We start from the raw sequence: 144179 nt of genomic DNA on the forward strand, positions 1-144179 counted from the left end.
CCATTTACAATGCCCTAAGTCAAGCAAAACCCCTGCTTCAGGGTCAGGCGGTATTGATCCAATCGGACAACATCACGTCAGTCGCCCACGTAAACAGACAGGGCGGCACAAGAAGCAGGAGGGCGATGGCAGAAGCTGCAAGGATTCTTCGCTGGGCGGAGAATCATGTGATAGCACTGTCAGCAGTGTTCATTCCGGGAGTGGACAACTGGGAAGCGGACTTCCTCAGCAGACACGACCTTCACCCGGGGGAGTGGGGACTTCATCCAGAAGTCTTCCAAGAGATGGTAAACCGTTGGGAAAAACCAAAGGTGGACATGATGGCGTCCCGTCTCAACAAAAAACTAGACAGATATTGCGCCAGGTCAAGGGACCCTCAGGCAATAGCGGTGGACGCTCTGGTAACACCATGGGTGTACCAGTCAGTGTATGTGTTCCCTCCTCTGCCTCTCATACCAAAAGTACTGAGAATCATAAAAAGGAGAGGAGTAAGAACTATACTCGTGGTTCCGGATTGGCCAAGAAGGACTTGGTACCCGGAACTTCAAGAGATGCTCACGGAGGAACCGTGGCCTCTACCTCTAAGAAAGGACCTGCTCCAGCAGGGGCCTTGTCTGTTCCAAGACTTACCGCGGCTGCGTTTGACGGCATGGCGGTTGAACGCCGGATCCTGAAGGAAAAAGGCATTCCAGAAGAAGTCATCCCTACCCTGATAAAGGCCAGGAAGGATGTAACCGCAAAACATTATCACCGCATTTGGCGAAAATATGTTGCGTGGTGCGAGGCCAAAGAGGCCCCTACAGAGGAATTTCAACTGGGTCGCTTCCTACATTTCCTGCAAACAGGACTGTCTATGGGCCTAAAATTAGGGTCCATTAAGGTTCAAATTTCGGCCCTGTCGATTTTCTTCCAAAAAGAACTGGCTTCAGTGCCTGAAGTCCAGACGTTTGTCAAAGGGGTACTGCATATACAGCCTCCTTTTGTGCCCCCGGTGGCACCTTGGGATCTCAATGTGGTTTTGGGGTTCCTAAAATCACATTGGTTTGAACCACTCACCACTGTGGAATTAAAATATCTCACATGGAAGGTGGTAATGCTGTTATCCCTGGCTTCAGCCAGGCGTGTCTCAGAATTGGCGGCTTTATCTTATAAAAGCCCTTACCTGATTTTTCACACGGATAGGGCAGAATTGAGGACTCGTCCTCAATTTCTCCCTAAGGTGGTTTCAGCGTTTCACGTGAACCAGCCTATTGTGGTGCCTGCGGCTACTAGGGACTTGGAGGACTCCAAGTTACTGGACGTAGTCAGGGCCCTGAAAATATATATATCCAGGACGGCTGGAGTCAGGAAATCTGACTCGCTGTTTATCCTGTATGCACCCAACAAGCTGGGTGCTCCTGCTTCTAAGCAGACGATTGCTCGTTGGATTTGTAGTACAATTCAGCTTGCACATTCTGTGGCAGGCCTGCCACAGCCAAAATCTGTAAAAGCCCATTCCACAAGGAAGGTGGGCTCATCTTGGGCGGCTGCCCGAGGGGTCTCGGCTTTACAACTTTGCCGAGCAGCTACTTGGTCAGGGGCAAACACGTTTGCTAAATTCTACAAATTTGATACCCTGGCTGAGGAGGACCTGGAGTTCTCTCATTCGGTGCTGCAGAGTCATCCGCACTCTCCCGCCCGTTTGGGAGCTTTGGTATAATCCCCATGGTCCTTACGGAGTCCCAGCATCCACTTAGGACGTTAGAGAAAATAAGAATTTACTTACCGATAATTCTATTTCTCTAACGTCCTAGTGGATGCTGGGGACTCCGTCAGGACCATGGGGAATAGCGGCTCCGCAGGAGACAGGGCACAAAAGCAAGCTTTTAGGATCACATGGTGTGTACTGGCTCCTCCCCCTATGACCCTCCTCCAAGCCTCAGTCAGGTTTTTGTGCCCGTCCGAGCAGGGTGCAATCTAGGTGGCTCTCTTAAAGAGTTGCTTAGAAAAAGTTTTTAGGTTCTTTATTTTCAGTGAGTCCTGCTGGCAACAGGCTCACTGCATCGAGGGACTTAGGGGAGAGAAGTGAACTCACCTGCGTGCAGGATGGATTGGCTTCTTAGGCTACTGGACACCATTAGCTCCAGAGGGAGTCGGAACACAGGTCTCGCCCTGGGGTTCGTCCCGGAGCCGCGCCGCCGACCCCCCTTGCAGATGCTGAAGATTGAAGAGGTCCGGAACCAGGCGGCAGAAGACTTTCAGTCTTCATCAGGTAGCGCACAGCACTGCAGCTGTGCGCCATTGTTGTCAGCACACTTCACACAGCGGTCACGGAGGGTGCAGGGCGCGGGGGGGGGTGCCCTGGGCAGCAATGTATAATACCTGTATGGCGAAAAATACATCACATATAGCCCTTGAGGCTATATGGATGTATTTAACCCCTGCCAGATATCACAAACTCCGGAGAAGAAGCCCGCCGAAAAGGGGGCGGGCCTATTCTCCTCAGCACACAGCGCCATTTTCCCTCACAGAAATGCTGGTGGGAAGGCTCCCATGCTCTCCCCTGCACTGCACTACAGAAACAGGGTTAAAACAGAGAGGGGGGGCACTGATTTGGCGATATGAATATATATTAAATGCTATAAGGGAGGAACACTTATATAAAGGTTGTCCCTGTATAATTATAGCATTTTGGTGTGTGCTGGCAAACTCTCCCTCTGTCTCCCCAAAGGGCTAGTGGGTCCTGTCCTCTATCAGAGCATTCCCTATGTGTGTGCTGTATGTCGGTACGTGTGTGTCGACATGTATGAGGAAAATGTTGGTGAGGAGGCGGAGCAAATTGCCTGTAATGGTGATGTCACTCTCTAGGGAGTCGACACCGGAATGGATGGCTTATTTATGGAATTACGTGATAATGTCAACACGCTGCAAGCCGGTTGACGACATGAGACGGCCGGCGATCAAATTAGTACCTGTCCAGGCGTCTCAAACACCGTCAGGGGCTGTAAAACGCCCATTTACCTCAGTCGGTCGACACAGACCCAGACACGGACACTGATTTCAGTGTCGACGGTGAAGAAACAAACGTATTTTCCTTTAGGGCCACACGTTAAGGGCAATGAAGGAGGTGTTACATATTTCTGATACTACAAGTACCACAAAAAAGGGTATTATGTGGGATGTGAAAAAACTACCTGTAGTTTTTCCTGAATCAGATAAATTAAATGAAGTGTGTGATGATGCGTGGGTTTCCCCCGATAGAAAATTATTGGCGGTATACCCTTTCCCGCCATAAGTTAGGGCGCGTTGGGAAACACCCCTTAGGGTGGATAAGGCGCTCACATGCTTATCAGAACAAGTGGCGGTACCTTCTACAGATAGGGCCGTACTTAAGGAGCCAGCTGATAGGAGGCTGGAAAATATCCTAAAAAGTATACACACACATGCTGGTGTTATACTGCGACCAGCGATCGCCTCAGCCTGGATGTGCAGAGCTGAGGTGGCTTGGTCGGATTCCCTGACTAAAAATATTGATACCCTTGACAGGGACAGTATTTTATTGACTATAGAGCATTTAAAGGATGCATTTCTATATATGCGAGATGCGCAGAGGGATATTTGCACTCTGGCATCAAGAGTAAATGCGATGTCCATATCTGCAAGAAGATGTTTATGGACACGACAGTGGTCAGGTGATGCAGATTCCAAACGGCACAAAGATGTATTGCCGTATAAAGGGGAGGAGTTATTTGGGGTCGGTCCATGGGACCTGGTGGCCACGGCAACTGCTGGAAAATCCACCGTTTTTTACCCTAAGTCACATCTCTGCAGAAAAAGACACCGTCTTTTCAGCCTCAGTCCTTTCGTCCCTATAAGAGTCATATCTGCCCAGGGATAGAGGAAAGGGAAGAAGACTGCAGCAGGCAGCCCATTCCCAGGAACAGAAGCCCTCCAACGCTTCTACCAAGTTCTCAGCATGACGCTGGGACCGTACAGGACCCCTGGATCCTACAAGTAGTATCCAAGGGGTACAGATTGGAATGTCGAGACGTTTCCCCCTCGCAGGTTCCTGTAGTCTGCTGTACCAATGTCTCCCTCCGACAGGGAGGCAGTATTGAAAACAATTCACAAGCTGTATTCCCAGCAGGTGATAATAAAATTACCCCTCCTACAACAAGGAAAGGGGTATTATTCCACACTATATGGTGGTACTGAAGCCAGAAGGCTAGGTGAGACCTATTCTAAATCTGAAATATTTGAACACTTACAAAGGTTCAAATCCAGATGGAGTCACTCAGAGCAGTGATAGCGAACCGGGAGTCCGGGGACATCAGGGATGCTTACCTCCATGTCCCAAAAATTTGCCTTTCTCACCGAGGGTACCTCAGGTTCGTGGTACAGAACTGTCACTATCAGTTTCAGACGATGCCGTTGGATTGTCCAAGGCACCCCGGGTCCTTACCAAGGTAATGACCGAAAGGAGGATTCGTCTTCAAAGAAAATGGACGACCTCCTGATAAGAACAAGGTCCAGAGAACAGTTGGAGGTCGGAGTAGCACTATCTCAAGTAGTTCTACGACAACACGGGTGGATTCTAAATATTCCAAAACCGCAGTTGTTCCGACGACACGTCTGCTGGTCCTAGGGATGATTCTGGACACAGTCCAGAAAAAGGTGTTTCTCCCAGAGGAGAAAGCCAGGGAGTTATCCGAGCTAATCGGGATCCTCCTAAAACCAGGAAAAGTGTCAGTGCATCATTGCACAAGAGTCCTGGTAAAAATGGTGGCTTATTACGAAGCAATTCCATTCGGCAGATTTCACGCAAGAACTCTTCAGTGGGATCTGCTGGACAAATGGTCTGGATCGCATCTTCAGATGCATCAGCGGATAACCCTATATCCAAGGAACAAGGGTGTCTCTCCTGTGGTGATTACAGAGTGCTCATCTTCTAGAGGGCCGCAGATTCGGCATTCAGGATTGGATGCTGGTGACCACGGAGGCCAGCCTGAGAGGCTGGGGAGCAGTCACACAGGGAAAAAATTTCCAGGGAGTGTGATCAAGTCTGGAGAATTCTCTCCACATAAATATACTGGAGCTAAGAGCAAATTTATAATGCTCTAAACTTAGCAAGACCTCTGCTTCAAGGTCAGCCGGTATTGATCCAGCGGGATAACATCACGGCAGTCGCCCACGTAAACAGAAAGGGCGGCACAAGAAGCAGGAGGGCAGTGGCAAAACTGCAAGGATTTTTCGCTAGGCGGAAAATCATGTGATAGCACTGTCAGCAGTGTTCATTCCGGGAGTGGAAGACTGGGAAGCAGACTTCCTCAGCAGGCACGACCTCCACCCGGGAGAGTGGGAACTTCATAGGGAAGTTTTCCGCATGATTGTGAACCGTTGGGAAAGACCAAAGGTGGACATGATGGCGTCCCGCCCGAACAAAAAACGGGACAGGTATTGCGCCAGGTCACGAGACCTTCAGGCGATAGCTGTGGATGTCCTGGTAACACCGTGGGTGTAACAGTCGGTGTATGGGTTCCCTCCTCTGCTTCTCATAACAAAGGTATTGAGAATTATAAGACGTAGAGGAGTAAGAACTATACTCGTGGCTCCGGATTGGCCAAGAGGGACTTGGTACCCGGAACTTCAAGAGATGCTCACAGAGGACTAATGGCCTCGGGAGCTAAGAAGGGACTTGCTTCAGCAAGTACCATGTCTGTTCCAAGACTTACCGCGGCTGCGTTTGACGGCATGGCGGTTGAACGCCGGATCCTAAGGGAAAAGGCATTCCGGAAGAGGTCATACCTACGCTGGTCAAAGCCAGGAAGGAGGTGACCGCACAACGTTATCACCACATGTGGTGAAAATATGTTGCGTGGGTGAGGCCAGGAAGGCCCCACGAAGAAATTTCAACTAGGTCGATTTCTGCACTTCCTGAAAACAGGAGTGTCTATGAGCCTCAAATTGGGGTCCATTAAGGTTCAAGTTTCGGCCCTGTAGATTTTCTTCCAGAAAGAATTGGCTTCAGTTCCTGAAGTCCAGACATTTGTCAAGGGAGTATTGCATATACAGCCCCTTTTGTGCCTCCAGTGGCACCGTGGGATCTCAACGTAGTGTTGGGATTCCTCAAATCATATTGGTTTGAACCGCTCAAATCTGTGGATTTGAAATATCTCACATGGAAAGTGACCATGCTGTTGGCCCTGGCCTCGGCCAGGCGATTGTCAGAATTGGCGGCTTTGTCTTACAAAAGCCCATATTTGATTTTCCATTCGGACAGGGCAGAACTGCGGACTCGTTCCCAGTTTCTTCCTAAGGTGGTGTCAGCGTTTCACCTGAAACAACCTATTGTGGTGCCTGCGGCTACTAGGGACTTGGAGGACTCCAAGTTGCTAGACGTTGTCAGGGCCCTGAAAATATATATATATATATATATATATATATATATATATATATATAATTCCAGGACGGCTGGAGTCAGAAAGTCTGACTTGCTGTTTATATTGTATGCACCCAAAAAAGCTGGGTGCTCCTGCTTCTAAGCAGACTATTGCTCGTTGGATTTGTAGTACAATTCAACTTGCACATTCTGTGGCAGGCCTGCCACAGCCAAAATCTGTAAATGCCCATTCCACAAGGAAGGTGGGCTCATCTTGGGCGGCTGCCCGAGGGGTCTCGGCTTTACAACTTTGCCGAGCAGCTACGTGGTCAGGGGGAAACACGTTTGTAAAATTCTACAAATTTGATACCCTGGCTGAGGAGGACCTGGAGTTCTCTCATTCGGTGCTGCAGAGTCATCCGCACTCTCCCGCCCGTTTGGGAGCTTTGGTATAATCCCCATGGTCCTGACGGAGTCCCCAGCATCCACTAGGACGTTAGAGAAAATAAGAATTTACTTACCGATAATTCTATTTCTCATAGTCCGTAGTGGATGCTGGGCGCCCATCCCAAGTGCGGATTGTCTGCAATACTTGTACATAGTTATTGTTACAAAAATCGGGTTATTATTGTTGTGAGCCATCTTTTTTAGAGGCTACTTCATTGTTATCATACTGTTAACTGGGTTCAGATCACAAGTTGTACGGTGTGATTGGTGTGGCTGGTATGAGTCTTACCCGGGATTCAAGATCCTTCCTTATTGTGTACGCTCGTCCGGGCACAGTACCTAACTGAGGCTTGGAGGAGGGTCATAGGGGGAGGAGCCAGTACACACCATGTGATCCTAAAAGCTTGCTTTTGTGCCCTGTCTCCTGCGGAGCCGCTATTCCCCATGGTCCTGACGGAGTCCCCAGCATCCACTACGGACTATGAGAAATAGAATTATCGGTAAGTAAATTCTTATTTTCTCATAGTCCGTAGTGGATGCTGGGCGCCCATCCCAAGTGCGGATTGTCTGCAATACTTGTATATAGTTATTGTTACAAAATTCGGGTTATTATTGTTGTGAGCCATCTTTTCAGAGGCTCCTTCGTTTATCATACTGTTAACTGGGTTCAGATCACAGGTTGTACGGTGTGATTGGTGTGGCTGGTATGAGTCTTACCCGGGATTCAAGATCCTTCCTTATTATGTACGCTCGTCCGGGCACAGTATCCTAACTGAGGCTTGGAGGAGGGTCATAGGGGGAGGAGCCAGTGCACACCAGCTAGTTCAAGCTTTTACTTTTGTGCCCAGTCTCCTGCGGAGCCGCTATTCCCCATGGTCCTTACGGAGTCCCAGCATCCACTACGGACTATGAGAAATAGAATTATCGGTAAGTAAATTCTTATTTTGCCAAGTACATATGCGGACCCCTTCCCCAGCAGTCCAATGTTACTTGTCTTCTGTCCTCTCCTTTTTTAATCAAATGAAATATATAATTACATTAGCTAGAATACAAAAATAGCCTTTTATCATCACGTGACTTGCCAGTTTTCTTCATTTACTGTATTTCAATGAGTCTTAAGGGCCGTACTGACGGGGAGATTTCCCCAGAGATGTGTGCTGGGAGGTCTAGCAAAGACCGCTCAGCACACATCTCTCCCCCAGCTCAGCACAGCGCGATGTGCTGAGAGAGGGGAAGGACAGACACGGGGCTTTGAAATGAGCGACCTGCTAGATTGTGCCTGCATGCAGGCCAATCTAGCACCGGCGATAGCGACGTGCAGGACTGCGCATCGCTGTCGCCGGGAACCCCTACACATGTTGCTATGTTCAGCTAATTTCTAAGCAATCTAGTCAGATTGCTTACAAATTAGCTGAACATCGTTCCATGTGTACCCCCTATACAATGCATGTTTATGGTCAATATGCAATATATATTTTATTGTGGTGTTTTGTCGACTTCGGCCCTATTGTGGACCGTTCTAGACAAAATCATGTGCAACAGAGCTCCTGGCGTGCATTCCACTGCACTGCATATAAGCCAATTTGTACAAACTGTCTTTGTATTCCTTAAGCTACCTACCCTCCAGTGTGTACTCAGAAATAGTTTTCAGCACAGCCAGAAACCTTACCAACCATCAGCGTAGGAGGCTACTTCCTCAAAATGTGGAAAAGATGATGTTCATCAAACTGAACTACAAATTCCAAGAGGGAGACCTTTACTGGCAATTACATCAAAGTACAGAGACTTCTGTAATGGTGAATTCAAGCAGGGATGAATTAATATTGTGTGAGGATGATGTACACACTAATGAGGATGGTAGTCATGATGACATCTTGCCACTGCAGAGCTGTTAGCTTAGCTGCCTTAAGCCCATTGGTAGCTTGTTTTGTGGGGGCCCAAACAAACCAAGCACTTCAACCACAAAAGTGGCAGTCCCTGTCGCTGAAGTGCTTTGTTTGTTAAACTGTGCATGTCCATTTTAATATCCAACATAAGGGTAGGTGGGAGAGCCAAAAGACATTTATGCCACTGCTGTGTTGCAATGTTTCATAGATATGATATAAACTGCCGTGTGTTTGTGCCGCTGCTCTGTTGCTTAGTAACCAGCCTGCTCCTTTGGCCTAAACTGGATGAAAATAATATTGTGAGTTGTCGAAATTGACTGGAAATTATTGTTACTGGGGTTAATAGTACTGTAGTAGCAAAAAGGCACAAATTATGTGATTTTAGCTTTTATTTTGTCATTTTTTGAAACAAAACCAAGTCACAACGTTTAGATAAAACCAAAACCAGATAACGGGTTAGAATCAAAACCAGCAAAAATGGTCTGGTGCACATCTCTAATTGTCATTAACATAAGTTGGTGGCAACATCAGACTGTGGTGTGTGTTAGAAGGAGATAGGACAACTGATGAAAAGTTACTAGTATATTTAATAATGAAGCCTGCATTGTTAGTTTATCATATGAGTAAACTGTCTTGATATTTGTGTGGAGAATAAATTGTAATATCAATGGAACATGCACTTATATAATAAAGTAAATGCTATTTGTAGGATTTATACTGCAATGATTGCATTGACCGTTAATTTTAGCATAAATTCATGCCCCCCATGTTTAAAATATTGATAATATCCCTGTAACTGCCTTGCACAGCCATATCTGTAGCAGTCTCATTCCACTTGCTTTTAGCACAGGGATCAGCTCCCCATTCCTTCAGAGTTTTAACCACACTAACATGCCCCCCCTCTACAGCCAGGTGCAGTGCTGTCTTCCCAAGCCAGTCCTTTGCATGTACATCTGCACCATGTTGTAGAAGACACAAACATACTGTACTGTGGCCCCTGTATGCTGCGTGGTGTAGAGGTGTTAGGTTTAGCAAATCAATGCAGTGTACAAGAGCTCCCTCCTTTAGTAACAGTCTCACTGTCTCAGCATAGCCTCGTCCTGTAGCATGGTGTAATGGGGTGAGATGGTTTTTATCTAATGAATGCAAGGAGGCACCTTTCCTCAGCAGGAACTCTGCCATCTGAAACGAGAAGAAATGCCACTGAGAAATATTATTGGCTGAAGTTTTCATTCTAGCATAAATTAGCATATATTTATATACAGAACTAGCTTTGTCATGAAAAAGTATGCTTTATTGAAAAATACCTGCATATTACAGTAAACCCATGATCACTTATTTTCTAGAAATAGCTGATTTACCAGATTGTAAGTAAGTATGCCATCTGTCATATACTGTACATAACTGGTATTCCTCAGGATTTTGTGACCTACAGTTTTCTATACTACACTATCTTATCAGTCTCTGCAACATATTACAAACAGGGATGTCCTCTCTCCCCCGCTACCTGGCCCTGTATAAACTGTAATTTTACAGAGTTATAGTATACTGTATACACATACCTCCCAACATGACCCTCTCCAGGAGGGGCAAAATTCTCTGCTTCTGGACTTTTCTCTTAATTTATGATTGCCAGCACCTGTGTTGAACAGGTTAATGGATAAGAATGGTGTTTCACCACGGGTGATGCAATCATACATTAAGAAGGAAGTCCAGGAGCAGAGCATTGTGTCCCTCCTGGAGAGGGTCATGTTGGGAGGCCTGGACTTCTCTCTTAATTTATGATTGCCATCACCTGTGCTGAACACCTTTTTTTATCCATTAACCTGTTCAACACAGGTGCAGACAATCATAAATTAGGAAAAAGTCCAGGAGCAGAGCATTTTGTCCCTCCTGGAGAGGGTCATGTTAGGAGGTTTGCTGTATATGTTCCCTTCTTCAGATAGGATTTTTTAGGTCAGTCATGTTGAAGCTTTTAAGATGCAGTGATATAGCAACTGAAACTCCAATACACATATTATGGCTCTGTGTTGCCACCTGTTGGCCATATTTGATTATTTCAATACCTCTAAATGATTAATTTATCATTTGTGTTGGCACCACAGGAATAGGACAGTGCAGCATTAGAGGGACACAATGTGTACGTACATTACTCAAAAGAATAACACAATGTGCCCTTCAATATCTAGGTACATAACCAAATGTTCTCAGCCTATGAACTTTGTAAATGACTTCTCTACAGACATGTTTATGTTTCCTAGCTTGAAAATAGAACAGCTTAAAGCAGCTGATGTAGGTTTGTTTTGTTTTTTTGTAAAATGTAGCATAAAACTCTTACATTCCAGCCACTGGTGATAAATTTTACATAAAATATTAAACGCTTATAAAGTAGCTAAAAAGATGAAGATATTTTGTGTGTTGATTATAATAAGTATTATAATGAGAATTTTAAAACATACTGCCTTCTAGGTAACACTGGCGTGATATAAAAATGACTTATCTAGAAAACCATAATCCCAGGAATTTTGGATAAAAGATCTATACGTGTAAATATCACTTACCCATACTTTGTATCTACAGCTGGTGTTACAGTGACAAATTATTATTTCTCTAACGTCCTAAGTGGATGCTGGGGACTCCGTAAGGACCATGGGGAATAGCGGCTCCGCAGGAGACTGGGCACATCTAAAGAAAGCTTTAGGACTATCTGGTGTGCACTGGCTCCTCCCCCTATGACCCTCCTCCAAGCCTCAGTTAGATCTTTGTGCCCGAACGAGAGGGTGCACACTAGGGGCTCTCCTGAGCTTCTTAGTGAAAGTTTTAGTTTAGGTTTTTTATTTTCAGTGAGACCTGCTGGCAACAGGCTCACTGCATCGAGGGACTAAGGGGAGAAGAAGCGAACTCACCTGCGTGCAGAGTGGATTAGGCTTCTTAGGCTACTGGACATTAGCTCCAGAGGGACGATCACAGGCCCAGCCATGGATGGGTCCCAGAGCCGCGCCGCCGGCCCCCTTACAGAGCCAGAAGACAGAAGAGGTCCGGAAAATCGGCGGCAGAAGACATCCTGTCTTCACCAAGGTAGCGCACAGCACTGCAGCTGTGCGCCATTGCTCCTCAGCACACTTCACACTTCGGTCACTGAGGGTGCAGGGCGCTAGGGGGGGGCGCCCTGAGCAGCAATAAAAACACCTTGGCTGGCGAAAATACATCACATATAGCCCCCAGGGCTATATGGATGAATTTTAACCCCTGCCAGAATCCATAAAAAAGCAGGAGAAAAGTCAGCGAAAAAGGGGCGGAGCCTATCTCCTCAGCACACTGGCGCCATTTTCCCTCACAGCTCCGTTGGAGAGAAGCTCCCCTGGCTCTCCCCTGCAGTCACTACACTACAGAAAGGGTTAAAAAAGAGAGGGGGGCACTAATTAGGCGCAGTATTAACAATACAGCAGCTATAAGGGGAAAAACACTTATATAAGGTTATCCCTGTATATATATAGCGCTTTGGTGTGTGCTGGCAAACTCTCCCTCTGTCTCCCCAAAGGGCTAGTGGGGTCCTGTCCTCTATCAGAGCATTCCCTGTGTGTGTGCTGTATGTCGGTACGTTTGTGTCGACATGTATGAGGAGAAAAATGATGTGGAGACGGAGCAGATTGCCTGTAATAGTGATGTCACCCCCTAGGGGGTCGACACCTGAGTGGATGAACTGTTGGAAGGAATTACGTGACAGTGTCAGCTCTGTATAAAAGACAGTGGTTGACATGAGACAGCCGGCTACTCAGCTTGTGCCTGTCCAGACGTCTCATAGGCCGTCAGGGGCTCTAAAGCGCCCGTTACCTCAGATGGCAGATATAGACGCCGACACGGATACTGACTCCAGTGTCGACGGTGAAGAGACAAATGTGACTTCCAGTAGGGCCACACGTTACATGATTGAGGCAATGAAAAATGTTTTACACATTTCTGATAATACGAGTACCACCAAAAAGGGGTATTATGTTCGGTGAGGAAAAACTACCTGTAGTTTTCCTGAATCTGAGAAATTAAATGAGGTGTGTGATGATGCGTGGTTTTCCCCCGATAACAACTGATAATTTCTAAAATGTTATTGGCATTATATCCTTTCCCGCCAGAGGTTAGGGTGCGTTGGGAAACACCCCCTAGGGTGGATAAAGCGCTCACACGCTTGTAAGGGCTCTACCCTCTCCTGAGATGGCCGCCCTTAAGGATCCTGCTGATAGAAAGCAGGAGGGTATCCTAAAATGTATTTACACACATACTGGTGTTATACTGCGACCAGCAATCGCCTCAGCCTGGATGTGCAGTGCTGGGTTGGCGTGGTCGGATTCCCTGACTGAAAATATTGATACCCTAGATAGGGACAGTATATTTTGCCTATAGAGCATTTAAAAGATGCATTTCTATATATGCGTAATGCACAGCGGAATATTTGCCGACTGGCATCAAGTCTAAGTGCGTTGTCCATTTCTACCAGTAGAGGGTTATGGACACGTCAGTGGTCAGGTGATGCGTATTCCAAACGGCATTTGGAAGTATTGCCTTAATAAGGGGAGGAGTTATTTGGGGTCGGTCTTTCAGACCTGGTGGCCACGGCAACAGCTGGGAAATCCACGTTTGTACCCCAGGTCGCCTCTCAACATGAGAAGACGCCGTATTATCAGGCGCAGTCTTTTCGTGGACAAGCAGGCAAAATGTTCCTCATGTCTGCCCCGTGACAGAGGGAGAGGAAAAAGGCTGCAGAAATCAGCCAGTTCCCAGGAACAGAAACCCTCTCCCGCCTCTGCCAAGCCCTCAGTATGACGCTGGGGCTTTACAAGCAGAATCAGGCACGGTGGGGGGCCCGTCTCAATGAATTTCAGCGCGCAGTGGGCTCACTCGCAAGTAGACCCCTGGATCCTTCAGGTGATATCTCAGGGGTACAAATTAGAATTCGAGACGTCTCCCCCTCGCCGTTTTCCTAAAGTCGGCTTTACCGATGTCTCCTTCTGACAGGGAGACAGTTTTGGAAGCCATTCACAAGCTGTATTCCCAGCAGGTGATAATCAAGGTACCCCTCCTGCAACAGGGAACGGGGTATTATTCCACACTGTTGTGGTACCGAAGCCGGACGGCTCGGTGAGACCGATTCTAAATCTAAAATCTTTGAACACTTACATACAGAGGTTCAAATTCAAGATTGAGTCACTCAGAGCAGTGATTGCGAACCTGGAAGAAGGGGACTACATGATGTCTCGGGACATCAAGGATGCTTACCTTCATGTCAAAATTTACCCTTCTCACCAAGGGTACCTCAGGTTTATGGTACAGAACTGTCACTATCAGTTCAGACGCTGCCGTATGGATGGTCCACGGCACCCCGGGTCTTTACCAAGGTAATGGCCGAAATGATAATATTCCTTCGAAGGAAGGGAATTTTAGTTATCCCTTACTTGGACGATTCCCTGATAAGGGTAAGATCCAGGGAACAGTTGGAGGTCGGTGTAGCACTATCTCAGGTAGTGCTGCGGCAGCACGATTGGATTCTCAATATTCCAAAATCGCAGCTGGTTCCGACGACTTGTCTTCTGTTCCTAGGGATGATCCTGGACACAGTCCAGAAAAAGGTGTTTCTCCCGGAGGGGAAAGCCAGGGAGTTATCAGAGCTAGTCAGGAACCTCCTAAAACCGAGCCAAGTCTCAGTGCATCAATGCACAAGGGTTCTGGGTAAAATGGTGGCTTCCTACGAAGCAATCCCATTCGGCAGATTCCACGCAAGAACTTTCCAGTGGGACCTGCTGGACAAATGGTCCGGGTCGCATCTTCAGATGCATCAGCGGATAACCCTGTCACCAAGGACAAGGGTGTCCCTCCTGTGGTGGTTACAGAGTGCTCATCTTCTAGAGGGCCGCAGATTCGGCATTCAGGACTGGGTCCTGGTGACCACGGATGCCAGCCTGCGAGGCTGGGGAGCAGTCACACAGGGAAGGAATATCCAGGGCTTATGGTCAAGCCTGGAGACATCACTTCACATAAATATCCTGAAGCTAAGGGCCATTTACAATGCTCTAAGCTTAGCAAGACCTCTGCTTCAAGGTCAGCCGGTGTTGATCCATTCGGACAACATCACGGCAGTCACCCACGTAAACAGACAGGGTGGCACAAGAAGCAGGAGGGCAATGGCAGAAGCTGCAAGGATTCTTCGCTGGGCGGAAAATCATGTGATAGCACTGTCAGCAGTATTCATTCCGGGAGTGGACAACTGGGAAGCAGACTTCCTCAGCACGACCTCCACCCGGGAGAGTGGGGACTTCACCCAGAAGTCTTCCACATGATTATAAACCGTTGGGAAAAACTCGACAGGTATTGCGCCAGGTCAAGGGACCCTCAGGCAATAGCTGTAGACGCTCTGGTAACACCGTGGGTGTACCAGTCAGTGTATGTGTTCCCTCCTCTGCCTCTCATACCCAAGGTACTGAGATTGATAAGATGGAGAGGAGTAAGCACTATATTCGTGGCTCCGGATTGGCCAAGAAGGACTTGGTAACCGGAACTTCAAGAGATGCTCACGGAGGATCCGTGGCCTCTACCTCTAAGAAGAGACCTGCTCCAACAAGGACCCTGTCTGTTCCAAGACTTACCGCGGCTGCGTTTGACGGCATGGCGGTTGAACGCCGGATCCTGAAAGAAAAAAGGCATTCCGGATGAAGTCATCCCTATCCTGATCAAAGCCAGGAAGGATGTAACCGCAAAACATTATCACCGCATTTGGCGAAAATATGTTGCGTGGTGCGAGGCCAGTAAGGCCCGACGGAGGAAATTCAACTGGGTCGATTCCTACATTTCCTGCAAACAGGAGTGTCTATGGGCCTGAAATTGGGGTCCATTAAGGTTCAAATTTCGGCCCTGTCAATTTTCTTCCAAAAAGAACTAGCTTCAGTCCCTGAAGTTCAGACGTTTGTAAAAGGGGTGCTGCATATACAGCCTCCTTTTGTGCCTCCAGTGGCACTTTGGGATCTCAATGTAGTTTTTTGGGTTCCAAAAGTCACATTGGTTTGAACCACTTAAATCTGTGGAGTTAAAATATCTCACATGGAAAGTGGTCATGCTGTTGGCCCTGGCCTGGGCCAGGCGCGTGTCAGAATTGGCGGCTTTATCCTGTAAAAGCCCTTATCTGATTTTCCATTCGGACAGGGCGGAATTGAGGACTCGTCCTCAGTTTCTCCGTAAGGTGGTTTCAGCGTTTCACCTTAACCAACCTATTGTGGTGCCTGCGGCTACTAGGGACTTGGAGGACTCCAAGTTGCTAGACGTTGTCAGGGCCCTGAAAATATATGTTTCCAGGACGGCTGGAGTCAGAAAATCTGACTCGCTGTTTATCCTGTATGCACCCAACAAGCTGGGTGCTCCTGCTTCTAAGCAGACTATTGCTCGTTGGATTTGTAGTACATTTCAGCTTGCACATTCTGTGGCAGGCCTGCCACAGCCAAAAATCTGTAAATGCCCACTCCACAAGGAAGGTGGGCTCATCTTGGGCGGCTGCCCGAGGGTTCTCGGCTTTACAACTTTGCCGAGCAGCTACTTGGTCAGGAGCAAATACGTTTGTAAAATTCTACAAAATTGATACCCTGGCTGAGGAGGACCTGGAGTTCTCTCAATTGGTGCTGCAGAGTCATCCGCACTCTCCCGCCCGTTTGGGAGCTTTGGTATAATCCCCATGGTCCTTACGGAGTCCCCAGCATCCACTTAGGACGTTAGAGAAAATAAGAATTTACTTACCGATAATTCTATTTCTCGTAGTCCGTAGTGGATGCTGGGCGCCCATCCCAAGTGCGGATTGTCTGCAATACTGGTACATAGTTATTGTTACCAAAAAAAAAAAAAAAATCGGGTTATTGCTGTAGTGAGCCATCTTTTCTAGAGGCTCCTCTGTTATCATGCTGTTAACTGGGTTCAGATCACAAGTTGTACGGTGTGATTGGTGTTGCTGGTATGAGTCTTACCCGGGATTCAAAATCCTTCCTTATTGTGTACGCTCGTCCGGGCACAGTATCCTAACTGAGGCTTGGAGGAGGGTCATAGGGGGAGGAGCCAGTGCACACCAGATAGTCCTAAAGCTTTCTTTAGATGTGCCCAGTCTCCTGCGGAGCCGCTATTCCCCATGGTCCTTACGGAGTCCCCAGCATCCACTACGGACTACGAGAAATAGAATTATCGGTAAGTAAATTCTTATTTTAAATTTCACTGATCTAATACACTACACCAGAGGTTTCCAAACTTTATTGAAACACAGCGCCCTGCAGTGTCAGCATTGTTTTCACGGCACCCCTAGGTACAAAATTTCTTATTGAGAAATTTTGCAAAAATGATTAATTTAAGTAAATTGTGCCTACCTGTCATCCTTAGTGTCAGTTATGTGGTGGTGGAAACGGTTGTGCTTACACATGTGTTTGTCTACACATTTTATGATAAGCAGCTGCCAGTGTTGGTTTTGCCTATTACATTGACCATAAATAAATTGATTGGGTTCTGGACCACCAACCTGTAGCACGGATGCAAGAGGCCTGCAGAACTCTAGGATGCTATGACACTCAGTTTGGGAACCACTACACACAAATATGGATGGCCATACTTTAAAAAATCACCCAGTAGGTGAGCAGTGGATTATGGGATCCGGTCTTTAGGTCAACAGTAAGTAGTTTGACAATGTTTAGGTCGACCACTATTGGTCGACAGTAAGTCGACAGGGTTTCTAGGTCGACAGGGTCTTTAGATCGACATGTTCTAGGTTGACAGGTCAAAAGGTCGATTTGAGTTTTTCACATTTTATTTCATTTTTTTAACTTTTTCATACTTAACGATTCTAGTGGACTACGATTGGGATGGTAACCTGTGCCGAGAGCAGCAGAAGCAGAGCGAGGCACCTTGCCCAAAGCATGGCGAGCGAAGCGAGCCATGCGAGGGGACACGGGGCACTAATTTGGGTTCCCGGTCACTGTACGGAGAAAACGACACCAAAAATAATAATCAAAAACTCATGTCGACCTTTTGGACAGTCGACCTAAAGACCCTGTCAACCTAAAAACCCTGTCAACCTACTTACTGTCGACCTTACATACCATACCCGTGGATTACACTGATGCAATGCTTACCTTATTAATATCAAATCCAGTCCTGTAAGATCCTAAAAAGACAAGAGCTTGAGCCAATCTGGACTAATGAAGCCCAGCTAGCTTCACAATCTTGCAGACATTTCTATAGATGTGAAGACTTCCAGGGCAAGATAAATCATATAGATTTTAAGTTTATTATTACATTTTTGTGATCGTGCTCTTATCATATGTATGAACTGTATAATTATAAGGATAACTTCCTTTCAGTATGAATTTGACAAGACTCTTGTTTCCTCCTGGAGCACCTACCTCATTGTTACCATTTTCCGCTGCTAGATGCAGAGCAGTAATCCCCCTTGTGTCCGTCCCATTCACATCTACTTTTCTCTTTAACATATAGTTTGTAACTTGTATGTTCCCAGCCACTGCAGACAGGTGGAGCATGGTCAAGTTTATGTCGCTTTCTTCTTCCAGGGAGACTCTAAGAGACATTAAGTAATCCAGCACATCTATGTGATCATTAATGGAGCACCAGTGTAGCGGGATCCACTTGTTGTTGTCTTTGATGCTGGGTGAAGCATTATATTTGATCAATATTTTGATACAGAGCAGGTGGCCATTTGCTGCAGCTAAATGCATTGCTGTTTCTCCAGAAGAGGTCAATGCATTGGGTAATGCACTGCATTGTAAGAGGTACTCAGCCAACTCTGTATGTCCATTCCATGCAGCACGATGAAGGGGAGTATAGTTCCAGAGATCCCTCACATCGACAGTCGCTCCTTTATGTAAAAGGTATTTTGCTAAAGCAAGATTCCCACAGCATGAAGCAATGTGAAGTGGAGACCATCCTCTATAATCCCTGCCAAATGCAATATGAGAGACAAAATATAAACTATGTATTTCTGGCCCAAAAATCCTAATCATATAAGTAAATGAGTATCCCTGAAAGGATTTGCTCCCACCTACTCTTTACTCATGATTGTGCTACATGAGTGACCCATATGAATACACCTGTGTTGAAGCATGCAGGGGTGGATTTAGGGGTGAGAGTGCCCTTAGGCACAGCACTAACGGCCACCCCCGCCTGCCTAATTTTATTACTTTTATTGATTGGTTATAAGCCCTCATTTCATGATAGCTAATTAAAAAGAACAATAAAGACAAAGCCACTAACTATGGGGGTCATTCCGATCTGATCGTACACTGCCGTTTTTCGCAGTGCAGCGATCAGGTCACTGCTGTGCAATCGTATGCACCACAATGCGCATGCGCGTCGTACGAGTACAAAGCGGATCATTGCTGAGTGATGGATTTAACAAATAATCCATTTGCACAGCCGATCGCAAGGAGATTGACAGGAAGAAGGTGTTTGTGGGTGTCAACTGACCATTTTCTGGGAATGTTTGGGAAAACGCAGACGTGTCCAAGCGTTTGCAGGGCGGGTGTCTGACGTCCGTTCCAGGACCAGACAGGCTGAAGTGATCGCAAGGGCTGAGTAAGTTCAGACCTACTCAGAAACTGCACAAACTGTTTTTGTAGTGCTCGGCTGCACATGCGATCGCCCGCTTGCAAAGCAAAAATACACTCCCTTATACTGTAGGTGGCGACTATCTGATCGCAGCGCTGCAAAAAGTAGCTAGTGAGCGATCAACTCGGAATTACTTTTTTTAAATCTTTTATTATGTGTACATATTTACTAAGTAGGGCAGCTTATAGAGGCAGTCTGTGCATGCCCTACCCACTTACACTCCATTCAAGATGGCATATGGTACAGTACAGTGGAAATATTTTGTAGTTACTGGTACTTTTTGGGCTGTAAGTACCAACACAAGTATCCAAGTGCCGCCCCCAAACAAGTGTCACCCCTAGGCAGGGCACCTGCCTAATGGGAAATTCGCTACTATAAGCTTGGAGTATGGAAAACATGCTCCGTTAGGGTTCCCTGAGGCCTGGAGTTGAGAAACTGCCATAGGATCTTAAACAGGAGCCTCATTAAATGTTGTAGTGGTTTATTTTCCAGCGTAGGTCATACAAATGTTTTTCTTGGGTGAATTAAAAAAATAATAATAATTTTTCTTTGTATATTTAGATTATTATTTTTCTATTTTTTTTACACCTTTATTTTATAGACCAAGTACATCCTTTCATAGTATTATAAACATAATTTTACACTTGTTTATTCATAGACTATCATTGAATTTATTTTATACTTGTTTCACTCAGGGTGTGTACCATACTTGCCTACCTGACCCTCTCCATGAGGGAGAAAATGCTCTGTTCCTGGACTTTCCTGGTAATGTAGGATTGCTATCACCTGTGGTGAGCTAATAAATTGATAATAAAGGTGTTTCACCACAGGTGATGGCAATCATACATAGAGATGAGCGGGTTCGGTTTCTCTGAATCCGAACCCGCCAGAACTTCATGTTTTTTTTCACGGGTCCGAGCGACTCGGATCTTCCCGCCTTGCTCGGTTAACCCGAGCGCGCCCGAACGTCATCATGACGCTGTCGGATTCTCGCGAGGCTCGGATTCTATCGCGAGACTCGGATTCTATATAAGGAGCCGCGCGTCGCCGCCATTTTCACACGTGCATTGAGATTGATAGGGAGAGGACGTGGCTGGCGTCCTCTCCGTTTAGAATAGATTAGAGAGACACTTGATTTACTAATTTTGGGGAGCATTAGGAGTACTCAGTACAGTGCAGAGTTTTGCTGATAGTGACCAGTGACCACCAGTTTTATTTATAATCCGTTCTCTGCCTGAAAAAAGCGATACACAGCACACAGTGACTCAGTCACATACCATATCTGTGTGCACTGCTCAGGCTCAGGCCAGTGTGCTGCATCATCTATTATCTATATATAAATAATATTATATATATCTGTCTGACTGCTCAGCTCACACAGCTTATAATTGTGGGGGAGACTGGGGAGCACTACTGCAGTGCCAGTTATAGGTTATAGCAGGAGCCAGGAGTACATAATATATTATATAGTGAGTGACCACCAGACACACAGTGCAGTTTATTTAATATATCCGTTCTCTGCCTGAAAAAAGCGATACACACAGTGACTCAGTCAGTCACATACCATATCTGTGTGCACTGCTCAGGCTCAGGCCAGTGTGCTGCATCATCTATATATATTATATATCTGTCTGACTGCTCAGCTCACACAGCTTATAATTGTGGGGGAGACTGGGGAGCACTACTGCAGTGCCAGTTATAGGTTATAGCAGGAGCCAGGAGTACATAATATTATATTAAAATTAAACAGTGCACACTTTTGCTGCAGGAGTGCCACTGCCAGTGTGACTAGTGACCAGTGACCTGACCACCAGTATATATAATATTAGTAGTATACTATCTCTTTATCAACCAGTCTATATTAGCAGCAGACACAGTACAGTGCGGTAGTTCACGGCTGTGGCTACCTCTGTGTCGGCACTCGGCAGCCCGTCCATAATTGTATATACCACCTAACCGTGGTTTTTTTTTCTTTCTTTATACATACATACTAGTTACGAGTATACTATCTCTTTATCAACCAGTCTATATATTAGCAGCAGACACAGTACAGTGCGGTAGTTCACGGCTGTGGCTACCTCTGTGTCGGCACTCGGCAGCCCGTCCATAATTGTATATACCACCTAACCGTGGTTTTTTTTTCTTTCTTTATACATACATACTAGTTACGAGTATACTATCTCTTTATCAACCAGTCTATATTAGCAGCAGACACAGTACAGTGCGGTAGTTCACGGCTGTGGCTACCTCTGTGTCGGCACTCGGCAGCCCGTCCATAATTGTATATACCACCTAACCGTGGTTTTTTTTTCTTTCTTTATACATACATACTAGTTACGAGTATACTATCTCTTTATCAACCAGTCTATATATTAGCAGCAGACACAGTACAGTGCGGTAGTTCACGGCTGTGGCTACCTCTGTGTCGGCACTCGGCAGCCCGTCCATAATTGTATATACCACCTAACCGTGTTTTTTTTTTCTTTCTTTATACATACATACTAGTTACGAGTATACTATCTCTTTATCAACCAGTCTATATATTAGCAGCAGACACAGTACAGTGCGGTAGTTCACGGCTGTGGCTACCTCTGTGTCGGCACTCGGCAGCCCGTCCATAATTGTATACTAGTATCCAATCCATCCATCTCCATTGTTTACCTGAGGTGCCTTTTAGTTGTGCCTATTAAAATATGGAGAACAAAAATGTTGAGGTTCCAAAATTAGGGAAAGATCAAGATCCACTTCCACCTCGTGCTGAAGCTGCTGCCACTAGTCATGGCCGAGACGATGAAATGCCAGCAACGTCGTCTGCCAAGGCCGATGCCCAATGTCATAGTACAGAGCATGTCAAATCCAAAACACCAAATATCAGTAAAAAAAGGACTCCAAAACCTAAAATAAAATTGTCGGAGGAGAAGCGTAAACTTGCCAATATGCCATTTACCACACGGAGTGGCAAGGAACGGCTGAGGCCCTGGCCTATGTTCATGGCTAGTGGTTCAGCTTCACATGAGGATGGAAGCACTCAGCCTCTCGCTAGAAAAATGAAAAGACTCAAGCTGGCAAAAGCAGCACAGCAAAGAACTGTGCATTCTTCGAAATCCCAAATCCACAAGGAGAGTCCAATTGTGTCGGTTGCGATGCCTGACCTTCCCAACACTGGACGTGAAGAGCATGCGCCTTCCACCATTTGCACGCCCCCTGCAAGTGCTGGAAGGAGCACCCGCAGTCCAGTTCCTGATAGTCAGATTGAAGATGTCAGTGTTGAAGTACACCAGGATGAGGAGGATATGGGTGTTGCTGGCGCTGGGGAGGAAATTGACCAGGAGGATTCTGATGGTGAGGTGGTTTGTTTAAGTCAGGCACCCGGGGAGACACCTGTTGTCCGTGGGAGGAATATGGCCGTTGACATGCCAGGTGAAAATACCAAAAAAATCAGCTCTTCGGTGTGGAGGTATTTCACCAGAAATGCGGACAACAGGTGTCAAGCCGTGTGTTCCCTTTGTCAAGCTGTAATAAGTAGGGGTAAGGACGTTAACCACCTCGGAACATCCTCCCTTATACGTCACCTGCAGCGCATTCATAATAAGTCAGTGACAAGTTCAAAAACTTTGGGTGACAGCGGAAGCAGTCCACTGACCAGTAAATCCCTTCCTCTTGTAACCAAGCTCACGCAAACCACCCCACCAACTCCCTCAGTGTCAATTTCCTCCTTCCCCAGGAATGCCAATAGTCCTGCAGGCCATGTCACTGGCAATTCTGACGAGTCCTCTCCTGCCTGGGATTCCTCCGATGCATCCTTGCGTGTAACGCCTACTGCTGCTGGCGCTGCTGTTGTTGCCGCTGGGAGTCGATGGTCATCCCAGAGGGGAAGTCGTAAGCCCACTTGTACTACTTCCAGTAAGCAATTGACTGTTCAACAGTCCTTTGCGAGGAAGATGAAATATCACAGCAGTCATCCTACTGCAAAGCGGATAACTGAGTCCTTGACAACTATGTTGGTGTTAGACGTGCGTCCGGTATCCGCCGTTAGTTCACAGGGAACTAGACAATTTATTGAGGCAGTGTGCCCCCGTTACCAAATACCATCTAGGTTCCACTTCTCTAGGCAGGCGATACCGAGAATGTACACGGACGTCAGAAAAAGACTCACCAGTGTCCTAAAAAATGCAGTTGTACCCAATGTCCACTTAACCACGGACATGTGGACAAGTGGAGCAGGGCAGGGTCAGGACTATATGACTGTGACAGCCCACTGGGTAGATGTATGTACACCAGTAGCAGCATCTCGCAAACGCCAACTCTTTCCTAGGCAGGCTACACTTTGTATCACCGCTTTCCAGAATACGCACACAGCTGAAAACCTCTTACGGCAACTGAGGAAGATCATCGCGGAATGGCTTACCCCAATTGGACTCTCCTGTGGATTTGTGGCATCGGACAACGCCAGCAATATTGTGTGTGCATTAAATATGGGCAAATTCCAGCACGTCCCATGTTTTGCACATACCTTGAATTTGGTGGTGCAGAATTTTTTAAAAAACGACAGGGGCGTGCAAGAGATGCTGTCGGTGGCCAGAAAAATTGCGGGACACTTTCGGCGTACAGGCACCACGTACAGAAGACTGGAGCACCACCAAAAACTACTGAACCTGCCCTGCCATCATCTGAAGCAAGAAGTGGTAACGAGGTGGAATTCAACCCTCTATATGCTTCAGAGGTTGGAGGAGCAGCAAAAGGCCATTCAAGCCTATACAATTGAGCACGATATAGTAGGTGGAATGCACCTGTCTCAAGTGCAGTGGAGAATGATTTCAACGTTGTGCAAGGTTCTGATGCCCTTTGAACTTGCCACACGTGAAGTCAGTTCAGACACTGCCAGCCTGAGTCAGGTCATTCCCCTCATCAGGCTTTTGCAGAAGAAGCTGGAGGCATTGAAGAAGGAGCTAAAAGGGAGCGATTCCGCTAGGCATGTGGGACTTGTGGATGCAGCCCTTAATTCGCTTAACAAGGATTCACGGGTGGTCAATCTGTTGAAATCAGAGCACTACATTTTGGCCACCGTGCTCGATCCTAGATTTAAAGCCTACCTTGGATCTCTCTTTCCGGCAGACACAGGTCTGCTGGGGTTGAAAGACCTGCTGGTGACAAAATTGTCAAGTCAAGCGGAACGCGACCTGTCAACATCTCCTCCTTCACATTCTCCCGCAACTGGGGGTGCGAGGAAAAGGCTCAGAATTCCGAGCCCACCCGCTGGCGGTGATGCAGGGCAGTCTGGAGCGACTGCTGATGCTGACATCTGGTCCGGACTGAAGGACCTGACAACGATTACGGACATGTCGTCTACTGTCACTGCATATGATTCTCTCAACATTGATAGAATGGTGGAGGATTATATGAGTGACCGCATCCAAGTAGGCACGTCACACAGTCCGTACTTATACTGGCAGGAAAAAGAGGCAATTTGGAGGCCCTTGCACAAACTGGCTTTATTCTACCTAAGTTGCCCTCCCACAAGTGTGTACTCCGAAAGAGTGTTTAGTGCCGCCGCTCACCTTGTCAGCAATCGGCGTACGAGGTTACATCCAGAAAATGTGGAGAAGATGATGTTCATTAAAATGAATTATAATCAATTCCTCCGCGGAGACATTGACCAGCAGCAATTGCCTCCACAAAGTACACAGGGAGCTGAGATGGTGGATTCCAGTGGGGACGAATTGATAATCTGTGAGGAGGGGGATGTACACGGTGATATATCGGAGGGTGAAGATGAGGTGGACATCTTGCCTCTGTAGAGCCAGTTTGTGCAAGGAGAGATTAATTGCTTCTTTTTTGGGGGGGGTCCAAACCAACCCGTCATATCAGTCACAGTCGTGTGGCAGACCCTGTCACTGAAATGATGGGTTGGTTAAAGTGTGCATGTCCTGTTTTGTTTATACAACATAAGGGTGGGTGGGAGGGCCCAAGGACAATTCCATCTTGCACCTCTTTTTTCTTTTCTTTTTCTTTGCATCATGTGCTGATTGGGGAGGGTTTTTTGGAAGGGACATCCTGCGTGACACTGCAGTGCCACTCCTAGATGGGCCCGGTGTTTGTGTCGGCCACTAGGGTCGCTAATCTTACTCACACAGTCAGCTACCTCATTGCGCCTCTTTTTTTCTTTGCGTCATGTGCTGTTTGGGGAGGGTTTTTTGGAAGGGACATCCTGCGTGACACTGCAGTGCCACTCCTAGATGGGCCCGGTGTTTGTGTCGGCCACTAGGGTCGCTAATCTTACTCACACAGCTACCTCATTGCGCCTCTTTTTTTCTTTGCGTCATGTGCTGTTTGGGGAGGGTTTTTTGGAAGGGACATCCTGCGTGACACTGCAGTGCCACTCCTAGATGGGCCCGGTGTTTGTGTCGGCCACTAGGGTCGCTAATCTTACTCACACAGCTACCTCATTGCGCCTCTTTTTTTCTTTGCGTCATGTGCTGTTTGGGGAGGGTTTTTTGGAAGGGCCATCCTGCGTGACACTGCAGTGCCACTCCTAGATGGGCCCGGTGTTTGTGTCGGCCACTAGGGTCGCTAATCTTACTCACACAGCTACCTCATTGCGCCTCTTTTTTTCTTTGCGTCATGTGCTGTTTGGGGAGGGTTTTTTGGAAGGGACATCCTGCGTGACACTGCAGTGCCACTCCTAGATGGGCCCGGTGTTTGTGTCGGCCACTAGGGTCGCTTATCTTACTCACACAGCGACCTCGGTGCAAATTTTAGGACTAAAAATAATATTGTGAGGTGTGAGGTATTCAGAATAGACTGAAAATGAGTGTAAATTATGGTTTTTGAGGTTAATAATACTTTGGGATCAAAATGACCCCCAAATTCTATGATTTAAGCTGTTTTTTAGTGTTTTTTGAAAAAAACACCCGAATCCAAAACACACCCGAATCCGACAAAAAAAATTCGGTGAGGTTTTGCCAAAACGCGTTCGAACCCAAAACACGGCCGCGGAACCGAACCCAAAACCAAAACACAAAACCCGAAAAATTTCAGGCGCTCATCTCTAACACATTACCAGGAAAGTCCAGGAACAGAGCATTTTCTCCCTCATGGAGAGTGTCAGGTAGGCAAGTATGGTGTGTACACACGGTGAGATAAATCTGTGAGATTTTGACTATAGTCAAAATCTTATGAAAAGTTAGTGCATATCTCATGGTGCTAGGCAGCTTGCGATACAGATTCGATCCCGATGCGCGCTCCCGTGGGGTCTGTATCGTAAGGCTAGATAGACTGTGCAGGCAAGTCAATCTTGACTATCTAGTGTACTATCTAGTATAAAGTATAGTCAAAATTGGCACTTAGTCAAAATCGTACATAGACAAAATCTCAAGCACAGATAGTCAAAATCTGTACTATCTGTGCTACCTGGGCTCTGGGGGAGTTCAAGGGAAATCGCATAGTCAAAATCGAACATAGCAGGGATCTCACCGTGTCTACACACCCTCAGCAGTTTCTGGTAAATCAGGTTTAAGTAATTATCTCTGTGTTTGCTATTATCTAACCCCTTGTGTTCAGCTCACCACAATCAGAAAGTATCTCTTCCTGTTGGTCTCATGATATCACAAAGTTTAAAATCTTGAAGCAAGAAGACCCCATGAATCACAAAGCAAAAATTAGGCTGCAGATATGTTTAACCTTATCAGACTATGGGGTAAATGTAATAGCACGCATACTGCATGCATCAGCAGGATCGGTGCACGCCTGCCCAATGTTTTATAGTAGCAATTATCAAAAAGAGAAACCAACCTGATTTTGCCTTTTTTTTCTAATGATTGCCACTTGAAAACTTCAGGCATACTTGCAAGGAACCTGCCAATGGCTGCTCCAATATATGTTTGCTATATATGACAGCACTGTCATTTATCTAACCTCAGCATCAACCACTGGTTTGTGTGAGTGTGCAGACAGCGGGGTATATTTACTAAGATTCGTAATTGTCGGGATTTGGAGGGAGATTAAACACGAATGACACTGGTAGTGTGAATTTGCAACTTTTTGTTTTTTTTACGACTCATTTACTAAGCTGTCGTATTCTGCATTTTGTTTTTTGCTGATGCCGATGTCATTCGTAATGTCTGGCAGTGTTTTACGGGAGTGATTAGTAAAACACTGCCGGACTTAACACAATGAATCCCGGCCGAATCTGTGAGATCCGTGCAGGGCTTCATTGTGTATAATCTGAGAAGTGATGAAAGAGTTAAAAATCCCCCCCAAAAATTGTGTGGGGTCTCCCCTCCTAAGCATAACCAGCCTCGGCTCTTTGAGTCGGTCCTGGTTGTAAAAATATACGGGAGGAAAATGACACGGGTTCCCCCATACTTAAACAACCAGCACCGGGCTCTGTGCCAGGTCCTGGTGCAAAATATACGGGGGACAAAAAACGTAGGAGTCACCCGTATTTTTTACACAAGCACCGGACTCCACTAGTCAGAGAGATAATGCCACAGCCAGGGGACACTGTTATATTGGTCCCTGCGGCCCTGGCATTAAATCACCAACTAGTCACCCCTGGCCAGGGTACCCTGGAGGAGTGGGGACCCCTTAAATCAAGGGGTCCCCCCTCCAGCCACCCAATGACCAGGGGTGAAGCCCGAGGCTGCCCCCCCCATCCGTGGGCGGTGGATGGGAGGCTGATAGCCTTCTGTGTAAAAAAAAAAGAGTATTGTTTTTTGTAGCAGAACCACAAGTACCAGCATGCGGGGGGGAGGGGAAGGGCCCGCAGGTACCTGTAGTTCTACTACAAAAAAATACCCAAATAAAAACAAAACACACACACACCGTGAAAATAAAATTTTATTAAACATACATGCACACTTACATACAAACATACTTACCTATGTTGACACGAAGCACTCGGTCCTCTTGCCCAGTAGAATCCAGGGGTACCTGTAAATAAAATGATACTTACAAAAAATCCGGGGTAGATCGGTCCTCTTCTTAAAAGTTATAATCCACGTACTTGGTAAAAAAATAATAAAAAAAAATACCCACTTCACGCACTGAAAGGGGTCCCATGTTTACACATGGAACCCCTTTCCCCGAATGTCGGGACCCCCCGTGACTCCTGTCAAAGAGGGTCCCTCCAGCCAAATAGGGAGCACCACGTCATGGCACTCTCCTGATTGGCTGTGCGCTCCTGAACTGTCAGGCGGCGCACTGTGAATACAATGTAGCGCAGCGGCGCTACATTATATCCAATGGTGGGAACTTTGCGGTCTGTGGTAGACCACGAGGTTAAGTGGGGCCAACCACAAGAGTGACCGGCAGTGATTGTGAATACGAATTTTTTGTAAATTTCCGAGTTGTATAAAATAACAGGCGAGATTTGTGTTTAGTAAATTCCCGAGATGACACTTTGAAGAAAAAACACCAACTCGGTCAAAATCGGGAGCTTAGTAAATATACCCCAGCGTGTTTACTGAATGTTGCTTAGGTGTTTGTGTATTCATAGATTACTTCATACGATTTGTTACATCAGTATTTTTTCTTGCTTGTCATTGCTCAATGATCCACCAGGAGGAAGCATGACTCTATAAAAAGGAACAAGGTTGATAACTGCTTTCAAATTGATACCAAGGTACAGATCATTATGGTGGGTACACACTAGACGATTCGCTCCGTGAGCTATAACGTCTAGTGTTCTCCCTACCATCCCGGGCAGCCGATATGGGGGGTCATTCCGAGTTGATCGCTCGCTAGCTACTTTTAGCAGCCGTGCAAACGCATAGTCGCCGCCCACGGGGTAGTGTATTTTCGCTTTGCAAGTGTACGAATGCGTGTGCAGCCGAGCGGGATGAAAACGTTTTTTGCAGTTTCTAAGTAGCTTTGGACTATCAGCCCTTGCGATCACTTCAGTCTTTTTGGTCCCGGAATCGACGTCAGACACCCGCCCTGCAAACACCTGGACACGCCTGCGTTTTTCCAAACACTCCCTGAAAACCGTCAGTTGACACCCATAAACGCCCTCTTCCTGTTAATCTCCTTGCAATCGGCTGTGCAAATGGATTCTTCGTTAAATCCATCACCCGGCAACGATTTGCTTTGTACCCGTATGACGCGCCTGCACATTGCGGTGCATACGCATGCGCAGTAGTAACCTATTTGCAGCACTGCGAAAAACGGCAGCGAGCGAACAACTCTGAATTTTGCCCATAGAGCGTACATACTGAACAATATCGCTAATGATATTATTCAGTGACATCACGCTGTGGCCAGCCCAAACATGCCGTTTTGGATGATATAGTCCAAACAGCTGCATGTACAGACAATGGCTACATCGTTAACGACCCACGGGAATGCACATTGTTAATGATATAGTGCATACACACTGGATGATATTACAAACGATATCACTCAGAAGGGTGAAAATGAGCGATATTGGTTAAAATATTGGCTAGTGTGTACACGTTTGTAGCACAGTGCTAAAAAGGTCATCTCTGACAAATATGCATTGTTAGTAATTAAAGCATACTTCTCATTTGTTAAGTATGCATTCTTTTAAAATGGCCACATATTGACCTTCATTCTAAGGTATATTTCTCTAACGTCCTAAGTGGATGCTGGGGACTCCGTAAGGACCATGGGGAATAGCGGCTCCGCAGGAGACTGGGCACATCTAAAGAAAGCTTTAGGACTATCTGGTGTGCACTGGCTCCTCCCCCTATGACCCTCCTCCAAGCCTCAGTTAGATCTCTGTGCCCGAACGAGAAGGGTGCACACTAGGGGCTCTCCTGAGCTTCTTAGTGAAAGTTTTAGATTAGGTTTTTTATTTTCAGTGAGACCTGCTGGCAACAGGCTCACTGCATCGAGGGACTAAGGGGAGAAGAAGCGAACTCACCTGCGTGCAGAGTGGATTGGGCTTCTTAGGCTACTGGACATTAGCTCCAGAGGGACGATCACAGGCCCAGCTTGGATGGGTCCCAGAGCCGCGCCGCCGGCCCCCTTACAGAGCCAGAAGGCAGAAGAGGTCCGGAAAATCGGCGGCAGAAGACGTCCTGTCTTCAACAAGGTAGCGCACAGCACTGCAGCTGTGCGCCATTGCTCTCAGCACACTTCACACTTCGGTCACTGAGGGTGCAGGGCGCTGGGGGGGGGGCGCCCTGAGACGCAATAAAAACACCTTGGATGGCAAAAAAATGCATCACATATAGCTCCTGGGCTATATGGATGCATTTAACCCCTGCCAGAATCCATAAAAAAGCAGGAGAAAAGTCCGCGAAAAAGGGGCGGAGCCTATCTCCTCAGCACACTGGCGCCATTTTCCCTCACAGCTCCGTTGGAGGGAAGCTCCCTGGCTCTCCCCTGCAGTCACTACACTACAGAAAGGGTTAAAAAAGAGAGGGGGCACTAATTAGGCGCAGTATTAACTATACAGCAGCTATAAGGGGAAAAACACTTATATAAGGTTATCCCTGTATATATATAGCGCTCTGGTGTGTGCTGGCAAACTCTCCCTCTGTCTCCCCAAAGGGCTAGTGGGGTCCTGTCCTCTATCAGAGCATTCCCTGTGTGTGTGCTGTATGTCGGTGCTTTTGTGTCGACATGTATGAGGAGAAAAATGATGTGGAGACGGAGCAGATTGCCTGTAATAGTGATGTCACCCCCTAGGGGGTCGACACCTGAGTGGATGAACTGTTGGAAGGAATTACGTGACAGTGTCAGCTCTGTATAAAAGACAGTGGTTGACATGAGACAGCCGGCTACTCAGCTTGTGCCTGTCCAGACGTCTCATAGGCCGTCAGGGGCTCTAAAGCGCCCGTTACCTCAGATGGCAGATATAGACGCCGACACGGATACTGACTCCAGTGTCGACGGTGAAGAGACGAATGTGACTTCCAGTAGGGCCACACGTTACATGATTGAGGCAATGAAAAATGTTTTACACATTTCTGATAATACGAGTACCACCAAAAAAGGGGTATTATGTTCGGTGAGGAAAAACTACCTGTAGTTTTCCTGAATCTGAGAAATTAAATGAGGTGTGTGATGATGCGTGGGTTTCCCCCGATAACAACGGATAATTTCTAAAATGTTATTGGCATTATATCCTTTCCCGCCAGAGGGGGAAACACCCCCTAGGGGGGATAAAGCGCTCACACGCTTGTAAGGGCTCTACCTTCGCCTGAGATGGCCGCCCTTAAGGATCCTGCTGATAGAAAGCAGGAGGGTATCCTAAAAGGTATTTACACACATACTGGTGTTATACTGCGACCAGCAATCGCCTCAGCCTGGATGTGCAGTGCTGGGTTGGCGTGGTCGGATTCCCTGACTGAAAATATTGATACCCTAGATAGGGACAGTATATTTTTGCCTATAGAGCATTTAAAAGATGCATTTTTATATATGCGTGATGCACAGCGGAATATTTGCCGACTGGCATCAAGTCTAAGCGCGTTGTCCATTTCTACCAGTAGAGGGTTATGGACACGTCAGTGGTCAGGTGATGCGTATTCCAAACGGCATTTGGAAGTATTGCTTTATTAAGGGAGGAGTTATTTGGGGTCGGTCTTTCAGACCTGGTGGCCACGGCAACAGCTGGGAATTCCACGTTTGTACCCCAGGTCGCCTCTCAACATGAGAAGACGCCGTATTATCAGGCGCAGTCTTTTCGTGGACAAGCGGGCAAAAGGTTCCTCATTTCTGCCCCGTGACAGAGGGAGAGGAAAAAGGCTGCAGAAATCAGCCAGTTCCCAGGAACAGAAACCCTCTCCCGCCTCTGCCAAGCCCTCAGTATACGCTGGGGCTTTACAAGCAGAATCAGGCACGGTGGGGGGCCCGTCTCAATGAATTTCAGCGCGCAGTGGGCTCACTCGCAAGTAGACCCCTGGATCCTTCAGGTGATATCTCAGGGGTACAAATTAGAATTCGAGACGTCTCCCCCTCGCCGTTTCCTAAAGTCGGCTTTACCGATGTCTCCTTCTGACAGGGAGACAGTTTTGGAAGCCATTCACAAGCTGTATTCCCAGCAGGTGATAATCAAGATACCCCTCCTGCAACAGGGAACGGGGTATTATTCCACACTGTTGTGGTACCGAAGCCGGACGGCTCGGTGAGACCGATTCTAAATCTAAAATCTTTGAACACTTACGTACAGAGGTTCAAATTCAAGATTGAGTCACTCAGAGCAGTGATTGCGAACCTGGAAGAAGGGGACTACATGATGTCTCGGGACATCAAGGATGCTTACCTTCATGTCAAAATTTACCCTTCTCACCAAGGGTACCTCAGGTTTATGGTACAGAACTGTCACTATCAGTTCAGACGCTGCCGTATGGATGGTACACGGCACCCCGGGTCTTTACCAAGGTAATGGCCGAAATGATGATATTCCTTCGAAGGAAGTGAATTTTAGTTATCCCTTCCTTGGACAATTCCCTGATAAGGGTAAGATCCAGGGAACAGTTGGAGGTCGGTGTAGCACTATCTCAGGTAGTGTTGCGGCAGCACGATTGGATTCTCAATATTCCAAAATCGCACCTGGTTCCGACGACGTGTCTTCTGTTCCTAGGGATGATCCTGGACACAGTCCAGAAAAAGGTGTTTCTCCCGGAGGAGAAAGCCAGGGAGTTATCCGAGCTAGTCAGGAACCTCCTAAAACCGAGCCAAGTCTCAGTGCATCAATGCACAAGGGTTCTGGGTAAAATGGTGGCTTCCTACGAAGCAATCCCATTCGGCAGATTCCACGCAAGAACTTTCCAGTGGGACCTGCTGGACAAATGGTCCGGATCGCATCTTCAGATGCATCAGCGGATAACCCTGTCACCAAGGACAAGGGTGTCCCTCCTGTGGTGGTTGCAGAGTGCTCATCTTCTAGAGGGCCGCAGATTAGGCATTCAGGACTGGGTCCTGGTGACCACGGATGCCAGCCTGCGAGGCTGGGGAGCAGTCACACAGGGAAGGAATATCCAGGGCTTATGGTCAAGCCTGGAGACATCACTTCACATAAATATCCTGAAGCTAAGGGACATTTACAATGCTCTAAGCTTAGCAAGACCTCTGCTTCAAGGTCAGCCGGTGTTGATCCAGTCGGACAACATCACGGCAGTCACCCACGTAAACAGACAGGGTGGCACAAGAAGCAGGAGGGCAATGGCAGAAGCTGCAAGGATTCTTCGCTGGGCGGAAAATCATGTGATAGCACTGTCAGTAGTATTCATTCCGGGAGTGGACAACTGGGAAGCAGACTTCCTCAGCACGACCTCCACCCGGGAGAGTGGGGACTTCACCCAGAAGTCTTCCACATGATTAAAAACTCGACAGGTATTGCGCCAGGTCCAGGGACCCTCAGGCAATAAGCTGTAGACGCTCTGGTAACACCGTGGGTGTACCAGTCAGGGTATGTGTTCCCTCCTCTGCCTCTCATACCCAAGGTACTGAGATTGATAAGATGGAGAGGAGTAAGCACTATATTCGTGGTTCCGGATTGGCCAAGAAGGACTTGGTAACCGGAACTTCAAGAGATGCTCACGGAGGATCCGTGGCCTCTACCTCTAAGAAGGGACCTGCTCCAGCAAGGACCCTGTCTGTTCCAAGACTTACCGCTGCTGCGTTTGACGGCATGGCGGTTGAACGCCGGATCCTGAAGGAAAAAAGGCATTCCGGATGAAGTCATCCCTATCCTGATCAAAGCCAGGAAGGATGTAACCGCAAAAACATTATCACCGCAATTGGCGAAAATATGTTGCGTGGTGCGAGGCCAGTAAGGCCCGACGGAGGAAATTCAACTGGGTCGATTCCTACATTTCCTGCAAACAGGAGTGTCTATGGGCCTGAAATTGGGGTCCATTAAGGTTCAAATTTCGGCCCTGTCAATTTTCTTCCAAAAAGAACTAGCTTCAGTCCCTGAAGTTCAGACGTTTGTAAAAGGGGTACTGCATATACAGCCTCCTTTTGTGCCTCCAGTGGCACTTTGGGATCTCAATGTAGTTTTGGGTTCCAAAAGTCACATTGGTTTGAACCACTTAAATCTGTGGAGTTAAAATATCTCACATGGAAAGTGGTCATGCTGTTGGCCCTGGCCTGGGCCAGGCGCGTGTCAGAATTGGCGGCTTTATCCTGAAAAAGCCCTAATCTGATTTTCCATTCGGACAGGGCGGAATTGAGGACTCGTCCTCAGTTTCTCCCCAAGGTGGTTTCAGCGTCTCACCTGAACCAACCTATTGGTGGTGCCTGCGGCTACTAGGGACTTGGAGGCCTCCAAGTTGCTAGACGTTGTCAGTGCCCTGAAAATATATGTTTCCAGGACGGCTGGAGTCAGGAAATCTGACTCGCTGTTTATCCTGTGTGCACCCAACAAGCTGGGTGCTCCTGCTTCTAAGCAGACTATTGCTCGTTGGATTTGTAGTACAATTCAGCTTGCACATTCTGTGGCAGGCCTGCCACAGCCAAAAATCTGTAAATGCCCACTCCACAAGGAAGGTGGGCTCATCTTGGGCGGCTGCCCGAGGGGTCTCGGCTTTACAACTTTGCCGAGCAGCTACTTGGTCAGGAGCAAATACGTTTGTAAAATTCTACAAAATTGATATCCTGGCTGAGGAGGACCTGGAGTTCTCTCATTTGGTGCTGCAGAGTCATCCGCACTCTCCCGCCCGTTTGGGAGCTTTGGTATAATCCCCATGGTCCTTACGGAGTCCCCAGCATCCACTTAGGACGTTAGAGAAAATAAGAATTTACTTACCGATAATTCTATTTCTCATAGTCCGTAGTGGATGCTGGGCGCCCATCCCAAGTGCGGATCGTCTGCAATACTTGTACATAGTTATTGTTACAAAAATCGGGTTATTATTGTTGTGAGCCATCTTTCAGAGGCTCCTCTGTTATCATGCTGTTAACTGGGTTCAGATCACAGGTTATACGGTGTGATTGGTGTGGCTGGTATGAGTCTTACCCGGGATTCAAAATCCTTCCTTATTGTGTACGCTCGTCCGGGCACAGTATCCTAACTGAGGCTTGGAGGAGGGTCATAGGGGGAGGAGCCAGTGCACACCAGATAGTCCTAAAGCTTTCTTTAGATGTGCCCAGTCTCCTGCGGAGCCGCTATTCCCCATGGTCCTTACGGAGTCCCCAGCATCCACTACGGACTATGAGAAATAGAATTATCGGTAAGTAAATTCTTATTTTTTATTAAGTGGCAGGTATTCAAAGCTATTGATGGTTGTTGGATCTGGCCTCAGGATTTAAAAGGGGAATAATAAAATGCAAAATCAGCGGTGCCCTTTTTAATCCTATGGCCATAAGTACCAACAAGCAGCAGCTTTGATTGGCCACAGGCTTAGTAAATATACTCACAGGAGTGGTCTATCAAATTAATCCTTCAATCAATCAGAAGGCTGGGATCAGTATTGTGATATATCGCTCATTTTCCCATGCCTATTCTTTTACCTTAAAGATGTGGACAAAGATTTAACTCATTCACAGCTAAAGCTTCTTATCTCCGTGCTTAGCCTATTTTGTAACTTTTTGGCTGGTCACATGCCAGCAATGTTTTTATGCTGTACTCACACATACAGTATTATAGCCCTCCCCTTTAGATTGTAAGCTTTCATGAGTAGAGTCCTCTTCCCTCATGCTTTTCCGTCTCTTACTTAACCTACAGTATCTTCTTTTCAATACTCCCTTTGAAGGCACCAAATCCCCCGGTTTGCTGCCGCCCTATTCAAGGCAGGATGAAGGGCCAATTGGGCCTGAGGCTGAAAATGTTTATGGGCCTATACTGAGAAGGTCATACTGTACCCCAGGCCTCCCTCTGTCAGGGGACCCACTGGCCGGAGCACACTGGCATCAATAGCTCTCCCTCTTGTGCAGTAGCAGAACCAGGCAGCCAGAATGTGTACAGGACAGTATGCAGTGCAGGTAGAGGCACAGAAGTATCACGTTTCAAAAATAGAAACACACACAGAGTGTCCTGTCCCAGTGTGTAATTAGTACCCAAGGCTACTCAGAATAATGAGAATGCAGTCGCTACAAGCGCCATGTTTTCAGTCGCAGGAATCGCAGCTGACATCAGATGCATACCCTGAAAAATGACCATAAAACTCCTGCATTTCCTTAACCACTCCCCGCAAATGCCATGTGTACATACACAAATTCCCGCCACCTGTCAATCAACCTGCGATTGTATGCCGGTAAGATGCAATCGCAAAAGAATTGCAAATCGCGGGTCGTGCATGTGCAGTGCATTCGCAGCGCATGCACAGTTTCCGATAATTGTCCATTTGCGATTTTGCAATATCTCCTGCAGGGTCCATAGGTTATCCACAGGATAACGTTGGGATATGAGGTAGCGACGGCGGATTGGCACAAAACGATCAAAGCTTTCGGCCTCCCAGAATGCAACGGGCCCGTCCCTATATCCCCACCTCCTGGCTCAGGCAATTCAGTTTTTTGTTTGGTGTGGCAGGATCCAGACCATGGTCAAGCTTTTTATTTTATTTTTATAGTCTTACTATATTTTTTCAGCAATCTTTCTAAAAAGTATCTTATACGTACCTTAGAAAAAGTCGCTCCATCAACTGCCCGCCGGGTCGCGACAACGCTTACCCACGTTTACAGTGCTGTTTCGGCAGGCGTCTGTGTAGGATGTACTAGCAAGTCCAGCAGATGTTACCAGACTGTGGCTGGAGCACGGGGAGAAGGTAAGGCATCGGTTCCGCTTAGTAGGGGAAACGTGAGACACAGCCGCACTGTTTTGGGTACGTAGATTATCGAACAGTCGCTCATGTGGCTGCCGTCTCGGGTACACGAGCGCTAGGCACTCAGGGATCATAGGCTCCAGGGGTAGTATGAGGCCACGATCCCTAGGGTTGATGTCAGCAGTGGGGAGTAAGATGCTCGCTTGGCTGCCCCTTCCCCCCAGTTCATGACCAATTTCCTCCAAGTTTCCCGCCATGAACTGAGTTCCCGCTTCTGTCTGAGATGCTGTGTATCTAAATGGAGCCAGTCGCAGCATAGGCAGCTGTATGACTGGTGCATCAGTGTTCACTTGGGCGTCTGTGTTCACTGTAGGTTCACGGGGCCATTGTGTACACTAATAGCGTCTAGAGTCAGTCAGCGTTCACCAACGTATTGATCGATCCTGGAAGTGGGGTGAAGTCTCCTTGTATCCTACTCTCCTGAGCCTGGTGATACAGCACTAAGTCTCTATCTACTTTTGGTACAAATAATTGGATAGGTGCCTGATGCATATGAGTCTGTAACCTATTGCTGCTGTTTTCTTTCACTGTGCGACTGAATACTTTTAAACTCCTATATAAGGTAATGCAATATGTTTCTCCTACATACTTGAAATGTATCTGTAGTTGATTATGTGCTCATATTGCTTATTATACTAATGTATAACCTGTGACTGATTGCTAGTGTGATTGCTGACTGTTTTCTGTCAGTTTCTGTGTATTCCGATCCTCAATGCTTGTGCAAAGCAGGGAGGGGTCGGATTGTATGTCACTTTAACAAATTTTAAAGTGATCGCAGTCACAATTTGTGTAGTTAACACTGTAAAGGTGTGTGATTTATTTATCATGTCTAAGAGAGGCAAGCGAGAGGAGGATACACTCTCCACAGCTGCACCAAAACTCATGTCATGTTCATTTTGAACCTCTCAGGGTCTGGTTCAAAATGGATTATGTGCAAATTGTTTTAGCTTTAACCAAAGTTTCTTGAATAATCTGAGACAGGCACAGGTTCAGGTTGAACCTCCATAGGCTACTTTTGCACAGACATTATCCAGTATAGCTGAACAGATAATGCCAGCTTCTATACCAGGGATAGGTTACTCTATTAATCCTTACATGCAACATTCCACCTAGGGCTTATCATATCCAGTAGAGGAATCTTCGTCCTCTCAACAGAAACAGGCTGAAAGGCCGGTGGTAAGTAAATCACATAGATATGAAACAATATCTTCACAGTCTACACATTTTTCAGATGAGGACTTATTGGAGGATGAGGACTCATCGCACTCCAGGTCTGCATACAGAGATGAGGAGGAAGGCCTCAGCTCAGTGGACATTCCTGAGCTAATTAGTGCTATGAAAGCCATTCTATCCTTTGAGGAGGCAGCAGAGCTTTTGTTAAAATCTAAGGCACCTGTGTCTACACATCCCAAATTAGTTAGGACTGAGTTTCCTGGGTCAGAACAGCTGACGGAAATTATGCAAGAGGCTTGGGTTATACCCAGTAAGAAGTTTAGGATTCCAAGGAAATAGAATTCCCATTATCTTCTTCCGGCAGGGGAATGTTTAAAAAGGGAGGTGGCTCCCAAAGTAGATACGCATGCCATCCGATTGGTGCGAAAATCTACATTACCTCTGCCTTCAACATCATTAAATGATGTCATGGATAGAAAAATAGATTTCCAGATTTTTGACCCTTTTGGACTCAAGGAAAATCAGGTTGTGGCAAACAGTCTCCATCTGACAAGTCTGGTAAAACTAAAAAGCATTGGGCTAACAGAGGGCCGGCTTCCAAATCAGAAGATAAACCATCAGCCTGATCGTGCGTGCCTCCACCTCCACCTTCTTCAGTTTGCACAGATCTGGCAGCAGTCTACCACAGATGTTTGGGTGCAAGAAACGATATCTCACGGTTATGTGTTTGCTTTCAAGAAACACCCTCCGCAAAGGTATTTTTGTACCAGCCCATCTTCAATGGAAACGAAGGCCAGGGTTTTGCAAGAGGCAGTTCAGAAGCTGCTTCAGTCAGGAGTGATAATTCCAGTTCCTCCTGCACAACGAGGACAAGGTTTTTATTCCAACCTGTTTCTAGTCAGGAAGCCAAATGGGTCGTTCCAGCCCATACTCAATTTCAAAGCGATGAACAAATACTGTACATTTGGGTGCCTCGGTTTCATATGGAGACTTTACGTTCCATTATTTTGGCCATGGAGCCGGAGGATTTTATGGTATCCCTGGGTATCCAGGATGCTTACCTTCATGTTCCTACTGTCCCATAAGCGCTCTCTCAGGTTTGCTATCCTCCAGGAACATTTTCAGTTTCAGGCCCTACCATTTGGACTCTCCACAGCTCCCAGATTGTTCACCAAAATTATGGTGGTACTGGCATCTTATCTCCGTCAGCAGGGGATAAGGATTTTCCATACCTTGACGACTTATTAATCCTGGCACAATCTCAGGAATTGCTTCAGTGTCATCTGCGGCGACAGATAATAGCTTTTTGCAGAGACACAGTTGGCTCATAAATTGGGCAAAGTCGTCCCTGGTTCCACCACAATGGATGACTCACTTGGGGGCTGTATTGGATTCGAGTCTTCAGAGAGTAATTAACATAATATAATGAACAAAATATAAGTAAATAAACAAAATATCAAAAATTCAGTCAAGGATTCAGGAGTTGCTACACAGTCAAAGAGTATCCATTCACGTAGCAATGCGTGTGATTGGGTTGATGGTGTCGAGATTCGACATGGTGGAGTATGCTCAGTTCCACTTGAGGCCTCTACAACGTCTGATCCTTTCCAAATGGAATGGTTTTCATCGGACAATAAAAACGCAGACTATGGTCCTTCCTCTGGAAGTAATGAGGTAAATAACCTGGTGGCTGCAGACATCTCATCTGGACAAAGAGAGACCCTTTTGAAAATTAGATTGGGAAATTCTGACAACGGATGTCAGCCTTCAGGGCTGGGGAGCAGTGTCAGGAAGGAGTGGACCAGGGGCAGTGGACCAAGGAAGAGAGTTGCCTGCCAATAAATATATTGGAACTTCAGGCCATATATATGGCACTTATTCAGGCAAAGGACATCCTTCAGGGGAAACCAGTCCAAATCCGCTTAGACAATGCAACGGCAGTAGTGTACCTCAACCATCAGGGAGGAACTTGCAGCCAAAATGCAATGAAAGAGGTAAGTCACACTTTAAAGTGGGCGAAACTTCATCATCCAGCCTTGTCTGCAGTGTTCATTCTGGGAATCCTAAACTGGGAAGTGGATTTTCTCAGTCGACACGCCATTCATGCAAACGAATGGGCTTTACACCCCGAGGTCTTCCAATTTCTGGTAGACAAGTGGAGGTTACCGGAGATAGATTTCAAGGTGTCCCGTCAGAACAACAAAGTTCCCGCATACAGGTCAAGAACAAAGGATCCTAAAGCAATCTTTGTGGATGCCCTGTTAGTGAGATGGGACTTTTTGTCTGGCCTATGTGTTTCCACCAATCACCCTGTTACCCAGGGTGATGTGAAAGGCAAAACAAAGAAGGGGCACCGTGATACTAATAGCTCCGGCTTGGCCCAGAAGACATTGGTACACAGATCTGCAGAGGTTGTCGATGGATGCTCCATTCCTACTCCCTCAACATCCAGATCTATTGTCTCAGGGTCCTTGCTATCACAAGCACCTGGATCGACTGTCTTTGACGGCGTGGTTCTTGAGACTTCCATCCTGAAAGCAAGAGTATTCTCACATCAGGTAATTCAAACAATGCTCATAGCAAGGAAACCTTTCTCAGCTCGCATTTAACACTGAACATGGCAAGCCGCTGCCTATATTCAATGGTGCAGTGACCGGAAATTTGATCCTAGGTCTTTCAGAGTTTCCAGAGTCCTAGCATTCCTTCAATTATGAATTGACAAAGGTCTACGGGTGGCTTCCTTGAGAGTTCAAGTGTCAGCATTGTATGGTTCCAAAATAAAATTGATTACCTACAGAATGTGCGCAATTTTCCAGGGAATGCTGCACATTCAACCTCCTTTTGTTCCTCCTACAGTACCTTGGGACTTAAGTTTAGTCCTAAAGGCCCTTCAAGTTGCCCCATTTGAACCACTAAAATGAGTGGATTTTAAGTGGTTGACAGCTAAAGTTCTCTTTCTACTGGCTATTGCTTCAGCTAGAAGATTTTCAGATTTAGGGGCATTGTTCTGTCGCCCTCCTTTTCTGATTTTTTGTCCAGATAGAGCAGTTCTCAGAACCAAATCTGGGTATCTTCCTAAGGTGGTGTCTAAATTCCACCTTAACGAAGAAATTGTAGTCCTGGCCTTCTAAGGGCCGGACCTTTCTGCGGAAGATACATCGTTGGACGTAGTCCGTGCTTTAAGGATCTACATGGATCATACCAGTGCCATCAGAAAAACAGACACTCTCTTCGTTCTCTACGGATTTCACAAGAGAGGATGACCTGCTGACAAGCAGACACTGGCGAGGTGGCTTCGAATGATGATTTCAGAAGCATATTCTCAAGCTGATCTCCCTGTTCCTGCTAATGTCTGTGCTCACTCTACTCGTTGGGTAGGTCCGTCATGGTCAGCACAACGTGGTGCTTCAGCAGAACAGATATGTAAGGCAGCCACGTGGTCTTCCATTAACACATTCATTAGACATTATGCCTTTGATACCTTTGCCTCTCAGGACACTGAATTTGGGCGAAAAATTCTCCTGTCCAATCAGAAGCGTTCCCACCTGATCAGGACTCTCTATGATGCTCCTGCCTTGAGCTTTGGAAAACAACTGAATTCCCAGAGCCAGGAGGCAGGGATATAGGGACGGGCCCGTTGCATTCGGGGAGGCAGAAAGCTTTGATCGTTTGGTGCCAATCCCCTGTCGCTACCTCATATCCCAATATTATCCTGTGGACTTAGGAGAAATAGAGTTATCAACGGTAAGTCTACCATAACGATTATTTTTGCGACTGAAGCTGAATAAGGTCCAGAGACTGCTGCTGTTCTTGCATGTGACAAGATAAATTATAGATTTTATTTTTCAATGTGTATTTTAAGGTTGTTTAAATTGTCTTTGTTCCATTACAAGAACATTTGATAAAATAGTTGCCTCTCAATTAGGTGGTGCTATAAACAGTACCCAGGCATTATTAAACTACAGTATTAGTTTAAATCTAATACACACCATTGGTTTAAATTTAATATAACAATCCATACCTCCCAACATGACCCATTCCAGGATGGACACACTGCTCTCTACCTAGACTTCCCTATTAATTTTGGATTGCAATCACTTGTGTTGAAATACCTTTCTTATCAATTATATAGTTCAACATAGGTGACGCCAATCATATTAAGAGGGAAGTCTAGCAGCAGAGCATTCTGTCCCTCCTGGAATGGGTCATGTTGGGAGGTATGCACCAGGGACAAGCAGTCATGGGAGGCAGGAGAGGCAGTGCCTCCCCTGTCATTAGTGGTTAAAATAAATCAAAGAAGATACTTATTACACATATTCTGTCATAAGTATCTGCTTTGCATTAAAATAACCATTTTCACATTAAAATTGGGTTTGGGAGGCACCGATAGCAGTGCCTCCTGGTGAAAATAGGATAGGTGCAGGAGCGGGGAGGGGGTGGGGACTAGCTATGGGCAGTAAAAGCCCATTCAAAATAACATGGAAAGTGGCACTTGTATAAGTGCCTCGATGGCAGGGGTGTGCTTTCACTGCACATGAAAGCACACCCCTGTCAGTCAGCCAGATGTGATTGGACAGCGGATCTGTCACTGGATACAGCTGTCCAGTGATGGATCCACTGTCATCACTGTGTGGGCAGCGGAAAGTGCGGCGGTGCTGCGGGTGTGAGCGTGGGTGGGACCCGTCGGGGATGGCTGGCATGACAGCAGGACTGGATCCTCTTGGATCCAGTCCCTGCCTGTCATTTTGCAGAGTTCGGCAGCAGAGCGGCTCCAAGTTCAAAAATGGTGCCATTAGCGTCATTTTTTAAATCTAAGATGGCCACCGCAAGCCTATCACGGCTCGCCGCATCATGGCCCCGCCCCTCTGGGCTGGCCTATAGAAGCCAGCGCAAGGCAGTGGCTGTGAGTCCGCCAGCAGGGAGGGAACGTGCAAGAGCTCCTGAAGACGGAAGACGCCTGGAAGCCCTGGGAGGCGGTGGCCATGCAAAATTGCTGCCCAAAGGCTGCCGCACCCCAGGTGATGACCAAAGAAGCCTGGAAGCCCTGGGGAGACGGCGGCCATGCAAAAGAGCTGCCCAAAAGCCGCCGCCCACCCAGGTGAAGACAGAAGACGCTGGGGAGGCAGCGGCCTCCCAAGGTGAAGACAGAAGACTTCAGAAGTCCTGGGGGGTGGCGGCCATGCAAAAGTGTGTTGTGTATTTATTTTAATATTTTCTTTACAAGAGGACAACAGGTGCCAGTGGGCACGTTATGTCCGGGCATGCTGACACTTGTTCTTCTCCAAGTGCCCGCATGCTGGGGCAGGCTTGCTGGGACCTGTAGGCCACCTGTAAAGAACAATATTAGCATGGCATGAACTCCGCACCCACCGCCACCAGTGGTGCGGGGCATAGCACTGGCTGGTTGTGGCTCGGGAGGAGGGACCCCATTCAATTTTTCTGGGGTCCCCACTTTCCAAGGAATTCCAGCCCTGGGCTGACTGGTTTGGGGAGAGTTTAATGTGATGGCAGTGGGACCCCATATCGAGTGTCTCCCCTGCTATGGCATTACTCCCACTGGCTGGTTCAGCCTAGTGCTGGTTTTTATTAAATATGGGGAACCCCCCCTTTTTTTTAATACGGGGGGGGGGGGGGGGCTAGTGAATCATCCAGTGCCTCCCCAGCCACAGACCTCACCGCACGCCACTGGTATGCACAATCCAATAAATGACCCCCTTTCCCCAGGCCCCCCAATATTCAGTGCCCCCAAGGCTTAACCTGGCCCTGGTGTGGCATGTACACCCCCTACACAGTCAGCCTCAGTGTCTCCCTATATATGTACATATAAAGTAGCATAATTTTGTGTGGAAAATAGAAATATAGTTGTAATAATTTCCATGGGTGACCATGTGGCCAGCTGGGTCATTATGATACTGTCATGATAAAGGCTTATCTCCCAACTGTCCTGCTTTAGGCGGAACCATCCAGTTTTCACATGCACACGGTTCGGACTGTGGGGAAAGAATGCGGGCAACCCACAAAGTTATTAAAAACGGGCATGCCACAATGCCATGCTCCTTTCCTCATGAGGCCTCGCCTCTTTTTCAGGTATGCAAATTTAAACTTAGAAATGTTGGGAGGTGGGTCTATTTTTATGTGGAGGCCTGTAGCTGTAGTCCCATCCGTCCCATTGTTAATCTGGCCCTGCAAACGCAGCAAGCAAAATCTAAAAAAAGACAAAACCTTTTTATTTAAATTTCAAAAGGTGAACTAAATTTAGTGTGGATTTGACTTTTTTCAGTGTGTTTTGTATGGATATGATATAGTCAGGGCCGGTGCTTCCATTAGGCAGCTTTAGGCAGCTGCCTATGGGCGCCAGGACCTGAAGGGCGGCCCGCTGAGGCTGCCTGGGGGAAAAAATGAAGATCTTCTACCAGACACCCGGTGATGGCAGACTGCACTCAGTCTGACGAGTGTGCGCCCGCCCATGTCTTTTCCTATTCGCCAGAGGTGGTCAGCGTGTGTAGGTCAGGTGGTCATGTCACATCCCCCCCCTCCACTCCCCACCCCAAGTACCTGGCGCTCCTCCACTTCCGAGGGCAGGCTGGACAGCCACTTCCACCGACATCCCCCCTGTATGATGACCGCGCTGATGGGTCCCTGCAGCTCTTCGGCCAGAATGGCAGCAGGGGCACCAACAGGAGACCCGTGGATACATGGTGAGTCATGTGATTATGGCAGCGCTGGCGTTTCCTCCCTGGAGCCTGGCCTGGCTCTGTAATGCCGGCTTGCTGTGTATGTATGCAGGGCCAGATTATAGGAAAGACGGGGCGGGGCGGTCATCCAGGGGACCCCACAATGTGGCAGCAGGGGAATGCATTGCCGCGATTCGCGGGTGGAAAGGGGGCAGGACCTAATTCCGTGAGTTGCCCGCCCCCATCAGAGACATCCCCTGATGCCTAGCAAGGCTGGAACAGGTAGTGTGTCTCTCCTCATCCCTCTCTCCCCCCCCCCTTTCTCTCCTCTCTCTCCCCCCTCCCTCCCTCTATCCATCTCCCTATCTCCCCCCTCTCCCTCCCTCTATCGCTCCCCTCTCTCTCCCTCTATCGCTCCCTCTATCTCTCCCTTCTCTCTCTCCCTCTATTTCTCCCTTCTCTCTCTCCCTCTATCGCTCCCTCCATCTCTCCCTTCTCTCTCTCCCTCTATCTCTCCCTTCTCTCTCTCCCTCTATCGCTCCCCTCTCTCTCCCTCTATCGCTCCCTCCCTCTATCTCTCCCTTCTCTCCCTCCCTCTATCTCTCCCTTCTCTCTCTCCCTCTATCTATCTCTCCCTTCTCTCTCTCTCCCTCTATCTCTCCCTTCTCTCTCTCCCTCTATTTCTCCCTTCTCTCTCTCCCTCTATCGCTCCCCTCTCTCCCTCTATCGCTCCCTCCCTCTATCTCTCCCTTCTCTCTCTCCCTCTATCTCTCCCTTCTCTCTCTCCCTCTATCGCTCCCCTCTCTCTCCCTCTATCGCTCCCTTCTCTCTCTCCCTCTCTCTCTCCCTCTATTTCTCCCTTCTCTCTCTCCCTCTATCGCTCCCTCCCTCTCCCTCTATCTCTCCCTCCCTCTATCTCTCCCTTCTCTCTCTCCCTCTATCTCTCCCTTCTCTCTCTCCCTCTATTTCTCCCTTCTCTCTCTCCCTCTATCGCTCCCCTCTCTCTCCCCCTATTTCTCCCTTCTCTCTCTCCCTCTATCGCTCCCCTCTCTCCCTCTATCGCTCCCCTCTCTCTCCCTCTATCCATCTCCCTATCACTCCCCCTCTCCCTCTACTCTCTCTCCCTCTATCTCACCGCTCTCTCTCCCTCTATCTCTCCGCTCTCTCTCCCTCTATCTCTCCGCTCTCTCTCCCTCTATCTCTCCGCTCTCTCCCCCTCTATCTCTCCCCCTCTCCCTCTATCTCTCCGCTCTCTCTCCCTCTATCTCTCCCCCCTCTCCCTCTATGGCTCCCCTCTCTCTCCCTCTATGGCTCCCCTCTCTCTCCCATCTCTCTCTCCCTCTCTATCTCTCTCCATCCTCTCTCTCTCCATCTCACCCCCCTCTCTCTCCCCCTCCATCTCCCTCTCTCCCCCTCCATTTCTCTTTCTCTCTCTCCCTTCCCGCTCTTTCTCTCCCTGATGCACGCTCTCTCTGCCACTCACTACCCCACCCATCTCTTTTGCTCCCCCCCCTCTGTCTCCCTCCTTTCCGGACACCCTCTCTCTCCCACTTGCTCCCCTCCCTCTTTGTCTCTCTCTCCCTCTTTCTCTCGCTGACAGGCTCTCTCTCCTTGACACCCTCTGTCTATCACTCTAGCTCACTCGCCCCTCCCTCTAACTGGCTCTCCCCTCTCTCCCTGACACACACTCTCTCTTGCTCCACTCTCTCTCTCCCTGACACCCTCTGTCTCTCTCCCACTCACTCCCCCTCCCTTTCCCTCTCTCCCTGACACTGTCTCTCTCCCTCGTTTCTCTCCCCCTCACTCTCTCTTCCCTCTTATCCCTCTTTCTCCATCACTCTTTCCCCCCCTTTCTTTCCTTCTCTCTTCTCTAACACCCTCTATCTCTCCACTCTCTTTCTCTCATTCCTTCTTTCCCTCTCTCTCAACAGAAAAAAAAGAGAAAGAAACTCTTGTTGGGCACTCTTGTGTATGAAAAAATGGATTTAGTTAACACGTAACTTTTATTAGTTCTAATTAGAATAGATATACAATAGCCTCTGAGATACATTTTTCATGGGGCATAACTCTAGAAAGACATTTCTAGTGTTGGTGAAAATATCAGGAATAATTGTAAGAAATTTGAGTCCAATTACTCAATTCAAAACAGGGCACGCTGCTAACTCGACTGCTCTTCATAGCTGCCCACTCTTCCTTCCGGGTTCACTACGATATGCCGGCGGTCGGGCTCCCGGCCAGAGCTGGATTAAGGCTTTGGGGGGCCCGGGGCATTTAAGACTGGGGGGCCCTCATTCAGATGTGGACGGAGTAGCTATCGCTGCTGCTTACATAAAAGCAGCAGCGATAGCACTAATGTGGTAATGCAGCAGTAGGTGTAATGCCTCCAGCTGTATTACTGATATGAACTATGTCCAAGGATGGGGATTTAGTTGGTCACAATACCGATGGCTACATCCCGAACCCCCTAAATCCCGACAAGCATTGGCTGGCTGCGTGACCCAAGGGGTTGCGCAAGCCGCCCGCCACAATACCTACCAAGAGGCCAGGAAATATCCATCCTCTGACAGAGACCCTGGCCTACTGTGTCCCCGGAGACATGCCTGTTTGGAGAAATGGAGGCCGTCGCTGTCCCCAAATGGCATCAGACTGTCAATCTCTGACAGTCTGATGCCGCCTTATGTCTGGCGCCACAGACCCGTACTGCGCACATGCAGTACGGGTCTGGTCCATGCACAAAGTACTGAACATCGGTACTTTGCTGCATGAACCGCTACTCATCCACATCTCAATAAGAGCCATAGGTGGTCATTCCGAGTTGATCGGTAGCTGCATTCGTTCGCTGTGCAGAGATCAGGCAAAAAAACGGCACTACTGCGCATGCAGGGCAATGCGCACGCGTGACGTACTATTAGAACGACCGATGTAGTTTCCACAGGGTCTTGCGAAGCTTTTCAGTCGCACTGGTGGTCGCAGAGTGATTGACATGAAGAGGGCGTTTCTGGGTGTCAACTGACCGTTTTCAGGGAGTGTTCAGAAAAACACAGGCGTGCCAGGAAAAACGCAGGCGTGGGTGGGCGAACGCAGGGCGTGTTTGTGACGTCAAAACAGGAACTGAACAGTCTGAAGTGATCGCAAGCGCTGAGTAGGTTTTGAGCTACTCTAAAAGTGCACAAAATTATTTTGTAGCCGCTCTGCGATCCTTTCGTTCGCACTTCTGCTAAGCTAAAATACACTCCCATAGCGTTTGCACGGCTGCTAAAAACTGCTAGTGAGCGAACAACTCGGAATGACCACCATAGTGCGCAAGCCTTCTGCGTGTACAAAAACAAGGAGCACGGACACACGTCACGCAAAAAATTCATTTCACGCAGGGGGCATGCACATCACTTAACCAGCCGCTGTGCTGCCTCCAGCATCATGCACACAGCAGGTGGGAGTGTTCCCTCATAACCTTTTCTCCAGTCCACAGGTGGGACAGTTCCCGAAAAACAGGACGGTTCCACCAACACGTGATGGTTGGCAGGAAATGCATGCATTCATACTCATATACATATATACACACACACACACACACACACACACACACACACACACACACACACACACACACACACACTAACTATATATATATATATATATATATACACACACACACACACACATTTATACAGCATATATAAACACACAAAAGCATACATAGTCTCACACGTATACACATGCATATAAACTGTTACACACTGACAGTTACACACACTTATACAAATACATTCACACAGTCACACAGACACATACATTCACAAACATAGTCACACACTTATACACATATATACATTTGTCACACACAGTCAGAAACATATACACCTACCACAAACACACTTATACACATACTATTACTGTAGTGTGCTCCTCTCCTCCCTAGTCTTACCTCACTATCACACACTGACTGGGTGGGCTGTGGGCACATGTCTGTAGCTGCTCCTCCTGCCTTCTCTCCTCCCTCCTCTCACATGCTGCCTGCAGTGAAACTGAAAGCAGTGCCGTGTAGCCCCGCCCCCCGGCTCGGATTCCACCCCTCTGCCCTCTCCCTCTTCTTTCTTTGGACTTTATGCAGCTTGCGGTGCGCTTTGCACTGCAGCTGCACACTGAACTGTGGGGCCCCTAGCAGCAGGGGGGCCCAGGGTAATGTACCCCCTGTGACCCCCCCCTTAATCCGGCTCTGCTCCCGGCGACCAGCATACCGGCGCCGGGAGCCCGACCGCTGGCTTACCGACCGTGTGGCGAGCGCAAATGAGCCCCTTGCGGGCCCGCTGCGCTCGCCACGCTACGGGCACGGTGGCGCGCCACGCTATTTTATTCTACCTCCAGGGGGGTCGTGGAACCCCACGAGGGAGAATAAGTGTCGGTATGCCGGCTGTCGGTATGCCGGCTGTCGGGATCCCGGCGCCGGTATACTGTGCGCCGGGATCCCGTCAGTTGGCATACTGAAGACCACCCCTTCCTTCCTTCTATCTGGTCACAGCTGCGGCAGGACCCGCTCACTGCTGTCCACTGTGACTATACATCACACAGCAGGCAGCAGCGGCTCTCCAGAACCTCATCGGAACTTTGTTCTACCCCTCTCCAGCTCTATTCCTCTCCTGTGACCACACCTCATCTCATCTCTCTACCTCTCCAATCCAAAGTGCTGTCATTGGATCATGTGTCAGCAGTGTCCCTGCACTGAATTTAATTAAATTCATCAGGGACAATCTGACAAATTTTTCTAATAGCAGACATTCTATATACCCCCGTCTCCTCTCTAGAGTGCCGGCTCTGCGGACACTGTCACTCTGTCATCACTGCGACCCTTTGCATGTGACAGAGCAGCAGCTGCCCTACAGAGCTCATACACCGTGAGACCTTCTTTTCTATCACCCCTGAGTGTACCCATGCATGGTTTTATTGTGGTAGATACTGTACATCACTGAATCTAAACTAATCAGTAATATTTTCACTGCACAACTTATACATTGTACCCATCTATGCGGCACTTATTTTGAACTGTACTTTAATGATTGTGAATTGTTTCTTTCATTACCACCACCCTTACACAGCAGTATTGTATCACATTAAGTTTTACATTGACACATTGTTAGCCAGTTCAGCAACACACTATTGTTTGTTACCATATAGAGGGAATCTGTTAACCATTAACATCCAGGTTATTGAGATGGACTGCATATGCCACTCATGTATTTTGTGACTGCATGCATGTGTTACTAATTTATTTTGTGTGTGTGTGTATAAATAGCTTCGGCCTAATATAGTGTCAGTCTGACCTATAATTGATGAAACTCCTTATATCGAAGCATCCGGCTTTTTATTATCTATATTTCAGGTTCTGGACAATTTTATAACAGTATCAGACTGTCATTATATTTATATAGGACTGCCTATATGTTTTGAATTGAGTCATTGAACTCCAATTTCTTAATATTATTCCTGATATTTTCGCCAACCCTGGAAATTTCTTTCTTGTGTTATGCCCGATGTGAAATTTATCTGAGAGCTATCATATATCTATTCTAATTCTAACTAATAAAAGTTAAGTTTTAACTAATTCAATTTTTTCATAGACAAGAGTGCACAACAAAAGAGTTTCTGTCATTTTTCTGTTAATACTATATTTATTCTCTGGGCGCACCTCCACCTGCTATATGAAATATACGCTAGTTATTTGATGTCATTTTGATGTGGACTGTTCTTTGACCCCTCTCTAACTACTTTGACTTAAATTGCTGTGCTCGCTGACTGTTTCCCAAAACCTCCCCTCTCCTTGGTTGACACCCTCTCTCTCCCTGATACCCTCTCTCTCTCGCTCTATCTCCCTGACACCCTTTCTCTCTCTCTATCTCTGACACCCTCTTTCACTATCTCACTGTTCTCTTTCTCCCTGATACAGTCTCTCTCACTCACCCCCCCCCCTCTCTCCCTTGCTCCCCCTCTTTCTCTGACGTCCTAGTGGATGCTGGGAACTCCGTAAGGACCATGGGGAATAGACGGGCTCCGCAGGAGACTGGGCACTCTAAAGAAAAGATTAGGTACTATCTGGTGTGCACTGGCTCCTCCCTCTATGCCCCTCCTCCAGACCTCAGTTAGAATCTGTGCCGGCCAGAGCTGGGTGCTCCAAGTGGGCTCTCCTGAGCTTACTAGTAAAGAAAGTATTTATTAGGCTTTTTATTTTCAGTGAGCTTCTGCTGGCAACAGACTCACTGCTACGTGGGACTAAGGGGAGAGAAGCAAACCTACCTGCTTGCAGCTAGTTTGTGCTTCTTAGGCTACTGGACACCATTAGCTCCAGAGGGTTCGAACACAGGCACCTGTCCTCGATCGTCCGTTCCCGGAGCCGCGCCGCCGTCCCCCTTGCAGAGCCAGAAGAACAGAAGCTTGAAGACGACGAAATCGGCGGCTGAAGACTCCTGTCTTCATTAAGGTAGCGCACAGCACCGCAGCTGTGCGCCATTGCTCCCAGTACACATACACACTCTGGTCACTGTAGGGTGCAGGGCGCTGGGGGGGGGGTGGGCGCCCTGGGCTGCAATTGAAGTACCTTTGGCATAAAAACATACATATATACAGTCTAGCACTGTATATATGTAAAAACCCCCGCCATTTTTTTACATGGAAAGCGGGACAGAAGCCCGCCACTGAGGGGGCGGGGCCTTCTTCCTCAGCACACCAGCGCCATTTTCCCTTCACAGCTCCGCTGGAAGCAGCTCCCCATGCTCTCCCCTGCAGTATCCAGGTACAAGACGGGTTAAAAAGAGAGGGGGGGGGGGGCACATAAATTTAGGCGCAAAACAATACAAAAAAAGCAGCTATTGGGTAAATCACTTATTAGCAGTGAAAATCCCTGTGTTATATAGCGCTGTGGTGTGTGCTTGCATACTCTCTCTCTGTCTCCCCAAAGGACTTTGTGGGGTCCTGTCCTCAGTCTGAGCATTCCCTGTGTGTGTGCGGTGTGTCGGTACGGCTGTGTCAACATGTTTGATGAGGAAGGTTACGTGGAGGCGGAGCAAGAGCAGATAAGTGTGGTATCGCTCCCGTCGGGGCCGACACCTGATTGGATGATTATGTGGAAGGTCTTAAATGACAATGTAAACTCCTTACATAAAAGGTTTGATGACGCTGCAGCCTTGGGACAGCCGGGGTCTCAACCCGCACCTGCCCAGGTGACTCAGAGGGCGTTTATGAGCCCCTGACGGTTTCTATCTCAGATGGTTGACACAGATGCCGACACGGAGTCCGATTCCAGTGTCGACGATGATGAGGCACATTTACAGTCTAAAATGACCAAGGCCATCCGATACATGATTATTGCAATGAAAGATGTATTACACATTTCTGAGAGTAACCCGGTTAATACCAAGAGGGTTTATATGTTTGGGGAGAAAAAGCAGCCAGTGACTTTTCCCCCATCTGATGAATTAAATTAATTGTGTGAAGAAGCGTGGAGTTCCCCTGATAAGAAATTAGTGATTTCTAAGAGGTTACTGATGGCGTACCCTCAGGGCCGGTTCTGTGATCTGTGGCGCCCCGGGCAAAATATGGGGGGCGTGGCTTCGATTGGGGGCGTGGTCAGCTCGCTGAAAGAAAAAATAAAAATAAATAAAAACTATACTTACCATCCCCGTTCCTGATCCAGACCCCCTCCGCCGGCGGCGCCGCTCTTCTCCTCTCCTCTGTTCTCTTCGATCTATGGAAGAGACGTTATTACGTCTCTCCCATAGAACAGCATAGACACTAGAGGTCAATTATGACCCCTAGTGTCTGTGCCACTATGCTGTGCGGTGCGCGATGACGTCATCGCGCATCGCACAGCAGAGGTCCTCAAGACGAAGGGAAACTAGACCGTAGCGTCTAGTTTCCCTTCATGGAGAGGACCTTTGCTGTGCGGTGCGCGATGACGTCATCGCGCACCGCACAACTAAGGTCCTCTCCATGAAGGGAAACTAGACGCTACGCGTCTGGTTCCCTTCAAAGCGGGGGGGCACAGCAGGGCACTACGGGGGGCACAGTGGCGGATCTTGCCCTGGTGCGGCGCCCTCCGGATGGCGCCGGCGCCCTCCGGAAGGCGGCGCCCCGGGCAAAAGTACCGCTTGCCCGCGGCAAGAACCGCCACTGCGTACCCTTTTTCCGCCAACGGACAGGTTACGTTGGGAAACATCCCCTAGGGTGGACAAGGCACTGACACGCTTATCTAAAAAGGTGGCCCTGCCGTCTCAGGATACGGCTGCCCTAAAGGAGCCTGCGGATAGAAAGCAGGAAGCTATCCTGAAGTCAGTGTATAGAAACATAGAAACATAGAATTTGTCGGCAGATAAGAACCACTTGGCCCATCTAGTCTGCCCCTTTTTTTTTTTTTTATATTATTTTTATCTCTAACCTTATTTGATCCTTATTTCTTTGTATACACACTCTGGTACTCTACTGAGACCTGCTATTGCTTCAGCCTGGATGTGTAGTGCTGTAGCAGCGTGGACAGATACTCTGTTAGACGACAGATTCCCTCGACAGAGATACTGTTTTGCTAACCCTGGGCCATATCAAAGACGTCGTCTTATATATGCGGGATGCTCAGAGGGACATTTGCCTGCTGGGTTCTAGAATTAATGCTATGTCCATTTCTGCCAGGAGGGTCTTATGGACTCGGCAATGGACAGGAGATGCTGATTCTAAAAAACACATGTAGGTTTTGCCTTATAAGGGTGAGGAATTGTTTGTGGACGGTCTGTCGGACCTCGTGTCTACAGCGACAGCTGGAAAGTCGACTTTCTTGCCTCAGGTTTCCTCACAGCCTAAGAAAGCACCGTATTATCAAATGCAGTCCTTTCGTTCCCAAAAAGGCAAGAGGGTCAGGGGCGCATCCTTTCTTGCCAGAGGCAGGGGTAGAGGTAAGAAGCTGCACCATGCAGCCAGTTCCCAGGAACAAAAGTCCTCCCCTGCTTCCACTAAGTCCACCGCATGACGTTGGGGCTCCACAGGCGGAGCCAGGTGCGGTGGGGGCGCGTCTCCAAAACTTCAGCAACCAGTGGGTTCGCTCACAGGTGGATCTCTGGGCTATACAAATTGTATCTCAGGGATACAAGCTGGAATTCGAAGCGACTCCCCCCCGCCGTTACCTCAAATCAGCCTTGCCAGCTTCCCCCATGGAAAGGGAGGTAGTACTGGCGGCAATTCACAAGCTGTACCTCCAGCAAGTGATTGTCAGGGTCCCCCTCCTTCAACAGGGAAGGGGTTACTATTCCACAATGTTTGTGGTACCGAAACCGGACGGTTCGGTGAGACCCATTCTGAATTTAAAATCCTTGAACACTTATATAAAGAAATTCAAGTTCAAAATGGAATCGCTCAGAGCGGTTATTGCAAGCCTGGAAGAGGGGGATTTTATGGTGTCGCTGGACATGAAAGATGCTTACTTGCATGTCCCCATTTACCCACCTCACCAGGAGTACCTCAGATTTGTGGTACAGGACTGTCATTACCAATTCCAGACGTTGCTGTTTGGCCTGTCCACGGCACCGAGAATATTTACCAAGGTAATGGCCGAAATGATGATACTCCTTCGGCTGAAGGGAGTTATAATTATCCCGTACTTGGACGATCTCCTCATAAAGGCGAGGTCCAGGGAGCAGTTGTTGATCAGCGTAGCACTCTCTCAGGAAGTGTTGCAACAGCACGGCTGGATTCTGAATGTTCCAAAGTCGCAGCTGATTCCTACGACGCGTCTGCTTTTCCTGGGCATGATTCTGGACACAGAACAGAAGAAGGTGTTTCTCCCGGTGGAGAAGGCCCAGGAATTAGCATCTCTGGTCAGGGATCTCCTGAAACCAAAACAGGTATCGGTGCATCACTGCACGCGAGTCCTGGGAAAGATGGTGGCTTCATACGAAGCCATTCCCTTCGGCAGGTTCCATGCAAGGATCTTTCAGTGGGATCTGTTGGACAAGTGGTCCGGATCGCATCTTCTGATGCATCGGCTGATCACCCTGTCCCCAAGGGCCAGGGTGTCTCTTCTGTGGTGGCTGCAGAGTGCTCACCTTCTCGAGGGCCGCAGGTTCGGCATACAGGACTGGGTCCTGGTGACCACGGATGCAAGCCTACGAGGGTGGGGGGCAGTCACTCAGGGAAAAAACTTCCAAGGGCTGTGGTCAAGTCTGGAGACTTCTCTCCACATAAATATACTGGAACTAAGGGCCATTTACAACGCCCTGAGTCAAGCAGAGCCCCTGCTTCGAAACCGACCAGTGCTGATTCAGTCAGACAACATCACGGCGGTCGCCCATGTAAACCGCCAAGGCGGCACAAGAAGCAGGATGGCAATGGCGGAAGCCACAAAGATTCTTCGATGGGCGGAGAATCACGTGCAAGCACTGTCAGCAGTGTTCATTCCGGCAGACACGACCTCCACCCGGGAGAGTGGGCACTTCATCAAGAAGTCTTCCAACTGATTGCAAACCGATGGGAACTGCCACAGGTGGACATGATGGCATCCCGCCTCAACAAAAAGCTAAAAAGATATTGCGCCAGGTCAAGGGACCCTCAGGCGGTAGCTGTGGACGCCCTAGTGACACCGTGGGTGTACCAGTCGGTATATGTGTTTCCTCCTCTTCCTCTCATACCAAAAGTACTGAGAATAGTAAGAAAGAGAGGAATAAGAACAATACTCATTGTTCCGGACTGGCCAAGAAGGACTTGGTACCCGGAACTACAAGAAATGCGCACAGAGGACCCATGGCCTCTGCCTCTCAGACAGGACCTGCTGCAACAAGGGCCCTGTCTGTTCCAAGACTTACCGCGGCTGCGTTTGACGGCATGACGGTTAAACGCCGGATCCTAGCGGAAAAAGGCATTCCGGATGAAGTTATTCCTACGCTGATAAAGGCTAGGAAAGACGTGACAGCAAAACATTATCACCGTATATGGCGGAAGTATGTTGCTTGGTGTGAGGCCAGGAAGGCCCCTACAGAGGAATTCCAACTGGGTCGTTTCCTGCACTTCCTACAGTCAGGGGTGACTATGGGCCTAAAATTGGGGTCCATAAAGGTCCAGATTTAGGCCCTATCCATTTTCTTTCAAAAAGAACTGGCTTCACTGCCTGAGGTTCAAACATTTGTTAAGGGAGTGCTGCATATTCAACCCCCTTTTGTGCCACCAGTGGCGCCCTGGTATCTTAACGTTGTGTTGGATTTCCTGAAATCCCACTGGTTTGAGCCACTTAAGACCGTGGAACTAAAGTATCTCACGTGGAAAGTGGTCATGCTGTTGGCCTTAGCATCGGCTAGGCGTGTGTCGGAATTGGCGGCTTTGTCATGTAAAAGCCCATATCTGATCTTCCATATGGACAGGGCAGAATGGAGGACTCGTCCCCAATTTCTCCCAAAGGTGGTGTCATAGTTTCATTTGAACCAACCTATTGTGGTGCCTGCGGCTACTCGGGACTTGGAGGACTCCAAGTTGCTGGACGTAGTCAGGGCTTTGAAAATATATGTTTCCAGAACGGCTGGAGTCAGGAAGACTGACTCGCTGTTTATCTTGCATGCACCCAACAAGCTGGGTGCTCCTGCTTCAAAGCAAACTATTGCTCGCTGGATCTGTAGCACGATTCAGCAGGCTCATTCTGCGGCTGGATTGCCGCATCCAAAATCGGTGAAGGCCCATTCCACAAGGAAGGTGGGCTCTTCTTGGGCGGCTGCCCGAGGGGTCTCGGCTTTACAACTTTGCCGAGCAGCTACTTGGTCGGGTTCAAACACATTTTCAAAGTTCTACAAGTTTGATACCCTGGCTGAGGAGGACCTTGTGTTTGCTCATTCGGTGCTGCAGAGTCATCCGCACTCTCCCGCCCGTTTGGGAGCTTTGGTATAATCCCCATGGTCCTTACGGAGTTCCCAGCATCCACTAGGACATCAGAGAAAATAAGAATTTACTCACCGGTAATTCTATTTCTTGTAGTCCGTAGTGGATGCTGGGCGCCCGTCCCAAGTGCGGATTTTCTGCAATAAGTGTATATAGTTATTGCTTAACTAAGGGCTATTGTTATGAGCCATCCGTTGAGTGAGGCTCAGTTGTTGTTCATACTGTTAACTGGGTAAGGTTATCACAAGTTGTACGGTGTGATTGGTGTGGCTGGTATGAGTCTTACCCTGGATTCAAAATTTCCTTTCCTTGTAATGTCAGCTCTTCCGGGCATAGTTTCCCTAACTGAGGTCTGGAGGAGGGGCATAGAGGGAGGAGCCAGTGCACACCAGATAGTACCTAATCTTTTCTTTAGAGTGCCCAGACTCCTGCGGAGCCCGTCTATTCCCCATGGTCCTTACGGAGTTCCCAGCATCCACTACGGACTACGAGAAATAGAATTACCGGTGAGTAAATTCTTATTTTTTCTCTCTCCCTGAAACCCTCTTTTTCTCTCTCTCCTCCCCGTTCTGTCTTACAACCAACCCTCACACACCGTGACTCACCCCTCTCACCTTTCCTAGATGGAAAGAGGGTATTGGGAGGGGAGGGGAGGGGAGGGGGGGGGGCAGTAGGCAGAAGTTTTGCCTAGGGTGTTGAGAAACCTTGCACCGGCCCTGGATATAGTATGCCAGTTTACACCTTTTTCTGCGTATGCTAGTTGTGAATTCTACTGTTCTATTCATATAAGGGACATGTATTGCAATGAATTATCTATTCGCATTGAACTAAAGAAGAGTTATGTAATGTTGTTTTGCTCGCTCTATGCCTGTTCTGCTTAGAGTGATCAGATTGCACACCATTCTCTACTGTAATTATGTGGAAATGTGCAGGGTGTGCCCCTCTGTAATTAGCTCTGTACCTAAGGGTTTGCCTTTGTACTATGTTGAACCACACACGAACTTGATGCATGACTAGTATGGTGGTAAATGACAAAGGGAAAAAATAAGCTGGGTAAATGAAGGATGTCTCTCACATTTACATTTCGGTAGTTTATTATAAATAGCACTGTTTTAATACTCACTCTGTATCACAACCTAAGTCTCAGTATACGAACACTTACATTATTTGATACCAATGTAAACATTAATTATAGTAATTACCTGCTCAGAAGGAGTGTGGTATGTTATTTTAACATTCGGAATATCAGTATAATGTCAACATGGTCAGCATATGGACATTCAGAACATAGGTGGTCATTCCGAGTTGTTCGCTCGCTAGCAGTTTTTAGCAGCCGTGCAAACGCTCTGCCGCCTCCCACTCGGAGTGTATTTTAGCTTAGCAGAAGTACGAATGAAAGGATCGCAGAGCGGCGGCAAAGTTTTTTTGTGCAGTTTTAGAGTAGCTCAAAACCTACTCAGCTCTTGTGATCACTTCAGACTGTTCAGTTCCTGTTTTGACGTCACGAACACGCCCTGCATTTTTCTGAACACTCCCTGAAAACGGTCAGTTGTCACCCAGAAACGCCCCCTTCATGTCAATCACTCTGCGGCCAGCAGTGCAACTGAAAAGCTTCGCTAGACCCTGTGTGAAACTACATCATTCGTTGTAATAGTACGTCGCGCGTGCGCATTGTGCCGCATACGCATGCGCAGAAGTGCCGTTTTTTTTGCCTCATCACTGCACTGCGAATGAATACAGCTAGCGATCAACTCAGAATGACCACCATACACATCATTTCAACATTGTGCATGTCGACTTAAGGCCCATATAGACAGGCCGATGCAGGAGAGATGTGTGCTGAGCGAACTGCTCAGCACACATCTCTCCCGCCGCTCAGCACAGCGCAATCTGTGCTGAGCGTGCGGGGGGAGACGGGGGTGGGGGGCGCTCACTTCACCCAGCGGGTGAAGTGAGCGAACCGCTAGATTGGCCTGCACGGCAGGCCAATCTAGCAGCAGCGATAGCGATGCGTGGGGCTGCGCAACACTATCGCTGTAGGGGGTACACACAGAGCGATCCTGCTTAAATTTTAAGCAATCTAGTCAGATTGCTTAGAATATCGCTCCGTGAGTACCCCCCTTTAGAATATTTCTAGTGGTAGAGCCCCAACACCACTCTAAATCTGTACTGGTGACAGTCACAATGATGAAAATATGACCATGTCAGCGTTGTGAATTGCAACATGTTCACTGTTGAGGAGGAGGATGACAATAAATATCCTACTTTTACAGTTATTTTATGATTTACGTACATCTCTGATGCGTGTGGTACTGTGCATACACAGGAGCCATTCTACACATGTGCAGAATGAGTCCTGTGATATTGCATGTAGTGCTCCCAAGCTGCGGCATGGACAGGGTGGCACTACCTGCAATTCTAGAAAATGGGGGCATGTGAGCCTAATTTTCTGGGAGTGGAGAGGCCAGTGACTGCATCTTCCAATGCAGATTTATTGGGCGCCTAAGCAGGCAGGAAATGGCCATTCTGAGTAAGCTTAGGTCGCTGTTCACGATGTCAATCCGATCCTGGTTTTCGGATGCAGGTATTGGAGCTGAGATGCTGGCAGGAGGCATCTTTTTCCTTCAGACACCCCCATAAAAGAAGCTGCTAGTAATATTTTTCATTGTAAGAAATATATTTAGTGAATTATTTCTCATAAACATTAATGTTTAAATACCCTGCTTCACAATCAGGCTCATTTCACAGTCTTCTGGCAAAGGGATGTACTGGCAAGAAGAAACAAATTAGGGGAGACTGATAAAAAAGAACCAGGAAAGTAGTGGGAATATGAACAGGATGAACAGAAGGTCTGACCGATTTTTTTTTATTACCAACTTCTGTTGGTAACCGCTCCCTGGCATTGCTCTGCTGGCACTTTAATATGATCATTTCAGTAAGCAATGGACTAAAATCAATTTGACCTCTGGCTATGGGGGGTGAGGCAAAATGAGCGATGTTGCAGTTGTGATTTGCTCACGCTCAGAATAGACTCATGATATTTATGCAGAATGTATCAATGCAGATCTGCCAAGAGACAGAAAAGGGGGGTACGCACGGAGTGATTTTTGCTTAATTTCTAAGCAATCAGCAATCTGACTAGATTGCTTAGAAAAGAAGCATACATCACTCCGTGTGTATGCCCCATAGCGATGCGAGGCCCCGTGTGTCGCTATCGTTGACTCTAGATTGACCTGCATGCATGCACACAGCAGTGAAGTGAGCGCCCCCCCCCCCCCTTCCGCTCAGCACATCGTGCTGTGTGCTGAGCGGGGGGAGAGATGTGTGCTGAGCGGTCTGTGATAGGTTGCTCAGCACACATCTCCCCGTGTGTACTGCCCTTTACATCTTACAGTAGGTAATTGTTTTTCTTTCTGTGTTTGTATTAGTAAACACACCTCTCATGGATGTAATCCAGTGGTTCCCAAACTGTGTGCCGCGGCACCCTGGGGTGCCTCAAGACACTAGCAGGGGTGCCTTGGATTGGTGGTCCAGGACCAATTCGAACTATTTTTGGTCAATGTAATAGACAAAACCAGCGCTTGTGGCTGCCAATTTATAAAATATGAGGACAAACAGCAGCAAATATTGCCGCGCAACACACTAAAGAAACTAAGGATGACACATAAACATAATTTACTTATTGTTTTCTAAAATTCTCAAAGAAACTTTTGGCCTAGGGGTGCCGTGAAAAAATTCTGATACTCTAGGGCGCCATGATTGAAAAAAGTTTGGGAACCACTGATGTAATCACTTACTGACACCTTTATACAGCCTTTTAATATTTTTCTTATGTAATGAAATTATCATCCACACTTGGCAAATCAATCTGCCAAATCCCTGAATAAGAGGAATAAGGAGGTCCTGCATTGTGTGTGTGTGTATTTTATATATATATATATATATATATATATACATACACACACACACAAACACACACACACACACACACACACACTCACACACACTCACTGGATGTAGTTATGTGACCGTTGGTCACTATGCCGACACCAGGATCCCAACATATTCACAGCCCGACAGTCGGCAAGAGCTATTCCCACTCGCAGGTGTCCATGACACCCATAGAGTGGGAATACAACCTGTGGCGAGCGTAGTCTAAAACTCGGGATCCCGGTGTCGGTATGGTGTGTGTGTGTGTGTGTGTCTGAAAAGTAGGAAGGGGGGCGGCAATAGTGCTTTAAAAGTTTCACAAATTTGTTACAACATCGCACAGAGCATAACAGATAACATCCGTACCAAAGAAGGCGGTATAACCACCGCTTGTATAGAGCTTTGACACAAGTTTACCCGAAGTAAAGCTGTCAGCTTTAGCTATCTGATTTGACAAGTCACGTATACAGTATTTCTGCGTAATCTTGAATAAATAGATTTTTAATTAGTCATTAGTGTCTGATTAAATCACAGCCTTTAAAGCTTGTTTGCTTTGTAAACTTCCCCATCATGTTCCTTTGTATGCACATTTTCTATACAAAATAACAACATTGTAAGCTCAAGGACTCACAACAATATGTAATAGTCATCCAAACAAACCTGTATTTGCTAAGTTATGAGTAGAGCAGAAAGTACAATAATGTTACCTTGTATTAAATAAGTTACTTTGTTGTTTGTTTACACTGTGGAAATTATAGGTCTCGGTTAGTGCATCCACTAATCGCTACTGCTCAAAGTATGGCACCACTAATAGGTAGCACAGACTGTGACTGCCACTCAGCTGGGTGTTTAGTAACCTTAGCCACCTATTATGTGTATTACATTGCTAGACCTTAATGGCATGTTTTATTGTCAGTATAAAGCAAATACTCTTAGAGTAACAAAGAATATACTTCATGATGATATTCACGTCAAGTGATCTGTTGCAGGTACATATATGAAATTCATGTTTTAACCCTCCGTCAGGCGCACCTCTGGGACTCCCGGGTTCAGGCGCACTGCACCTGACAGGCGCCTGTTAGATAATCGTCATTAGCACCTAATTAACTCAATTCTAATGCTCTTAAAGTGATCAGTGACCTTCATTAGGACGTACAAAGAGAGATTTTTTTTTTTACGGGCCATTTCAGCAGAAAATCTGAAGCAATAAAGAAAAAACACGAACATGAATATAAGTTTGGGCGCAGTGTGCCTGAGAGGCCACCCTGGACAAACCTACATATTTCCGTAAAATATCCACAACCATTGTAATTTTCATTCATAAAATGAGCAAAATAAACAGTAGATGAAAATAAAAGGAAAAACGAACCTTCAAAAGTTGGAAGAGTTTGGGCGCAGTGTGGCCTAAAGGCCAGGAGGGTCACTACTGCGCTCCACGCAGGCGGCAGGAAAACTGACTAGGGGGGTTTCGAACAGCACCTAGAGATAGGAAGGTACTAGGCGGGACAGGTCCCTGTGCCCCCTTGGGGCGGAGAGGGGAGCGAGAACAGCTGTGCGTTGCCTGTCAGACCAGCTGCGCCTGACTGAGGGTTAAAGAACAAATCAAAAATAAAACTACATCAGTAACATTTACTTCCTGTTGTAGCTAATTGATGGGAAATATCACCATAGAAAATATGCCTATATGGTCCTTATTTAGTGATCATTTGTTTAAAAATAGGTATGATAATGGTAAGCGTTTTCAAATAGTTGCTGATGTTATCTATGACACATATATTTAGATGAACTTACTGACAGTTTACAGATATCCCATAGTTGAGTAAGATGTTCACTTGCTCTAGATCTCCTCTCCAGGCAGCCTCATACAGTATTGTCTTTTTGTTTTCCAGTGAGTGAGTCAATGATGAGTTTAAGTGTGGACATCTATCCAGTTGCCACTGCTTCAGCCTCCCTGTCCTCCTGACTTGTCTTTCAGACTTGGAAAGTGAAATGGAATCACGAAATTCAAGCAGTTTCCTTGCAATCTGCATTTGCTCAGCCATTGCAATAGTAATTCCACAAGTTCAACTTGAAGGAGGCAAGGTACAGTCTCTGCATTCAAGTCATAGACTAATGTTTCACATTCCAGGGCTGTCAGATTAAGCATGAGCCTATTCCTGTTTAGCTGTTGTCAAGGGCAGCACAATTGAACACTCAATGTGTTATAGCTGTGCCCAAGGTCATTAGACCTCATTTCTGTTACTCTAACATTCCTTCCTTTGTTATGCGATGGATTGAAATATTACACTATTGTATTGAAATAAAGTTTCATTCTGATGAACCTAAATGCTATAATGTGGAAAATGATATACTATATCATGTTAAATTGACCTTTAGATGAATGTGGTTTGCTCTGCACTTACATTATATAGTTATTACATTAGTACTGTTATAGCCTTATACTGTTGGGACAGTATTGGATGCAGGGGGCAAAGGCTGTTCCTCTTCAAAATCAGTGGTAAAGTTCACAGGCTGTGCATTCTAGTGACCTCATGAAGCTGCTCTGTTGGGTATAAAGTCATAATGTTGACACCAGAATGCCGACATGGCCTGACTGTTGATATTCAGAATGTGGACATGGACAAAACGTCAGCTTTCACACTTTCAACATTGTCATAATATCAACAGACTATATTAGGGTTTGATTTAGGCTAAAAAGACTATGTTAACATGCCAACTGTTGACATTCACAATGTTGATATTATATCACTGTTGACTTTGTTAATGATGACATGTGGACATTCTAAATGTCAATATTTAGAACATGACAAAATTGTAATGTCACCATTCTGAATGTCAACATTTTGTACCCCTTCTATTCATTGTATATTTTAATAAACCTAAAACTAAGGGCTTGCTGTATGTGATGATAAATATAAGATAAAAGTAGTCCGAAGTGGATATTAAAAAGTTCAATGACCAAACTGCGACAAAAAGGAATATGGAGGAGTTAAGAGGCAGTAGCTCAAACACAGCCCAGGTTTAATAGGCCATTCAGGGTCATGTTTTCCTGGATTGTATCTGTTTCAGACTGACTTTTTCGTTGTTGTCACTGCATTTTATCATTGGAATTATTGCATCTAATACACTGATATGTGACTTTATTTACTTCATGATTGTTGAGCCTATTCTACAAGCTATGCTCAGCAGTGCTAGATTAGAATCCAACTCGCTGTGAGTAGCAGCAGTGAATACAAAAACACTGGAGCAATTCAACATTGCTCCGGTGCGGGGACAACTGGTCCGATATTCAGCTGTCCACGAGTTCCCTACTGTAGCAGTGAAACATAACACTGCTGCGTCTGAGTTGGCAGTGTTGGTGCACATGCTGGAACTTGGGTTCAAGAATGTGCACAAGGAGCCCAATGTCTGTTGGAGTGAGCCGAACATGTGCAGAGGGATCTTAATGGATCCTTTTCACATCTCGGGACTCCTTCCCATAATAAGGAGCAGGGTATCAAGAAATGATGTCATCTGAAGATGGTGTCCATTCTTACAATCAAATTCCAAAAATTATGTATTTGAAAAATTTGATGAGTTGGAAAATATCGAGATTCCCATACCAGTGTACAAGGACCATGCTCCGCTTTGGGGCTGACAGGTAATCAGGCGCCATTATTTGTTTAATAAATGGGGCCAACGCTCAAGTTCTACAAAAGAAGGTTATAAGGATAATGAATAGGCCCCTATATAACTTACTGTTCATTTTAATAGGATAAGCTGTTATGGGATTTGGAATACAAAACTGGATTGGGGTGGTTAGAATGAAGTTGATGTCTGGTACACAAGAATGCAGGCCAGGTTGGATAGCAGTCAGAGTCAAAGCCAGAAACTGCTAAAAGGACCTCACCTCACTTATTTCTTTAAAACAAATTATGCTCTAAACCTAGCTGTACAAATACAGCAGTGATCCGTGACATTGGTAGTCTATGCACACTCATGTGTCATTTTGTATGGTATGAAGGGCGGAAATCAATAGTTCTTTAAGGTGTGAAAATTAATGGGTGGCCATAAAGCCCCTGCATGAAGAGGCTAAACATGACTAAACTCATGGGCGTTAAAGGAAAAGTGCTGTTTGGGTGCCCAAACATCCGTCTTTTCATGCATTTCAGTTCGCCACCTCTGGGGGGTGCACGCTGAAATGTGATTGCTGTGGCTAATAGGTGTCTGATTGGAGCAACAACTAAATCTATCTGATAGATGCCATTAGTTTAGATGCCTTACAAAACAATTGAATTCCACCCTAAGAGTTATAGTTGACCTTGTGCATTCACAATGTAAAAGACACTTTTAAACAATCTGAAGTACAACACTGCACTACTCATAGGGGTATATTCAATTCAATTTGGATCCTTTCCGACAAGCATTGTTGGAAAGGATCCGACAAAGCACTATTCAATGAACGGCCAAATCCGACAGGGGGGGTAATTCCAAGTTGATCACAGCAGGAATTTTGTTAGCAGTTGGGAAAAACCATGTGCACTGCAGGGGAGGCAGATATAACGTGCAGAAAGAGTTAGATTTGGGTGGGTTATTTTATTTCTGTGCAGGGTAAATACTGGCTGCTTTATTTTTACACTGCAAATTAGATTGCAGCTTGAACTCACCACACCCAAATCTATCTCTCTCTGCACATGTTATATCTGCCTCCCCTGCAGTGCACATGGTTTTGCCCAACTGCTAACAAAATTCCTGCTGCGATCAACTTGGAATTATCCCCAGGATTTGGCCGTTCCCGAGAATGGCAATCCGACTTTTTTTAAAGTCGGATTGACATGTCTGAAAGGACAGTGACATGCGCCCTCCAGTCATCGTGGTGGGGAGAGCAGGGAACACCGGGGCTGCAGCAGCATAGCAGGAGGATGGGGCGCCGCTGCCAGACCTCACGGCACCTGGCTCCAGCAAGCAAGGTCCCGACTCTGGCACCCATCTCCTCCTCTCAGCTCCTCCTAACCTTCACCCATTCCCGCACCATCTAGTCTCCCGTCCTCCTCACCCGCCCGACGTCTCGTCCCCACACCCCTCAAAACATGACCCCGCTTCCCGTCTCATCTCCTCAATCCGATTTCTTTTAAAGTCGGATTGAGATTGTCGGAAACGGGGCCAATACCTGTCGGATTTGGCCTTGTTTCTGACAAAAGCACGTGGATCCACGGCTATTCCACTGATCCACGTGTTTTCCGACAAGTCAGGAATTCCCGATTTGTCGGAAAAAACAGCCCCTATTGAATAGGTCGGAACCCCTTCTGACCTAAACCAGTTGGAAACTGACGTCTTACCGACAAGACGGCAGTTTCGACTGCAATGGACTATACCCCTAAGAATATGAATTCTAAAATAGGATGGGTAATTGATGATAAGTATATTACACATTACAGAGATGCAAAACCAATATGTTATGATTTATCACATTGGTGCATTGTTGATGAGAATATTCAATTTTTGTGGGATTACAGGTTCAGATGGCAATGCCTATGAGAGAGAGTAATTACTGTACATCAATGGAAAGTCTTTAGGATCATTTACTGTAACGTTCCCATTTCTAACATATTGTTCAGTTTAACTTAATTTATGTCTTCATGTCCATGACTAGTAATAAAGATAGCACCTACTGGATTTTTCGTAGGGATCTATAAAAACTTATTAAACATTTAGCACAGGTCACACTGCCAATTTAAGCAGACACTTTGGGGTAAATTTACCCATAGTAACCAATAAGACTCTGTACATCATTTCTCTATTGCATCCTAGAAAATGATAGACAAAATCTGATTGGTTGCTATGGGCAACATCACAACTTTTCATTTTTAGAAGCTTTAGTAAATTGACCCCTTAGAATTTATATATTGGATATTATCTTTGACAAAAGAACACATTTTAGTTGTTTTTCTCTCACATGGAGACTTTCGTATTGATGCATTATTTTGCTTGATTATATTACCCTCATAGGTACACAATAATGCATAAGTTGGATAGTGGTGGTTGGTGGCCTGGTACAGTATATGGATAAGCAATAATGAAGTTGCAACTATGCGGAAGTTAAACCTGAAGCAACTTGAAAGAGAATGAGGCAGAAAGAATGGCCACAGGAAAACTATAAGTCATTCATTTATTCGCTACTAAAAGTATCACCTTCCAACACACAGTGCTGGCAGCTGAGACAATGGGTGTGATATGATTTGCCAACAGTCGGGATGCTGGCGGCCACATGACTGACCACAGCATCCCAACTTTTACAATGCTGCCAGGGGATGGGGTAATTCATTTACTCCTCCCTTGCCCCCTACCCTAGCCCACCTGGGGTGGCAGCTAGGGCTAAGGACACAGGGGGTGTTGGTTACGGCTAATCACAGGGGGTGGTGGCTAGGGCTAAGACACAGGAGGGTGGCAGCTACAGCTAACCTCCCCTGAGGTGCCTAACTCTAACCCGTCCCCCCCCCCTCCGGGCCATAAATCTAAGCATCCCCCCAATACTTACCATTGTGATATTGTCCGTATGAGCTTTGACGCCGCCATCCAGTGCACTAGACCCGTAGACCCAAGATGGGTGTGATATGATTTGCCGACAGTTGGCATGCCGGCGGACCGGTCACAAACTTTCTCATACATTTCTATCTCTGCAACAGTGCATGGGCATGCGGTACTCAAAATTAACACAATTATATTTGGAGATGTGGTAAGAGAGGAGCACCATGATTGGTAGATCCCCTTCTTGAAAGCATACAAGCAATGCACCCAAACTTCCAGGTAGTGAGTAAGTACTACTACTACTCATTTACATCCATGTGGGGACTCTGAATTTGTGATTTCAAGTTTTGTAACTTGTAGCCACAAAGCTATATAAGAGGAAGTCTCCACAAGGAAGTGAGCATTAGTTATTATACAGTTCTAGCAACTTCATAAATGTATTTTTACTATGCTAGCCCGTTTTTGTTTAGAATCACATCTAGAAAATAAACTTTTATCACATCTACAAATTAAACTTTTCACCAATTGTATATGATATTTCACTACAAACCATTAATGTATTGATTAAGGCTAGTTCTATATTATACTTATTAGGTGGTTTCAAACAGAATTTATCATGGCACTTACTAAAGTAAAGGGGACCTTACTCCACCTACTGTAAGATATGCTCATCTGATATTACTAACACCGAGGGCTTGCTGCAGTTCACCTCGCCCACCTAGCGGCTAATTGAATCTACCCATAACACTGCAGCCCTATCTATTCACATACCCTAACTAACCTAAACTAACAATACTTCACTTCCCTATACACACCCACATATAATAGGAACACCTGCAAGGTCATTGTGCCAGATTATTTCTTGTCTCAATATTTCTGAGAGGGCGGAATCCCCACACAGTGTTTGGGAACATAGGCATAAACAAATATAACATCACCCTAAGGCACACAGCAGGCAGTGTGGTACATTCTCTTCCAGTAATTCTAAACAACATGTGGTTTATTATCATGAAACTGCCACACGTGACATCAGATGTTACTGTATTAGGACCTTCACCCTCCAAACCCAAGGATAATATATTTAGGGGATGAGTTCTCAAATCTTGGGGGTAAATGTACGAAAGCTTCTAAAACAGACAGGTGGAGGTGTTGCCCATAGCAACCAGACAGATTCTGTCTTTCATTTTCTAGAATGCAATACAGAAATGATAGCTAAAATCTGATTGGTCACTATAGGCGAGACCTCCACTTTTCATGTTTAGAAGCTTTAGTAAATCTGCAGGCATTTAGCACAACCTGTAAAATGATAGTTAGAAGCTGATTAATTCTATGGGCAACTGCTCCACTTTATCTCTCTCTAAAATGTCATAAATCACCCCCTTGATCTGAAAACAGCACTTGATGTTGTGCATTATGAAAACCCCTAAACAGCATCTGATGTGATACATTATGCAAACCCCTAAACAGCATCTGATGTGGCATGCTATGAAAACCCCTAAACAGCATCTGATGTGGCATGCTATGAAAACCCCTAAACAGTATCTGATGTGGCACGTTATAGAAAACCCGAAAGAGCATCTGATGTTGTGCACTATGGAAAACTCTAAACAGCATCTGATGTGGTGCACTATGGAAAACCCTAAACAGTATCTGATGTGGCACGTTATGGAAAACCCGAAAGAGCATCTGATGTTGTGCACTATGGAAAACTCTAAACAGCATTTGATGTGGCGTGTTGTGGAAAACCCTAAACAGCATCTGATGTGGCGTGTTATGGAAACCCCTAAACAGCATCTGATGTGGCATGCTATGGAAACCCCTAAATAGCATCTGATGTAGCACGTTATGGAAAACCCGAAACAGCATCTGATGTGGCACCCTATGGAAACCCTTAAACAGCATCTAATGTTGCGCGCTATGGAAACCCCTAAACAGCATCTGATGTTGCGCGCTATGCAAACCCCTAAATAGCATCTGATGTAGTGTGCTAGGTAAACCCCTAAACAGCATCTGATGTGGCGCTCTAGGCAAACCCATAAACAGCATCTGATGTGGTATGCTATGTAAACCCCTAAACAGCATCTAATGTGGCGCGCTATGGAAACCCCTAAACAGCATCTGATGTGGCATGCTATAGTAACCCTTAAACAGTATCTGATGCGGCGCATTATGGAAATCCCTAAACAGTATCTGATGTGGCGTGTTATGGAAAACCCTAAACAGTAGCTAAATCGATTTTCCTCTAACTTGTAATTGCTAGGAGTAAGTGGAAAAACCCACCATTGGGAACTTAGCCTCATTTAGCTGTAGAGACAAAAGCCAACAATAACATAAAGAAAACAACACACCTATGGACAGCCTGGCCTCTTCCAAATATCCCTGAAGACTCATAACATAAAGCTACAGTCCTTGCACTTCTGACATGAGCTTCTCAGCCAGCCATTGTGTTCACTTGGTATTATTCCAGCTACTCAGGGACATTCTTCTGTCTCCAAATGACCCCTATTTAGTCTTTTCTCTGTGCAGAACGGGTTCTGCAAGATCTCTCGTACTCCCACATTAGCTGCAGCATGATTGGCCATTGCCACCCCGTCCCTGTCCCCATGTGGCAATTACTGACCGTCTGATGCTGTAGTGTGACTCACGTCGTAGACCTGTGCTTCACATATGCAGTACGGCTCCGGTGCATGCACAAAGTTACGAACATCTCTGCTTTGCGGTACTGTGCCGCAACAGTGTCGGGTCCTGAATCAGGCCCATTGTTATAATGTTACATTTAGGATAAGAACTAGCACAGACACGGACAATGAGAACTGTTTACTAACCAATGCAATGTTACGTTTAGAATAGTTAGAGGCAATAAACAATGTTGGCCACCATAAGATAATTTTGAATCTGGACAAAGACTCAATATCTAAAGTATATTTAATGTCTAAAGTTAGTATTGCATTGGTATTTATTGTTATTGAGAAACTCCCATTATCTTTAGACTTCTTTGATGAATCAATGCCCACACATATCCAGCTGTACACTGACTCTCTATGGGAATACAGTAATATTAATACAAGTGATTACATTTTACGATTAGGAAGCCACACGTGAACGCATTTGCGGTAACATGCAATTATTAGCCCTGTAGAATTGTGATCACATCACACACAGGGATAACAATTTATAAGCAATTCAAATTTATTTGACTAATAATGTAATGATCGTTAACACCATGTGCCATGCCTCGTTCTGCTAGAAAAACAATCTGAAGGAGTTTCCTTGTCAAATTCAAACACAAATAAGCATGTTCCCATGAAGGTGTGCATGACTATTTGCCACCTCTGTTTCTTTGTGTTAAATGTTTTTGATGTACATACATTTTTTTCACCGTAGACATTTGGTATGTACTGTTATGTACTTTATTTTCCTCAGGCATTAATCACATCCAAATTGTTGATTGGAATCAAAATAAAAAATACATCATGCAGCCTGTAAAACAATGACCTTTAACACATTTGTACATTATACAATTATAAACCTCCTCAAGTGTTGTCTGAAATCCTGGCAACAACTACTCGTAAAGACATCCAAGAGCGATAATTATATATTTAGCCTGCCATAACTTCTCTAAATTATTCTCCATTGTCAACTTCAATTATATGCTACAAGAAAGTCAATGAATGAAAGTACCGAACCTGTAATTTAAGAGGATGTGCACATTTTTAATCTACTGTTAAGAGCTATTCTCAGATGCTCCATTTGATACTGGAAAGTAAAAGACATGTATCTCATAAACAATATTTATATGTATATATTTTCTCCTTCTTGGACATGCAGTTCAGATGCTGTGGGCTCCTTTCTATGGCAAGTGTCACATGGCAGAACACAACATCATTTAAAACAAAAATGATGTACTAAAGGTGTCAGCAGTTATGATTTCACACATCACATTTAGGAGGAATCTATCAGAACTTGGGATACTGTTAGGAAACTCCAGCACTACAGTATGTGTCTGTGACCCCTAGAGCTTGTGAGAGGTCTTCTGCCAATAACAGCCCCCCGCTGTTCCCTTAGTGCACAACATGCACACAGGTACTTAGAGGGCTGCTTAGGCTTAAACCTCTAGCAGAAGGGGCTCACACAATAGGCTGGAGACTACAAGGTAATTAACCTGGAGTGTAACAGCTGGCAAGGCAAGGCTTAGTTGCAGACAGACTGGATACAGGATGACTTTGCAAGGCTGGGGTTAATAGCAAACAGGCTTTCACTAGGTTATGCAAACTAGGCTTGTTTAACTGAAGACAACAGGACTTGATGAAAATTAAACACACAGCAAAGAAGGGGTTAATTGTAGGACGACTTAACAGGATATGCTGACTAAAGACTATTGAACTAGGAGAGTGCAGGAATCACATAAGGACAAATGGTTACTGAAGCAATGAGGTGTAAATTGTAAGAAAATTAGCCAGGCAGTGGTTAACTTCTGGAACAATCAGGTGCTGGGTGTGTACTGATTGAATGCAGAGTGCTAACAAGATGAATCTAGTAGCAGAGAGACTTGCAAGATGAGTTGTAACAAGGCTGCCGTCTGGCTAAGATGTAGCTTGAGTACAGAGTTAGGTGGGCTGGAAATGCTGCAGGCTTGTGACTACAGGCATGTCTGGAGGGAATAAATTTTGCTGGTGGTAACCACGGACACACAAGCTGGAAGGACCCAAAACCAGGGCTGGCAGGATATATTTACATAGAATTTACAAGAGCTTGGACATGGATCAGGAGACGAGAATAACTGGAAGGGCACTGCAACACAAGGACACGGAGCAGGAATTAACACAGGATAGCAGGTACTGTGCAGGCTCCAACAGGTCAGGGACAGCACACTGAGGACTTGAGGCAAGGTACAAGGATGCAGTACTCAGACAGACAGATAAGGGCACATGAACAGAGAACTGTACAGTGTACAGCGACCGTGTTAAAGGCTTCACTAGGTAACAGGAACTAGGTAATATCACCAACAACAGGAACTGGACAGAATCCCTAATAAAAGGGAGAGAGACCAATCACAGGAGTCATAAGGCTGGAGTCAGGTAACAAGACATTCCAAACAGGTGTGCTGCTGCACGTGACAGTCATCATCCTAGTTGCTAGGAGACAGCCAGAATACAGCCAGAAATGCAGCAGCGACTAATAACAGATACTGTATAAGTAGTTTTGTATAAAGAGTTTATACTGGAATTTGAACTAGCCTCTCCCTCAAGTCTCTCATTGAAAAAAATGTGGAGACAATGCAGAAGTCTTCCTGTTTTGTAGCATTGTTGTCCTATTTTTGTGTGCTTCTCTGTCTGTGTTTAATGGTGAGTCATGTACAGTACATATATGGCAATAGGGTATTTCTGATACAAACACACTATTAAACCCAGTGGTTGAAGTGGAAATTTTGAAGTCTGGGTATGGAAAAGTGAAGGTTGTAATTATGTGTGCTCTGGAAAATGGGGCATGGCCACTCAAAAGGGGGCGTGTCCTTCAGTGTAGTTTACCACACCATATACCCCTTATACACATTATGCACCACAATAATAGAAACCCTTATACTATCTAGTACTGGTGCCCCTTTCACATTATACCACACAGTATAAAACGAAATTTAGATTATAACACACGAAATGAGCCGAAATTCACATTATAGCACACAGTATGAGCCGAAATTCACATTATAGCACACGGTATGAGCCGAAATTCACATTATAACTAGAGATGTGCACCGGAATTTTTTTTGTTTTGTGTTTTGGTTTTGGATTCGGTTCCGCGGCCGTGTTTTGGATTCGGACACGTTTTGGCAAAACCTCCCTGAAAATTTTTGTTGGATTCGGGTGGTTTTTTTTTTCCAAAAACACCTCAAAAACAGCTTCAATCATAGAATTTGGGGGTAATTTTGATCCTATAGTATTATTAACCTCAATAACCATATTTTCCAGTCATTTCCAGTCTATTCTGAACACCTCACACCTCACAATATTATTTTTAGTACTAAAATTTACGCCAAGGTCGCTGGATGACTAAGCTAAGCGACCCAAGTGGGCGGCACAAACACCTGTCCCATCTAGGAGTGGCACTGCAGTGTCAGACAGGATGGCACTTTTAAAAACTAGGCCCCAAACAGCAGATCATGCAAAGACGAAAAAGAGGTGCAATGAGGTAGCTGGATGACTAAGCTACGTGACCCAAGTGGGCGGCACAAACACCTGGCCCATCTAGGAGTGTCACACAGTGGCTGAATGTTGAAAGTGGGCCGTAATTTTTTTGGCAACCGACAGCATCTCCTGCATGCCCCTGTCATTTAAAAAAAAATTCGGCAACACCAAATTAATTGTATGTGCAAAACATTGGACGTGCTGGAATTTGCCCAGATGTAATGCACGCACAATATTGGTGGCATTTTCCGATATCACAAATCCCCAGGAGAGTCTAAGTGGGGTAAGCCATTGCGCGATGATGTTCCTCAGTTTCCGGAAGAGGTTGTCAGCGTTGTGCCTCTTACGGAAACCGGTGATACACAGCGTAGCTTGCCTAGGAATGAGCTGGCGTTTGTGAGATGCTGCTACTGGTGCCGCTGCTGTTGTTGCTGCAGAAGGCAATACATCTACCCAGTGGGCTGTCACAGTCATGTAGTCCATAGTTTGCCCTGTTCCACTTGTTCACATGTCCGTAGTTAAGTGAACACTACAGTATGTACAACTGCATTTTTCAGAACACTGAGGACACTTTTTTTAATGTCCCTGTACAGTCTGGGAATCGCTTTCCTAGTGTAGTAGAATCTAGACGGGATTTGGTACCGGGGACACACTACCTCCATCAATTGTCTAAATAACACTGCACTAATGGCCAATACCGAACGCACGTCTAACACCAACATATCTGTCAAGGCCTCAGTTATCCGCTTTGCAACAGAATGACTGCTGTCATATTTCATCTTCCTCGCAAAGGACTGTTGGACAGTCAATTGCTTAGTTGAAGTAGTACAAGTGGTCTTCCGACTTCCCATCTGGGATGACAATCGACTCCCAGCTGCTGCAACAACAGCAGCAGCAGCAGCAGGAGGAGGAAGTGGTTCTTGATCCTTCCCTACTTTATCCTCCAAATTTCTGTTCTCCATTATTTTTCTGGAGTTATATAACAATATGCGGCACAGGAGAGCATACCCCTGCACCACACAGGGCAAATCCTGTAAAAAAAATGTTGGATTAAATATTATTAACCCCTTTATTTGGAGTAAATAATATACAGCACAAGACATCATCCCTGGACTTATACAGCAGTACCCCTGCACTTATACGGCAGTACCCATGGACTTATACGGCAGCATGACTGGACTTATACAGAATCACTACAGGACTGGACTTATAGGCAGTACCCCTGTACTTATACAGCAGTACCCCTGGACTTATACGGCAGCACCAGTGGACTGGACTTATACGGCAGCACCATTGGACTGGACTTATACGGCAGCACCACTGGACTGGACTTATACGGCAGTACCCTTGGACTTATACGGCAGCACCACTGGACTGGACTTATACAGCAGTACCCCTTGACTTATACGGCAGCATCACTGGACTGGACTTATACGGCAGCACCACTGGACTGGACTTATACGGCAGTACCCCTGTACAAATATTGCAGCACCTCTGGACTGGACTTATACAGCAGCACCACTGGACTGGACTTATACGGCAGTACCCCATGACTTATACGGCTGTACCTCTGGACATATATGGTAGCACCACTGTACTGGACTTTTACGGCAGTACCCCTGGACTTATATGGCAGCACCACTGCTCTTGACTTATACGGCAGCACCACTGGACTGGACTTATACGGCAGTACCCCTTGACTTATACAGCAGCACCACTGGACTGGATTTATATGGCAGCACCACTGGACTGAACTTATACGGCAGTACCCCTATACTTATATGGCAGCCCCTCTGGACTGGACTTATACGGCAGCACCACTGGCCTGGACTTATACGGCAGTACCCCTGGACTTTTACGGCAGTACCCCTAGACTTATTTGGCAGCACCACTGGACTAATATGGCAGTACCCCTTGACTTATATGGCAGCATCACTGGACTGGACTTATACGGCAGCACCACTGGACTGGACTTATACGGCAGTATCCCTGTACTTATATGGCAGCACCTCTGGACTGGACTTATAAGGCAGCACCACTGGACTGGACTTATATGGCAGTACCCCTGGACTTATACAGCAGTTCCCCTGGACTTATACGGCAGCACCAGTGGACTGGACTTATACGGCAGCACCATTGGACTGGACTTATACGGCAGCACCACTGGACTGGACTTATACGGCAGTACCCTTGGACTTATACGGCAGCACCACTGGACTGGACATATACAGCAGTACCCCTTGACTTATACGGCAGCACCACTGGACTGGACTTATACGGCAGCACCACTGGACTGGACTTATACGGCAGTACCCCTGTACAAATATGGCAGCACCTCTGGACTGGACTTATATAGCAGCACCACTGGACTGGACTTATACGGCAGTACCCCATGACTTATACGGCTGTACCTCTGGACATATATGGTAGCACCACTGTACTGGACTTTTACGGCAGTACCCCTGGACTTATATGGCAGCACCACTGTTCTTGACTTATACGGCAGCACCACTGGACTGGACTTATACGGCAGTACCCCTTGACTTATACAGCAGCACCACTGGACTGGATTTATATGGCATCACCACTGGACTGAACTTATACGGCAGTACCCCTATACTTATATGGCAGCCCCTCTGGACTGGACTTATACGGCAGCACCACTGGCCTGGACTTATACGGCAGTACCCCTGGACTTTTACGGCAGTTCCCCTGGACGCATTTGGCAGCACCACTGGACTAATATGGCAGTACCCCTTGACTTATATGGCAGTATCACTGGACTGGACTTATACGGCAGCACCACTGGACTGGACTTATACGGCAGCACCACTGGACTGGACTTATACGGCAGTACCCCTGTACTTATATGGCAGCACCTCTGGACTGGACTTATAAGGCAGCACCACTGGACTGGACTTATATGGCAGTACACCTGGACTTATACAGCAGCATCACTGGACTGGACTTATACGGCAGCACCACAGGACTGGACATATATGGCAGTACCCCTTGACTTATACGGCAGTACCCCTGTACTTATACGGCAGCACCACTGGACTGGTCTTATATGGCAGCACCACTGGACTGGACTTATACAGCAGTACCCCTGTACTTATATGGCAGCACCTCTGGACTGCACTTATATGGCAGCACCACTGGACTGGACTTATGCGCCAGTACCCTTGGACTTATAAGGCACTACCACTGGACTTATATGGCAGCATTACTGGACTGGACTTATACGGCAGTACCCCTGAACTTATATGCCAGTACCGCTGGACTTATACGGCAGCACCACTGGACTGGACTTATACGGCAGCACCACTTGACTGGACTTATATGGCAGCACCACTGGACTGGACTTATACGGCAGTACACCTGGATTTATATGGTAGTACTGCTGGACTTATATGGCAGCACCACTGGACTGGACTTATATGGCAGCACCACTGGACTGGACTTATACGGCAGCACCACTGGACTGGACTTATATGATAGCACCACTGGACTGCACTTACATGGCAGCACCACTTGACTGGACTTATATGGCAGCACCACTGGACTGGACTTATACGGTAACACCACTGGACTTATGGCAGCACAGGACACCACTGGAATTATGACAGCACAGGACACCACCACTGGACTGATGCAGCACAAGACAGAACCACTGGACTGGACTTATACAGCAGCACTGGACTTATGGCAGCACAGGACACCACCACTGTGACTGGACTGATGTAGCACAAGACACCACCACTGGACTGATACAGCACAAGACAGCACTGGAATGATACAAAAGAGCAGGTCGCCACGCCACTTTCCCGCACAGACATTGAGGAGACATGTCCTCTCACTACACTCTCCAGGACTGGAGTGGAAATGGCAGCAACGCGCAGCTCCTTATATGGAATCCAAGACCCGCGCGAATCCGACAGCGGGATGATGACGTTTTGCCTCGTCCTGGTTTCCGAGTCTGGCGAGAAAACCCGAGCTGGACTCGGATCCGGGCTCGGGATGTAATGTTCGGGGGATTCGGTTCTCAGGGAACTGAACTCACTTACCCCTAATTATAATAAAAAAAAGTTCTGTGGACTGGATAGCACAGTCCATAGATGTTCATTTTGTTTCTCAAGGGCAGGTCAAGAAAGTGTCATCTGGAGTGTACTCATGGTCACCAGTGCTGCTGCCATGTCCTGGTCTACCACTGCTATACAGATAATACTCAACTAAATCTCTCCTTGCTTCGGCAACTGTGAACCCAATACAAATCCTAAACTGTGTAGCTGAGCTACAGGAGTGGAGGAGTTATTGTTGGCTGTGATTCAATCCTGATAAAACAGAGGCTCTTATTATGATAATTTCTCACCATGGAAGGACAAGACCACAGCTTTGTCAACCATCTGGACTTACGCTTGGGGATTCAGAGCTGCAATACACTGACCCTGTTTCTGCTGTATCTCTGGATGCAGATACTAATGTTGAAGGGTGCTGTGAGCATAAAGTCAATAGGCGGCACAAGTTTCTGCTTGCACAGAACCCCCTGCATTTGTTGAATAGATACATTACTTACATTAGGAAGTAAATCAGGCTTCTGGGGCTGCTTGCAACTAGCCACTTTCTGTGTGACTCCAGAGGTGGATTTAGAGTTCAGGCTGCCCCTAGGCACAAAAATATTGTCCGCCCCCCGTCCCCATTCACAACTACACCTAGCCTCCATGGTCACCCACAGTACAGGTGACTCTGCAGTAGAGGAGACCCCCAGGATCTGCCCATAAAACCCTCAGCATGCTGATTTCACCAAAGCTCCAGCTTCACCACCCTCACTGCCCTCTTCTTGTTGCCGATGGCCTCAGCGACCTGCTTCAGCCCTCAGTGAGGGCAGACATGATCCCCGCAGGACTGTCAGGCTTCTGCTCAATGGACCTCCAGTTGGAACTATTGGTCATGCCGTCGCTGGTGTCCAGGGGTGAATTGGGGATTAAAAGTGGCCCTAGAAAATTTTCTGGAAGTGGCCTCACATGTCCAGAACCAAAATAACTGTAGGCAGAGCACACACCCTAACTGCTGCCTAACTTTGACCGCAGCCTAATCCTAAACCCAACCTAACTACAGCATAATCCTAATCACACTTTAATCCTAACCCTACCCTAAATGCATCCTAACCTAACCCCAACCTAACTGCAGCCTAACCCTGACTGCAGGCTAATCCTAACCTCCACCCTAACTGCAGCCTATTCCTGACTGTAGCCTAATCCTAACCTCTACCTTAACTGCAGCCTAATCCTAATCCCAGCCTAACTGCAGTTTTACCCTAACTGGAGTATAATCCTAACCTCTACCCTAACTGCAGCCTAACCCTAACTGGTGGTGATGTGGATGGGGAGGTTGGAGCTGTGAGGGAAGAGAACAGGAAAGGGGAATTTATATGGGGAAGGCAGGGCAAAGGTGTTGCAGTTGGTTGGGGGGATTTTGGAACTGTGAAGCGAATCTCTGTGGTGGTGGTGGGGGGTTGGATGTGTGCTTTTTTTCTGGTTGGAGGAGTTTGAAAGTCACGAGGGGAGTGAGAGCTGGAGAGGGGAACCTGTGTGGGGGAGGAGGGGGTTCCACGGATGGAGAATAAATAATATATCTAATAAAAATATCTAAATAAAAATATAAATGTAATATAATATAGATTAAATTTGCCAAATAAACAGAAATAAAGAGCAAAACTATCTAGGTGAGATCTGGGAAAAGAGATGGAGGGGAGAGAAGACAGCATGAGAGAGAGGACTGGAGAACCAGGTGAGAGTGTCAGGCTCAGGAAATACATAATAGCTGCAAATTACCAGATATTAGACTGGAGAAGCCGAGGAGTAAGATGAGACGTACCACAACAGCATCCAGACGAAAGGCACAAGGAGAGAGCGGCAGCAGGGTCCTCCTTGCAGAGGATCGTAGAGCTTGGTGGGAGCCTTGGAAACCGAAGTAAATCAGGCTTCTGGGGCTGCTTGCAACTAGCCACTTTCTGTGTGACTCCAGAGGTGGATTTAGGGTTCAGGCTGCCCCATGGCACAAAAATATTATCCACCCCCCCTCCCCATTCACAACTACACCTAGCCACCATGGTCACCCACAGTACAGGTGACTCTGCAGTAGAGGAGACCCCCAGGATCTGCCCATAAAACCCTCAGCATGCTGATTTCACCAAAGCTCCTGCTTCACCACCCTCACTGCCCTCTTCTTGTTGCCGATGGCCTCAGCGACCTGCTTCAGCCCTCAGTGAGGGCAGACATGATCCCCGCAGGACTGTCAGGCTTCTGCTCAATGGACCTCCAGTAGGAACTATTGGTCATGCCGTCGCTGGTGTCCAGGGGCGAATTGGGGACTAAAAGTGGCCCTAGAAAATTTTCTGGAAGTGGCCTCACATGTCCAGAACCAAAATAACTGTAGGCGGAGCACACACCCTAACTGCTGCCTAACTTTGACCGCAGCCTAATCCTAAACCCAACCTAACTACAGCATAATCCTAATCACACTCTAATCCTAACCCTACCCTAAATGCATCCTAACCTAACCCCAACCTAACTGCAGCCTAACCCTGACTGCAGGCTAATCCTAACCTCCACCCTAACTGCAGCCTATTCCTGACTGTAGCCTAATCCTAACCTCTACCTTAACTGCAGCCTAATCCTAATCCCAGCCTAACTGCAGTTTTACCCTAACTGGAGTATAATCCTAACCTCTACCCTAACTGCAGCCTAACCCTAACTGGTGGTGATGTGGATGGGGAGGTTGGAGCTGTGAGGGAAGAGAACAGGAAAGGGGAATTTATATGGGGAAGGCAGGGCAAAGGTGTTGCAGTTGGTTGGGGGGATTTTGGAGCTGTGAAGCGAATCTCTGTGGTGGTGGTGGGGGGTTGGATGTGTGCTTTTGTTCTGGTTGGAGGAGTTTGAAAGTCACGAGGGGAGTGAGACCTGGAGAGGGGAACCTGTGTGGGGGAGGAGAGGTGTCACGATCCGAGTACTGAGACACTATCTCCCTTCTGGTTGTACGCCCTCCGCGGCCTCCGCTGCCTTCCACGTGTCTGTGCATGCACTTGTTGTTTGGCGTCTCCTGTCCTCTGCGGCCGGAGCCGCCATTACTACTATGTTTCTACATTGTGTTCGAAACCAGGTTTTCCATCTTACTTCCAGCATGGGCGCAGCCATGTTGGATGCAATCACATGTTCCAGCTCCTCCAATCTACTGGCTCTGAAATCTGCATAATTGCCCAGCCAATGCCTGCATAGCTGCAGGTATAAGTATCCTGTGTCTGGGCCAGATAGATGTCAGTGCTTCATTTGTCTCCAGTGGTTCCTGTGTGCAGTCTTCTACAGATTCTCCAGTTAACTCTCCTGCATTCAAGCCTGACTCCTCTGTGTTACACTCTGTGGTGTAACACGACACCTCTGTGATTAACCCTCTACAACATCACCTTACTCACCTGTGTCTGTATTCCGGCTTTCGAGCAGCCACTCTTCAACAACTACAGTTTTCCAGCGAACCCTAGCTTCATTTACAGTTTACAGAACTTTTCTCTACATTCCAGGTTACTGGTATTAACCAGTTGCACACCTAAATTTCCACTTGTGACTTTCTATTGTTTTTGCACGTTTTGTGACTTTTCATTTAATAAAATCACTGAAAGATATTTCCAGTTGTCGTGGTCACACCTTCGGGCATCCTTGCTACTGTCTTTACGCATGTCCAGGAGTCCCATCGCTCCTCCAACATTCAGGTACCCGTCAACCCCTACAACTGAGGCTCCCAGTCACAGTCTCCAGCCCTCAGTTGTGACAAGGGGGTTCCACGGATGGAGGATAAATAATATATCTAATAAAAATATCTAAATAAAAATATAAATTTAATATAATATAGATTAAATTTGCCAAATAAACAGAAATAAAGAGCAAAACTATCTAGGTGAGATCGGGGAAAAGAGATGGAGGGGAGAGAAGACAGCATGAGAGAGAGGACTGGAGAACCAGGTGAGAGTGTCAGGCTCAGGAAATAAATAATAGCTGCAAATTACCAGATATTAGACTGGAGAAGCCGAGGAGCAAGATGAGACGTACCACAACAGCATCCAGACGAAAGGCACAAGGAGAGAGCGGCAGCAGGGTCCTCCTTGCAGAGGATCGTAGAGCTTGGTGGGAGCCTTGGAAACCGGTCCAGACAGTGCAAGAGCAAAGGATTGCCATGGTATGGAACAGCTCAGCAGCTAAACCCATGGGATCCCAACAGATGGGACAGCAAAGAACCGGAAAGTTGAGAGGGTGAGTACAGCAATGTATGTACATTAGGACCATGCAGTCACCCATTCCTGTAGGGGAAACAACAGTCCTAACAATCAGGCATCCTCAAGCTACATAGCTGGAGTGCTCTCCTGAGCATACCAATAACAGCAACCAGGGTCAAGAGTGTAGAGACTAGAGCGGGTAAGGAGCAGAGTTGTAGTGGCCCGCCCCTTTACAGGTTACTGTGTGAGGTGCTCTGAGCTCTTCAGTGACAGTGAGCCCGGCTGATCTTAGCAACTTGACTTTCATCGTCACGCTGCACACAGCAGCGCAAAGAGGTAGCGCACTTCTGTCACTCTGGACGTAGTAGCAGCTACGGCCGAGGTCCTCTGTGATAGGGGGACCCAGGGATACTAACCCCTTGTGCCCCCCCCCCCTAATCTGGCTCTGCCCGCCTGTCCACTCGCAATCCATTTGGCAGCTTCTCTAATAGGGGAGCGGGGTGCTTCCATGCTGTGCTGCCCCCAGCAGGTGCCGCCCCTAGGCGTGCCTACTGGGAAATCCAGCACTGTGTGACTCAGAATATGCCCCAAATCCTCATTCTTTAATACAGGGCCACATTAACAATGGAGCTACAGCTCCAGGCCTCCACATAATAATTAGAGATGAGCGGGTTCGGTTCTCAGAGAACCGAACCCTACCGGACTTTGCCTTCCGAGTTCGGTTCCGAGCCAGCCTTGGGTTTTCCCGCCTGACTCGGAAACCCGAACATGGCAAAACGTCATCATCCCGCTGTCGGATTCTCGCGGGATTTGGATTCCGTATAAGGAGCCGTGCGTCGCGGCCATTTTCACTCCAGTCTCGGAGAGTGTATTGAGAGGACGTGTCCTCAGTGTCCAGTGTCTGTGTGCAGTGCTAGATTAAGGTCCTCATGGACCTGGAGCTGAAATTTATGAAGGGCCTATTGTATTCCGCTGCAAATGGTATGACCAGCATGGTCGGTGTGTGGCTACTGGCATAGGGTTGTGACTTTAAAGCAGAGCAGGGGTTCGTCCACCCTTGAGAAAGCTGTAACCCCAATAAAGCGAAACTCTTTAGGAGTATCTCCATCATCCACCTTTTAACCCTTACACCAACCGTAGCAAGTCCAGACCAACCCCTGCTCTTATTTTAAGTGCTTGAATGCAAACCAGGAAGCTCAACAAACCCACAGTCAGCAAAAACTGGACCAAGTACCTTCACCGCATTGCATGAGGACTGCACTTTTACTTTACAACTGACTTGCTTTTGGAGAACATCTAGCAGTGGATTGGCAACTATAATATAAAAGGACAGTGTGTGTCTAGGAGCTTTTCCGAGATTTACCCAGAAGGGGTCATCATAGGAACGGACACATTTACGCTGTATGGACGGTTGGGTAGGATTACTTATTGCAGTTTATCATATACAGTAGGTGTTTGACCTTTTAAACCCTGCTATATGCATACAATGTATGTTTTTTTAATCATTTAGATTACATTTTTTTTTCTCTTTCCACGTATTATTGAAAAGGCTTAAATTACCAGCACTGCCAAGCTTGTATATTTTTTGTTTGTGGGTCTAACTATCCCCATATGTGGTAGCTGCTACACAGGACAGACTATAACAAGCAACTGAAAAATACTCTGGTATTTCCCTTTCTTTGGAAGAACAGTAGGAGATAGGAGAAAGAAGGGAGGGAGACAGGTGGAAGAACAAGGGAAGATGGAAGGAAGAAGGGAGGGAGACAGGTGGAAGAATAGGGGAAGATGGGAGGAAGAAGGGAGGGAGACAGGTGGAAGATTAGGGGAAGATGGGAGGCACACCAGATGGGAGGAGGAACAGGGGCTAGATGCTAGGATTACGGGAGGTAGATATGAGGAAGAACAATGGAGGATGGGAAGAAGACGGGGAAGAACAGTCTGGTGTTCTGGTGGGGTTGGAGTTGGCCTGGTGACAGGAGGAGGAGGGGGATTAGCCTGGTGAAAGGAGGAGGAGGGGGATAAACCTGATGACAGGAGGATGAGGGGGATTAGCCTGGTGACAGGAGGATGAGGGGGATTAGCCTGGTGACAGGGGGAGGAGGGAGTGATGGGGAGGAGGTGGGTTAGCCTGGTGATGGGGAGGAGGTGGGTTAGCCTGGTGATAAGGGGAGAAGGGGGGGATTAGTCTGGGGGGGTAGCCTGGTGACACGGGGAGGATTGGGATTAGCCTGGTGACGGGGAGGAGGTGGGTTAGCCTGGTGATAAAGGGAGAAGGAGGGATTAGTCTGGGGGGGTAGTCTGGTGACAGGGGGAGGAGGGGGATTAGGCTGGTGAGGGGGGGTGGCCTGGTGACACGGGGAGGAGGGGGATTAGTTTGGTGATGGTGGGTTTGGCCTGGTGACAGAGAGAGGAGGGGGATTAGTTTGGTGAGGGGGGAGTTAGCCTGTTGACAGGATTAGGTGGAGGGATTAGCCTGGTGACAGCAGGAGGAAGGGGTTATCCTGGTGACGGGGGAGAAGGTGGATTAGTCTGGTGGGAAGTTATCCTGGTGAGAGAGGGAGGAGGGGGGTTATCCTTGTGAGAGGGGTAAGAGGCGGTTATCCTGGTGAGGGGGAAGAGGGGGGCTATCCTGGTGAAAAGGGGAGGAGGGGGGGTTTCCTGATGACAGGGGGAGAAGGGGAGATTAGTCTGGTTTGGGGGGTTATCCTGGTGAGCGGAAGAGGGGGGGTTATCCTGGTGAGAGGGGGAGGAAGGGGGTTATCCTGGTGACATGGAGAGAAGGGGGGGGTTATCATAGTGACAGGGAGAGGAGGGTTGGTTATCCTGGTGACAGGAGGAGGAGGGGGATATCCTGGTGATAGGGGGAGAAGGGGGATTAGTCTGGTGAGGGGTTATCCTGGTGACAGGGAGAGGAAGGGGGTTATCCTGGTGAGAGGGGGGAGAAGGGGGTTATCCCGGTGAGAGGAGTGAGAGGGGGGCTATCCTGGTGAGAGGGAGAGGAGGGGGGGGGTTTCATGGTGAGAAGGGGAGGAGGGGGGGATAAGCCTGGCAACAGGGGAGGAGGGGGATTAGCCTGGTGACAGGAGGAGGAGGGGGGATAAACCTGGTGACAGGAGGAAGAGGGGGATTAGCCTGGTGACAAGAGGAGGAGGGGGGATAGACCTGGCAACAGGGGGAGGAGAGGGGATTAGGCTGGTAAGGGGGGGGTTTGCCTGGTGACAGGAGGAGGAGGGGGGATAAACCTGGTGACAGGAGGAGGGGGATTAGCACAAGAGAAGGAGTGGGGACAAGCCTGGAAACAGGAGGAGGAGAGGGTATTAGGCTGGTAAAGGGGGGTTTTCCTGGTGACAGGAGGAGGGGGGATAAACCTGGCGACAGGAGGAGGAGGGGGTTAGCCTGGTGACAGGAGGAGGAGGATGATTAGCCTGGTGACAGGAGGAGGAGGGGGGATAAACCTGGTGACAGTGGGAGGAGGGGGATTAGCCTGGTGACGGGGAGGAGGTGGGTTAGCCTGGTGATAAAGGGAGAAGGAGGGATTAGTCTGGGGGCGTAGTCTGGTGACAGGGGGATGAGGGGGGATTAGGCGGGTGAGGTGGGGGGTGGCCTGGTGACATGGGGAGGCGGGGGATTAGTTTGGTGAGGGAGGGTTTGGCCTGGTGACAGGGGGAGGAGGGGGATTAGTTTGGTGAGGGGAGAGTTAGCCTGTTGACAGGATTAGGTGGGGGGATTAGCCTGGTGACAGGAGGTGGAGGGGGTTATCCTGGTGACGGGGGAGAAGGTGGATTAGTTTGGTGGGGGGTTATCCTAGTGAGAGGGGGAGGAGGAGGGGTTATCCTGGTGAGAGGGGGAGAGGGGAGTTATCCTGGTGAGGGGGAAGAGGGGAGTTATCCTGGTGAGGGGGAAGAGGGGGCTATCCTGGTGAGAGGGGGAGGAGGAGGGTTTTCCTGGTGAGAGGGGCTGGAAGTGGGTTTATCCTGGTGACAGGGGGAGAAGGGGATTAGTCTGGTGGAGAGTTATCTTGGTGAGAGGGGGAGGAGGGGGGTTATCCCGGTGAGAGGGGGAAGAAGGGGTTTATCCTGGTGAGAAGGGGAAGAGGGGGGTTACCCTGGTGACAGGGGGAGGAGGGGGATTATCCTGGTGAGAAGGCGAAAAGGGGGTTTATCCTGGTGAGGCGGGGAGAGGGGGACTATCATGGTGAGAGGGGGAGGAGGGTTTTTTCCTGGTGAGAGGGTCTGGAGGGGGTTTATCCTGGTGACAGGGGGAGAAGGGGAGTTATCCTGGTGACAGGGGAGGGGGGGTATCCTGGGTGACAGTGGGAGGAGGGGGTTATCTTGGTGATAGGGGGAGAAGGGGGGAGAAGTCTGGTAGGGGCTTAGCCTGGTAACAGGGGGAGGAGGGGGGTTATCCTGGTGACAGGGGGATTAGTCTGGTGACTGGAGAAGGAATTAGACTGTTTAGGGGGTGGGGGGGAATTGCAAGAGGCACTTTCAATTGTGCTGGGATATGTTTACCTGTCACTGGCAGATGGCAGCTGTCACGATCCGGGTATCTGGACGCCATTTCTTACCCATCAGATGCCTCCTAAGGCTGGCTCAGCGCTCCAGGACCGGATCCCATCTGTTATCCTGATGTTCACATTCCTGCATCCTCTCCTGTCTCCCCGAGACGCTGTCACAGTCATGCCATATTACATCTGGCATGGCGTCTCCCGCGGCCTCCGCCGCCGTCCCTGAGCTTCTGCATGCAGAGTGTCAGAGTGGCGATTACGTCAGCCGCGGCCTCCGCGGTGTCCGCGTGGTTGGATGTGCACTTGTCAGCCTGGCGTCTCCTGTCTCCAGTGGCCGGCGCCGCCATTACTGTTTTCATTACCACATGGATTACAAACCAAACTTCCCTCCAAGTGTCTGCATGGGCGCAGCCATCTTGGATTCTGTCAGCTGATCATTTCCTCCAATCTGTTGTCAGTATTGTTAATCTGCATAATTGCCAAGCCAATCCCTTCCTTGCTGCAGGTATAAATACACTGTGCCTGAGCAAGGAAGGCGTCAGTGCTTTGGTTGTCAAACCTAGTTCCTGTTTGTCTCTCTCCTGTGATTGTCTTCCAGGTTCCAGCTCCTGTCTCAAGACTTCCACCATAGAGACCCGCACCAGCATTCCACCTGCGGTGTAGCCTGACTCTCCAATCCATTGTGGATTCATCTGTTTCCAGCTACAACATTACCTGCTTCCAGCCCAGCTTCCAGCAGAGTACAGCTTCTCTTAAAGGGCCGGTGTCCTTTCTACACTTTACCACTCTCCACCGGTATTATTATTCTCCGCTCTCAAGTTCTACATTTCAGCTCATATTTCATCGCTCCCAAGTTCATTTATTATTTAACTGGTTCCAGCCAGTATCCACTCCGTGCTAACAACAGTCTGGTTCCAGCCAGTATCCACAGCAGCCGTTTTATCTTCAGCAACCCAGCTTTTCCTGGAACACCAGCTGGTACAATCCTGGGTTATCTCCATTGCTACAGTCGGGCCTGGTAAGGACTTTCCATCTAGAAGATTATAAGAACTATCTCACACTACCAGTGCCCTGTGGCTCCTGCCATCCTGTAGTACCCAGGAACTGTATTTATTCTTTGCTGACTTTTACGTTTTCTTTTACTGCTGCTGTGTTGCGGAGTTGTCATAATAAACATCATTGACTTTTATCTAAGTTGTCGTGGTCACGCCTTCGGGCAGTTTTTATTCATGTTACTTACATGTCCAGGGGTCTGATACAACCTCCCAGGTTCCGGTACATCTCAGCCCCTACAACTGAGGCTGCCTCCCGTCAGCTCAGGCCCTCAGTTGTGACAGTAAGCACTGACCTAATGAATCCAGCCGGAGACCAGGATCAAGTGGCCAGGCCGATGCAAGAACTGGCAGCCCGACTAGAACATCAGGAGGCTGCACAGGGCCACATCATCCGCTGTCTCCAGGATTTCTCTACTTGGCTGGATAGGATTCAGACAACTCTCCGTGGATCAGGCGCGTCTGGTGCGTAAACCACAGTGACTCCAGCTATAACCCCACCCACCTTACCCATTTCTGCTCCACGTCTTCATCTTCCAACGCCAGCAAAATTTGACGGATCTCCAAGATTCTGCAGGGGATTTCTCAACCAGTGTGAGATTCAGTTTGAGCTACAACCTGGCAATTTTCCCAGTGACCGTACAAAAATTGCCTACATTATTTCTCTTCTCAGTGGCTCAGCCCTTGATTGGGCATCACCGTTATGGGAGAGGTCCGACACCCTGCTATCTTCCTACACTGCCTTCGTGTCAACATTCAGGCGCATATTCGACGAGCCAGGCCGGGTAACCTCAGCTTCATCCGAGATTCTCCGTTTACGCCAGGGGTCACGTACTGTAGGACAATATCTGATACAGTTCCAGATCCTGGCATCCGAACTGGCATGGAACGACGAGGCCCTGTATGCTGCATTCTGGCATGGCTTATCTGAGCGTATTAAAGATGAGTTAGCTACCAGAGACTTACCCTCTAAGTTAGATGAGCTAATCTCACTCTGCGCGAAAGTTGATTTACGTTTCAGAGAGAGAGCAACTGAGCGTGGAAGATCATCTGCTCCAAAATCTTCTGCTCCTCCTCCTCGCCAACTGTCACCAACTAAAGATGAGCCCATGCAAATTGGCCGTTCCCGTTTAACTCCTGCTGAGCGCCGAAGACGTCTCTCCGAGTCTCTCTGTCTTTATTGTGCAGCTCTGTCTCACACCATTAATGCCTGTCCCAAACGTCCGGGAAACTCCAAATCCTAGCTCGCCAAGGAGAGGGCCGGCTAGGAGTAATGATCTCCTCTCCATCTCCTCAAGATTGTAATCTCCCAGTCTCGCTTCAAGTTGCTCAACGTTATCGGAACGTCATTGCCCTCCTTGATTCCGGAGCAGCTGGGAACTTTATTACCGAAGCCTATGTTAAACGGTGGTCCCTACCCACCGAGAGACTTCCTTCGTCCATTTCTTTAACTGCCGTGGATGGCAGCAAAATTTTTGATGCAGTTATTTCTTTAAGGACTCTACCAGTTCGTCTGAGAGTGGGAGTTCTTCATTCCGAACTTATTTCTTTTTTAGTGATTCCAAGAGCCACACATCCTGTGGTCCTGGGCCTTCCATGGCTCCGTCTTCACAATCCTACAATTGATTGGACGACTACGCAAATCCTGGCATGGGGTTCCTCCTGTGCTGAGACATGTTTGTTTAAAGTATTGCCTGTCTGTTCTTCCTCCCCCAGGTCGTCTGATGTTCCACCTCCTCCATATCAAGATTTCACGGATGTGTTCAGTAAAGCTTCTGCTGATATCCTTCCTCCTCATAGAGAATGGGACTGCCCGATTGATCTCGTTCCAGGGAAGGTTCCACCTCGAGGCCGAACTTATCCGTTGTCTCTGCCTGAGACGCATTCTATGGAGGAATACATTAAAGGGAACCTAGCAAAGGGGTTCATTCGACCTTCTTCTTCCCCAGCCGGCGCAGGCTTCTTTTTTGTAAAAAAGAAAGATGGTGGTCTGCGGCCGTGCATCGACTATAGAGGTTTGAACGACATTACCATCAAGAACCGTTATCCTTTACCCCTGATTACTGAGCTCTTTGACAGAGTTAGCGGAGCTACCATCTTTACAAAGCTGGACTTGAGAGGTGCATACAATCTCATCCGGATCCGTGAGGGTGACGAGTGGAAGACCGCCTTTAACACCCGTGACGGACATTATGAGTACCTCGTCATGCCCTTCGGATTGAGCAATGCTCCAGCTGTCTTCCAGCATTTTGTCAATGAGATCTTCAGAGACATTCTATACCGTCATGTCGTGGTCTATCTAGACGATATCCTCATTTTTGCCAACGATTTAGAGGAACATCGTTTTTGGGTTAAAGAGGTTCTGTCCCGTCTCCGTGTCAATCATCTCTATTGCAAATTAGAGAAATGCGTCTTTGAAGTCAAGTCCATTCCGTTTCTAGGGTACATTGTGTCCGGTTCCGGACTAGAGATGGATCCTGAGAAACTACAAGCAATCCAAAATTGGCCGGTACCCTTAACCCTCAAAGGGGTCCAGAGGTTCTTAGGGTTCGCCAACTATTACCGAAAGTTTATACGAGACTTTTCCACCATTGTGGCGCCTATTACTGCTTTCACTAAGAAGGGTGCTAACCCGCCCAAGTGGTCTGAAGAAGCCATGCAAGCATTTCATCTTTTAAAACAAAGGTTCATCTCTGCGCCTGTTCTGAAACAGCCTGACATCGACTCTCCTTTCATCTTAGAGGTGGATGCCTCCTCCGTTGGAGTAGGAGCGGTGTTATCTCAGAGGGCTAAAGATGGCCATTTACACCCTTGCAGTTTCTTCTCCCAGAAGTTCTCTCCAGCTGAGCGCAACTATGCCATTGGCGACCAGGAGTTGCTAGCCATCAAGCTCGCTCTAGAAGAGTGGAGGTATCTGTTGGAGGGAGCTTCTCATTCAATCACCATACTTACAGACCACAAGAACCTTTTATATCTGAAAGGCGCACAATGTCTCAACCCTCGTCAGGCCAGATGGGCACTTTTCTTTTCCAGGTTCGATTTTAAACTCCAGTTCTGTCCGGGCTCTCGGAATCGCAAGGCCGATGCCCTTTCCCGCTCATGGGAGCAAGAAAATGAGTCAGAGTCTTCAGACAAGCATCCTATTATAAATCCGTTGGCATTCTCCACGGTAGGGATGGACTCTACGCCCCCATCAGGGAAAAGTTTTGTGAAACCGATGCTAAGGAAGAAGCTCATGCATTGGGCCCATGCTTCCCGTTTTGCCGGACATACAGGTATCCAAAAAACCCTGGAGTTTATCTCTAGGTCCTATTGGTGGCCAACTCTGAAAAAGGACGTCTTGGAGTTTATTGCATCTTGCCCAAAGTGTGCTCAACATAAGGTATCCCGCCAGTCGCCTGCAGGGCAACTGGTTCCACTATCTGTTCCCCGTCGACCTTGGACCCATTTGTCGATGGATTTTATTACAGATTTACCCATGTGCAACAAGTTCAATACCATCTGGGTGGTAGTTGACCGGTTCACCAAGATGGCACACTTCATTCCTCTCACCGGTCTTCCGTCAGCTTCCAAGTTGGCTCAAGTATTCATACAAGAGATCTTCCGACTCCACGGTCTTCCTGAAGAAATTATCTCAGATCGAGGAGTTCAATTCACAGCCAAATTCTGGCGAAGTTTATGTCAAGTCCTCCAAGTCAAGCTAAAGTTTTCCACGGCTTACCATCCTCAGACCAATGGTCAAACCGAGAGGGTGAATCAGGACTTGGAGGCCTTCCTCCGCATCTATGTGTCCTCCTCTCAAGATGACTGGGTTCAATTACTTCCCTGGGCCGAGTTCTGTCATAACAACCAGTATCATTCTTCATCTGCTTCAACACCATTCTTCACTAACTTTGGATTCCACCCTAAAGTCCCTGAGTTCCAACCGCTTCCAGCAACTTCTGTTCCCGCAGTGGATATCACCTTGCATCAGTTTGCCAATATCTGGAAGAGCGTACGATCAGCTCTGCTCAAGGCATCGTTCAGGTACAAGAAGTTTGCGGATAAGAAGCGTCGAGCAGTTCCTGCTCTCAAGGTGGGTGATCGGGTATGGTTATCCACGAAGAATTTGAGGTTAGGAGTTCCCAGTATGAAGTTTGCACCTCGCTATATCGGTCCTTTCAAGATTGAACAAGTCATCAATCCTGTTGCTTACAGACTCCAGTTGCCTCCCTTCTTAAAAATACCCAGGACATTCCATGTTTCCCTGTTGAAGCCACTGATCTTGAATCGGTTTCATTCCTCACTTCCTCCAACTCCGAAAGTCCAAACTCAACGAGGCGTTGAGTATGAAGTGGCCAAGATCCTGGACTCACGTCACCGTTACGGTCAACTACAATATCTTATTGACTGGAAGGGTTATGGTCCTGAGGAACGTTCATGGACCAATGCTTCTGATGTCCATGCTCCTGCCTTGGTTCGGAGATTCCATTCCAAGTTTCCTCAAAAGCCAAAGAAGTGTCCTGGGGCCACACCTAAAGGGGGGGGTTCTGTCACGATCCGGGTATCTGGACGCCATTTCTTACCCATCAGATGCCTCCTAAGGCTGGCTCAGCGCTCCAGGACCGGATCCCATCTGTTATCCTGATGTTCACATTCCTGCATCCTCTCCTGTCTCCCCGAGACGCTGTCACAGTCACGCCATATTACATCTGGCATGGCGTCTCCCGCGGCCTCCGCCGCCGTCCCTGAGCTTCTGCATGCAGAGTGTCAGAGTGGCGATTACGTCAGCCGCGGCCTCCGCTGTGTCCGCGTGGTTGGATGTGCACTTGTCAGCCTGGCGTCTCCTGTCTCCAGTGGCCGGCGCCGCCATTACTGTTTTCATTACCACATGGATTACAAACCAAACTTCCCTCCAAGTGTCTGCATGGGCGCAGCCATCTTGGATTCTGTCAGCTGATCATTTCCTCCAATCTGTTGTCAGTATTGTTAATCTGCATAATTGCCAAGCCAATCCCTTCCTTGCTGCAGGTATAAATACACTGTGCCTGAGCAAGGAAGGCGTCAGTGCTTTGGTTGTCAAACCTAGTTCCTGTTTGTCTCTCTCCTGTGATTGTCTTCCAGGTTCCAGCTCCTGTCTCAAGACTTCCACCATAGAGACCCGCACCAGCATTCCACCTGCGGTGTAGCCTGACTCTCCAATCCATTGTGGATTCATCTGTTTCCAGCTACAACATTACCTGCTTCCAGCCCAGCTTCCAGCAGAGTACAGCTTCTCTTAAAGGGCCGGTGTCCTTTCTACACTTTACCACTCTCCACCGGTATTATTATTTCTCCGCTCTCAAGTTCTACATTTCAGCTCATATTTCATCGCTCCCAAGTTCATTTATTATTTAACTGGTTCCAGCCAGTATCCACTCCGTGCTAACAACAGTCTGGTTCCAGCCAGTATCCACAGCAGCCGTTTTATCTTCAGCAACCCAGCTTTTCCTGGAACACCAGCTGGTACAATCCTGGGTTATCTCCATTGCTACAGTCGGGCCTGGTAAGGACTTTCCATCTAGAAGATTATAAGAACTATCTCACACTACCAGTGCCCTGTGGCTCCTGCCATCCTGTAGTACCCAGGAACTGTATTTATTCTTTGCTGACTTTTACGTTTTCTTTTACTGCTGCTGTGTTGCGGAGTTGTCATAATAAACATCATTGACTTTTATCTAAGTTGTCGTGGTCACGCCTTCGGGCAGTTTTTATTCATGTTACTTACATGTCCAGGGGTCTGATACAACCTCCCAGGTTCCGGTACATCTCAGCCCCTACAACTGAGGCTGCCTCCCGTCAGCTCAGGCCCTCAGTTGTGACAGCAGCTCTGGTTCAGGAATAGAGTGCTACGGGATATCTGACCTACAAGCACACAGTGATAGTTTCAGGTGAGGATCAGCCTTTTAGGGAGACCCAGCCTTCGGCGGCTGCCAATCACTGCACATATGTGGCCTGTCTGCCCTGCATCTAGGGGGAGCTGCGGCTGAGACAGGAGCACCGCGGGAGCCGCCAGAGTCAGGGATGCAGCATGGGTTTCTGGGTCGGCTGGGGGCGTGGGGCCTGGCTGCCTGACGCTCTTCTCAATGTACCTTATCAGCCACGTACGCGGTGTAATAGAGGGGCCGACACCGGTCCCCTCCCACTCTTCCCTTCATTTCTACACAACGGCGGTGCCAGCAGCAGCAGAGCAGTGCTGCTGGGTCCTAGTGCCGCTGGATCATACCAGTTCCCTGCAGCTGGCTGTAAATAAAGGTGCTCCTGGATTGGCTCTGCAGCTGTGCCCACCAGACCACGGCGTCACTGCTGGCAGGCTGTTGTAGCAGGAATTTATTTTTCCTGTTTACAGCAGCACAGCAGTATGTAGACATTGTGGGCCTATTTTGCCGGTGGGCCTGGAGCTGCAGCTCCATCAGCCCCATTGTTAATCCGGCCCTGTCTGTGTGGGGGCGGGAAAGTGGGGTGGCGAGTATTGTGCTGTGTTGTGCTGTCCAGTGTAGTCAGTGTATTGTGCTGTATCAGTCCAGCCAGTCACAGTGTTGGTGTCCTCTGCTGCCATATATCCAGTGTAGCTGTGTAAAGTGGTGCTGTGTTGTGCTGTCCAATCCAGTGTAGTCAGTGTATTGTGCTGCATCAGTCCAGCCAGTCACAGTGTCGGTGTCCTCTGCTGACATATATCCAGTGTAGCTGTATAAAGTGCTGCTGTGTTGTGCTGTCCAGTGTAGTCAGTGTCTTGTGCAGCATCAGTCCAGTGACCAGTCACAGTGGTGGTGTCCTCTGCTGCCATATATCCAGTGTTACTGCTGTATAATTCCCGTTATACTGGCATATAATTCCCGTGATATTGCCTTATAATTCCCGTGATACTGGTGTATAATTCTTGTGACATTGCCGTATAATTCTCGGAATACTGGCGTATAATCCCTATGATATTGCCATATAATTCCTGTGATATTGCCGTATAATTCTCGGAATACTGGCGTATAATTCCTGTGATATTGCCGTATAATTCTCGGAATACTGGTGTGTAATTCCTATTATATTGCTGTATAATTCCTGTGATATTGCAGTATAATTCTCTGAATACTGGCGTATAATTCCTGTGACATTGCCGTATAATTCCTGTGATATTGCCATATAATTCTCGGAATACTGGCGTATAATTCCCGTAATAATGCCATATAATTCCTGTGATATTGCCATATAATTCCTGTGATATTGCCATATAATTCTCGGAATACTGGCGTATAATTCCCGTGATACTGGCTTATAATTCCTGTGATATTGTCGTATAATTCCCGTGATACTGCCATATAATTCCAGTTATCCTGTCATATAATTCCATATAAATCCATATAATTCTGTATAAATCCAGTCCAGTGGTGCTGCCGTATAAATTCAGTGGTGCTGTCCTGTGCTGCATATTATTTACTCCAAATAAAAGGGTTATTAATATTTAATCCAAATAATTTTTACAGGGTTTGCCCTGTGAGGTGTAGGGGTACGCTCTCTTGTGCCGCATATTGTGTTATATAACTCCAGAAAAATAATGGAGAACAAACATTTGAGGATAAAGTAGGGAAAGATCAAGAACCACTTCCTCCTAGTGCTGAAGCTGCTGCCACTAGCCATGACATAGACGATGAAACGCCATCAACGTCATCTGCCAAGGCCGATGCCCATTGTGATAGTAGAGGGCATGTAAAATCCCAAAACCCAAAGTTCAGTAAAAAGACCCCAAAAAAGAAATTTCAATGGTCTGAGGAGAAACGTAAACTTGCCAATATGCCATTTACGACACGGAGTGGCAAGGAACGGCTGAGGCCCTGGCCTATGTTCACGACTAGTGATTCTGCTTCACATGATGATGGAAGCCCTCATAACTGAGGCCTTGACACTTATGTTGGTGTTAGACATGCGTTCGGTATCCACCATAAATGCAGTGGGATTTAGACAATTGATGGAGATATTGTGTACCAAATCCCATCTAGGTTCCACTTCACTAGGCAGGCGATACCGAGATTTTGCCATTTAATTCCAGTGATTTGGACGTATAATTATTAATTACAGTGATTTTGCCAATTAATTCCAGTGATTTGGACGTATAATTCCAGTGATTTTCCCAATTAATTCCAGTGATTTGGACGTATAATTCCAGTGATTTTGCAGTATAATTCCAGTGATTTGGACGTATAATTCCAGTGATTTTGCAAATTAATTTCAGTGATTTGGACATATAATTACAGTGATTTGCAGTATAATTCCAGTGATTTGGACGTGTAATTATTAATTACAGCGATTTTGCCAATTAATTCCAGTGATTTGGATGTATAATTGCAGTGATTTGGATGTATAATTCCAGTTGGAATTGTTTGTGTTGCTTGGTTTAGTCATACAGCTACCTCATTGCACCTCTTCGACATCTTTGCATGAGGTGCTGTTTGGGGCCTAGTTTTTGAAAAGTGCCATCCTTTCTGACACTGCCATATGAGTCCAGGGGTACTGCTGTATTAGTCCTGGTGTACTGCCATACAAGTCCACCAATTGCAGAATTTTTAAAAAATTATAGGGCGTGCTGGAGATGCTGTCAGTGGACAGAACAGTTGCGTCCCACTCTCGACATTCAGCCACTGCGTGACACTACTAGATGGGCCAGGTGGTTGTGTCGCTTAGCTTAGTCATACAACAACCTCGGTGCACCTTTTTTTCTTCTTTGCATCATGAGCTGTTTGGGGCCTTTTTTGGATATCTGCCCTCCTGTCTGCCACTGCAGTGCCACTCCTAGATGGGCCAATAGTTTGTGTCTCTTGGCTTAGTCATACAGCTACCTCATTGCGCCTCTTCTACATCTTTGCATGAGGTGCTGTTTGGGGCCTAGTTTTTGAAAAGTGCCATCCTGTAGTGCCACTCCTAGATGGGCCAGGTGTTTGTGCCGCACACTTGTGTCGCTTAGCTTGGTCATACATCCACCTTGGTGCAACTTTTACGTCTAAAAACAATATTGTGAGGTGTGAGATGTTCAGAATAGACTAGAAATCAGTGGAAATAAATGTTATTGAGGTTAATAATACCGTAGGAGCAAAATTACCCCCAAATTCTGTGATTTTAGCTGTTTTTATGTTTTTTTCAAAAATCATCCAGATCCAAAACCAAAACACAAAACACAAAAAGGGCCAGCCACACATCTCTAATAAAAATAGGCCCATCGTCATAACTAGCCACCAGCTGACCACATGGTCGGCCATAAATCATAACTATTAAGATTGCATTTCTATTTTACTCACAAAATTTTGCAATTTTATATATTTTATACATATTTAGGGAGACATTGGAGCTGATAGCACACAGCACTGATCACACCTCCCCAGTTTCTCACAATAGGCCCATGAAGATTTTCAGCTCCAGGCCCATGTAGCCCTTAATCCGGTCCTGCATGGGCGTGAACAGGGTGGCTGCGTGACGTCACACGTAGCGGCTCCGATCAAAAAGATGGCTTCCTTACTTTCTGCAATCATGCTGAAATTGTGGTGCGACCGCAATTTCAGCGTAGTCGCGTGGAGGGGGGGGGGTGGTTGAGGGAGACGGGTAGCATGCTGGGCGGCCTTGCCCTGCGATGGGCGACCCGGGCCCCAGCATGCAAGCAAACGGATTGCAAATTCTGTTAAAAATCAGAATTTGCAATCCTTACTGAATAGGGTCCTATGGGGGGTCATTCCGAGTTGATCACAGCCAGCAATTTTTTACTGCTGGTGCGATCAACTAATCCACGCCTATGGGGGAGTGTATTTTAGCTTAGCAGGGCTGCAATCGCTTGTGCAACCCTGCTAAGCTAAAAATGTTTCCAGCAACCTAGGAGTAAGGCTGGATCTACTTACCCTGTGCGACGGATCCAGCGACGTTCCTCCCGGCTTTGATGTCAGACATCTGCCCTCCTTTTGCCTGGACACGCCTGAGCTTTCCTTACCACTCCCCGAAAACGGCCGCCAACGGACAGGTGACGCCCCGGAACGCCTTCCTTCTGTCAATCTTCTTGCGTCGACCGCTTTCTTCGTATCAATGCGCATTCCAGACCCATTTGCATCGCAGCGAAGAACCGCTGCGTGCGAACGAGTCGGAATGACCCCCTATATGCGGATTTCTCAACGGTGTGCATTTACACAATCTACCAATCAGAACCGCTGTCCTCTGATTTTGGAAAATGGCTCTTTAATACATTGCCGTGTTCTGTAGTTTACAGTTTATTAAATTGCAAAACAAACACCTTCAGATTTCCTTAATTAAGATAGTAGATATGCAGCTTTCAGCGGATAAATGACCCTAATTAAGATTTTAAAAACTCCATCTGAATTGGATAAACCAATTTTAATCAATTTTCATCGATTAAAAGTGATCTTAGTTGATGTTTGGCTTCCAGGGCTATAACACATTTACAGTACTAACATTTCAAAATTAATATTAAAAAAATCATCTGTTAGTAAATGTGTGTTTTAATCCTAAATCCAATATCAATTAAGACCAATTCTAATTGATCTGAAATTAATTAAAATTAATTAAAATTGACCTTTAGTAAATATACCCCTAAAACCCAGCTGTGCAAAATGTGATTTTATTGCATCCAGTAATTATCAGGAAAATTACAGATACAATAATTTATCAATGAGTTTTATCATACGCAACATAGAATGTGATGGCAGATAAGAACCACTTGGCCCATCTAGTCTGCCCCTTTTTTTTATCATATTTTTACCTCAACCCTTATTTGATCCTTATTTCTTTGTAAGGATATCCTTATGCCTATGCCATGCATGTTTAAATTGCTGTACTGTCTTAGCCTCTACCACCTCTGATGGGAGGCTATTCCACTTATCCACTACCCTTTATGTTAAATATTTTTTCCTCAAATTTCCCCTGAATCTACCTTCCTCCAGTCTCAGTGCATGTCCTCGTGTTCTAATACTTCTCTTCATTTAAAGAATGTTTCCCTCCTGGCAGGGCCAGATTAACAATGGGGTGGATGGAGCTTAAAAATAGACCCATCATCATGGCAGTATATTGATCAAAAGCCACCAGATCTGGCAACATGGTCAGCCGTAAATCATAGCTATTAAGATTGCATTTATATTTTTCTCACAAAATTATGCAGTTTGTGTATAATTTTACATACTTAGGGAGACAATGGAGCTGATAGTGTAGGGGTGTACATGCCCACATGGCTCTGGCTACACCCGCACAGCACTGATCACACCTCCCCCATTTCTCACAATAGGCCCTTGAATATTTTCAGCTCCCGGCCCACGTGGCCATTAATCCGGCCCTGCTTTTATATGAGGACCATAGCCAGACTACTGCAGTGTCCTCTACCTGGTTATCCCAACAAAAGAACTGCACAGCTTGCAGCTGGTACAAAGTTCAGCAGCCAGGCTGTTACCTAACCAGCCTCAGTCCTGCCACTTAAGATACATTATTTACTCCATCCACTGGTTGCATGTAACTTGGTGAATCTATTCCAAGATTGGCCTCAGGGCTGTATGGCTCCCAGTGGTAACAGTAAAAAAATGCACCCCCCCCCCCCCCATAGACATTGTAAAATGCACCGAATAGAAACAAATGGTACAATCTCACTTTCTGCGCTCCAAATGTCCCTTCACTTGAGTAGTCCCCACATCGATGAGATTGTTACATGAAACAAAAAGATTAAACACAACATAGGGTAATACTGTATGTGAAAGTTCTTTCCACTGTGTAGAGGGGAAATAAGGTGATGAAAGACAGTCCCAAACAGAAATCCGACGTCCACCTTCTTATGGGGTCACCCAAAGTGATATGGCGAGAACTTGACAACGGGTTCTTACATGTATGCTTACTTGTAAAAATGTGGTAGAAAACCCATAAAGGTTTCTTTAACTGGTGATGATGTTTATTCTTCACTTCCTTAGGCCATATGTTTGTAGATAAATGCCACTCACGGAACAATATGCAGGATTAAAAACGGGAAGCCAATTAGGGCAAAGAAAACCCTTTTTATTGGTTTATAAAACAAACAAACAACCAGTCATACCCAAATTGGGGAACAGAGATGGACTTCAGCTGACACAGTAAAATCCGGATATCACAATGTCATATGCTCCCCTCAATGAGTACGCTGGTTTCAGAACATCAATATAACACTGTATCTTAGATCCCAATGCACTAATGGCGGAAAATGGGCGCACGTCTAACAGCGCACTGATACTACGGAGAACTGACACTGAGCAGCGAGAACAGCACTGGACTATTGTACTGTAGTATACTGGTCCCCACAATGCAGCAAAGATATTGAGCACTGATCCGGAGAATAGAACTGAGTCTGACACAGATCTGCAAGATACAGCAATGGACAACTGTACTGTACTACTATATACTGGTGGTCACAATGCAGCACTGTACTACTATATACTGGTCCCCACAATGCAGCACAGATATTGAGCACTGATCCGGAGAATAGAACTGAGTCTGACACGGAGCTGCAAGATACAGCAATGGACAACTGTACTGTACTACTATATACTGGTGGTCACCACAATGCAGCACTGTACTACTATATACTAGTCCCCACAATGCAGCACACTGAGCACAGATATTGAGCTTTTCAGGCAGAGAACGTAGCCACGTCCTCTCCGCTTAATCGACAATGCACGAGTGAAAATGGCGGCGATGCGCGGCTCTTTACATGGGATCCGAATCTCGCGAGAATCCGACAGCAGGATGATGACGTTTTCCCTGTTCGGGTTTTGCGTCTTAGGCGGGAATAACCGAGGCTGCCTCGGACCCGTATAAACCACGTGAATTTCGGGGGGGTTCAGATCTTGACGAACCGAACCCGCTCATCTCTAATCTTAACAGGACAAAAGTTTGTGCTAAGGTGGTTCCAAAGCTTCTCACTGCAGGGCATGAAAGAGAATTGAAAGAAAATGTGTACAGACATTTTGGAACAAATTCAAGCGGATTTGCATTGTTTAGATAAAGTTATATTACCTGTGATGAAACATGGATCTTCGAGTACGATCCTGACACAAAACCCCATCATCACCAAGAATGAAGAAAGCAGGTCAAAGCTAAACCAAATTCAAAGCCATGTTAATTTTTTTTAATTTTTTTATTTCAAGGGTTTATTTTGGAAGGCTGGGTACCAGAAGACACAACAGTGAATCAACATTACTACACAAAAGTTCTAGAAACTTTGGGCCTAATTCAGACATGATCGTATATTTGCTAAATTTAGCACATCAACGATCAGTCTTCAGACATGCGGGGAACGCCCAGCACAGGGCTAGTCTTCCTCGCATGTCAGCCCCGACCCCCACACAAGTACAAAAGCATCGCACATAATACTAGAAGAGTAGCCCCCAACCAGCGCAGCTTCTGCGCTTTGGCAGGGAGCTACTCATCGCTGCCCGGGTCGCAGCGGCTGCATGTGATGTCACGCAGCTGCCGTGGCCCGCTCTCCCAACGATCTGGGCACGCCTGCGTTGCCCGGACCACGCTCCCTAAACGGTGGCCAAATGCCGCCGGCCCGCTCCCTCCCACCCAGCAACCGCCTCTGCCTGTCAATCAGGCAGAGGTGATCACAGGGCTAAGACAGCCGTCGGCTGTCTGGCATGTACCGGCGCACTGCGCAGTTCAGACCTGATTGCTGCTGTGCGAAAAAGCACAGCAGCAATCAGGTCTGAATTAGCCCTTTCATGAGAAAGAATCAGAAGACAGAGGCCAGAATTGTCGAAACATAGTTTCATCTTCCATCAGAAAACGCACCAGCCTACACAGCTCTCTTTGAAGCAGTTTTTGGCTGAGAAACAGACGCCAGAACCAGGGACGTGTCTGTTCCTGATGACACCTGGTGCGGGCGGCCGCAAAATGGAGGCGTAGCCTCATGGGAGAGGGCATGGATTAGTGAGAGGGGCATGGCCTTGTAGCCTGAACCCCTGTTTTCGGCATTCCGGAGTTTCAGGAGATACAGGCTGCCTTCAGGGAGTGCTACGGGTGCAGAGCTGGCTCTAACAAAGTGACAGGAGCCAGATACTGTGTACATAATGTTAAAGTGCAGCACCCGGCTCCTGTCACTGAGCAGGGGCTGGCATTTTGGTGTCACCCCTTAGAGACAGTAACACCCGGGTGCAGCCCGCACCCCTGTACCCTCCTTATGACGCCACTGGCTAGAAAACCCTCCATACTCACCGGACCCAGCACCATGTGACTTCTTTCTATTCCCTAAAGTAAAATCTGTACTCAACTCAAGGGAACCTGTTTTGCATCAGTTACTGATGTAAAGCTATTCAGACATCTGACAAATAATGAGCTAATGCACTGCTTTGACCAATGGAAAATAAGAATACAGCGGTGTGTGGATGCAGGAGAGGAGCACATAGAAGGGGAATGGAGTTAAAATGTACTTACTATAATTAAACTACAATGATAGCATCAATCCCATTATTCAATAGCCACACCTGTTCTGTGCTGCAAAGGGCTTCAGACTGCGATCGCCGCTGCAGCGATCCAGTCTGAATTAGACCCCTTGTTCTTAGCACTTGGATCTGTAATGCATGTAGGAGGTGTCTTTTTTCTACAGAGGCCTTCTGCTCTGTTGGCATATTTGAGCATCGCTGCTGCGTCCATGGACCTCATCCAGCTTCGTTAGCAGTTTTGCTAAGATTACAAAGCTTCTAATGATAATATCGCATGCTGGGAGCCGCCCAGCACAGGGCAAGGCCGCCCAGCATGTAAATGGCCACCAGCAATGCGATTGCAATTGAATTGAGATCACATGACTGATTTGTGGATGCCATCCTGCCTCCGCAGCCAAGCTGCGAAAGCAGCAGCAGGGCAGCCATTTTCCGAATGCATCTCAGTAGCAACTGTTCATGAATACCCCCCTACGTCTGAATCAAGGCCTTAGATGTTTGAACACAGAAAAGTGCAGAACGATATGGAAATTCCGTCTTTCTGAAAGATATATCTTCATCTTAGCCAATATAAAATACAATTTGTTTAATTTACCTCAACTTATCTCCATGCTATTCCCTATATATTTTCTATTATACATATATTATACCTTGTTTCTATCATAACTTATTGCATCTGTTAATTATGATTGTTTATGTTATGTCTAAGGACGTCATTCAGATCTGATCGCTGCTGTGCGTTTTCACCCAGAGGGCGATCAGGTCATAACAGCACATGCCTATGCACCGCAATGCGCACGCGCGTCGGACAAGAATGGGCATCGCCGGTCAGCGACGGGATGGTGTGAAAAATCTGTTTGAATGGGCGTTCGCTTGGTGATTGACAGGAGGAAGCCGTTTGTGGGTGGTAACTGACCGTTTACTGCGAGTGTTCGGGAAAACGCAGGCGAGCCAAAGCGTTTTAGGGAGTGTGTCTGACGTCAGCTCCGGCCCGATTCTATTGCACTGGAAGAGTAAGTCCTGGGCTGTGCAGAGACTGCATACACAGAATTTTAGCAGCTCAGCTACACATGTGATCGCACACTTGCTCCACGAAAATACACCCTCCCTGTAGGCGGCGACTATCTGAACGCAGGACAGTAAAAAACGCAGCCCAGCGATCAGATCTGCATTACCTCCTAAGTGTTCAATTATAATGGAAGTACAAATAGTAATTTTAGTACTACTACTACTACAAATAATAAAAACAGATGTTTCCTGCAGTTGCTGGATTCAGCACTGAGAGGCAGCATTTTACTATAAACGCAAGTTTCTTTTAACCCACATGACTTCAAATGGGAATTAGAGAAAAAGTGAAATAAATATGTTCTACTACACTGCAGCTCATTAAAACTCATGTGTACCAATAATGGTGGTCATTCCGAGTTGTTCGCTCGGTAATTTTCTTCGCATCGCAGCGATTTTCCGCTAATTGCGCATGCGCAATATTCGCACTGCGACTGCGCCAAGTAAATTTGCTAAGAGGTTTGTTATTTTACTCACGGCATTACAAGGTTTTTTCTTCGTTCTGGTGATCGTAATGTGATTGACAGGAAGTGGGTGTTTCTGGGCGGAAACTGGCCGTTTTATGGGAGTGTGTGAAAAAACGCTACAGTTTCTGGGAAAAACGCGGGAGTGGCTGGAGAAACGGGGGAGTGTCTGGGCGAACGCTTGGTGTGTTTGTGACGTCAAACCAGGAACGAAACTGACTGAACTGATCGCAGTGGCAGAGTAAGTCTCGAGCTACTCAGAAACTGCAAAGAAATTTCTATTCGCAATTTTGAGAACCTTTCATTCGCAATTTTGCTAAGCTAAGATTCACTCCCAGTAGGCGGCGGCTAAGCGTGTGCAATGCTGCTAAAAGCAGCTAGCGAGCGAACAACTCGGAATGAGGGCCAATATCCTGTGTGACCTCATCCCATTTAATAATGTGGATTATTTTAGAGTAAATGTAATCACAAATTTTACTAAACTGTCACACAATGGGCCTAATTCAAACCTGATTGCTAGGCTGTGTTTTCGTACAGCGGGCGATCAGGTCTAAACTGCGCATGCATATGCACCGCAATGCGCAGGCATGTCGCACGGGTACAAAGCGGATTGCCGCTCAGTGATGGGTTTGTGCGAATGATCCATTTGCACGGGCGTTCGCAAGGAGATTGACAGGAAGAAGGCGTTTGTGGGTGGCAACTGACCGTCTTCTGGGAGTGTTTGGAAAGACGCAGATGTGTCCAAGCGTTTGCAGGGCAGGTGTGTGACGTCAATCTCGGTCCTGAACAGGCTGAAGCGATCGCAGTGACTGAGTAAGTCCTGGGCTACTCAGACACTGCATAAAATCAGTTTGTACAGCTCTGCCACACATGCGTTCACACACTTGAACAGCTAAAATACACTCCCCCTGTAGGCTGTGACTATCCGATCGCAGCAGCGCAAAAAATCACCTGCTAGCGATCAGGTCTGAATTAGGCCCATTGTTCTAACATAATATTTCTTCATACTATTACCATAAATTTGAAGCCACAAAGTGAGCTACCATAAAGTAGTAGTGAGCCCACAAAGCAAGCTGCCACAAAGAAGTTATGAGCCCATAAAGCGAGCTACCATAAAGTAGTAGTGTGCCCACAAAGCAAGCTGCCATAAAGTATTAGTGGGCCCACAAAGCAAGCTGCCATAAAGAAATAGTGAACCCACAGAGCGAGCTGCCATAAAGTAGTAGTAGTGAACCCACACCTTGAGCTACCATAAAATAGTAGTGAGCGCACAAAGTGAGCTACCTTTTCAGTGTTTAAATTAGGGATGAGCGGGTTCGGTTCCTCGGAATCCGAACCCGCCCGAACTTCATGTTTTTTTACACGGGGCTGAGCGACTCGGATCTTCCCGCCTTGCTCGGTTAACCCGAGCGCGCCCGAACGTCATCATCCCGCTGTCGGATTCTCGCGAGGCTCGGATTCTATCGCGAGACTCGGATTCTATATAAGGAGCCGCGCGTCGCCGCCATTTTCACACGTGCATTGAGATTCATAGGGAGAGGACGTGGCTGGCGTCCTCTCCGTTTATAGAGAAGAGAGTGAGACAGTAGAGAGAGACACAGGGGTAAATTTACTAAGATTCGTAATTTCCTAAAAAAGGTCAAAGTTCAATCACGAATGACATCGACAGTGTAAAACTGCAACTTTTTGAATTGATTACGATGGATTTACTAAGCTGTCGTATTCGGGTTTTTCTTTTCTTCCGATGTCGATGTCATTCGTTTTTTTTTACCTATTTTTACGGCAGTGATTAGCAAAACACTGCCGTTTTTTTTTACAATCAATCTCGGCCGGATCTGTGTGATCCGTGCTGGGGTTCTTATTTTTTTTTTTTTTAATTAAACAATGTAAAATCCCCCAAAAAAATGCGTGGGGTCCCCCCTCCTAAGCATAACCAGCCTCGGGCTCTTTGAGCCGATCCTGGTTGCTTAAATATGGGGAAAAAATTGACAGGGGTTCCCCCATATTTAAGCAACCAGCATCGGGCTCTGCGCCTGGTCCTGGTCCCAAAAATACGGGGGACAAAAAGAGTAGGGGTCCCCCGTATTTTTAAAACCAGCACCGGGCTCCACTAGCTGGACAGATAATGCCACAGCCGGGGGTCACTTTTATATAGTGCCCTGCGGCCGTGGCATCAAAAATCCAACTAGTCACCCCTGGCCGGGGTACCCTGGGGGAGTGGGGACCCCTTCAATCAAGTGGTCCCCCCCCCCAGCCACCCAAGGGCCAGGGGTGAAGCCCGAGGCTGTCCCCCCCCCATCCAATGGGCTGCGGATGGGGGGGCTGATAGCCTTTGTTGTAATTGAAAAGATATTGTTTTTAGTAGCAGTACTACAAGTCCCAGCAATCCTCCCCCGCATGCTGGTACTTGGAGAACCACAAGTACCAGCATGCGGCGGAAAAACGGGCCCGCTGGTACCTGTAGTACTACCACTAAAAAAATACCCAAAAAAACACAAGACACACACACCGTGAAAGTATAATTTTATTACATACATACACACATACATACATACTTACCTTAAGTTCCCACGCAGGTCGGTCCTCTTCTCCAGTAGAATCCAAGGGGTACCTGTTGAAGAAATTATACTCACGAGATCCAGGGGTCCAGGCTCCTCGGGAAATCCAGGGGTAATCCACGTACTTGCATAAAATAAGAAAACGGAAAGCCGAGCCACGAACTGAAAGGGGCCCCATGTTTTCACATGGGACTCCTTTCCACGAATGCCAGAAACCCACTCTGACTGATGTCTAAGTGGGTTTCTTCAGCCAATCAGGGAGTGCCACGTTGTAGCACTCTCCTGATCAGCTGTGTGCTCCTGTCCTCACTGACAGGCGGCACACGGCAGTGTTACAATGTAGCGCCTATGCGCTACATTGTAACCAATGATGGGAACTTTCTGCTCAGCGGTGACGTCACTTTAGGTCAACCGCAGGGCAGAAAGTTCCCATCATTGGTTACAATGTAGCGCATAGGCGCTACATTGTAACACTGCCGTGTGCTGCCTGTCAGTGAGGACAGGACCACACAGCTGATCAGGAGAGTGCTACAACGTGGCGCTCCCTGATTGGCTGAAGAAACCCACTTAGACATCAGTCAGAGTGGCTTTCTGGCATTCGTGGAAAGGTGACCCATGTGCAAACATGGGTCCCCTTTCAGTTCGTGGTCGGGACACCGTTTTGTTTTTTTTGTCAAGTACGTGGATTACCCCTGGATTTCCCGAGGAGCCTGGACCCCTGGATCTCGTGAGTATAATTTCTTCAACAGGTACCCCTTGGATTCTACTGGAGAAGAGGACCGACCTGCGTGGGAACATAAGGTAAGTATGTATGTATGTGTGTATGTATGTAATAAAATTATACTTTCACGGTGTGTGTGTCTTGTGTTTTTTTGGGTATTTTTTTAGTAGTAGTACTACAGGTACCAGCGGGCCCGTTTTTCCGTCGCATGCTGGTACTTGTGGTTCTCCAAGTACCAGCATGCGGGGGAGGCTTGCTGGGCCTTGTAGTACTGCTACTAAAAACAATATCTTTTCTTTTACAACAAAGGCTATCAGCCTCTCCATCCGCAGCCCATTGGATGGGGGGGGACAGCCTCGGGCTTCACCCCTGGCCCTTGGGTGGCTGGGGGGGGGGACCCCTTGATTGAAGGGGTCCCCACTCCCCCAGGGTACCCCGGCCAGGGGTGACTAGTTGGATTTTTGATGCCACGGCCGCAGGGCACTATATAAAAGTGACCCCCGGCTGTGGCATTATCTGTCCAGCTAGTGGAGCCCGGTGCTGGTTTTAAAAATACGGGGGACCCCTACTCTTTTTGTCCCCCGTATTTTTGGGACCAGGACCAGGCGCAGAGCCCGATGCTGGTTGCTTAAATATGGGGGAACCCCTGTCATTTTTTTCCCCATATTTCTGCAACCAGGATCGGCTCAAAGAGCCCGAGGCTGGTTATGCTTAGGAGGGGGGACCCCACGCAATTTTTTTTTAAAAAATAAGCACTTTCCCACCCCTTCCCACTGATATACATGCACGGATCTCATGGATCCGTGCATGCCTATCCAATCACGAATAAAAAAAGCAGGTCTGTTTTTTTTTAGCACTTTTTTACGAGTTGTAATTTTTCACGGCAGTGTTTGTTCTTTTTTTGCTTTGCACTTCTTAGTAAATGACCGAGATTCATACTTAAACAGCCGCGTTTTGACCGATGGTGTATTCATTCGTAATTTTTTACCTGAACTTGCAAAAAATTACGAATGCCCTCATCACTGCCGTGATTAGTGCTTAGTAAATTACCGAGATGACACTTTGATGAAAAAACGGCATCTCGGTCAAAATCGGGAGCTTAGTAAATTTCCCCCACAGTAGTAATTTTGGGGAGCATTAGGAGGAGTACTAGTTACTTGCTGAAGTGATAGATAGTGTGACTGTATATTATCTGACTTGTGGGGGAGACACTGACAGTGGGGAGCAGTTAGAGTCTGAGAGCAGGACTCAGGAGTACATATAACGTACAGTGCACACTTTTGCTGCCAGAGTGCCACACTGCCATTGTGACCACACTGACCACCAGTATAATATATATTGTGATTGTCTGCTTAGGAGTACTACTTGCAAGTTGCTGATAGTGTGACCAGTGACCTGACCACCAGTCACCACCAGTTTAATATATATATATATATATATATATATAATTGTATATAATATATATATAATATTGTATACCACCTACCCGTGGTTTTTTTTTCTTCTTTCTTCTTTATACATACTACTATAGTAGCTTACTGTAGCAGTCTGCGGTGCTGCTGAGCTGACTGTGTCCAGCAGGTCCGTCATCAGTCATTACATAATAAATATATATACCTGTCCGGCTGCAGTACTAGTGATATTATATATATATATATATATATATATATATATATTGATTTCATCTCATTATCATCCAGTCTATATTAGCAGCAGACACAGTACGGTAGTCCACGGCTGTAGCTACCTCTGTGTCGGCAGTCGCTCGTCCATCCATAATTGTATACCACCTACCCGTGGTTTTTTTTTTTTCTTTCTTCTTTATACATACTACTATAGTAGCTTACTGTAGCAGTCTGCGGTGCTGCTGAGCTGACAGTGTCCAGCAGGTCCGTCATCAGTCATTACATAATAAATATATATACCTGTCCGGCTGCAGTACTAGTGATATTATATATATATATATATATTGATTTCATCTCATTATCATCCAGTCTATATTAGCAGCAGACACAGTACGGTAGTCCACGGCTGTAGCTACCTCTGTGTCGGCAGTCGCTCGTCCATCCATAATTGTATACCACCTACCCGTGGTTTTTTTTTTTTCTTCCTTCTTTATACATCCTACTATAGTAGCTTACTGTAGCAGTCTGCGGTGCTGCTGAGCTGACAGTGTCCAGCAGGTCCGTCATCAGTCATTACATAATAAATATCTCTACCTGTCGAGCTGCAGTACTAGTGTGATATAATATATATTGATTTCATCTCATTATCATCCCCTTGATGAAGTCCTGTTGCTGACGGACGAAACGCGTTGGGAGTACCTGCAGACACCTCCTCTTGATGGACAGATAAGCCTAAAACAATTTTAAATCCTGTACGCATGCATTTCAGTCATTTTCATGGACAGATAAGCCTGATATAATTTTTATTCTGTACGCATGCTATACAGCTATTTTTATGTGTGTTTTTATGTGATTATGTTATTAAATTTTTTGTATTTTTAATATACATACTGCTCAGGCTGGAAATTTATATCCTGTGGGAATAAGCTAGTTCCCTAATTAGGCCTGTGAAACTAAACAAGTAACATAATACGTAACATAAACGGTACACACTATGTTAGTTTTCTTCTGTTTTATCCGCATGTTCTTAATCCACAAAAAGACTACTACTTGAGTCAAGTCTCTACCTACCAGATAAGTGTTTTAAATCGATCCTTATCATCCGTTTTTCTATACCTTAATTTCCCTGACCCTAATAATCACACTCTTGGGCGCTTGTTTTCCCAATTCTTGCAACAAATTCTATATGCACGCCAAGCATATCTATATGTATTACAAGCTGCCGCTCTGATAATTTATTGAGAAGTGCTTTTATATGAAAAAGGGACTTTTATCTCACGTATTTTCTTTATTATATTTACTACGTTTTATCATATTTTTAAACAATACTTTTACTGTATATTCTGTGCATAAATACCACATAAATTGCACCCGAGCGCCGTAGTCTCCAATTCTATAATATATATATATATATATATAAAATTGTATATAATATATATATAATATTGTATACCACCTACCCGTGGTTTTTTTTTTTTCTTTCTTCTTTATACATACTACTATAGTAGCTTACTGTAGCAGTCTGCGGTGCTGCTGAGCTGACTGTGTCCAGCAGGTCCGTCATCAGTCATTACATAATAAATATATATACCTGTCCGGCTGCAGTACTAGTGATATTATATATATATATATATATATATTGATTTCATCTCATTATCATCCAGTCTATATTAGCAGCAGACACAGTACGGTAGTCCACGGCTGTAGCTACCTCTGTGTCGGCAGTCGCTCGTCCATCCATAATTGTATACCACCTACCCGTGGTTTTTTTTTTTCTTTCTTCTTTATACATACTACTATAGTAACTTACTGTAGCAGTCTGCGGTGCTGCTGAGCTGACAGTGTCCAGCAGGTCCGTCATCAGTCATTACATAATAAATATATATACCTGTCCGGCTGCAGTACTAGTGATATTATATATATATATATATATTGATTTCATCTCATTATCATCCAGTCTATATTAGCAGCAGACACAGTACGGTAGTCCACGGCTGTAGCTACCTCTGTGTCGGCAGTTGCTCGTCCATCCATAATTGTATACCACCTACCCGTGGTTTTTTTTTTTCTTTCTTCTTTATACATACTACTATAGTAGCTTACTGTAGCAGTCTGCGGTGCTGCTGAGCTGACAGTGTCCAGCAGGTCCGTCATCAGTCATTACATAATAAATATATCTACCTGTCCAGCTGCAGTACTAGTGTGATATAATATATATTGATTTCATCTCATTATCATCCAGTCTATATTAGCAGCAGACACAGTACGGTAGTCCACGGCTGTAGCTACCTCTGTGTCGGCAGTCGCTCGTCCATCCATAATTGTATACCACCTACCCATGTTTTTTTATTTTTTCTTTCTTCTTTATACATACTACTATAGTAGCTTACTGTAGCAGTCTGCGGTGCTGCTGAGCTGACAGTGTCCAGCAGGTCCGTCATCAGTCATTACATAATAAATATATATACCTGTCCGGCTGCAGTACTAGTGATATTGTATATATATATATTGATTTCATCTCATTATCATCCAGTCTATATTAGCAGCAGACACAGTACGGTAGTCCACGGCTGTAGCTACCTCTGTGTCGGCAGTCGCTCGTCCATCCATAAGTATACTAGTATCCATCCATCTCCATTGTTTACCTGAGGTGCCTTTTAGTTGTACCTATTAAAATATGGAGAACAAAATGTTGAGGTTCCAAAATTAGGGAAAGATCAAGATCCACTTCCACCTCGTGCTGAAGCTGCTGCCACTAGTCATGGTCGAGACGATGAAATGCCAGCAACGTCGTCTGCCAAGGCCGATGCCCAATGTCATAGTACAGAGCATGTAAAATCCAAAACACCAAATATCAGTAAAAAAAGGACTCCAAAATCTAAAATAAAATTGTCGGAGTAGAAGCGTAAACTTGCCAATATGCCATTTACCACACGGAGTGGCAAGGAACGGCTGAGGCCCTGGCCTATGTTCATGACTAGTGGGTCAGCTTCACATGAGGATGGAAGCACTCAGCCTCTCGCTAGAAAACTGAAAAGACTCAAGCTGGCAAAAGCACCGCAAAGAACTGTGCGTTCTTCGAAATCCCAAATCCACAAGGAGAGTCCAATTGTGTCGGTTGCGATGCCTGACCTTCCCAACACTGGACGTGAAGAGCATGCGCCTTCCACCATTTGCACGCCCCCTGCAAGTGCTGGAAGGAGCACCCGCAGTCCAGTTCCTGATAGTCAGATTGAAGATGTCAGTGTTGAAGTACACCAGGATGAGGAGGATATGGGTGTTGCTGGCGCTGGGGAGGAAATTGACAAGGTGGATTCTGATGGTGAGGTGGTTTGTTTAAGTCAGGCACCCGGGGAGACACCTGTTGTCCGTGGGAGGAATAGGGCTGTTGACATGCCTGGTGAAAATACCCAAAAAATCAGCTCTTCGGTGTGGAAGTATTTCACCAGAAATGCGGACAACATTTGTCAAGCCGTGTGTTGCCTTTGTCAAGCTGTAATAAGTAGGGGTAAGGACGTTAACCACCTCGGAACATCCTCCCTTATACGTCACCTGCAGCGCATTCATAATAAGTCAGTGAAAAGTTCAAAAACTTTGGGCGACAGCGGAAGCAGTCCACTGACCAGTAAATCCCTTCCTCTTGTAACCAAGCTCACGCAAACCACCCCACCAACTCCCTCAGTGTCAATTTCCTCCTTCCCCAGGAATGCCAATAGTCCTGCATGCCATGTCACTGGCAATTCTGACGAGTCCTCTCCTGCCTGGGATTCCTCCGATGCATCCTTGCGTGTAACGCCTACTGCTGCTGGCGCTGCTGTTGTTGCTGCTGGGAGTCGATGGTCATCCCAGAGGGGAAGTCGTAAGCCCACTTTTACTACTTCCACCAAGCAATTGACTGTCCAACAGTCCTTTGCGAGGAAGATGAAATATCACAGCAGTCATCCTGTTGCAAAGCGGATAACTGAGGCCTTGACAACTATGTTGGTGTTAGACGTGCGTCCGGTATCCGCCGTTAGTTCACAGGGAACTAGACAATTTATTGAGGCAGTGTGCCCCCGTTACCAAATACCATCTAGGTTCCACTTCTCTAGGCAGGCGATACCGAGAATGTACACGGACGTCAGAAAAAGACTCACCAGTGTCCTAAAAAAATGCAGTTGTACCCAATGTCCACTTAACCACGGACATGTGGACAAGTGGAGCAGGGCAGGGTCAGGACTATATGACTGTGACAGCCCACTGGGTAGATGTATGGACTCCCGCCGCAAGAACAGCAGCAGCGGCACCAGTAGCAGCATCTCGCAAACGCCAACTCTTTCCTAGGCAGGCTACGCTTTGTATCACCGGTTTCCAGAATACGCACACAGCTGAAAACCTCTTACGGCAACTGAGGAAGATCATCGCGGAATGGCTTACCCCAATTGGACTCTCCTGTGGATTTGTGGCATCGGACAACGCCAGCAATATTGTGTGTGCATTAAATATGGGCAAATTCCAGCACGTCCCATGTTTTGCACATACCTTGAATTTGGTGGTGCAGAATTTTAAAAAAAATGACAGGGGCGTGCAAGAGATGCTGTCGGTGGCCAGAAGAATTGCGGGACACTTTCGGCGTACAGGCACCACGTACAGAAGACTGGAGCACCACCAAAAACGCCTGAACCTGCCCTGCCATCATCTGAAGCAAGAAGTGGTAACGAGGTGGAATTCAACCCTCTATATGCTTCAGAGGTTGGAGGAGCAGCAAAAGGCCATTCAAGCCTATACAATTGAGCACGATATAGGAGGTGGAATGTACCTGTCTCAAGCGCAGTGGAGAATGATTTCAACGTTGTGCAAGGTTCTGCAACCTTTTGAACTTGCCACACGTGAAGTCAGTTCAGACACTGCCAGCCTGAGTCAGGTCATTCCCCTCATCAGGCTTTTGCAGAAGAAGCTGGAGGCATTGAAGGAGGAGCTAAAAGGGAGCGATTCCGCTAGGCATGTGGGACTTGTGGATGGAGCCCTTAATTCGCTTAACAAGGATTCACGGGTGGTCAATCTGTTGAAATCAGAGCACTACATTTTGGCCACCGTGCTCGATCCTAGATTTAAAACCTACCTTGGATCTCTCTTTCCGGCAGACACAAGTCTGCTGGGGTTCAAAGACCTGCTGGTGAGAAAATTGTCAAGTCAAGCGGAACGCGACCTGTCAACATCTCCTCCTTCACATTCTCCCGCAACTGGGGGTGCGAGGAAAAGGCTCAGAATTCCGAGCCCACCCGCTGGCGGTGATGCAGGGCAGTCTGGAGCGACTGCTGATGCTGACATCTGGTCCGGACTGAAGGACCTGACAACGATTACGGACATGTCGTCTACTGTCACTGCATATGATTCTCTCACCATTGAAAGAATGGTGGAGGATTATATGAGTGACCGCATCCAAGTAGTCACGTCAGACAGTCCGTACTTATACTGGCAGGAAAAAGAGGCAATTTGGAGGCCCTTGCACAAACTGGCTTTATTCTACCTAAGTTGCCCTCCCACAAGTGTGTACTCCGAAAGAGTGTTTAGTGCCGCCGCTCACCTTGTCAGCAATCTGCGTACGAGGTTACTTCCAGAAAATGTGGAGAAGATGATGTTCATTAAAATGAATTATAATCAATTCCTCCGTGGAGACATTGACCAGCAGCAATTGCCTCCACAAAGTACACAGGGAGCTGAGATGGTGGATTCCAGTGGGGACGAATTGATAATCTGTGAGGAGCGGGATGTACACGGTGATATATCGGAGGATGATGATGAGGTGGACATCTTGCCTCTGTAGAGCCAGTTTGTGCAAGGAGAGATTAATTGCTTCTTTTTCGGTGGGGGTCCAAACCAACCCGTCATTTCAGTCACAGTCGTGTGGCAGACCCTGTCACTGAAATGATGGGTTGGTTAAAGTGTGCATGTCCTGTTTATACAACATAAGGGTGGGTGGGAGGGCCCAAGGACAATTCCATCTTGCACCTCTTTTTTCTTTCATTTTTATTTGCGTCATGTGCTGTTTGGGGAGTATTTTTTTGAAGGGCCATCCTGCGTGACACTGCAGTGCCACTCCTAGATGGGCCAGGTGTTTGTGTCGGCCACTAGGGTCGCTTAGCTTACTCACACAGCTACCTCATTGCGCCTCTTTTTTTCTTCTTTGCGTCATGTGCTGTTTGGGGAGTGTTTTTTGGAAGGGACATCCTGCGTGACACTGCAGTGTCACTCCTAGATGGGCCAGGCGTTTGTGTCGGCCACTAGGGTCGCTTATCTTACTCACACAGCTACCTCATTGCGCCTCTTTTTTTCTTCTTTGCGTCATGTGCTGTTTGGGGAGTGTTTTTTGGAAGGGCCATCCTGCGTGACACTGCAGTGCCACTCCTAGATGGGCCAGGTGTTTGTGTCGGCCACTAGGGTCGCTTAGCTTACTCACACAGCTACCTCATTGCGCCTCTTTTTTTCTTCTTTGCGTCATGTGCTGTTTGGGGAGTGTTTTTTGGAAGGGCCATCCTGCGTGACACTGCAGTGCCACTCCTAGATGGGCCAGGTGTTTGTGTCGGCCACTAGGGTCGCTTATCTTACTCACACAGCTACCTCATTGCGCCTCTTTTTTTCTTCTTTGCGTCATGTGCTGTTTGGGGAGTGTTTTTTGGAAGGGCCATCCTGCGTGACACTGCAGTGCCACTCCTAGATGGGCCAGGTGTTTGTGTCGGCCACTAGGGTCGCTTAGCTTACTCACACAGCTACCTCATTGCGCCTCTTTTTTTCTTCTTTGCGTCATGTGCTGTTTGGGGAGTGTTTTTTGGAAGGGCCATCCTGCGTGACACTGCAGTGCCACTCCTAGATGGGCCAGGTGTTTGTGTCGGCCACTAGGGTCGCTTAGCTTACTCACACAGCTACCTCATTGCGCCTCTTTTTTTCTTCTTTGCGTCATGTGCTGTTTGGGGAGTGTTTTTTGGAAGGGCCATCCTGCGTGACACTGCAGTGCCACTCCTAGATGGGCCAGGTGTTTGTGTCGGCCACTAGGGTCGCTTAGCTTAGTCATCCAGCGACCTCGGTGCAAATTTTAGGACTAAAAATAATATTGTGAGGTGTGAGGTATTCAGAATAGACTGAAAATGAGTGGAAATTATGGTTTTTGAGGTTAATAATACTTTGGGATCAAAATGACCCCCAAATTCTATGATTTAAGCTGTTTTTTAGGGTTTTTTGAAAAAAAACACCCGAATCCAAAACACACCCGAATCCGACAAAAAAAATTCGGTGAGGTTTTGCCAAAACGCGGTCGAACCCAAAACACGGCCGCGGAACCGAACCCAAAACCAAAACACAAAACCCGAAAAATTTCAAGTGCACATCCCTAGTTTAAATAAGCATTTAGCAGTGGGACAATATCATTCCTATGGTTATGCGTTAATCCCGCCATCTGGTCCTCTCTTGTGAATACAGATGAGAAAAACTAATTTAATGTTACTGCTATGTCATCGTCGTCTTTGATTAGGATGCCCAACTTGCATTTTAAAGGGCCAAAACTCTCCTTCTTTAATATTTTGCTGTTGATGTATTTAAAAAACTTTTTGGGGTTTTATTTACTTTCCTTTGCTATTAGCTTTTCGTTTCTATTTTAGATGCTCTGATTTCTTTTTTGCATATTTTGTTACAATCCTTATAGTACTGGAATGACTCCGCCCTCCTGTCCGCTATATACTTTTTGAATGCTCGCCTCTTTTTGGTTATTAATTCCTTAATCTTTTTGTTGAGCCACACTGGTTTGGAATTATTACTTTATCGTTTGCTGCCCATGGGAAGTATAACTAGCAAATAACGTTTTTTTAATACATCCCATTTCTCTGTAGTATTCTTACCTTGAAATGTCAGTGTCCCTTAAAGCTTCCCTCATCGTGTCAAATTTGGCTTTGCTAAAGCCTAGAGTCTTAGTTGAGCCTATATAGGGCTGCTTGTGAAAACTCATATTGAATGTGACCATATGGTGGTCGCTGTTTCCCAAGGGCTCCACTACCTTTCTCAACCTGACTGGGGATGAGGCTGTTGACAACATTTGTTTATTTGGAGGGGGAGATTCAAGAGGATCCAGGCACACTAATAAAAAGTTTGATAAGATATGCTTACCAGTGTAAAATATTATAATGGACAGACATGCTTTTTACACTGCTGTGCAGATTCCCCCTGAGAATATCCAGTCATATTTTGCCAGGATTGTGTATGGGATGTATAAAGATGTTACTTTTGTACTTTTATTAAGCGAGAAGGAATTAACACTGGCACTGCTATACACATTTGCATGCTGCATGAGTAGTCCAATAAAGGTGCAATGGAGTTTAAAAAAGGATTGTGACTTCTGGCAACATGTGCAGTAGCATAAACACTGTGTGAATTGCGGCTATCGCCATTCCTTTGAACACCAGAAATGTCCTGTTTTCAAAAAACACTGCAATGCTTGTGACAAATAAACTAATTTTGCATACTGGTGTAGGCAAGGCCAGCTTTACCCGCTCAGCAAAGGGATGCAAAGCAGGGAGGCGCCGGAGTGGAGAGGCGCTCTCCCTGCTCTGAATCCCTGCTGCTGTCCCCTGTCTGCTACTGCCGGCTGTGCCTGGCTTACTGTATGACAGGCAATGGCACCGGTAGTGGATGCATGGCTCTTCGGTCTCTCTCTCCCCTGCCCTGAAGCTTTCAAATTCCTACTCACCATATCAACCTCCTTCGTTTGGCACCTCCTTCTTCTCTCCATGCTGTCTCAACTCCTCCTCACTGTTGTGTGTGCAGACTCCTCAGACAGCGGGATTGACCCCATTCCTCCTGCAATTCCATGCTCACTAACTTTACATTGAGCTTGGAGAAATATGCACGCCCCATAAAGACCCTCTCTGTTTCTGTTTCATTGAGCAGTGAGCAGTGTGTCCATGTCTCTCTACAGATGCTGTTTGAATGGGGTCATAACCCCTGTCACTGTCGGTGTACAGCCTGTTACATGCTGTCTGCCATGCCTAGTCCTCCACCTTCCCTTCTGGTGAAGGACAAGGATTTCTCCCCAGGCCTGCCAGGAATGTTTAGCTTTCACTGATTTACAGCCCAAGCTATCAGAGATGCTAAGAATGCAGTAATTCATGGCAAATGATTCCAGGTACTATATACTGTACATGTAATCTTATAGTTAATTTAAAGTCAGTGGGCAGAAGAAGCCATAAGAATAGGAGCACACTCTATTTTCCTGAGTGGTAAACCTTTAAACTACATAAATGCTTCACATTTCTAGTAAATGTGTAAGTCTGGTCAAATAAATTGGGTATATTGAGACCAATGTGTAACTTGAAATTAATAATATGTAATAAACTATGGCTGGTCTAGATCTGGCGTGCATGGCATAACGTGTATAAGGGGAACTATTGTGTGGCGTAACGTATGATGTAATGTGAAAATAATTGTACGATGTAATGTGAATATGATACTCTGTGGTGTAATGTGAATATTGTGTCCATATCCCTTCCTTTGAGAGACCACATCCCTTTTTGGGCGCCTTCTGCGCACACTGTCTCTTTATAAAGTTTGGGAGGGCGAAATTTATTGTTTGCAGGGTGGTGCCGAACATCCTAGCACCGGCCCAGGTTGCAGGTCCTAGCCTAAAGCTGATGACAGACAACCTTACATTGCACATATCAGCAAACTACCACACCAAGGGCCTAATTCAGACTTGATCGTAGCCCTGCAGGGCTATGATCAGGCAAACTGACATGCGGGGGGACTGCCAGCACAGGGCTAGTCCACCCCGCATGTAGGCCCGCAGAAGTACAAAAGCGTCGCACTGCGGTGATGCTTTTGCACTTCAGGAGTAGCTCCCGGCCAGCGCAGCTTTTGCATGCTGGCCGGGAGCTACTCGTCACTGCCCCGGTCGCAGTGGCTGCATGTGACGTCACGCAGTCGCTGCAGCCCACGCCCCGCACGCTGCGACCACTCCTGCATTGGCCTGACTGCGCCCACAACATGGCGGCAAAACGCCTCCATGCCGCCCCCTCCCGCCCAGTGAACACCTCTGCCTGTCAATCAGGCAGAGTTGATCGCTAGGCAACGACAGCTGTTGGCAGTCAGCCATGCACCGGCGCACTGCGGCACCGGCGCATGTGCACTTCTGACCTGATTGCTGCGCTGCGATGAATGGCAGCATGCGATCAGGTCAGAATGACCCCCTCAAGTTCACACTGTGGACGCTCCACCAAAGAACACCCCAGATACTGGTCTCCACTGCATGAGTATTGACCTCAGGGCCAAAAAGGGTGAAATATTTACCACCATAATAGATAAGGAGGAAAACAATGGCATCAAAACAAAAATTGAGACTGGCGCCAAGTGTAACGCTATGTCATGTGAACTCCTCCAGCGCACAAATCCCAAAACACTATTGACTGTTCTCACACTGTGAATCTATTCTAACAGTGTGGCCATGCTGAAATCCACACATTTCCTGCTGCAGTTGTATATAGTGGACAGTAATGTCAAACTGCTCCTAAGTTTGCAGGACAGCAAATGCATAATACATATGATATTTACCACTCTGAATGCTAAATGTGTATTCTGGCAGATCACAGTGGACAAGCAACCATCCATGCTCACCACGTTCATGACACCTGTGGGCAGGTACGTCTTCTTCCGAATACCCTACGGATATGCAATGGCTTTGAAGTCTTCCAACATTGCATGGAGCATCACTCTGAGATGCCCTTGTAAGATCATTGTGGATGACACAATGGGTCGTACCATGGAAGAACATGACAAGTGCTTCCACAAGTTCCTCAAAAAAAATCTGTGAAATCAACAAGCAATTAAACTAGTGATGTGCACCGAAAATTTTTCCGGTTTTGTGTTTTGGTTTTGGATTCGGTTCCGAGGCCGTGTTTTGGATTCGGACGCGTTTTGGCAAAACCTCCCTGAAAATTTTTTGTCGGATTCGGGTGTGTTTTGGATTCAGGTGTTTTTTTTACAAAAAACCCTCAAAAACAGCTTAAATCATAGAATTTGGGGGTCATTTTGATCCCATAGTATTATTAACCTCAATAACCATAATTTCCACTCATTTTCAGTCTATTCTAAACACCTCACAATATTATTTTTAGTCCTAAAATTTGCACCGAGGTCGCTGGATGAGTAAGCTAAGCGACCCAAGTGGCCGACACAAACACCTGGCCCATCTAGAAGTGGCACTGCAGTGTCAGACAGGATGGCACTTCCAAAAAATAGTCCCCAAACAGCACATGATGCAAAGAAAAAAAGAGGCGCAATGAGGTAGCTGTGTGACCAAGCTAAGCGACCCAAGTGGCCGAAACAAACACCTGTCCCATCTAGGAGTGGCACTGCAAAGTCAGACAGGATGGCAGATTTAAAAAATAGTCCCCAAACAGCACATGATGCAAAGAAAAAAAAGAGGTGCACCAAGGTCGCTGTGTGACTAAGCTAAGCGACCCAAGTGGCCGACACAAACACCTGGCCCATCTAGGAGTGGCACTGCAGTGTCAGACAGGATGGCAGATTTAAAAACTAGTCCCCAAACAGCACATGATGCAAAGAAAAAAAGAGGTGCACTAAGATCGCTGGATGGCTAAGCTAAGCGACCCAAGTGGCCGACACAAACACCTGGCCCATCTAGGAGTGGCACTGCAGTGTCAGACAGGATGGCAGATTTAAAAACTAGTCCCCAAACAGCACATGATGCAAAGAAAAAAAGAGGTGCACCAAGATCGCTGGATGACTAAGCTAAGCGACCCAAGTGGCCGACACAAACACCTGGCCCATCTAGGAGTGGCACTGCAGTGTCAGACAGGATGGCACTTCCAAAAAATAGTCCCCAAACAGCACATGATGCAAAGAAAAAAAGAGGCGCAAAGAGGTAGCTGTGTGACTAAGCTAAGCGACCCAAGTGGCCGACACAAACACCTGGCCCATCTAGGAGTGGCACTGCAGTGTCAGACAGGATGGCAGATTTAAAAAATAGTCCCCAAACAGCACATGATGCAAAGAAAAAAAGAGGTGCACCAAGGTTGCTGTGTGACTAAGTTAAGTGACCCAAGTAACCGACACAAACACCTGGCCCATCTAGGAGTGGCACTGCAGTGTCAGACAGGATGGCAGATTTAAAAACTAGTCCCCAAACAGCACATGATGCAAAGAAAAAAAGAGGTGCACCAAGGTCGCTGGATGGCTAAGCTAAGCGACACAAGTGGCCGACACAAACACCTGGCCCATCTAGGAGTGGCACTGCAGTGTCAGGCAGGATGGGATTTCAAAAAAAATAGTCCCCAAACAGCACATGATGCAAAGAAAAATGAAAGAAAAAAGAGGTGCAAGATGGAATTGTCCTTGGGCCCTCCCACCCACCCTTAAGTTGTATAAACAGGACATGCACACTTTAACAAACCCATCATTTCAGCGGCAGGGTCTGCCACACGACTATGACTGAAATGACTGGTTGGTTTGGGCCCCCACCAAAAAAGAATCAATCAATCTCTCCTTGCACAAACTGGCTCTACAGAGGAAAGATATCCACCTCCTCCTCATCGTCCGATTCCTCACCCCTTTCACTGTATACATCCCCCTCCTCACAGATTATTAATTCGTCCCCACTGGAATCCACCATCTCAGGTCCCTGTGTACTTTCTGGAGGCAATTGCTGGTGAATGTCTCCACGGAGGAATTGATTATAATTCATTTTGATGAACATAATCTTCTCCACATTTTCTGGAAGTAACCTCGTACGCCGATTGCTGACAAGGTGAGCGGCTGCACTAAACACTCTTTCGGAGTACACACTGGAGGGGGGGCAACTTAGGTAAAATAAAGCCAGTTTGTGCAAGGGCCTCCAAATTGCCTCTTTTTCCTGCCAGTATACGTACGGACTGTCTGACGTGCCTACTTGGATGCGGTCACTCATATAATCCTCCACCATTCTTTCAATGGTGACAGAATCATATGCAGTAACAGTAGACGACATGTCAGTAATCGTTGGCAGGTCCTTCAGTCCAGACCAGATGTCAGCACTCGCTCCAGACTGCCCTGCATCACCGCCAGCGGGTGGGCTCGGAATTCTTAGCCTTTTCCTCGCACCCCCAGTTGTGGGAGAATGTGAAGGAGGAGCTGTTGACGGGTCACGTTCCGCTTGACTTGACAATTTTCTCACCAGCAGGTCTTTGAACCTCTGCAGACTTGTGTCTGCCGGAAAGAGAGATACAACGTAGGTTTTAAATCTAGGATCGAGCACGGTGGCCAAAATGTAGTGCTCTGATTTCAATAGATTGACCACCCGTGAATCCTGGTTAAGCGAATTAAGGGCTCCATCCACAAGTCCCACATGCCTAGCGGAATCGCTGTTTTAGCTCCTCCTTCAATGTCTCCAGCTTCTTCTGCAAAAGCCTGATGAGGGGAATGACCTGACTCAGGCTGGCAGTGTCTGAACTGACTTCACGTGTGGCAAGTTCAAAGGGTTGCAGAACCTGGCTGAATGACGAAACTGGCCCGCAATTCTTCGGGCCACCGACAGCATCTCTTGCACGCCCCTGTCATTTTTTAAATACTTCTGCACCACCAAATTCAATGTATGTGCAAAACATGGGACGTGCTGGAATTTGCCCAGATGTAATGCACGCATAATATTGGTGGCGTTGTCCGATGTCACAAATCCCCAGGAGAGTCCAATTGGGGTAAGCCATTCTGCGATGATGTTCCTCAGTTTCCGTAAGAGGTTGTCAGCTGTGTGCCTCTTATGGAAAGCAGTGATACAAAGCGTAGCCTGCCTAGGAACGAGTTGGTGTTTGCGAGATGCTGCTACTGGTGCCGCCGCTGCTGTTCTTGCTGCGGGAGGCAATACATCTACCCAGTGGGCTGTCACAGTCACATAGTCCTGAGTTTGCCCTGCTCCACTTGTCCACATGTCCGTGGTTAAGTGGACATTGGGTACAACTGCATTTTTTAGGACACTGGTGACTCTTTTTCTGACGTCTGTGTACATTTCCGGTATCGCCTGCCTAGAGAAATGGAACCTAGATGGTATTTGGTACCGGGGACACAGTACGTCAATCAAGTCTCTAGTTCCCTGTGAATTAACGGTGGATACCGGAAACACGTTTCTCACCATCCAGGCTGCCAAGGCCTGAGTTATCCGCTTTGCAGCAGGATGACTGCTGTGATATTTCATCTTCCTCGCAAAGGACTGTTGGACAGTCAATTGCTTACTGGAAGTAGTACAAGTGGTCTTCCGACTTCCCCTCTGGGATGACGATCGACTCCCAGCAGCAACAACAGCAGCGCCAGCAGCAGTAGGCGTTACACTCAAGGATGCATCGGAGGAATCCCAGGCAGGAGAGGACTCGTCAGACTTGACAGTGACATGGCCTGCAGGACTATTGGCTTTCCTGTGTAAGGAGGAAATTGACACTGAGGGAGTTGGTGGTGTGGTTTGCAGGAGCTTGGTTACAAGAGGAAGGGATTTAGTGTTCAGTGGACTGCTTCCGCTGTCATCCAAAGTTTTTGAACTTGTCACTGACTTCTGATGAATGCGGTCCAGGTGACGTATAAGGGAGGATGTTCCTAGGTGGTTAACGTCCTTACCCCTACTTATTACAGCTTGACAAAGGCAACACACGGCTTGAAACCAGTTGTCCGCATTTCTGTTGAAATAATTCCACACCGAAGAGGTGATTTTTTTTGTATTTTGACCAGGCATGTCAATGGCCATATTCGTCCCACGGACAACAGGTGTCTCCCCGGGTGCCTGACTTAAACAAACCACCTCACCATCAGAATCCTCCTTGTCAATTTCCTCCCCAGCGCCAGCAACACCCATATCCTCATCCTGGTGTACGTCAACAGTGACATCTTCAATTTGACTATCAGGAACTGGACTGCGGGTGCTCCTTCCAGCACTTGCAGGGGGCATGCAAATGGTGGAAGGCGCAACCTCTTCCCGTCCAGTGTTGGGAAGGTCAGGCATCGCAACCGACATAATTGGACTCTCCTTGGGGATTTGTGATTGAGAAGAATGCACAGTTCTTTGCTGTGCTTTTGCCATCTTAACTCTTTTAAGTTTTCTAGCAGGAGGATGAGTGCTTCCATCCTCAGGTGAAGCTGAACCACTAGCCTTGAACATAGGCTAGGGCATCAGCCGTTCCTTGCCATTCCGTGTCGTAAATGGCACATTGGCAAGTATACGCTTCTCCTCAGATGATTTTGATTTAGATTTTTGGGTCATTTTACTGAGCTTTATTTTTTTGGATTTTACATGCTCTCTACTATGACATTGGGCATCGGCCTTGGCAGACGACGTTGATGGCATTTCATCGTCTAGGCCATGACTAGTGGCAGCAGCTTAAGCACGAGGTGGAAGTGGATCTTGATCTTTCCCTATTTTACCCTCCACATTTTTGTTCTCCATTTTTTAATGTGTGGAATTATATGCCAGTAATATATCAATAGCAATGGCCTACTACTATATATACTGCGCACAACTGAAATGCACCACAGGTATGGATGGAAAGTATACTTGATGACACAGAGGTAGGTAGAGCAGTGGCCTACTGTACCGTACTGATATATAGTATATGCTGGTGGTCAGCAAACTGTGCAAAACTGAAATGCACCACAGGTATGGATGGATAGTATACTTGACGACACAGAGGTAGGTAGAGCAGTGGCCTACTGTACCGTACTGCTATATATTATATACTGGTTTACAGCAAACTGTGCAAAACTGAAATGCACCACAGGTATGGATGGATGGATAGTATACTTGACGACACAGAGGTAGGTAGAGCAGTGGCCTACTGTACTGTACTGCTATATAGTATATACTGGTGGTCAGCAAACTGTGCAAAACTGAAATACACCACAGGTATGGATGGATAGTATACTTGACGACACAGAGGTAGGTAGAGCAGTGGCCTACTGTACCGTACTGCTAAATAGTATATACTGGTGGTCAGCAAACTGTGGAAAACTGAAATGCACCACAGGTATGGATGGATAGTATACTTGACGACACAGAGGTAGGTAGAGCAGTGGCCTACTGTACCGTACTGCTATATAGTATATACTGGTGGTCAGCAAACTGTGCAAAACTGAAATGCACCACAGGTATGGATGGATAGTATACTTGATGACACAGAGGTAGGTAGAGCAGTGGCCTACTGTACCGTACTGCTATATATTATATACTGGTGGACAGCAAACTGTGCAAAACTGAAATGCACCACAGGTATGGATGGATAGTATACTTGACGACACAGAGGTAGGTAGAGCAGTGGCCTACTGTACCGTACTGCTATATAGTATATACTGGTGGTCAGCAAACTGTGCAAAACTGAAATGCACCACAGGTATGGATGGATAGTATACTTGACGACACAGAGGTAGGTAGAGCAGTGGCCTACTGTTCCGTACTGCTATATATTATATACTGGTGGACAGCAAACTGTGCAAAACTGAAATGCACCACAGGTATGGATGGATAGTATACTTGACGACACAGAGGTAGGTAGAGCAGTGGCCTACTGTACCGTACTGCTATATAGTATATACTGGTGGTCAGCAAACTGTGCAAAACTGAAATGCACCACAGGTATGGATGGATAGTATACTTGACGACACAGAGGTAGGTAGAGCAGTGGCCTACTGTATCGTACTGCTATATAGTATATACTGGTGGTCAGCAAACTGTGCAAAACTGAAATGCACCACAGGTATGGATGGATAGTATACTTGACGACACAGAGGTAGGTAGAGCAGTAGCCTATTGTACCGTACTGCTATATAGTATATACTGGTGGACAGCAAACTGTGCAAAACTGAAATGCACCACAGGTATGGATGGATAGTATACTTGACGACACAGAGGTAGGTAGAGCAGTGGCCTACTGTACCGTACTGCTATATATTATATACTGGTGGACAGCAAACTGTGCAAAACTGAAATGCACCACAGGTATGGATGGATAGTATACTTGACGACACAGAGGTAGGTAGAGCAGTGGCCTACTGTACCGTACTGCTATATAGTATATACTGGTGGTCAGCAAACTGTGCAAAACTGAAATGCACCACAGGTATGGATGGATAGTATACTTGATGACACAGAGGTAGGTAGAGCAGTGGCCTACTGTACCGTACTGCTATATAGTATATACTGGTGGTCAGCAAACTGTGCAAAACTGAAATGCACCACAGGTATGGATGGATAGTATACTTGACGACACAGAGGTAGGTAGAGCAGTGGCCTACTGTACCGTACTGCTATATAGTATATACTGGTGGTTAGCAAACTGTGCAAAACTGAAATGCACCACAGGTATGGATGGATAGTATACTTGACGACACAGAGGTAGGTAGAGCAGTGGCCTACTGTACTGTACTGCTATATAGTATATACTGGTGGTCAGCAAACTGTGCAAAACTGAAATGCACCACAGGTATGGATGGATAGTATACTTGACGACACAGAGGTAGGTAGAGCAGTGGCCTACTGTACCGTACTACTATATATTATATACTGGTGGACAGCAAACTGTGCAAAACTGAAATGCACCACAGGTATGGATGGATAGTATACTTGACGACACAGAGGTAGGTAGAGCAGTGGCCTACTGTACCGTACTGCTATATAGTATATACTGGTGGTCAGCAAACTGTGCAAAACTGAAATGCACCACAGGTATGGATGGATAGTATACTTGATGACATAGAGGTAGGTAGAGCAGTGGCCTACTGTACCGTACTGCTATATATTATATACTGGTGGACAGCAAACTGTGCAAAACTGAAATGCACCACAGGTATGGATGGATAGTATACTTGACGACACAGAGGTAGGTAGAGCAGTGGCCTACTGTACCATACTGCTATATAGTATATACTGGTGGTCAGCAAACTGTGCAAAACTGAAATGCACCACAGGTATGGATAGATAGTATACTTGACGACACAGAGGTAGGTAGAGCAGTGGCCTACTGTTCCGTACTGCTATATATTATATACTGGTGGACAGCAAACTGTGCAAAACTGAAATGCACCACAGGTATGGATGGATAGTATACTTGACGACACAGAGGTAGGTAGAGCAGTGGCCTACTGTACCGTACTGCTATATAGTATATACTGGTGGTCAGCAAACTGTGCAAAACTGAAATGCACCACAGGTATGGATGGATAGTATACTTGACGACACAGAGGTAGGTAGAGCAGGGGCCTACTGTACCGTACTGCTATATAGTATATACTGGTGGTCAGCAAACTGTGCAAAACTGAAATGCACCACAGGTATGGATGGGTAGTATACTTGACGACACAGAGGTAGGTAGAGCAGTGGCCTACTGTACCGTACTGCTATATAGTATATACTGGTGGTCAGCAAACTGTGCAAAACTGAAATGCACCACAGGTATGGATGGATAGTATACTTGACGACACAGAGGTAGGTAGAGCAGTGGCCTACTGTACCGTACTGCTATATAGTATATACTGGTGGTCAGCAAACTGTGCAAAACTGAAATGCACCACAGGTATGGATGGATAGTATACTTGACGACACAGAGGTAGGTAGAGCAGTGGCCTACTGTACCGTACTGCTATATAGTATATACTGGTGGTCAGCAAACTGTGCAAAACTGAAATGCACCACAGGTATGGATGGATAGTATACTTGACGACACAGAGGTAGGTAGAGAAGTGGCCTACTGTACCGTACTGCTATATAGTATATACTGGTGGTCAGCAAACTGTGCAAAACTGAAATGCACCACAGGTATGGATGGGTAGTATACTTGACGACACAGAGGTAGGTAGAGCAGTGGCCTACTGTACCGTACTGCTATATAGTATATACTGGTGGTCAGCAAACTGTGCAAAACTGAAATGCACCACAGGTATGGATGGATAGTATACTTGACGACACAGAGGTAGGTAGAGCAGTGGCCTACTGTACCGTACTGCTATATAGTATATACTGGTGGTCAGCAAACTGTGCAAAACTGAAATGCACCACAGGTATGGATGGGTAGTATACTTGACGACACAGAGGTAGGTAGAGCAGTGGCCTACTGTACCGTACTGCTATATAGTATATACTGGTGGTCAGCAAACTGTGCAAAACTGAAATGCACCACAGGTATGGATGGATAGTATACTTGACGACACAGAGGTAGGTAGAGCAGTGGCCTACTGTACCGTACTGCTATATAGTATATACTGGTGGTCAGCAAACTGTGCAAAACTGAAATGCACCACAGGTATGGATGGATAGTATACTTGACGACACAGAGGTAGGTAGAGCAGTGGCCTACTGTACCGTACTGCTATATAGTATATACTGGTGGTCAGCAAACTGTGCAAAACTGAAATGCACCACAGGTATGGATGGATAGTATACTTGACGACACAGAGGTAGGTAGAGAAGTGGCCTACTGTACCGTACTGCTATATAGTATATACTGGTGGTCAGCAAACTGTGCAAAACTGAAATGCACCACAGGTATGGATGGATAGTATACTTGACGACACAGAGGTAGGTAGAGCAGTGGCCTACTGTACCGTACTGCTATATAGTATATACTGGTGGTCAGCAAACTGTGCAAAACTGAAATGCACCACAGGTATGGATGGATAGTATACTTGACGACACAGAGGTAGGTAGAGCAGTGGCCTACTGTACCCTACTCCTATATAGTATATACTGGTGGTCAGCAAACTGTGCAAAACTGAAATGCACCACAGGTATGGATGGATAGTATACTTGATGACACAGAGGTAGGTAGAGCAGTAGCCTACTGTACCGTACTGCTATATAGTATATACTGGTGGTCAGCAAACTGTGCAAAACTGAAATGCACCACAGGTATGGATGGGTAGTATACTTGACGACACAGAGGTAGGTAGAGCAGTGGCCTACTGTACCGTACTGCTATATAGTATATACTGGTGGTCAGCAAACTGTGCAAAACTGAAATGCACCACAGGTATGGATGGATAGTATACTTGACGACACAGAGGTAGGTAGAGCAGTGGCCTACTGTACCGTACTGCTATATAGTATATACTGGTGGTCAGCAAACTGTGCAAAACTGAAATGCACCACAGGTATGGATGGATAGTATACTTGACGACACAGAGGTAGGTAGAGCAGTGGCCTACTGTACCGTACTGCTATATAGTATATACTGGTGGTCAGCAAACTGTGCAAAACTGAAATGCACCACAGGTATGGATGGATAGTATACTTGACGACACAGAGGTAGGTAGAGCAGTGGCCTACTGTTCCGTACTGCTATATATTATATACTGGTGGACAGCAAACTGTGCAAAACTGAAATGCACCACATGTATGGATGGATAGTATACTTGACGACACAGAGGTAGGTAGAGCAGTGGCCTACTGTACCGTACTGCTATATAGTATATACTGGTGGTCAGCAAACTGTGCAAAACTGAAATGCACCACAGGTATGGATGAATAGTATACTTGACGACACAGAGGTAGGTAGAGCAGTGGCCTACTGTACCGTACTGCTATATAGTATATACTGGTGGTCAGCAAACTGTGCAAAACTGAAATGCACCACAGGTATGGATGGATAGTATACTTGACGACACAGAGGTAGGTAGAGCAGTAGCCTACTGTACCGTACTGCTATATAGTATATACTGGTAGTCAGCAAACTGTGCAAAACTGAAATGCACCACAGGTATGGATGGGTAGTATACTTGACGACACAGAGGTAGGTAGAGAAGTGGCCTACTGTACCGTACTGCTATATAGTATATACTGGTGGTCAGCAAACTGTGCAAAACTGAAATGCACCACAGGTATGGATGGATAGTATACTTGACGACACAGAGGTAGGTAGAGCAGTGGCCTACTGTACCGTACTGCTATATAGTATATACTGGTGGTCAGCAAACTGTGCAAAACTGAAATGCACCACAGGTATGGATGGATAGTATACTTGACGACACAGAGGTAGGTAGAGCAGTGGCCTACTGTACCGTACTGCTATATAGTATATACTGGTGGTCAGCAAACTGTGCAAAACTGAAATGCACCACAGGTATGGATGGATAGTATACTTGACGACACAGAGGTAGGTAGAGCAGTGGCCTACTGTACCATACTGCTATATAGTATATACTGGTGGTCAGCAAACTGTGCAAAACTGAAATGCACCACAGGTATGGATGGATAGTATACTTGACGACACAGAGGTAGGTAGAGCAGTGGCCTACTGTACCGTACTGCTATATAGTATATACTGGTGGTCAGCAAACTGTGCAAAACTATAATGCACCACAGGTATGGATGGATAGTATACTTGACGACACAGAGGTAGGTAGAGCAGTAGCCTACTGTACCGTACTGCTATATAGTATATACTGGTGGTCAGCAAACTGTGCAAAACTGAAATGCACCACAGGTATGGATGGGTAGTATACTTGACGACACAGAGGTAGGTAGAGCAGTGGCCTACTGTACCGTACTGCTATATAGTATATACTGGTGGTCAGCAAACTGTGCAAAACTGAAATGCACCACAGGTATGGATGGATAGTATACTTGACGACACAGAGGTAGGTAGAGCAGTGGCCTACTGTACCATACTGCTATATAGTATATACTGGTGGTCAGCAAACTGTGCAAAACTGAAATGCACCACAGGTATGGATGGATAGTATACTTGACAACACAGAGGTAGGTAGAGCAGTAGCCTACTGTACCGTACTGCTATATAGTATATACTGGTGGTCAGCAAACTGTGCAAAACTGAAATGCACCACAGGTATGGATGGATATTATACTTTACGACACAGAGGTAGGTAGAGCAGTGGCCTACTGTACCGTACTGCTATATAGTATATACTGGTGGTCAGCAAACTGTGCAAAACTGAAATGCACCACAGGTATGGATGGATAGTATACTTGACGACACAGAGGTAGGTAGAGCAGTGGCCTACTGTACCGTACTGCTATATAGTATATACTGGTGGTCAGCAAACTGTGCAAAACTGAAATGCACCACAGATATGGATGAATAGTATACTTGACGACACAGAGGTAGGTAGAGCAGTGGCCTACTGTACCGTACTGCTATATATTATATACTGGTGGACAGCAAACTGTGCAAAACTGAAATGCACCACAGGTATGGATGGATAGTATACTTGACGACACAGAGGTAGGTAGAGCAGTGGCCTACTGTACTGTACTGCTATATAGTATATACTGGTGGTCAGCAAACTGTGCAAAACTGAAATGCACCACAGGTATGGATGGATAGTATACTTGACGACACAGAGGTAGGTAGAGCAGTGGCCTACTTACCGTACTGCTATATAGTATATACTGGTGGTCAGCAAACTGTGCAAAACTGAAATGCACCACAGGTATGGATGGATAGTATACTTGACGACACAGAGGTAGGTAGAGTAGTGGCCTACTGTACCGTACTGCTATATAGTATATACTGGTGGTCAGCAAACTGTGCAAAACTGAAATGCACCACAGGTATGGATGGATAGTATACTTGACGACACAGAGGTAGGTAGAGCAGTGGCCTACTGTACCGTACTGCTATATATTATATCAGGGGCGGATCCAGAAAAAAATTACAGGGGGGGCACCATAAGGGGCGTGGCTTTGTTGGAATGGGCATGGCTTCATTTGAATGGGCGTGGTATTGCAGGAAAAGACTACCTTATACCCCAGTTTTGCAACCTGCACGCCTAGACGTTGGCCACCACAGGAAAGAAAAATAATCCTGATTCATGCCCCTTACATTATTTGTCATTTTTCCTCCTTATAGTAATGCCCAGTATACATTATTCCACATACTGCAATGGCCCTTAGACATTATTCCACACACAATAATGCACATGACACAATATGCACACACTGTAATGCCCCAGACACATTATGCCACACACCGTAATGCCTGTGACACATTATGACAGGAATCGCAATGCCCGTTATACATTATGCTACACACTGCACTGCCCCTGATACATTATAGCACATACAATGTCTGTGACACATTATGCCACACACTGCAATGACCTTGAGACATTATACCACAATGCCCGTGATATAGTATACCATACACCGTAATGCCTGTGACACATACCGCAATGCCCGTTATACCCTATGCCACACACCGCAATGCCCGTTATATATTATGCCACACTGCAATGACCCTGAGACATTATACCACATACCACAATGCCCGTGATATAGTATACCACACACCGTAATGCCTGACACATTATGACACACCGCAATGTCCGTGATACATTATGCCACACACTTTCAAATACCTGCTCGTTGTCAGGGGTTTCATGCACTGGGTGTCATGCTCGTTGCCAGGGGTTTCATGCTCTTGGTTCCATGCACGGTGCCAGGGGTTTTCATGCTCAGGGTGTCATGCTCGTTGCCAGGGGTTTCATGCACTGGGTGTCATGCTCGTTGCCAGGGGTTTCATGCACTGGGTGTCATGCTCGTTGCCAGGGGTTTCATGCACTGGGTGTCATGCTCGTTGCTAGGAGGTAGTCCTTGTTGCTAGGGCTGTGCTCCCAGTGCCACATATGTCCCCAGTGCCAGATATTCCCCCACGGTGCCAGGTACTCACATGCCCCCAGTGCCAAATATAGCCCCCCCCCATGTGTGCCAGGTACACATATACCCCCAGTGCCAGATATTCCCCGACAGTGCCACATATGCCCCCAGTGCCAGATATCGCCCCCCCCAGTGCTATATATGCCCCCATTGCCACATATGCCCCAGTGCCAGATATTCCCCCCCCAGTGCCACATATGCCCCCAGTGCCAGATATCCCCCCCCAAGTGCCACATATGCCCCCAGTGCCAGATATTCCCCCCCCCAGTGCCATATATGCCCCCAGGGCCAGATATTCCCCCCAGTGCCATATATGTCCCCAGTGCCAGATATTCTCCCCCCCCCTCCCTGCCAAATATGCCCCCAGTGCCAGATATTCCCTCCCCAGTGCCATATATGCCCCCAGTGCCAGATATTCCCCCCAGTGCCAGATATTCTCCCCCCCCCCCTCCCTGCCAAATATGCCCCCAGTGCCAGATATTCCCCCCCAGTGCGTCCTCCCCCCCCCCTTCCTCCGCCGCCGCTGCTCCCCCCGCTCCCCTGCTGTTAGGAGGGACACGGAGGGCACAGTGCACGCCTCTCCTGTGTCCCTCCTGTGTCTCCGGCGGCCGCGGGTCACTGTAATAAAGGAAGTGCTCACGAACGGCACTTCCTTCATGAGACCAGCGGCCGCCGGAGACCCAGGAGGGACACAGGAGAGGCGCGCACTGTGCCCTCCGTGTCCCTCCTAACAGCAGGGGAGGAAACGAGACCGCAGACTGACATGCGGACGCTCGTCCGCATGTCAGTCTGCACTAAAAATGACAGGGGGGGCACGTGCCTTGGTGCCCCCCCCCCTAAATCCGCCTCTGTATTATATACTGGTGGACAGCAAACTGTGCAAAACTTAAATGCACCACAGGTATGGATGGATAGTATAATTGACGACACAGAGGTAGGTAGAGCAGTGGCCTACTGTACCGTACTGCTATATAGTATATACTGGTGGTCAGCAAACTGTGCAAAACTGAAATGCACCACAGGTATGGATGGATAGTATACTTGACGACACAGAGGTAGGTAGAGCAGTGGCCTACTGTACCGTACTGCTATATAGTATATACTGGTGGTCAGCAAACTGTGCAAAACTGAAATGCACCACAGGTATGGATGGATAGTATACTTGACGACACAGAGGTAGGTAGAGCAGTGGCCTACTGTACCGTACTGCTATATAGTATATACTGGTGGTCAGCAAACTGTGCAAAACTGAAATGCACCACAGGTATGGATGGATAGTATACTTGACGACACAGAGGTAGGTAGAGCAGTGGACTACTGTACCGTACTGCTATATATATAGTTATACTGGTGGTCAGCAAAATTCTGCACTGTCCTCCTACTATATACTACAATGCAGCACAGATATGGAGCGTTTTTCATGCAGAGAACGTATAATACTGGTGGTCACTGGTCACTGGTCAGCAAAACTCTGCACTGTCCTCCTACTATATAATACTGCTGGTCCCCAGTCCCCACAATAAAGCAATTAGCACACTGAGCACAGATATTTGCAGCATACTGAGCACAGCCAGATATGGAGCGTTTTTCAGGCAGAGAACATAGATATTTGCACTTGCAGCACACTGAGCACAGATATTTGCAGCACACTGAGCACAGATATTTGCAGCACAATTTGCAGCCCACTGAACATTGAAACTGAGAGGATGCCAGCCACGTCCTCTCACGATCATCTCCAATGCACGAGTGAAAAATGGCGGCGACGCGCGGCTCCTTATATAGAATACGAATCTCGCGAGAATCCGACCGCGGGATGATGACGTTCGGGCGCGCTCGGGTTAACCAAGCAAGGCGGGAGGATCCGAGTCTGCCTCGGACCCGTGTAAAAAGGGTGAAGTTCGGGGGGGTTCAGATCCCGACGAACCGAACCCGCTCATCACTAAATTAAACCCTGACAAGTGTCAATTCAGTGTCACTGAGGTTCCATATAAGGGCATTCTTCTAACTTCAGAGGCCAGATCCTGCCAAGCTAAAGGCTATTCAACACGTGCCTAGCCCGAGGAAAGATTATAGAAACATAGAAACAGAGAATTTTATGGCAGAAAACAACCACTTGGCCCATCTAGTCTGCCCCTTTTATTTATCCTTTAGGTAATCTCAACACTTTTTGAACCTTAATTCTTTGTAAGGATATTCATATGCCTATCCCATGCATGTTTAAATTGCTCTACAGTCTTAGCCTCTACCACCTCTGATGGGAGGCTATTCCACTTATCCACTACCCTTTCTGTGAAGTAATTATTCCTTAAATTTCCCCTGAACCTGCCTCCTTCCAGTATGTCCTCGAGTTCTAATACTTCTCTTCCTTTGAAGAATGTTTCCCTCCTGAACTTTGTTAAAACCCTTGGTATATAAGTCCCCCCTTTCCTTTCTCTCCTCCAAACTGTATATGTTAAGATCTTTTAGCCTTTCCGGGTAAGTTTTGTGATGTAGGCCATGCACCATTTTAGTTGTTCTTCTTTGTACACTCTCTAATGTATTTATATCCTTCTGGAGATATGGTCTACAGAACTAGACACAGTATTATTATTATTATTATTATTATTATTATTACATTTTATTTATAAGGCGCCACATGTGTTTTGCAGCGCCGTACAAAGGACAGTACAGGGAGACAAAACATAGCATTACAGTAAATAAATAACAGAAATAGAGTACAGGTGACAGAGCACCACACATTCTCAAGACATAATACAGCTAAGATGTAAGTATTGAGGGAGTGATCATCGTACTACTAGAGGCTGGTGTCCATAGATGGAGATGAGCCTTTACTAGCAGGGTAAAGATGGTCGTTGAGTAGGGGAGAGCTGCGAGTGAAATGTGTCGAGATGAGGGCTTAGATAACAAGAGGAAAGAGGGCCCTGCTCTGAAGAGCTAACAATCTAATGGGGAGGGGATGAGGCCATACCAATGGCCTATACAGTGGCATTATTAATTATTTTTTCCTGCTACTGTCTGCAGTGAAGTCAAAGCATCTCTTAACCAGCTTTTGCACAACATTGAATAATGGTTAGACTGTGATGCTGCTGCTATTTATCATCTCAAGGCTATGCTCACTTGCAGCTCTGTTCTACAATTTTTGCTTGTCAAAAGTTTCATGAGTTCATCTTTGGGCATCCAGTGCTGATTGAGACTGACCACCAACCCCTGATCGCCATTTTCCACAAATCCCTGCATACAGTACTTCCTCAATACAAATTCAACATTTCATGCTCAAACTACATATGTTCCATTTAGAAGTGGTGTACAATCATGGAAAGGACCTCCATGTTGCTGATACCTTATCACGTGCTCACCTCCTGGACTTATATATCCCTAATGGTGATGTTGACCTGGATGTAATGCAGCTTGATGTCCTCAACTCCAAGCACATGGAGGAGCTCTGTGATGTGAAACTCAGAGATTACATCTGCCAATGGTTATCTTGTGTTGTCTTGCATGGCTGGCCTTCTTCCTCTGTCTTCCAATCATACCTCTCTGGAGAATGACATTGTTAAAACAAATTGCAGTATAGAATCACAATGGTAGTAAACAAACTAGAAGCTGAAACATACCCTCTAAAAACATATTCCGGGACAAATTAACAAATGACATGTTAGGCCGTAGTGTAAAGAAATATATGTATAATACTTGCCTAAGCTTCCAAAAATTGTGTGGCTGTCCTGGAAGAGTGGGCAAATATCCCGGCCGGATGCCACCCGCCCACAGCCCTCTGTATCTGCCAACACCCCATACCCTCCAACTGTACCTTTTTAGCAGGTAAAATACCTTTTTTTTATGGTCTGTACCGATTTTTGGCTCTCTAAACTTCCATTGAAAGTATAAGAAAAGGGGCGTGATCACGTCCCTTTACCTATGGCCACACCCATTTTCTAATTTGTACCGATTTTTATGTGTAAAATGTTGGAGGGTATGACACCCCCCTACCACAGTCATCCACAAGTGGGTGGTTTGAGGGGGTCCAATGACACGATTTGCGCTGTTACACATCATCAAGGCCCTGCCTCAAATGTTGGTAACTTTGGCATTGCGTAGCAAGAGTGAGGCCACAATGACGTGGTCACATGGCCATTCCCGCCTGTTCTGTTCTCTATTCAGCATCACGTTCTACTACCACTGCCGTGCCACACCCCCAAATATCGTGGATCCTGCAAATTTAGAGCAGGAAAGGTGTTATATTTTTGCAAGTGGTTAATTACTTTTATTAATAAATGTAAATAGCCACTAATTTATTTAGTTCACCCGAAATTTGGAATCCGAGTCTAGATCTGAGTCCGGCTCGGGACTTCCCACCTTCCTCGGATCACAAATCGAGGCCGAACGCCATCATTCCGCTGTTGGGTTCTCGGCGGTGTTCTATTCTATAAAGGTCCCCGGTTATCGGCGCCATCTTCACTCCAGCTGTAAAGAGTGTACTGGATGGACGTGTCCATCTCAGTACTGTGTTGTCTAGCATGGGGCGGGTGCTCTGTCTGCTGTATCTAAAAGCGGTGCTCTGCTGTATCTGAAAGGGGTGCTCTGTCTGCTGTATCAGATAGGGGTGCTCTGCTGTATTAGTCCAGACAGGGTGCTCTGTCTGCTGTATCTGAAAGGGGTGCTCTGCTGTATCAGTCCAGCCGAGGTACTCTGTCTGCTGTATTTGAAAGGAGTGCTCTGTCTGCTGTATTTGAAATGGGTGCTCTGCTGCATCAGTCCAGACTGGGTGCTCAGTCTGCTGTATCTGAAAGGGGTGCTCTGTCTGCTGTATCTGATAGGGGTGCTCTGCTGTATTAGTCCAGACAGGGTGCTCTGTCTGCTGTATCTGAAAGGGGTGCTCTGCTGTATCAGTCCAGCCGAGGTACTCTGTCTGCTGTATTTGAAAGGAGTGCTCTGTCTGCTGTATTTGAAATGGGTGCTCTGCTGCATCAGTCCAGACTGGGTGCTCAGTCTGCTGTATCTGAAAGAGGTGATCTGTGCGCAGGGCCGGATTGGCCATAGAAGTCACCGGGAGTTTCCCCGGGGGGCCGATTGGGCCGTGGGGGCCGCCTGTCCTACGCGGCCCCGCCCCCCTCTGCATTACCAGGCAGGCACAATACCTGCATAATGTAATACAGTCTGCGGCCGCTGTCAGGAGAGCCGGCCCCGCAAATCACCATCTCATGCTGCCCCCCCTTCCCCTCAACAGCTTATGCCTGTGTGCGGCCACGCCCCCTCCCCACTCCCCGCACGGCACGTCACCAGTCACCTAGTCATCAGTCACCTAGCTGCTTCGGCCAATGGCCGCTATCAGGGGAGCCGGGCACACCCCCCCCATATCATCTGCTTATGCCTCGCTGCAGCGGCCGCTCTCAGGAGAGCCGGCCACGCCCCCCTCCACATACTCTGCTTATGCCTTGCTGCGGCCACAGAACCGGCCCCGCCCCCCCCTCTATGTCACTTGCTTCATTGTGGGCAATGCAGCGGCCGTTTTCTAGTCAGCGGCCCCGCCCCCAACCGGCTGACCTGAAGAGGAGGTCCGCGCGCCAAGCGCCACAGACGTAATCAGTGCGGACCTTGCAGGAAGAGAAGGTGCGGCCGCGGTGGGTGCACACATTCTACAGTAGGAGAGGTGAGGTGGTATGACTCGTGTACAGTGCTCTGGAGGTGTGAGGTGTAATTTTATGGGTGAGGTGTAATTTTGTGTTTGGGGGGTAAGGTGTAATTTTGTGTAAGGGGGGTGAGGTGTAATTTTGTGTAGGGGGGTGAGGTGCAATTTTGTGCTTGGGGGGAGTGAGGTGTAATTTTATGTTTGGGGGTGTGAGATGTCATGGGTGCAAGGTGTAATTTTGTGTCTTGGGGAGTGAGGTGTAATTTTGTGTCTTGGGGTGTCGGGTGTAATTTTATAGGTGTCGGGTGTAATTTTATGTCTGGGGATGTGAGGTATAATTTTATGTCTGGGGATGTGAGGTATAATTTTATGTCTATGGGTGAGGTGTAATTTTATTGGTTTGAGATGTAATTTTGTGTCTTGGGGAGTGAGGTGTAATTTTGTGTCTTGGAGAGTGAGGTGTAATTTTATGTCTTGGGGTGTCGGGTGTAATTTTATAGGTGTCGGGTGTAATTTAGTGTCTTGGGGTGTGAGGTGTAATTTAGTATCTTGGGGTGTGAGGTGTAATTTAGTGTCCTGGGGTGTGAGGTGTCATTTTGTGTCTTGGGGTGTGAGGTGTAATTTTGTGTCTTGGGGTGTGAGGTGTAGTTTTATGAGTGTTGGGTGTAATTTTATGTCTGGGGGTGTGAGGTGTAGTTTTATGGGTGTCGGGTGTAATTTTATGTCTGGGGGTGTGAGGTGTAGTTTTATGGGTGTCGGGTGTAATTTTATAGGTGTCGGGTGTAATTTTATGTCTGGGGTGAGGTGTAATTTTATGTCTGGGGTGTGAGGTGTAATTTTGTTTCTGGGGGTGTGAGGTGTAAATTTATGGGTGTGAGGTATCATTTTATGGGTGTGAGGTGTAATTTTGTGTCTTGGGGTGTGAGGTGTAATTTTATAGGTGTCAGGTGTAATTTTGTTTCTGGGGGTGTGAGGTGTAAATTTATGGGTGTGAGGTATCATTTTATGGGTGTGAGGTGTAATTTTGTGTCTTGGGGTGTGAGGTGTAATTTTATAGGTGTCAGGTGTAATTTTGTGTCTGGGGGTGTGAGGTGTAATTTTATGTATGGGGGTGTGAGGTGTACTTTTGTGTCTGGGGGTTTAGGTGTCTGCGGCTAACCGCAAAGTTAATTGATGTCACCCAGAAGAGTGACCTCAATTAACCTCCCGATTATCCGCAGACCGCAATTTTCCCACCATTGACTATAATGGAGGACCGCTCCGTCTGATTGACAGGCCAGGAGCGCTCAGCCAATCAGGAGAGTGCTATGACGTAACGCTCCCTGATTTGCTGCCAGGTCCTCTAGTGACAGGAGTCACAGTGGGGTCCCGGCATTCAGGGAAAGGGGATCCATGTGTAAACATGGATCCCCTTTAGTGCATTGGACCAGGTTTCTCGCTTTTTTATTTTTTTGGTGCAGTGTGCCTCAGTGCTCTCTACCTGGTGCAGTGTGTCTCAGTGCTCTCTACCTGGTGCAGTGTGTCTCAGTGCTCTCTACCTGGTGCAGTGTGCCTCAGTGCTCTCTACCTGGTGCAATGTGCCTCAGTGCTCTCTACCTGGTGCAGTGTGCCTCAGTGCTCTCTACCTGGTGCAATGTGCCTCAGTGCTCTCTACCTGGTGCAGTGTGTCTCAGTGCTCTCTACCTGGTGCAGTGTGTCTCAGTGCTCTCTACCTGGTGCAATGTGCCTCAGTGCTCTCTACCTGGTGCAATGTGCCTCAGTGCTCTCTCCCTGGTGCAATGTGTCTCAGTGCTTTCTCCCTGGTGCAATGTGTCTCAGTGCCCTCTACCTGGTGCAGTGTGTCTCAGTGCTCTCTACCTGGTGCAGTGTGTCTCAGTGCTCTCTACCTGGTGCAATGTGTCTTAGTGCTCTCTACCTGGTGCAATGTGTCTCTGTGCTCTCTACCTGGTGCAATGTGTCGCAGTACTCTCTACCTGGTGCAATGTGCCTCAGTGCTCTCTACCTGGTGCAGTGTGTCTCAGTGCTCTCTACCTGGTGCAGTGTGTCTCAGTGCTCTCTACCTGGTGCAGTGTGTCTCAGTGCTCTCTACCTGGTGCAATGTGCCTCAGTGCTCTCTCCCTGGTGCAATGTGTCTCAGTGCTTTCTCCCTGGTGCAATGTGTCTCAGTGCTCTCTACCTGGTGCAATGTGTCTCAGTGCTTTCTCCCTGGTGCAATGTGTCTCAGTGCTCTCTACCTGGTGCAGTGTGTCTCAGTGCTCTCTACCTGGTGCAGTGTGTCTCAGTGCTCTCTACCTGGTGCAATGTGTCTTAGTGCTCTCTACCTGGTGCAATGTGTCTCTGTGCTCTCTACCTGGTGCAATGTGTCGCAGTACTCTCTACCTGGTGCAATGTGCCTCAGTGCTCTCTACCTGGTGCAGTGTGTCTCAGTGCTCTCTACCTGGTGCAGTGTGTCTCAGTGCTCTCTACCTGGTGCAGTGTGTCTCAGTGCTCTCTACCTGGTGCAATGTGCCTCAGTGCTCTCTCCCTGGTGCAATGTGTCTCAGTGCTTTCTCCCTGGTGCAATGTGTCTCAGTGCTCTCTACCTGGTGCAGTGTGTCTCAGTGCTCTCTACCTGGTGCAATGTGTCTTAGAGCTCTCTACCTGGTGCAGTGTGTCTCTGTGCTCTCTACCTGGTGCAATGTGTCGCAGTACTCTCTACCTGGTGCAATGTGCCTCAGTGCTCTCTACATGGTGCAGTGTGTCTTAGTGCTCTCTACATGGTGCAGTGTGCCTCAGTGCTCTCTACCTGGTGCAATGTGTCTCTGTACTGTCTACCTGGTGCAATATGCCTCAGTGCTTTCTACCTGGTGCAATGTGTCTCTGTGCTCTCTACCTGGTGCAATGTGCCTCAGTGCTCTCTACCTGGTGCAGTGTGCCTCAGTGCTCTCTACCTGGTGCAGTGTGTCTCAGTGCTCTACCTGGTGCAATGTGTCTCTGTGCTCTCTACCTGGTGCAATGTGCCTCAGTGCTCTCTACCTGGTGCAGTGTGCCTCAGTGCTCTCTACCTGGTGCAGTGTGTCTCAGTGCTCTCTACCTGGCGCAATGTGTATAACATGCTCTATCTGGCGCAATATGTATAACGTGCTCTACTTGTCGCAGTGTGTATAGGAGTTTCTACCTGGTGTATTGTGTATTAGGTGCACTACTGTGAATTGCCACTGTTATGTGGCCACGCCCCTTCCACATGAAACAACGCCCCTACATTTTTGACGCGCGCCTTCGACGCGCACTGTCCATACTTTGTCCTGTGGGAATGGGAGCACCAAGCATTATAGTATGTACTGTACGTAATTTTGCCCTTCTAACTTAAAAAAGTGCCCTTCCGAATGAAAAATGTGCCCTCCCTGTGATCAGCACCCTGCCCTAAAAATCCTAGAGTGAACACTAACATGATCTGCCTTTTGTTGGTGTAACTCCGCCTACATTATATTTTGAAGCAGTAATCCCGCCTACTTTTGTATTGGTCCCGCCTACAGTTGATTTGATGCCGCCCACAAGGCCACTTCTAGAATTTTTTCCAGGGCCACTTTTATCTCCCAATCCGTCCCTGTCTGTGCATGCATCCTGGGTCTCCGCCCCAGTGTAAAATTAAAATAGTAAAAGCTAAAAACAAAAAGCGTAAAAATCTAATTACAAGAAATATATATATTTTTTGTGCTGTACCCCAGTGTACTATACAATTTTAATTTTATTTTCATAAATACTGTGACACTGCTGGTCAGACCACAGTATACACACACTGTTGGTGAAATTAAACAACAGTGTTTGATTACTATTTGATACTCGTACACATATTGCGCGACACTGTTGGTGAAATTAAACCGCAGTGTTTAATTACTATTCCTAGTGGGTGGTAGGACCCAAAGACAATTTCATCTTGCCCCTTTTTTGCATTATGTGCTGTTCCTGCATGTCTACTTGTGTAGACAACAAACATTTGTATTTTATTAAACTGCCACCCTGTCTGCCACTACAGTGTCATCCTGTTTCCTAGATGTGCCTTGTTGGAGGTTTAAGTGCCACATGTTTGTACCGCCCACTGCTGTCGCTTATCTTAGTTATCCAGATACCTCGGCGCAACCTTTTGGCCTAAACTGGATGAAAACAATATTGTGGTGAGCTGTGAGGTGGTCAAAATTGACTGGAAATGTGTGGAAATTAATGTTATTAAGGTTGACAAGACTGTAGGAACAAAAATACCCACATATTCTGTTATTTTAGCTGTTTTTATGATTTAAGAAAAAAAAAGTACAGATCCAAAACAAATACAGATCCAAAACTCACAAGGTTTTTTTTGGCAAAACAAATACAAATCCAAAACATGAAGGAGATACAGATCCAAACAAGAACCCAAAACCCTGAGATTTTGTCCGGCGCACATTACTAATTAAATCAATTACACTTTAATAAATACTGTACCATGTAATTCCTTGCAGAATGTATAATGCACCAAAAAATAGGATTTTGGTACCTACCAGGTAAATCCTTTTCTTTGAATCCATAGGGGGCACTGGAGTACTCTTGGGATATGGACGGCTTCCACCGGAAGAAGGCACTGAATAAATTAATTTTTGAGACTACTCCTCCCCTCCATATCCTGCAGCACTTCAGTGTTTTTTACTGAGCCGAACAGGATCGATAGAGAGATTGACAAAAGGAGAATTACATATAGTCTCACAGACAACAATAAAGTTGACACAACGTAACAGACAACTAAACAGTTGACACCATAACTGATTAACCCTTGTTAAATTTAAACCAGTCGTGAAAGTGTGTTACCATAAGAACCACTGGACTCCTAAAACAGGTAAACTGCTCTGGGTGGGCGTCCAGTGCCCCCTATGGATTCAAAGAAAAGGATTTACCTGGTAGGTACCAAAATCCTATTTTCTTTTTCATCCACTAGGGGTCACTGGAGTACTCTTGGGATGTACCAAAGTCTCCTCCGTGGCGGGAGAGCTGTTTGGCACCTGTAACACTAAACGGCCAAAGCTAGATGCTGCTGCCGCGAACGTATCAAACTTGTAAAAGCGCACAAACGTGTGCACTGACGACCAAGTAGCCGCACGGCAAAGCTGTGTCGTAGAAGCCCCACGACTCGCTGCCCATGACGTCCCCACAGAACGTGTGGAATGAGCTGTTACTGAAGTAGGTGGCTGTAACTTAGCATAAAGGTAAGCCTGACGTATAGTCAGTTTGATCCATCTGGATAAGGTCTGCTTAGAGGCTGGCCAACCCCTCTTAGCTGCGTCATAGAGAACAAACAACGTATCTGTCTTACGCACAGTAGACGTTCGGGAAACATAGATACGCAATGCGCGAACCACATCCAACGTTCCAGAGTCTCCTGTTAACACAGGAACTACTATTGGTTGATTGATGTGAAAAGACGACACTACCTTTGGTAGAAAAGCGGGATTCGTCCGAAGTTCCGCTCTGTCATCATGAAAAATTAAATACGGTGACTTGCATGACAAGGCACCCAAATCTGAAACACGCTTAGCCGAAGCTAAGGCTAAAAGAAAAATCGTTTTCCAAGTGAGAAATTTAATATCCACTTGTTGTAAGGGTTCAAAGTAATCGGACTGTAAGAAATCTAAAACCAGATTCAAGTCCCATGGTGCTGTAGGTGGAATGAAAGGAGGCTGTATCCTCTTTACACCCTGTAGAAACGTATGTATTGACTGCAACGAGGCCAATTTCCTTTGAAAATAAATTGACAACGCAGATACCTGCACCTTTAATGTGGAAAGACGTAGTCCTCCATCTAACCCCATTTGTAAAAATAACAAAAGACGGGATAATTTAAAAGACGATGTCGGAAATTTCCGAGCTTCACACCAACCTATATAAGTACGCCAAATTCTATAATAATGAGCTGCCGTAACCGGCTTCCTAGCTCGTACCATGGTTGGTATAACAGACTCAGGAATGCCCTCTTTCCTTAAGATGGCCTTTTCAACAGCCACCCCGTCAAACGCAGCCGCGCTAAATCGGGGTAAAGGAACGGACCCTGTTGTAACAGGTCCGGACGTAGTGGGAGTGGCCACGGATCGTCTGCGAGTAACCCGAGGAGATCCGAGAACCAAGCCCTCCGAGGCCAATGAGGCGCTATTAGAATGACTGTGACGAACCCTCTCTTGATCCGTTTTAGCACCAACGGGAGCAGCGGAAACGGTGGAAACAGATACACAAGGCTGTATGGCCACGTGGCTGTGAGAGCATCCACCGCCACTGCCCCTGGATCTCTTGTTCTGGACACATATCTTGACACCTGATGATTGTGGCGGGATGCCATTAGATCCACCTGAGGGTAACCCCACTTCTGGATCAACATCTAAAATACTTCTGGATTCAATGCCCACTCTCCTGGATGAAAATCCCGACGACTGAGAAAATCTGCCTCCCAGTTGTCCACTCCAGGAATGAACACTGCCGATAATATCACCTGGTGATATTCGGCCCATCTGAGGATCCGAGCTACTTCCCGCATAGCCATGCGGCTTCTCGTTCCTCCTTGTTTGTTTATATATGCGACTGCCGTCGCGTTGTCTGACTGCACCTGAACAGTCTGAAAACGAAACATGTACACCGCTTGTCTTAGAGCATTGTAAATCGCTCTGAGTTCCAGAACATTTATGGATAGCGATCTTTCGTGATCCGCCCAGAGGCCCTGGAGCCGATAACTCTGAACTACAGCTCCCCAACCTCTGAGACTTGCG

General features: G+C 46.9%; 1 protein-coding gene across 1 annotated transcript; it reads right to left on the reverse strand.

Moving 5' to 3' along the window:
- Positions 1–9062: 9062 nt before the first annotated feature.
- Positions 9063–62913, reverse strand: LOC134909347 (ankyrin repeat domain-containing protein 65-like). The gene is made up of 3 exons (XM_063916126.1): positions 62525–62913; positions 18108–18657; positions 9063–9873 (listed from the first exon to the last, which is right to left on the reverse strand). Exons 1-3 carry the CDS (start codon positions 62773–62775, stop codon positions 9436–9438), a joined length of 1239 nt encoding a protein of 412 aa, XP_063772196.1. The 5' UTR covers positions 62776–62913; the 3' UTR covers positions 9063–9435.
- Between the last annotated feature and the right edge of the window lie 81266 nt (positions 62914–144179).

This window comes from Pseudophryne corroboree, chromosome 4 (genome assembly GCF_028390025.1).
Source record: "Pseudophryne corroboree isolate aPseCor3 chromosome 4, aPseCor3.hap2, whole genome shotgun sequence".
NCBI lineage: Eukaryota > Metazoa > Chordata > Amphibia > Anura > Myobatrachidae > Pseudophryne > Pseudophryne corroboree.

Coding starts and splice junctions, on each gene's coding strand:
- LOC134909347 (XM_063916126.1), bottom strand. CDS start 62,775: ATGGCTGAGCAAATGCAGATTGCAAGGAAACTGCTTGAATTTCGTGAT. Junction 18,658..62,524: donor GGGATATCTGTAAACTGTCA/GTAAGTTCATCT, acceptor TGCATTTGGCAG/GGATTATAGAGGATGGTCTC. Junction 9,874..18,107: donor CGGAAAATGGTAACAATGAG/GTAGGTGCTCCA, acceptor TTCTCGTTTCAG/ATGGCAGAGTTCCTGCTGAG.